At 41.3% G+C, this 119,583-nt stretch overlaps 3 protein-coding genes across 5 annotated transcripts; all 3 read right to left on the minus strand.

Moving 5' to 3' along the window:
- Window positions 1-29,764: 29,764 nt before the first annotated feature.
- Window positions 29,765-42,829, minus strand: LOC120305058 (E3 ubiquitin-protein ligase TRIM7-like). The gene is made up of 8 exons (XM_039336363.1): window positions 42,754-42,829; window positions 41,791-42,231; window positions 36,220-36,315; window positions 35,881-36,111; window positions 35,603-35,625; window positions 33,160-33,272; window positions 32,186-32,218; window positions 29,765-31,000 (listed from the first exon to the last, which is right to left on the minus strand). Exons 2-8 carry the CDS (start codon window positions 42,190-42,192, stop codon window positions 30,483-30,485), a joined length of 1,416 nt encoding a protein of 471 aa, XP_039192297.1. The 5' UTR covers window positions 42,193-42,231; window positions 42,754-42,829; the 3' UTR covers window positions 29,765-30,482.
- A 3,380-nt stretch (window positions 42,830-46,209) lies between these two features.
- LOC120305174 (E3 ubiquitin-protein ligase TRIM11-like) lies at window positions 46,210-83,449 on the minus strand. 3 transcript variants are annotated; one of them, XM_039336608.1, is made up of 9 exons: window positions 82,970-83,431; window positions 80,479-80,574; window positions 79,058-79,276; window positions 51,620-51,715; window positions 50,726-50,944; window positions 49,305-49,327; window positions 48,839-48,957; window positions 48,059-48,091; window positions 46,210-47,146 (listed from the first exon to the last, which is right to left on the minus strand). In XM_039336608.1, exons 1-9 carry the CDS (start codon window positions 83,381-83,383, stop codon window positions 46,632-46,634), a joined length of 1,734 nt encoding a protein of 577 aa, XP_039192542.1. In that variant the 5' UTR covers window positions 83,384-83,431; the 3' UTR covers window positions 46,210-46,631. The 3 variants fall into 3 exon arrangements, with proteins under 3 accessions (XP_039192542.1, XP_039192543.1, XP_039192544.1); XM_039336609.1 differs by lacking the exons at window positions 79,058-79,276; window positions 80,479-80,574; window positions 82,970-83,431 and adding an exon at window positions 56,266-56,719 and having other exon boundaries at window positions 46,323-47,146; XM_039336610.1 differs by lacking the exons at window positions 46,210-47,146; window positions 48,059-48,091; window positions 48,839-48,957; ... (1 more) ...; window positions 50,726-50,944; window positions 51,620-51,715 and adding exons at window positions 70,739-71,607; window positions 73,680-73,712; window positions 73,991-74,109; window positions 78,208-78,230 and having other exon boundaries at window positions 82,970-83,449.
- A 3,243-nt stretch (window positions 83,450-86,692) lies between these two features.
- Window positions 86,693-114,015, minus strand: LOC120305181 (zinc finger protein RFP-like). The gene is made up of 8 exons (XM_039336616.1): window positions 113,959-114,015; window positions 95,616-96,161; window positions 93,541-93,636; window positions 92,723-92,953; window positions 91,531-91,553; window positions 90,019-90,137; window positions 89,014-89,046; window positions 86,693-87,859 (listed from the first exon to the last, which is right to left on the minus strand). The coding sequence occupies exons 2-8, from the start codon at window positions 96,018-96,020 to the stop codon at window positions 87,375-87,377; spliced, it is 1,392 nt and encodes a 463-aa protein (XP_039192550.1). The 5' UTR covers window positions 96,021-96,161; window positions 113,959-114,015; the 3' UTR covers window positions 86,693-87,374.
- Between the last annotated feature and the right edge of the window lie 5,568 nt (window positions 114,016-119,583).

Here is a 119,583-nt window from a genome sequence, read left to right on the forward strand (position 1 = left end):
TCTTCCAAAGAATATCACCTTCTTGTCATATGGAGAATATTTGGGGATCATCCTAGCTTCCTTTGCTCTATTTTTGCAATTCATCACAATCTTTGTGTTAGCAATTTTCATTAAATACCATGAAACTCCAATAGTCAAAGCTAACAACCGTGATCTCTCCTACATTCTACTCACATCACTCCTCCTTTCATTTCTCACTAGCTTCCTCTTCATTGGTCAGCCAAGGAAAGCTACCTGTCTTCTCCGACAATCAGCCTTCATTATCATTTTCTCAGTGGCTGTCTCTTCCCTCTTGGCCAAAACCATCACAGTAGTGCTGGCCTTCTTAGCTACAAAACCGGGAAACAGTGTGAGGAGATGGCTTAGTAAGAAATTGGCCAATGCTCTTGTTCTTGTTTGCTCTGCTGTCCAAGTTCTAATTTGCTCCATCTGGATGGGGATCTTTCCTCCTTTCCCTGACACAGATAAGAACTCCCACCCTGCAGAGATTGTCCTGCAATGCAGTGAAGGACCTGTTGTCATGTTTTACTCCGCCCTAGGTTATATGGGTTTCTTGGCTGTTGTTTGTTTCATGGTGGCTTTCTTGGCCCGGAGACTGCCTGGGGCCTTCAATGAAGCCAAGCTGATCACCTTCAGCATGCTGGGTTTCTGCAGTGTTTGGGTCTCCTTTGTGCCCACCTACCTGAGCACCAAGGGCAAGTACATGGTAGCCGTGCAAGTCTTCTCCATCTTGACCTCCAGTGCTGGCTTATTGGGCTGTATCTTTTTCCCCAAGTGCTACATTATTTTGCTGAGGCCTGAACTGAATACAAAGGGGCAGCTAACCACAAAAATAAAAGTATAGTTCTCATTCTTTTAGAGCTGTTTTTCTAGGGCATCACACAGCAAACATAAAACCATACTCTCCATTAGCCTCCCACTAGGTCACCATTGCTCCAGAATTTGATTTCTGCTTGTGTTATAGATCTTTGGTTATTCGAGTTTTCTCCCATGTCAAATTGTAAGTATCTTGGTGACGTTTCGACGAAGTCTCATTCGTCATCTTCAGGCTGGTGTTTTCGGCTTCGTGCTCCTAGAAAACCCGAATAACCAAAGATCTACATATATATATATATATATATATATATATATATATAATGATGTCCGTAAAAGTGCAACTGCTGGGCATATTTTATAATAAAAATAAATATATATATATGATTGGCTATACAAGTAAAAATACAACTCTTGGGTATATCCATATTAAAAACCAATAAATAGTCGATCACCAAGAGAATAAAATAGAAAATTTGTTTAATGAACCTAGCTTTCGTCGGGGACTCCTGACATCATCAGTGTTAAAAGTAGTTGTTAGGAAGAAGCTTATATACAATTGCTAATTGCCTGCATCCGGCTTCTAGATCGTGTCACCGGTCCCAGCTGATCATGCTGTGTTCTGAGTATATTCCTTGCGTCAAAGTGCGGTTCTTTCCTATTCCTTCTCTGTGATCCATCACGCACGCCTCCTTCGTTAACCGTAGGGCTAAACGGAGTCCTTCCACTTCCCTCATGTGTGGTGGCTATTTCCTTCCCACTGCCCTCCTGCCCACGGTTTCGCTTGCTAGGGAGGTTGTTGCTTCATCCCGTTTTCTCCCTATCTCTCCATCTGTCTCGGCCGAGCTATGATCAAATCCCCTCGCCCTTTGCGACCGCAACCTAGGCATTCTGCCCCATTCTGTATTACCCACTCTTCTATCCCCTTCCATGGGTGTTATCTCAGTTTGTCTGTCATTGAGTCCATCGCCTCTCCCCCTATGCTCCTGAGAGCAACTCCTTTTGGCCATATGGGTGACGGCACATCCCCGTTTAGTTCGTTGTTGATCGACCTCCTGTTCATTACATTCAAATCCCCCACCCCCATCCTTCACAAGGAAGTCCCTCCGTTGTACATACAGACATGCACCATTCATAGTCCTCCGTTCTCCTGTCAGACCAGTCAGTGCGGGATTGCTCTCTCTTTCCTGGCATGACCTAGTTGCCATCGCGCATCCGCCAATTCCATTCGCCAGGGGATTTCCCCGTTGTCATTGATCGAGCCTCGAATGGGTGCCTGCAGTTCACAGGGAGTTATTTAAGGTCGTACTGATCCGATCCGGCATTAAAAGGATGCCTGCATTTTGCAAAGAGTTGTTTAGGGTCGTACTGGTCCGATCATGTTGCGGAAAGGGTGTCTCATTCTTCTCCTGGTCGTGTAACCAGTGCCTCGATCTTCTCCAATGATTCGGGGGTCGATTCATGTGCCATGTCCATAGTGTCTGTTGTGCTGGGCACATATCTATATGGTGGTTGACAGAGTCCTTTTCAAAAAACCAGGCCTCTTTTAACAAGTGGCCCCCTTTCGTGGCATCGCTAGCTAGAATTTGTGTGTGGTCAAAATCAAAATGATGACCACTTTCAGCCATATGTGACCAGATCTGCGAGTATTGCTCGCCCCTCTTAATCGCCAGCTTGTGCTCATGCAAGCGGGTCTTCAATCTTTTTGACGTTTCTCCCACATAGTTGCTCTGGCAATCCATGCAATCGATTTTATACACCACCGCTGATCTTTCTGCGGTGGGGAGTGGGTCTTTGGGGCGCATGATCTTTGATCGTAGAGTCTGGTCAGGCTTATGCGCCACCTTTATGTTGTGGGGGGCCAATAACCTAGCTGTGGCCTCAGACATGTTACTGATGTACGGTAGGGAGATGCGTGTTGTTTGTATTTGGGGTAATTCTTTCTGGCAATTACGCTAAGGTTCAGACATCCTACTATGGCGTCTTATGAACCGCAGCGGATATCCATTAAGTCGGCAAACGCAGTACAGGTATCTCCTCTCTTCCACTCTAGACTCCACCATGCTGCAATGCGAATGTACACACTTAAACAGTGTTTTGATACAGCTAGGTCTTTGGTTGTTCGGGTTTTCTCCCGCGTAAAATTGGAAGTGCCTTGGCAACGTTTCGACGAAGTCCCATTCGTCATCTTCAGGCTGGTGTTTTCAGCTTCATGCTTCGCCCACACAGCATGAGCAAGCGAGATGATACCTCCCGCCTACCAGCCATTTGGAAACCCGCCCTTATTGACAAATGACTCCCTAACACAAAAAATGATACCAGACCCACACTCACAAAAACCACACAGGATGTCACCACCACACATCCACGCAAAAAACAAACCCAAAGCCACACCGATGACGAGGCACGACCACAAACCAGAAGCCAGACCACAGCTGCATCATTAGCCACTTTAAACCCCTCCAATCCATACATGAAGCAAACTGACACCCTCCATGAAGAGGAGGCACGACCACGAACGCGAAGCCAGAAAATAGCAAGGCAGCCCAAAATCTTAAACCCCTCTGCAACTCAGACTAACCTGAGCACAACCAAACAGAACACTCCCCCAGCCAATCAGAGCACAGCCAAGCCCCTAACCATTCAGAACACACCTCCACCCAATCAGAACACAGCCAAGCTCCCACCCAATCAGTTCATACCCTCACTGGCAGTTAAAAGGAAGAAACAGCTAAAACCACACATTGCTGCTCAAAGCAAGAAGCTAAAAACACCAGCCTGAAGATGACGAATGTGACTTCGTCGAAACGTTGCCAAGACACTTCCAATTTTACGCGGGAGAAAACCCGAACAACCAAAGACCTATATATATATATATATATATATATATAATATATATATATAATATATATAATATACTATATATTCTTTATAATACTATGTATATATATATATATATATATATATATATATATATATATATATATATATATACATATATATTCTTTATAATACTAAAAATGTGAATCCTGGGCATCATATTAACAAAATTAAAAGAAAAGTGAACACCAGGATAAAAGTAAACAAGACTGTTTAATGTAAACAAGCCTGTAAATAAAAAGTCACTAAGCTTTCATTGGCCAGACTGCCGACATCATCAGAGCTGGAGTAAAAAGAGATCTGGGAGCTGGCTTATATAGCCGCTTGCCTCTGCGCCCAGCTTCTCGAGTGTGTCATCAGCCCATTGACTGTGCTTGTCCATAATGCACTGAGTTGCTCTACACCTGGCAATCCGCCCGTGGCCCTGATGGTTGTCTTCTGATTTTCCATTGCTCTTCTGGCACGCGTGCAGGCGCCCGGGGGGTGGCTGTCCAGCTGTCTCTGCACCTTGTCTCCCTCAACTCAAACCGTCAAGCCCTATCCTGACTGATTTTCAAAATTGCCATGTGTCTGTTAGGGGTGAAGCCATTGTAAGGGTCAAATTCAAAGAGTTTGAGGGTCCCCTCAGCATGGTAGTCATTGATGGACAGTGCACCAGTCTCATTGAATTAGACTGGTTCAAAGCCCTGGGCATCTGTGAAACGGGCATCCATCGTACACAAGCAGCTGATCCGGCAGCAGTATGCCAAGAGTATGCTGATGTGTTCAGTTCTGATCTAGGACAATACAGAGGGGCACCCATTTCCTTAAATCTTGACCTGACAGTCACTCCAATTAGAATTAAACCATGCAGAGTGCCCTTCGCTTTAAAACTGAAGATTGATGCAGAGCTGGACAAACTAGTGCAACAGGGAGTACTCCAACCCATGGACAGTAGCCTGTGGGAGACTCCCATAGTGACCCCAGTGAAGCCTAATGGGGACGTCTGCATCTGTGCAGACTACAAGTGCACAATCAACAAAGCACTTCAGCAACAAGCTTATCCAGTTCCAGTGGTAAGCCACATTCTAGCCTTGCTCCAAGGACTCTGCCTGTTTGCCAAGCTAGGCCTTGCACAAGCATACCAACAGCTGCCAGTTAACGATGCCACCATAGAAGCACAGACCATTATCACCCATAGAGGGGCATTCTGAGTACACTGCCTGCAGTTTGGGGTTAATGTAGCCCCCAGTTTGTTCCAAAGTGTTATGGAACGGACACTGAAAAATATACCTGGCGTCTGCCCCTATTTTGATGACATCCTGATTGCAGGAGAATCAGTGGCAGTCCTAGCTGAACGTCTCAGGGCAGTGCTTCAAAGGTTCTGTGAGATGGGGTTAAAGTTAAAAAGGGACAAGTGTTAAATTGGCGTGGACTCTACTGAGTTCCTGGGATTCCAAATAGATACTGCTGGGATTCATCCATCTGATGCTAAGCTCAAAGCCATTCAACAAGCCCCCAGATCTAGATCTAAGGGAGAGCTACAGGCATTCTTAGGACTATTAAACTTTTACCATTTGTTTTTGCCACACAAAGCAGCATTGGTAGAGCCACTCCACCATCTCCTAGACAAAAAAAGCATCTTGGGTGTGAACCACGACAAGGGATTCAGAGCAGTCAAATCATTGCTATCTTCGAGCTCCATGTTAGTTCACTTTAACGAGAAACTGCCAAGTGACATTAGCCTGTGATGCCTCACCTTGTGGCATTGGGGCAGTGTTAAGCCATCAAATGCAAGATGGTCATAAAGCTCCTATTGCTTACTACTCTAGGACATTATCACCAGCTGAGAGGAACTATGTTCAAACTGACAAAGAAGCTCTCGCTGTTGTTGCAGAAATTAATAAGTTCCATGACTTCTTATACAGGCATCCCTTTACAGTTTTTACAGATCACAAGCCACTGCTTGGCCTTTTTACGGCTGACAAGCAGACTCCGCAGATCCTGTCACCAAGGATGCTGCAATGGCCAATCTTTATGGCTACCTATTCATACAGGCTCATCCATAAGCTTGGCAAGGAAATGGGCCATGCTGATGCACTCGGCCGGCTGCCTCTGCCACACAGAGATCCAGATCCAGCCCCAGCAGCTCGCATCCTGGCAATCCAGGATTTTCCTGAGACACCCCTACATGGGGGAGATGTGCCGCTGAAACTGCCACTGACAGAACACTCAGCCGCATTCTCAACTGGGTGTTAAGGGGGTGGCCAGAAAACAGACCAGGTCCAGAGTTTCAGCACTATACATGTGGAAAAGATGAGCTGTCAGCTCACAAAGATTGTGTGCTGTGGGGAAGCAGAGTAATTGTTCCACCCAAATTGCAAGCCAGAATGTTAGAATCTTTGCATGAGGGACATCCAGGTATTGTAAGAATGAAAGCACTTGCAAGAAGTTACTTGTGGTGACCTGGCCTGGACAAGGACATTGAGGCTCAAGTAAGGAGCTATCAGGTCTGCCAAGAGACCCGTCCAGGAATGCCCCAGGCACCTGTGCACTGCTGGTAGACCACGCAAGTCCCATGGTCTCACATGCACATTGACTTTGCGGGTCCATTTCAGGGACAGGTATTCCTCATTGTTGTGAACAGTTATTCAAAATGGTTAGAGGTAGTACCTGTCCAATCTATGACTACTGCCAGGATCATCCAGGAACTGCACCGGCTATTTGCCACACATGGACTGCCAGACGTCATTGTGTCTGACAATGGGGCACAATGCCTCCACCCTGACAGGATAGCTGCTGAAATGGTGCAACCCAAACCTCTCAGGAATCTACAGTTGGGTGAGCATGTTTGGGCTAGGAACTATGGGCAGGGGGCACCTTGGGTGGCTGCTATAGTTATGAAAGTGTCAGGGCCACTATCATATGAGGTGGCTCTGGACGATGGTCATGTGATCCGATACCACATTGACCAGTTGTGGCATTGGCAGACAAAGCAGAGCTCAGAAACAGAATTAGAAGAGACTGTAGACACTCAAGGTGAAGCTGCTATTGCAGCATCGCCCACACCTGCCGATACTGTGCTTAAAGAGACAGAGGCACTAAGGATCTGTATACCTCCTCTGTTAAATGACTCCGACGCACATAGCAGCACAGGTCTACCACCTCTGCCGTCTAAATGATTCAACCGACTATTGAGGCACCGGTCTACCCGGTGCAGATAACCAGCAAGTCGAGATGGAAACCCAAACAGCTTTGTGGCATTCCGGCATAAGTCGCAACCCACCTGTCTACCTCAAGGACTATGTGCATCAAGTATACGAAAAGTCACTTTTTTCAGGGGGAAGAGGTGTTATGTATTGATATCAAGAGTTAATGTGTTTTAATTTAAACGTGTCTCCAACTGTTTTGGAGGGAAAGGTTAAGTTTAAGTTTGAGCGGGAAAACGTTTGATTTGATTGGTCGCCTCCTAGAGGCGGCAAGTATAAATAGCCGTCATTCTGTTTGTTAATTCATTGTTCTGTTTCTGCTGCAATAAATCGTGTTGTATTAAACTGGTTTGGTTAATGCCTCCAAAAACCCACAACACAATATAAACCAGGTTCACTTTGCATTTAGTGGGGGTGTCCATAAACAACAGTACAGCAAAACTGTCAAAATGGTTGCTCTTTCTTGTAGCAGCCCCTCAGATACTGGAATACTGCTATCATGTCTCCCCTATTTCTTCTTTTCTTTAGACTAGCCAAACCCAAGTCCCGCAGCCATTCTTCATATGTTTTAATCTCCAGGCCTTTGATCATCTTAGCTGCTCTTCTCTGATTTTTTTCCAAACTCTCAATGTCTTTTTTGTGATATGGTGACCAAAATCAACTGCAATATTCCAGGTGTGGTCTTACTAGGGTTTTATAAAAACAGTATTAATACTTTGTGTAATCTTGATTCTATGCCTCTGTTTATACAACCCAGGATTGTATTAGGTTTTTGGTTGCTGCTGCACACTGCTGGTTCATAGTGAAGTGAATGTCCACTAGGACTCCAAGGTCCCTCTCAGTTACTGTTTGTAACCAGGTCTCACCCAATCCGTACTTGTACCTTTGATTTTTCCTGCCTAAATGTAAAACTTCACATTTCTCCACATTGAAACTCATTTTGTTGGCTAGGGCCCATTGTTCAAGTTTGTCTAGATTTTTTTGGATCCTGAGTTTGTCTTCTGGGGTGTTGGCTACTCCTGTCAGTTTGGTGTCATCTGCAAATTTGATGAGTTCCCCTTCAATTCCCTCATCTAAGTCATTTATGAAGATGTTGAAGCAGTGGTGGGATTCAAATATGTGAACAACTGGTTCTCTGTGTGGATGCCACTTCCATAAGTCCATTCTGGGCCTGGGCAACAAAAAATTAGCTACTGGTTTTGCCGAACTGATGTGAACTGGCTGAATCCCACCATTGTGTTGAAGTGGGACGCTTCTGGGCCTAAGATGGAATCTTGTGGTACCCCACTGCTTACCTCTCTCCATGTGGATGTAGTGTTGTTGAGGACTACTCATTGAGTACTATTTGTCAGCCAACTACAGATCCATCTGGTGGTGATGTTGTCTATTCCACCTTTTTCTAGCTTACCAAGGAGTAGATTGTGGTCTACTTTAGCAAATGCCTTACTGAAATCTAAGTATACTACATCCACAGCATTTTACTGGTCTAGCAGTTTAGTCACTTTATCAAAGAATGAAATAAGATTGGTTTGGTATGATCTGTTTTTAACAAACCCGTGCTGGCTACTGCTTATGACTTTGCTTCTGGTTGTTCGCAGATCCGTTTTTTGATTATCTTTTCTAGGATCTTCCCAGGTATCGATGTTAAACTGATTGGTCTGTAGTTTTCTAGGTCTTTTTTTTTCCCTTTCTTGAAGATGGGAATCACATCAGCCCTTTTCCAATCCTCAGATCTTCCCCTATGCTCCAGGATTTATGAAAGATGTGGTGCAATGGTTCTGAGACAACATCTGCCAGCTCTTTCAGAGGTGTAATCTGGGGTGTAATCTGTCGGGTCCCAGTGATTTATATTTGTCAGGGTCGGATAGGTGTTCTCTTACCATTTTCTTGCTTATTTTAATTTTTGTTTCTAGTATGTCTTTTGCAGTGGTTTTTTTTTTTTTTTGTATGTTGGGCTATAGTTTCTTTTTGTGTGAAGACTGATTCAAAGTATGAGTTAAGTAGCTCTGCTTTCTCCCTGTTGCCTGTTATTTCCTTACCATCTTCTCTCTTTAGTAGGCCTATAGTTTCCTTGACTTTTTTCTTGTTGTTAATATGTTGGAAGAAACTTTTTATTGTCATTTATTTCTGTTGCAAGTCTTTGTTTGTTCTGAGCCTTTGTTTTCCTGACTTCATCTTTGCATGTTCTGACTGTCTGCTAATAATCGGCCTTAGTTATGTGCCTCTCTTTCCATTTTTTGTATTTGTCCTTTTTGTCTTTCACTTTGCCAGAGAGATCTTTGTGCAGCCATGCTGGTTCTTCTTCAATTTCTTGTTTTTCTTTCTCAATGGTATTGTGCTGGTCTGGGCTTTTATGATCATATTTTTCAGAGTTTCCCTACACTTCTTGGGTTGTTTTCCCCTTTAGGATTTTCATCCATGGGATCTTTCCTAGGTTCTCTCTGAGTTTGTTAAAGTCAGTTCTTTTGAAGTTTAAGACATTGGTTGGATTGTTTTCTATTGCTAGTTTTTGCATTATATTAAATTCCAGTATGACGTGGTCACTTTCACCCAAGGTTCCAGCAATTTCAATTCCTTATATCACTTCTTCTCTATTTGTAAGGATTAAGTCCAATATAGCTTTACAAGATCAGAAATGAGGAGGTGATAAGCCGCCTGGGAAAGCCAAGGGAAATCATCAAAACAATTAAAAAACAAAAATTAGAATATTTCGGACATGTGATGCGACATCCAGAAAAATACAGCATACTTTATTTAATCCTCCAGGGAAAGACTGAAGGCCAACGAGGTCCAGGCAGAAGAAGAACATCATGGCTTCAAAATCTAAGGGACTGGTTTGGACAAAACTCAGCAGCACTTTTTTGTGCGGCTGCTGATAAAAACAGGATCACCAACATGATTGCCAATATCCGATAACAGATATGACACAAGAAGAAGAAGATAGCTTTACGTCTAGTTCCCTCCTCCACCTTTTGGGTGACAAAGTTGTTGGCTAGGTTGGTTAGGAATCTGTTTGCTCTCCCGCTCACTGCAGAGTTTGTCTCCCAGTTGGTATCTGGATAGTTGAAGTCTCCTATTACTACTGTGGTATGCTTGCTACATATGCTTGTTAACTGGTTGGCAAAGAATTCATTTTTTTCTTCTGATTGGTTGGGTGGCCTGTAATATACACCTATGGCAATGTCACTTTTTTCTCTTTTATATTGACCCATATGCATTCTGGAAAGATTTTATCTTTGATCATGTGCATTTCTGTAGATATGTAGTGTTCTCTTACATATAGTGTAAGAATAATGTAAACTATTCCATCTTTGCTAGAAACTGTAGGAAATCAGTACTTCATCCTGTACAGTAACCAGCAGAGATTTTGTCTATAGTTCTGCTGGGGAGATTGACAGAAAATTTCTGTTCTTCCTCATATTGGGTATTTATATATTTATTTTAAAATATGTATATGTCAAGCCCCTTAGGAAATCAGGAGATTCAGGGAGTTCAAAAGAGTATAAAGATTTATTGCAAGCTTAAATGCTCTGTAAGAATCTGACCAACTAACAATCAAAGGAAATTCACAGGAATTAAGGATAGAAAGGAATTCAAGGTGGGCTGGACTTAAATGTCTTGTGGGTATGCAGGGACTCATAACGTATGATGTATTTGATTCCTCCCTCGGCCTCAGCCTGGTCATCTCCTACATTATATAGCTGTTCATATTGCAGCAATAATCCTGAATAGCACATAAAACAGTACAAACAACAGAAAACCCCAAACCATGAAATAAAAATAAAAACTCTAAAAATTTCTATAAATACTCATGGTACACCACAGCAGCAATAGTGCTAAGCTCCTTTTAACTGGCATCCATAAGATGATTTATTTTACTTTCATGGTTAGCTGATCCTTTGTATTTAGCTCAGGCCTCAGTAAAATAATGTAGCACTTGGGGAAAAAGATGCAGCCCAACAAGCCAGCACTAGAGGTCAAGATGGAGAAGACCTGCACGGCCACCATGTACTTGCCCTTGGTGCTCAGATAAGTGGGTACAAAAGAGATCCAAACACTACAGAAAACCAGCATGCTGAAGGTGATGAGCTTGGCTTCATTGAAGGCTGCAGGTAGTCTTCGAGCCAGAAAAGCTACCACCAAGCAGACAGCTGCCAGGAAGCCCATGTAACCAAGGGCAGAGTAAAACATGGCGACCAAATCTTCGTTGCACTGCACAATAATTTCTCCAGTCTGGGAATGCATATCCAAGTCAGGGAAGGGGGGAGTGGTGCCCAACCAGATAACACAGATCATAATTTGGACAACAGAGCAAGAAAGGACAATAGAGTTGCCCAAAGACTTCCCAAGCCATCTCCTCATGCTATTGCCTGGCTTGGTGGCTAGGAAGGCTAGCACCACTGTGATGGTTTTGGCCAAGAGAGAAGAGATGGCCACTGAACAAATGATGTTGAAAATTGCTTGTCGTAGAAGGCAGGTGGCTTTCCTTGGCTGGCCAATGAAGAGGAAGCAAGATAAGAAGGAAAGCAGGAGGGAGCCAAGGAGAATGTAGGAGAGATCTTGGTTGTTAGCCTTGACTATTGGAGTTTCTATAAATTTGATGAAGATTCCCAACACAAACCCGGTGGTTAAGGAGAGGAATAAGGCAAAAGTAGTTAGAATTATGCCCAGATGTCCTTCATAGGAAAGGAAGGTTTTAAGTTTGGAAATGCATCGATCACTGTTCTTATTTGGGTGCTGATCTTCTGGACACGTGTTGCACTTTTCAGCATCTGAAAGAGTAAGTGCTTTTTTCACATCATGCAGTAAGTGTTTTTTTTTAATGACATTTGATACCAAAATTCAGAAAAAAGCACAGCTGATTATATGTGTGGGAGGACAAAAACTCTGCATAGCAATATTCATCCAGTGCCCCAATCACCCACATTGACTCTAATGTTTCTCTTCTCCTTTGCCCTCAACAGTCATGACTTCCAAATGTCATTAATGTGCAGTATCACTAACATTAACAGAATATTAGCAATTTCATTGTTTTTCATTTAGAACTCTAAGTACAGTCTAACACCTATTTTGTCTATCTTGATTAAAATGGATTGGGCTAAGACAAAGCAATTAGGGTTAAATTCCCCTGGGAGCTTTCATAGTTGATGTGTAAGGGACACACGAAATAACTTTAAGGAACAAGAGGAATAGCCACAACCAGCTAAAACAAATTTGAACCCGAGGTAGAAATATAATTTGAGAAACTATTTCAAACTTGACTCTCCCTATTTCTCATAAGAGGGAGGGTGAGTGCCTTTAGACTTGCAGGATTCTGTTACAGTAACCTTATAATAAAAGTATATTAGTATTCATGAGTTTGGTTTCCTAGTCTAGTCTATCTCAAAGAGCTCACATGAGGAGGGAGTAGAAACTGGGTCTCTTTACTCCTGGTCTAACTCCTCCACTTACACCACACTGGCTTTTAGTCTGGGAGGAAGGAACTGTCCCGATCCCTGCAAGGAGCTTTTGTGGATGGAGCAAGGCTTGAACCTAGATCCTCCTGCTTCTATTCCAGTTTCTTTATCTCTATATCGTCCTGCTGTGGGGCTGAGATGGTGATTGACCAGAATCCCTCAGAGAGCCTCTATGGCTGAGGATGGAAAGAGCCTGGGTCTCTGTGTATCTAATCCAACTCCTTCTTTGTTACCTCACATTCGGTTGAATAGGAGGGAGCAGCTCAAAGCCCTCCTGTGTTCAAGCAAGGGCCAGACCCCCATCTGTCATGGATGTTTCAATTTGGATTCTGGCCCTAATTGATTGCATTGAGGCAAGCTGCACCTGGTTGATCCGTAATTCCTTCAAAATCATTTTGTGGAACAGAATTTATGGGGTAAGTTGTGCATGTTGAAAATAAAAGGACAAGAAAGGAATCAAAGTCCTTTTAAAGAACCCCTTGCTTTGGAATGAGGTAGAGAAGTCTATTTCCCCAAAAATCGCCTTCCACTTTGGAATCACTCACCTTCCTGAATTGAGATGGTCCCTTCTGCACATGGAACACAATCATAGCAGCAAACTGGCTTCCCCTGTTGAACCACCTTAAGGAATCCAGGGAGACAACTTTTTCCACACCTAGAGGGAGGCAGAAACTAATCACACAAAGAAAGAAGATCAAGGAAAATACATTAGCAGCCATTTATCTGATTTGGCTTAATACAGATAGTCCTCGATTTACAACAGTTTATTTAGTAACCATTCAAAGTTTCAATGACACTGAAAAAAGTAACTTATGACCATTTTTCACATTTACGACCATCACAGCATCCCCATCGTCAAATGATCGAAATTCAGATGCTTGATAACTAACTGATACTTATGATGGATGCAGTGCCCCGGGGTTATGTGATCACCTTTTGTAACCTTTTGACTAGCAATGGGGAAACCAGATTCACTTCACAACCCTGTTACTAACTTAACAACTTCAATGATTCACTTACCAACTGGGGCAAGAAAGATCATAAAATGGGGCAAAACATTAACAAATGTCTCATTTAGCAACAGAAATTTGGGGCTCTGTTGTGGTCATAAATCAAGGACTTTCGATATAAACTAGCTTTGAATTCCTCTCCAAACTGATATAATATTTATTTGTTTGTTTAAATTTATTTATTTATTTCTCACCAGAAGCTTATATGTCCTTTGTTACCCCTCCCTATGTCCCCTTCTGTGATGCTTTAGTTGCTTATTTTTATTCTTCAGTGTGGGGGGAAATGCACGCGCAGCAAACTGCCGTGCTTTCCCCCCCACAAACCTCATAACCTCTTGATACCCTTTGTCCCAATGAAGCAGTCAGAAGGTCATCCCCTTTTGACTTAATGCCTCACCTACCTAAACAGATAATATGCTTAAGTTCCTTCCTATCTCTTCCTGTCTTTGTCAGTTCTTTCTCATTTTGATCTACCTGTATTTGTTCTTTACCTGGTCTTTGATCATGTAATGTGTTACTAGAAAATAGTTGCTTATATGAAGGAATTTTCCAATGAAGAAACTTTATGTCAGCATCTAATGGTTAAACTTATGAATGTAAAATGTCAGCATTTAATGGTAAAGCCTATGTATGTAAAAAGTATACAAAAACCAATAAACACACAGAGATTCTCAAGCTGTCTCAAGCTGTGACAAGCAGCTCTGCAGCAGCTTCAAATCTCTGCTCAGGACATGCCTGAGTCTTTTTCTTAGCGTCTTACACTTCAGGACAAGGACAGTCCTTTAATTCTGGATGGAGCTATCCTTTTGACGATCTGTTAGAGCTGTGTAAATGGAGAAATGATGGAAGTGCCATATGATTAGGTGACATTAAGTGGTATTCTAAACGTGGCCAAAATGGTAGACTAATGCCATTTCCCCACCTTGTTCAACAAATTCATCTGTGTAGTATCATCTGGGTTGATGACAAGCTTGAAGTCAAAGTTGCTCTGTCTTTTTAGGTTCCCAAATTTCACTCTGGTAATGGACTTATTTGGTAAGATGGTCCAGTAGATGATGTCAAAGACAGAGGCCAGGTCTCCTTTCTCATCTAAATAGACTCCATCCATGGAAGAATTGTAGAATGGAGAGTTTTGCAAAAAAAGGTGAAGCTGGAATGGAAGAAGAAACTGCAATAGATAGAAAAGCCAAGTTTCTTATCATGTTTATTGGTCCAAACTGATGGCTCAGGTGAATTTGGACAGCTGATTTGATTTAGATTGATTCAGTTTTTCGGAGCAAGGGGAATAAAAAGTGAACAGACAATTCATTTGAACCCACCTGATTCAAAGTATCAATCCCAATTAGAAAGTCAATTCAAAGATTTAATCAAAGTGTACACAGACTGAATCTCCAAGCTGAATTTATTACATTGTGTCTTTTTAACATTTGAACCTACCTACCTCTCTCCTTCCCGTTCTCCCTCTATTTATTTATTTATTTATTTATTTATTTATTTATTTATTTATTTATTTATGTATGTATTTTCCTCATTTATTAACACACTCCACAGCCTAGATTTATTTCATGTATTTCCTGATTCCAGCAGTCTTCAATCCAGTTCTTTCACTGGAAACTTTCAAACTTATCTTGGCTTCCTTTCAGACAAAGCATAATTAGTGTTTAATATTACAAATTAAGGCATTGTTAAAAGGCACTACACTAATAATAATAATAATAATGATCCAATCTCTGCCACATGACTGGATAATCAAGTGCCTAGAAATAACAGGAGTCAGTAAAAATATCAGAAAATTTGTTGAAAGATAGATGGCACAATGGAAGACACAATTGCAGATCAATGGTGAGAGACTGGGAGAGGTTAATATCAAGAGAGGAATATTTCAAGGAGTTTCATTGTCACCATTACTATTTGTTATTGCACTGTTTCCTCTGTCAACAATACTGAATAACTCAGGACATCAAAAACATCTGCCAGATGATCTGAAGCTGTATGGAAAAACATCATCTGAAATAAAATCGCTGCTCAACACTGTCTGTATATATAGCCAAGATATTGTTATGGAGTTTGGCTTGGACAAATGTGCCACACTTACTATCAAACAAGGAAAAGTAGTGAAAACTGAAGGAATCAAGATGCCCCACGAAAATAACATTAAGAGTCTGGATGAGGACTCAAATACTTGGGTATCCTTCAAGCTGACAACATCAAGCACACTGAAGTCAAGAAAAAGATTAGAGGTGAATACATCAAGAGAGTGAAGAAGATCTTAAAGTCCAAACTCAATGGAGGAAATACCATAAAGGCAATCAACACCTGGGCAATCCCAGTCATTAGGTACACAGCTGGAATAGTGGACTGGACTCAAGCAGAACTAAAAGCAATGGATAGGAAGACCAGAAAAATAATGACAATGAATCATGCCCTTCATCCACACAGTGACATTGACAGACTTTATCTACCAAGGCAAATAGGTAGGCGTGGAATGCTACAAGTACATCAGATGGTTGAAGAAGAAAAAATGGCTTTGGAAGAATATCTGAAGAATAATGATGAAGATGCACTGAAATTAATATATCAGGAAGGCTTACTGACTTCTGGAGAGACCAAACTGGCCTACAAGAAAGACCAAATGAAGAACAGAATAGAGGCATGGGAAGACAAAGTACTACATGGCCAATACATTAAAAAAAAAAAGCTGGGAAAGCAGATAATAACAAGACCTGGCAATGGCTAAGAGCAGGAAAATTGAAGAAAGAGACCGAGGGACTAATTCTGGCTGCACAAGACCAACCCTTAAGGACAAATGCATATAAAGTCAAAATTGAGAAAACAGCAACAGATAGTAAGTGCCGCCTATAGGAGGAGAAGAAGAAGAAGAAGAAGAAGAAGAAGAAGAAGAAGAAGAAGAAGAAGAAGAAGAAGAAGAAGAAGAAGAAGAAGAGAAGAAGAAAGAAGAAGAAGAAGAAGAAGAAGAAGAAGAAGAAGAAGAAGAAGAAAGAAGAAGAAAAAGAAGAAGAAGAAGAAGAAGAAGAAGAGCAGCAGCAGCAGCAGCAGCAGCCTAAGGACAAATGCATACAAAGTCAAAATTGAAGAAAACAGCAACAGATAGTAAGTGCCCCTATGCCAAGAAGCTGAAGAAACAGTGGACCACCTTGGTAATTTGTTGCAAGAAGATTGCACAGACTGACTACAAGCAGCAGCATGACAAGTAATAACAATGGTGCATTGGAAGATCTGCAAAATATCATTTGCCTGTAAGCAAAAACTGGTGGGATCATAAAATAGAGAAAGTCATAGAAAATGATAAAATTAAACTGCTCTGGGACTTCAGAATTCAAACAGACAAGCACCTGCAACATAACACCCCAGACTTAACAATTGTCGATAAGAAAGACAAAAAAGTCTGGATAGTGGACGTGGCAGTGCCTGGAGACAGCAGAATAGACAAGAAAGAACTGGAGAAGATAACAAAATACAAAGACCTACAAATAGAAATAGAAAGACTGTGGCAAAAGCAAGCAAGGGTAGTACCAATAGTCATAGGCTCCTTGGGTGCAATCCCAAAACAACTGGAGCACCACTTGAACACAATTGGCATTGACAAATTCGCCTATTAGTCAATTGCAAAAGGCGGCCTTATTAGGAACTGCTTCCATCCTGCGATGATATCTGTAATACCATCAAACATCCACATCTGCCTATCCCAGGTCCTGGGTACGGACTCGATAGGTAGACAAAATGCCAAATCCAGTCTGAACATCCGGCTGACTGTGCGATGTATCCATAATAACAATACCAATGAGAAGGAGAAGGAGGAGGAGAAGAAGAAAGAGAAGAAGCAGAAGAAGAAGAAGAAGAAGAAGAAGAATAGAAGAAGAATAGAAGAAGAAGGAGAAGAAGAAGAAGAAGAAGAAGAAGAAGAAGAAGAAGAAGAAGAAGAAGAAGAAGAAGAAGAAGAAGAAGAAGAAGAAGAAGAAGAAGAAGAAGAAGAAGAAGAAGAAGAAGAAGAATAAGCAGCAGCAGCTTAAGGACAAATGCATATAAAGTCCAAATTGAGAAGACAGCAACAGACAGTAAGTGCCGCCTATGCAAAGAAGCTGAAGAAACAGTGGACCACGTGGTAAGCTGTTGCAAGGGCATGAAAAGTAGCAACAATGGTGCATTGGAAGATCTGCAAAAAATATCATTTGCCTGTAAGCAAAAACTGGTGGGATCATAAAATTGAGAAAGTCATAGAAAATGATAAAATTAAACTGCTCTGGGACTTCAGAATTCAAACAGACAAGCACCTGCAACATAACACCCCCAGACTTAACAATTGTCAATAAGAAAAACAAAAAAGTCTGGATAGTGGACGTGGCAGTGCCTGGAGACAGCAGAATAGACAAGAAAGCACTGGAGAAGATAACAAAAATACAAAGACCTACAAATAGAAATAGAAAGACTGTGGCAAAAGCAGCAAGGGTAGTACCAATAGTAATAGGCTCCTTGGGTACAATCCCAAAACAACTGGAGCACCACTTGAACACCATTGGCATTGACAAATTCGCTATTAGTCAATTGCAAAAGGCGGCCTTACTAGGAACTGCTTCCATCCTGCGACGATATCTGTAATACCATCAAACATCCACATCTGCCTATCCCAGGTCCTGGGTAAGGACTCGATAGGTAGACAAAATGCCCAATCCAGTCTGAACATCTGGCTGACTGTGCGATGATCCATAATAATAATAATAATAATAATAATTTTTTCCCAATAATAATAATAAATAATTGGCAGGACCTTGGAGGTCCATCTAGTCCAACCCCCTTGCTTTTTTTTTCCCAGGTCATCTAGTCCACCCCCCTGCTCAGGCAGGAAACCCTAGACCATTTTGGACAAATGGCTGTCCAGTCTCTTCTTAAAAACTTCCAGTGTTGGAGCATTCACCGTTTCTGGAGGCAGGTTGTTCCACTGATTAATTGTTCTAACTGTCAGGAAGTTTCTCCTTAGTTCTAGATTGTTTCTCTCCTTGATTAGTTTCCATCTGTTGTTTCTTGTCCTTCCTTCAGGAGCTTTGGAGAATAGCTTGACTCCCTCTTCCTTGTGGCAGCCCCTGAGATATTGGAACACTGCTATCATGTCCCCCCTCGTCCTTCTCTTCATTAAACTAGACATGCCCAATTCCAGCAACCGTTCCTTATATGTTTTAGCCTCCAGTCCCCTAATCATCTTTGTTGCTCTTCTCTGTACTCTTTCTAGATTCTGAACATCTTATTTACATCGTGGTGACCAAAACTGGATGCAGTATTTCAAATGTGGCCTTACCAAGGCATTGAAGAGTGGTATTAATACTTCATGTGATCTTGATTCTATCCCTCTGTTAATGCAGCCTAGCACTGTGTTGGCCTTTTTGGCAGCTGCAGCACACTGCTGGCTCATATTTAAGTGATTGTCCACTAGGACTCTGAGATCCCTCTCACAGTTACTACTATTGAGCAAGGTATCCCCTATACTATACCTGTACATTTGGTTTTTCTTGCCTAAGTGTAGAACCTTGCTTTTTTCACCATTGAATTTCATTTTGTTAGTTAGTACCCAGTGTTCAAGTCTTATTGTATATGTTTAGTCGATTGATTTAATTTCCTGCACTGGGCATTGAATTGGACTGATTAGCGAACAGTGTAGAGTAAATCATTGTTCACATTTTCTTTGTTTTTCTCGCTCTTTCTTTTCTGTTTTAAAAATGGATGTATTAGTTTTGTTGTGCAAAATGTGAAACTAGTTTACACTAGAAGAATTATACATATATTAATATAGTAATATCATTAATAAAATGCTAAAGAATCAACAAGGACTAGAAACAAAATACAAAGTCAAACACACACACACACACACACACACAAATATTAGCAAGACATCCAAAGACATCAGTCATAGAAAATGCATGCAAACAATTCTCCTTATCAGTCTGTGGGTCATCCAGATTTCAGTGTCAGAGAAGTGCCAATTTACTGTATGTGTTAATTGAAAGCAAGAATCTTGAATGGAAACTCAAGGTTTGTTATAGTTGTAGTAGTATGAGGAAAAGTGGAGGCAACATAGAAAACTATACAAATGGGTGTCATCCCCAAATTTCTACCTCACCAACATTTGATGAAATTTGGGAATAAACTTTTGTTTGTTTCTTTGTTTGTTTCACAACTAGTCAAGGAGAGAATCAACCTAGAACTAAGGAGAAATTTCCTGATAGTTAGGGCAATTAATCAGTGGAACGACTTGCTTCCAGAAGTTGTGGGTGCACCATCACTTCAGAGTTTTAAGAAGAGATTTGACAGCTATTTGTAGGGTTTCCTGTATGAGCAGGGGGACTAAAAGACCATCAAGGTCCCTTCCAACTCTGTCATTCTGTTATATGGAATTTGCATCATGGATTCTTATGCAGGAGAAGAGGTCTGAGGAGAAATGGATTACCTGCCAAGCCTGTAGCTTCTGAATCTCTAACCTGCTTCCACCCTTCATCACCCACCTCTTGGAGAGAGATAAATGCGCAGCATTTAAGGCCTGTGCTGTGGCCCAGATGATGTTGTAAATGCGAGAGCTGTCTAAAGATAAAATCCTTTGGCGGTCTTCCTGTAGCAAGGTCTTTCGTTTCCCATTCTCTGTGCACCTTATCCAGCCTTTCACAGTCAAGACATCCTTCAAGTACGAACAACTAAAGGCTTTGGCTACAAACTCTCCAACGGAACCATAAAAGGCTTCAAAATCACCAGGTTTTCTCTTTGTATTTGTTGGTATGAAGAAAGAAAAAGTGCCACGGATATATTGGAAAGAGACATCACTATACAGCAACTCTAAAGAGAGGTCCCAGAGAGCTGTCGTGACCCAGATTTTTCCTACAATAGGTCTCGTCAAGACAGTGATAACTTTTTGTATAACAAATATTGCTTTTAGGAAAGAACTGGCTTCAGCATAGTAAACAAAGACATTGACCTGCTTCCATTTAAAGAACTGGGCAAAATGAATGTTGACACTCCTGTCAGTGACTGAAATGCTTTGGGATACAACTGCACAAATGCCATTCTTTATTAACATAGGAGTCAAAATCCTCATAAACCTCTCTCTGCCACAATGAGTCCTATCAAGGTCCAGCTAAAATGCAGGAGCAGTTTGATAATTCCAGACTTCTGGGTTCCATCTTTGGGGACCACATGATAGAAAAAAGGAAACTGAGTTTTATCTGTCTGAGCCGGCAAAACAAAATTATAACTGATCTGAAAAGAAGAGGGAGAGGTATAATGATTTACTTTGCATCAGAAAGCAAAATATTAACTAATTCCCCAAATTGGTAAATGTGCTAGTCCTCAGGAGATGGTCCTGCTTCTTCCTAAGAAAGCTGTTTAATGGGAGGATTCTATTCCCACTTTGAAGCTACTTCTGAATTTCTGTGCATAAGAATTTCTTTTAAAATAAGCTAGTGTGAAGCACACAATCTGCTATGGAGAGATCAGGGCAATCTTAACCTTTTGCTTCTTCTGAGGATCTGCATTCACCAGCTTTGGTACTATTATCTCCATATTAATAATCTCATCCTGAATTTTGTATACAAAATTTCAAGAGGAATTAATTTATTCAAAAAGTCAATTAATTAATTAAGTGTTGCATCTTATGATTTATGCTAAAGTGTTGTATTTTACGATTTATGATGAATGTATTTTCATGTTGTTTATTATCATGATTATCACTATTATTTGCATGTACACTGAGAGCTTATGCACCAGAGACAAATTCCTTGTGTGTCCAACCACACTTGGCCAATAAAGAATTCTATTCTATTCTATTCTATTCTATTCTATTCTATTCTATTCTATTCTATTCTATTCTATTCTATTCTATTCTAGAAAAGCTACCCTCCTTCCTGATACACACCCAGATATACCTGTGGTATTTTGAAGATGCCCAAAATGGCTGAGATCTGGATGGAAATATCAGCGTCAGCTCCTTCAAGGACAGCCAATAGGTTTTCCTGTCTTCTACAACTATAGTTTGGAACATTTGCCTCCCCAGTAGAAACCAGGTTTAGCAGACCATCTGAAGTCATCCTGGTGCTATAATAGTTGTCATGGATATTGTAGCCCAGAGTGATGTTGCAGAGAAGCCTGGGGTCTTGGTTGATCTCCTGAATGGCAAAGAGGAAGGAGAGAATTTTCCAGAACATCATGGATCCTTTCCTGCGAATATATGTTTACAGAGGATCCTATAATTTATTTAATTTGTGCTTTTCCATTTATAGTTTACAACTAATCCAGAATCAGAGTCAACTAAAATTTAATGCCTTGGTCTACTGATAGTCTTCTAACCATGTTCAGGGACCTTTTACAAAACAAGGAGGATGATTGAATATGTTTCTTATCCACTCAAAACTCACTGAAGTTTTCTTAGCAGATTATGATGCTTTGAAAACTAGGGAAACAGGATGGATGAATGAATCTTTATTATCAAAGTATAACATAAATACAGTGAGATTGGCTGAGCCTCCCTCCGTGCCCCCCCCCCGCACAGCTCACAGTGACTACAAATCCCCAACGTATTACACACTGTGAGCTAATTGCCCAGCACGCCGGCCTCACAGGTCTGTCATGCATGAAATTATTATGTCCCATTCAAGAGCCTGACAGCCCATGGATAAAAGCTGTTCTTCAGCCTGTTGGTACGGCTATGTTTCTGTATCTCCTACCCGATGGTAGGAGAGTAAGGAGGTACCAACCAGAGTGTGAGTCATCCCTGAGAATTTTCCTCACTCTACCAAGGCAACGGGCCCTGGCGATGTCATCCAGTGGTGTCAGGGAACAGCCCACAATGTTTTGTGCCATGCTCACCTCCCTCTGTAATACCTTCCTGTCCACGGCTGTCAAGCCAGGAATGTATTACAGAGAGTGGTGAGCACGGCACAAAACATCATGGGCTGTTCCCTGACACCACTGGATGACATCGCCAGGATCCAATATGTAAGGTGAACAACCGTCCTCCTTTAGGGAGGACAGTCCTCCTTTGTGAGTTCTGTCCTCCCTTGAAAAGTGTCCTCCTACATGTCCTCCTTTTCGATATTTGAAGACTAATCTGCAGGGCTTTTTTTTCTCATAGAACGCTCAGAACGGCGTTCCGGCACCTTTTTTTGATGTTTTTTTTCCAAGTTTTGCATGAACTGTGCTACTCTCACTATTGGCTTTCAAAGGCCAATAAGAATTGCTGCTGAGCACGCCAAAACACCCAGCTGGCAAATTTTGCACATGCAAGTTGTCTGTATTATTGTTGCAATGAATAAAATGTTTCTTTTATTTACGATATTTTTTTTCTTCAATTTATTTGTGTCCTTCTTTTCATTGTAAAAAAGTTGGTCACCTTACAATATGCCATAGAGAAAAAGGAACTATGGGGAAAAATTAAAACATAAAAACCACAATTTCATTAGATAGCAATCATTTGAATGGAAGAAATAAAGAAGTTGAGCGTGTAGAGGTAAAGTTGCTAGACTGGCAAAGGGAAATTCAGGTTGTAAGCCACCTCTTGAAGCTCCTTGGAGGTCACTGGTAAGGTGACCAACCATCCTCCTTTAGGGAGGACAGTCCTCCTTTTGTAAGTTCTGTCCTCCCTCAAAAAGTGTCCTCCTTCATGTCCTCCTTTTCGATGTTTGAAGACTAATCTGCGGGGCTTTTTTTCCCCTCATAGAACGCTCAGAACGGCGTTCCGGCACCTTTTTTTGATGGTTTTTTTTCAACTTTTGCATGAGCTGTGCTACTCTCCCTATTGGCTTTCGAAAGCCAATAGGAATTGCTGCTGAGCATGCCAAAACACCCGGCTGGCAAACTTTGCACATACAAGTTGTCTGTATTATTGTTGCAATGAATAAAATGTTTTTTTTTTATTTACAATTTTTTTTCCAATTTATTTGTGTCCTCCTTTTCATTGTAAAAAAGTTGGTCACCTTATCACTGGGCCAATGGGTTTGAAGGCCCTCATAAGAACAGAAGAACTAAATTCAAGGATTTTGTGCCAAGCTTTGCTAATATACTGTGTCTCTTTAGACAAAGGAAAGGATTTCTGGGGTTGCAGAAGCAAATTGCCCCTAAATCATTGCCAGGAAAATTGGCTTCCCAGGTTAACTGGAAACATACTGGAGAAATTTAGCTTTGGGGTGTGTTAATTTTGCTCTTTAAATTGATTTTTTAAAAAATGTTATAACATTATATATACATGGGTAACAAAACCATTATATTAAACTTAACAAAAAAATAAAATTTAGAAGAGACAATCTCAAACAAACTAAAAATATAAACTAAGAGAAAATATATCTACCTCTATTTCATACTTATTAATAGTTCACTGGCTTACTCAGTAATACACTATTATCCGTGCAAAATATTATTGTAAAATATCACACATCTCTGCCTTGCTCTTTAAACTGATGTCAAAAACCTATCAGAAGCTTTGCCCAGTGCAGAGTGGGAAGTGTGCGTCATTTCCTCAAAAGTCTTTTCTCCAAAGCAGGAACTCACACCTGTCAGATAAAGGGGAAATAAATGAATCCTTCTAGAAGTCTGGACCTTTAGATATTTGTGGCAAGTGTAGTGACCTTGATGGGCCTACCTTACCAAAAAACCTCAGCAGTGGGTGTCTTGCCAAAACTGCATGCTTGAAACTGTGCCTGAGACACCGAGATGATCCCACCTATGAGAAGCTCTCCTGGCCTGTAAAAATTCAAGGGTTGTGCTCCATCCATCTTCAACATCAAGGGGCACTTGGTTCTGAGCCTGCTGTCCACTACCTGGGATAGCAGCAATGCAAGTAGAAAAAAGAGGGGCATTCTTTGTATGGCTGAGTCCAATTCTTGCTTTGCCACAGCTTGTTTGGAATCACAAGAAAGAGTTTAACATGCTCAGTCCCAAGACTATAGCATGGGTGGGTTTCCTGTTTCAGAGGGAGCCCGACTAAGGTTGAACATCTGAAGAAGATGAGATTTTCAGCATTGTCCCTGCCCACCCCCCAGTAAATGCCACCACAGGCATTTATTCACCAGGTCTTTCTGATGTAATACCTTGGCATATGTTGCTCTTGAGTCAATTCTTTCTATGGCTGGCAACTTGTTAGAAAAATAAAGTCTCTGGAGCTTTGGTACAAAACAACAACAAAAATCACTATTATTTGGGTAATTACAAGGAGGAGAAAAATCCATCTGCAACATCCTGAACCCTGTAGGATCCTGTTTCAGATGGGACTGCAAGGCATGTTTTCCAGGCCCATTTTAGTATGTTTTCTGGATGATTCCCTATGTCCCCTTTTAACCTACAAGTTGGGCAAATATGTTCTTTTATTCAGTTTACTCAGGGCCTAAAACTCACAGGAAGAATTTTTGGAACAATCTTCCTCTTTCTATTCAACCTAGCTCCCACAATTGTTGCTGTGCTAAAAATTGGAGGTGGGGTCTTATATATGCCACCTTGAATTGCACAAAATAAAGGTGAAATATAAACCTGACAAGCACAATTGAGTTCACTCCTGGTGAATTTATGAAAGCAGCCTAGCACAATCTGTTCATTCAACTTCTGGATCTAACCAGAACCGTGATTGGTGGTTTCCCATTTAAGAATTAACCAGGACCAATACTGCTTAGCTTTTCAGGGGTCAGAGCCAAGATTGGTTCATCCTATTGGTAGATGATAGATGATATAATTAATTAATTTCCACCCAATGGACTCTGGAGTTGTGGAGAACTAATTAATTTGTTGTGAAGAGCTAATGAACTAATTAGTTGCAGAGACCTAATTTGTGGAGAACTAATTAGAAAACAATGAAGGCAACCTTTTTTTCCCTCCTGAAGTTAATCAAATATTTCTTTATTAGATTGTTATTCTGTGGTAATATATGGCTTTTGGTGGTGGTGCCTGCAATCAAAAATCATCCATTGTAAAATAAAATATATAACTCACAATTACCATAAACAGTTCAATCCAAATTTAAAAGCAGAACAATATACAAATGAAATTATATTAAATTTCATTCATTTTTTTAAAAAGGTAAAGGTTTCCCCTCTCCAGTTGTGTCCTACTCTAGGGGGCGGTGCTCATCTCAATTTCTTAGCCAAGGGAGCCAGCTTTGTCTGAAGACAATTTCCATGGTTATGTGGACAGCATGACTATACACCAGTGATGGTGAACCTTTTAGAGACCGAGTGCCCAAACTGCAACCCAAAACTCACTTATGCATTGTCGGGTGCTGGGTGGGTGTGGCCCATTGGGTAGGTGTGGCCCATTGGGTGGGCCTGGCTGCGGTGGTAACGGCAGACTGGGTGGGACTAAAAAGTTCAATCAATCAATTCCAACTTTGCGAGATCTTTTTTTTTCCCCGCGAGAAGTTGAAATTGACTGATTGATTGAACCTTTTTTTTTTTTTTGCACACGGCGGCCGAGGCCTAAAGCGAAAAGGTTTTATAAAACCCAGCTGAAGGACTAGGACTGGGGTGACGGCCCGTGTGCCCACAGAGAGGGCTCTGAGTGCCACCTCTGGCACCCGTGCCATAGGTTTGCCACCACTGCTATACACCGAGGTGCATAGTGGTGCCGATTTACCTACTCGCATTTGCAGATTTTCGAACTGCTAGGCAGGCAGGAGCTCACCCCATCATGTGATGCTTGCATCTCAAACCCAGGCTGTCAGCTATCCAACTGACAAGCTCAACATCTTTAACTCCTGAGCCATCATGTCCTCACGTTTCTTTAAATGACTCTTAAGAAGTTGTTGGATCTCTTTATTTTCACTTTGCTTCCCCTTAAAAGACATGAACGTGCAGAGGATCATCCAGCTCACAGCCCCCCTCTTACCCATCAAGGCCTCTTTTCTTGTAACACTTCAAAGAGGACTATTGTTAGCAATGGTGGTGGAAATGACCTTGGGAGATAGAGGGATAACCTGTTCTCACTTAGCAGCTGTAAATACAGCTAATTCCTCAATCTTCAACCACAATTAAACCCAAAAAATTCCATTACTAAACAAGGCAGTTCTTAAGTGAGTTTTGCCCCATTTCATGACCTTTCTCATCACAGTTGTTAAATGAATCACAGCAGTTGTTAAGTTAGCAACACAGTTGTTAAGTAAATCTGTCTTCCCCGTTGGCCTTGCTAAATACATGCCAGTTGCCAAGCATCTGAATTTTGATCACATGACCATGGGGATGCTGCAACAGTCATAAGTGTGGAAAAAAGGTCATGTCACTTTTTTCAGTGCCATTATAATTTCAAACGGTCACTAAACAAATGGTTATAAGTTGAGGACTTCCTGTTCCCTAAAAGGAACATACTGAAGTTATTGTATAGGCCAGGGGTAGGCAACCTTGGCTCTTTTATGACTCGTGGACTTCAACTCATAAAAGAGCCAAGGTTGCCTACCCTGGTATAGGTCAGGGCTTTTCAACCTTTTCACCCATTGTACCATTTTTAGGATATGGCAACATCCGAGTACCACCAATTACCTAGCAAGGTGTCAAAAACTTGATGGCCAAAAAAAAAGGAAAAAAGTGATGAAGTATAGGTAGTCCTCAACTTACAACAGTTTGCTTAGTGACTGTTTGAAGTTACAATGGCACTGAATAAGGGGTCTCCAGGCCACAGCCGAGCAAGATACCTGCCTGCCCACCTGGCAACATTCTTCCTCCTATCCAAGGTTTTCATTGTTGTGAGCATTTCTTTTGAGGATTGGCAGCGGGGGTGGGGTGGGGTGTTTGGTTTTTATTCCCCCTGTCTCCTGGGTGGTTGCAGCAGGTTTTGGTCACTTCACATGACCCTGGAATACTGTGAAGGTCACAAATATGAATCAGTTGCCAAGCATCTGAAGGTAAATCACAAGACCCTGGAGATGCTGCAACATTCCAGCTGATCGGTGCGTCTTCTGGGCTCTGCAGAAGTGCCAGGATCAGTGCTGCTTTCCAGCTGATTGGTGCTTCTTCAGGGCTCAGCAGAAGCACCAGGATCAATGCCGAGCTCCAGGTGGAGCCTGGCGCTGATCCTGGCGCTTCCGCTGAGCCCTGACAGCCCTGCAGCTCCAGCCATCTCTTGCTCAGGCTTGTGTGGTGCTGCCACCAGTTCAGCTCATGCCCCTCCCCCACTACCACTTTTCTAGGATGGTTGCGTACCACTTGCCGGGTACCAATGTACCACAGGTGGTACCCGTACCTCTGGTTGAAAAGCCCTGGTATAGGCAAAACCATTCCTGCTGTTTTTGCTTGAGAAGGTCTTTGTTTTTAAGAGTTTACACATTCAATGGGGTAAATTCACTTAGCATCACTGCTGGGGTTCTCACAATCCAAAATCAGTTTATTATTTCCTAGCAAGGACAAGATAAGGGGAATGAAATGGAAATGCAAAACAAAACCCTTTTAACTCAGGATAGATGCTGATTAAGGGAAACGTGAGGCATGATGACAGTTGGTGAGAAATGCAACGGTGAAGTTGTGCTTATCAGCTGCTCTTGTGGCTGTTGATCCTTTCGTGATCAGGTTTTCTCAGGATGGGGAGATTCCTAGGAAGGCAGAACTGTGGGGACTCCTCGGATGAAGTTGCAATCAGTCTTGACTGGTCACCAAAAGTTTTACAATTTAAGCAGCTACAAGGTGGATTGTTAAAGTGAGTGAAATGAAGCCATGCCTTGGCTGAATTATAAAAGGGAATGTGTGGGAGGTGCTGGTTGCTGAAGGCAATCATTTGTGTTGAGGATTGAGTTTCTGTGGACTGTGTTTGTTTGCCTTGGACATTGACTTAGGTCTGTGAGAATAAAAGGGGTTGTTTTTTTCTTGCAGTTCCTGCCTGTTTCTTGGAAGAGGGTTTTCTCCTTATGAGCATAACAAGGACTCACATAGGCTGGGACAGAACAATCTCTGTTTATTGGCCAAGGGAGCCAGCATTGTCCAAAGACAATTTCCATGGACATGTGGCTAGTATGGCTATATGCTAAAGGCACACGGAATGCTGTTGCCTTCCCACCAAAGTGGTACCTATTAATCTACTTGCATTCGCATGGGCAGGAGCTGGGGCAAGTAATAGTAGCTCACCTCATCCTGAATCCCAACTCTCAGCTCTCCAGCTGAAAGCTCAGTGTCTTTAAATGCTGAGCCATCATATCACCTCCAGGTATAACCCTGGACAAACCTTGGCTTAATTTATTGAAGCTTGTTAAAATAATCCTAAAAGGCAGAGTTTGAGATTCAGGATGAAAGTAAAATTAATTAACAAGTGAATAGCCTTCCAGGTCTGAAGAGAAACATCAGGCAATGGGAAGAAAAAGTGTTGTGAAAACACATCTTAATATAATTAAGAAGTCTTCTCAAGCTATTCTTACATATAATGTGGTACAGTCAATACATATCTCTTTATTTATCTAAAGCATTCCTTAGCTACATTGTCCAAGTTCAGAACAGCTTCTGTGTGATAAAATCAGAATTCCAAAATAAGTACGATAGTGTGATAGCAACAGATTGTTATAGAATGCTATTAAATGAAAATGTCCTTCCCTTTTGTCACAAAAAAAATCATTTGACTATGACTGAATCATAGACCCACTCCTACAGCTCACCTGCTCAGTAAAATTTTTGCAAACCAGCCTTGTTGAAGAACTAAGTTGGCCTGAGTATATAATATAATGGAGTTTCCATATAGAAAAAATTATGCCCAATTTCCATATAGGAAGGAAGGAAGGAAGGAAGGAAGGAAGGAAGGAAGGAAGGAAGGAAGGAAGGAAGGAAGGAAGGAAGGAAGGAAAATTTCAAATTTGGATTAAATGCGAAGACTGCACTTTTTAAACAATTTTGATAATAAAGACAAGATCTTTCCCCTTGCCTTGACTTAACCTATTTCTATGTGAATATCAGCTCTCCAAATTCCTAGCTAATATGCCCCTCCCTGAAACTTCTGGAAAAAGTTATCTGGAGGGACACCTAAATTGGGGAACTCTATATTTGATTAAAGCATTTGAGAGTGTCTCCACTATGCAATGGTCTATATTAGCATTTCTCAACCTTGGCAGCTTTAAGTTATATGGACTTCAACTCTCAGAATTCCCAAGCCAGCATGCCGGTTGAGGAAATTGTGGGAGTTCAGGTCCACACATCTTAAAATTGCTAAGATTGAGAGACACTGGTCTTATATAATTACATAAACCTCAGTAGTTCCACAAATGTACAAGATCAATAGTAAGGATTCTTTATATCAGCAGATACTTTCAAAAAACATGACAGGAAGCTGGACAATGCAAGAATTAAGTTCCCAAGATGTTTCTGTAATGGGAGCCTGAGAGAACCAGGAGCTTTCTTGAGGTTGATGATAAGCCATGATGGACTTACCCACAACTGTGTTAAATTCTGAACTGAAGACAATATGAAAAGGCAAGCCTTGGTTTCGATGGCAATGCAGCCAAACAGCCCTTATCCATATTCCTACCCATGAATTTGAGGAAAAGGAATTGCTATACAAATTTATTAAAAAGATCAGTTCCTAACAAATCTGGTAGTTTTAAAGCTGGAAGATCAATCAAGATAGTGTTTCCCAGACTTGGTCATGTGTGGACTTTAAGTCCCAGAATTCCACAGCAAACATGGTTGAATGAAAGTTCTGGGAGTTGAAGGTCACTTATCTGGATATCACTAAGGTCTTGAAATAATGACACTCTCATCATGTGAGAAGCCACTTATCTGGATATCACCAAGGTCATGTGAGAAGCCCTGGTTCTTTGCTGAGAGGAAATATTACCTTTGATCAGTAATGTTATAGCTTTTTTAAAGAAATAAAGATGAACTCTGCATCATTAGCTATTAGTCTGTCTGAAAATTAACGGAGGTTTGGTAGAGCTGTCAGAGATTTCCTTGTTGACCCTCTTCATACATGCTGGCACTTGCACCTTTCAAAAGGCAGGATAGAAAACAATCACACTAACTTGGGAAACTTGGAAGCTGCAATCCCACCACCCCTGGGGGGACCAAGACTGTAGAAAGTCCATCTTAGATCCCCACTTGTTTCTTGTTCTCCTTGATGATTAATTTTCCAGGCTTGTATTTGGTAAATTGTATTTACCTACTACCAATCAAGGTTGAGAAGCAGAGATAGCAGCTTTAGTGAGCGATGGAAAGCGTAGCATTTCCAAACACATAAAACAAGGGAAGGATCACCTCTCCAGCGAAGGGGTGTGCAGAAAACGCAAAGAGAGGAGCTCCTGTATCAGCATCAAAAAAAGTCACCCATCCCCCTTCGTAGTTCAGAATTATTCTGATCTTCTTGGGCATCCTACGCAAGGTCAAGGGAGTATAAAAGGGAGGGTTGTATGCTGTATAGTTGCCATCCCACTTCCCCACAGCCCAGAATCCTTCTTCTGGGCTAAATTCAATATCTCCTTTTTTCCTTACAGACTTTCGGGCAACTCCGACACCCCAGGTGTCTTCCGTCCCCACAATGACTTCCCAAAAATGTCTGCCGGTAGTGAATCCTGAACAGGCCAACACAAAAGGCCATTCGTCAAATCTTTCTGGGATTTTGGGTAGAGCTTGATACCATTCGCCCATTCTCAGACTTTTACAGTCGTCCGACAGAATGAGACGAGGATGCGCTGTATCTGGATCCAGAAATACATGTGCTGTTGAGGGGGGAAGGATGAGAAAAGAAAAGATAAGCAGCATTACTTGTTAAAATGGCAGTATGATATTGATGCAAATCAAAATGTTGGTTGTCCCCTTATAAAGTTCTACATGGCTCAAGAGCTGGATATCTCTATATGCAGTATCTGGATAGATAGAACCACCGTGGTGCAGTGGTTAGATTGCAGTATTGCAGGCTAACTCTGCCCACTGCCAGGAGTTCGATCCTGACCGGCTCCAGCTTGACTCAGCCTTCTGAGGACAGTAAAATGAGGGCTCAGATTGTTGTGGGGCAATATGCTGATTCTGTAAACAGTTTAGAGAGGGCTGAAAAGCACTATGGAGCAATATACAAGTCTAATTGCTATTGCTATAATTGTAATGGGCCACTCTATTCAGTGCAGGAATTCCTGTTAAGAGGACTGTCCATCCATCAGAGCTCATCCTTTCCTCTGTCATTGATTCCTCTATCAAACTCATCCCAACAGAAAGAGCAGTTTAATAGAGGAACTGAGTCTGAACCTGCCTTCCTGTAACTTAAATCTATTATTCTGAGACCTACACTTGGGATCCTAGGGAACAGACCTTCACGTTCTATATATCACCCTTCAAGCACCCTTTCCCAACTTCCTGTCCTTTACTTACTTTGAGAAGTATTCACAAGCAAGAGATGTGCCCCAAAGCACTTTCCTACTCAAGCTTTCTACAAAGTATCGAAGTGGATCTCCTACTAGAGCAGGAGTGGGCCACTATAGCCCTATTATGACCTCTGAACTTCAACTCCCAGAATTCCTGATCCAGTCATGCTGGCTAAGGAATTTTGGGAATTGAAGTCCACAGATCATAAAGGGGCTATATTTGCCCACCCCTGTACTGGAGGATCCTACTGGAGGCAAAATACAGTCATCAGAGTTAAAAACATTCATAGAAGTCTATTGCATGTGTTGGTTTATTCTTCTTGCAATGCTATGAAGTTCTGGGATGATGCCCGTTATCCGGTCATTCCATATATACTGCACAAAGCTTCTATCATCCCCAGCCCTTCTGCCTTTTGTGCATTTCAACTATTAATTCTAAGCTACTGGTGGTTTGGGAATCTCTAGAAATGAAACTTCAAGGAAATGTAACAAATCAACTTTCCAACATTCCTTCTCTTATGCCATCTTCCTGACAATAGAATTTACCTTTCTGCAGCTGAATTCCAGCCATCAAAGACTCTGAGGAAAAAAAAAGAGAGAGAGAGAACTTGTAACACTATCACAGGGGTATCAAACTCAATTTCCCTGAGGGCCCCATCAGCATTGCGGTTGCCCTTGAGGGGCTGGTGGGTGTGGCCAGAGTGGGTGCAGCCTATTGGGTGGGCATGAATGGAATGGGTGTGGCCTACTGGGTGGGCATGGTCAGTTCTACATCATTCGCGTCAAGGGTGCCTATGGGGGCCTGGGCAGGAGTGGGACAGATCTGAGGGTCTCTGGCAGAAGGGGGTGGGACCAGAGCAAGTGCCAAGGCATGGTCCACCAGGGCAAGTGCCAAGATGGCCAGCACAAAATTGTACATTGGCTCCCAGCCAGCCTGGGCCAGGACCAAGGCAGAGGGGGCCATTCCCTCACTGTTTCCAGGATGGCTTCGTGGACCACATGAAACCACTTCGCGGGCCGCATCTGGCCCCTGGGCCTTGTGTTTGACATGTCTGCACTATCATAAACCCAGGAAGAACAAAAGCAGCTTATACAACAACATTGCATGCTAGGGAAATGTTAAGTAGAAACCAACAAGAATTTGGCAGGAAGGTAGTACACTTTCCTGTTATGAATCTAGTTATCAGATTCTAATAATCTGTAATAGCCAATATAAATTAATAACTTGTTTTAGAAGAAGGAAAGGAAAAAAGTAAGGAAGGGAAGGGAAGGGAAGGGAAGGAAAAAAGTAAGGAATGGAAGGGGAAGGGGAGGGGGAAAGGAAAGGAAAGGAAAGGAAAGGGGTAGCCTACCAACATTTGTTTTCCACAACGATATCTGGTAGGGGGGTGTCAATATAGCAGTAGTGATCTTGTGAGCAAAGTTATGTTCTTTTTTTTACATGTGCTGCCCTCTTGCCCCCCCCCCCCGTTTTGGACCCAATCATGTGAAACACCACAGAAACATCAATTCTACATTACCGTTGAATATCTTCCCAGCATTTTCCAGAAAAGGATTTATATCACAGAAATCCCAAGACCTCCATTTCAGTTCAAGAGGAAAAGCAACTGGGTTTTCAAGTGCTTTGTCATATCTAGGGGACAGAAACAAAATAGACATATGGAAGAGTTCCAATCTGCAGCTCGAAGGCCTCACTGGCAATGGGAATGGTTTGGAAAATATCTGGCCCAAAGGAAAGGGGTGTTTAAGGGTTTAGAGTAATGTTATTTTGCAGAAAGCAGCGCCATTGATATTATAGGCCAATATGGCGAACCTTTTGGAGACCGAGTGCCCAAACTCTAACTCAAAACTCACTTATTTATCGCAAAGTGCCAGGGCTGCATCAGTATTGTGGTGCACTCGGGGGGGGGGGGTATGGGGGCATGGCCCACTGGGTGGGCGTGCTTGCAGTGGTCATGGCAGACTGGATGAGTGTGGCTGGGGCCAGGGCGGCGGGGACCAGTCCCTCGTCATCTCTGGGGCATCCCCGGGGGGCCTACGCCACTTGCTCACTCACTTCCTGCCCTGTCATTTCCAAACGCCACATGCTCGTTACTCTGGCGAACTCTGCTGGGGCAACGGTCCGCGTGCCCACAGAGAGGGCTCTGAGTGCCACCTCTGGCACCCGTGCCATAGGTTCGCCACCACTGGTATAGGCAAAGATACTAAACATGCAAAAAAAATGATAGTATCAACAATTTACAAGAAAATGAGTTGAAATGGCTTAGAAGAGGGTTGAGGTCCTTCAGATAGGCAGCTCTGATGGCAAAAGGGCCGTCGTATGTCTCTCCTTACTATGTTAATGACATGATAAGATACATAGGGAAGGAAGTACAAGCACTGTTTTTCAGATCAAGATAGTTTGAATGGCTTAGTGGAGGTCACAGACCAAAAGGTAAGCAGAGCCAAATAAAAACCATGTAATATTTAATTACAAATAAGTTCTCCCCAACCTAGAACCAGTTTGGTATAGGGCAGTGGTGGCGAACCTATGGCACGGGTGCCAGAGGCGGCACTCAGAGCCCTCTCTGTGGGCACGCACACCATCGACCCAGTCCTAGGCCTTCAGCTGGGTTTTATAAAACCTTTTCACTTTAGGCCTCCGTCGCCATGTGCAAAAAAAAAAAAGGTTCAATCAGTCAATTTCAACTTCTTGCGGGGAAAAAAAAAGATTTTGCAAAGCTGGAATTGATTGATTGAACTTTTTAGTCCCACCCAGTCTTCCGTTACCACCACAACCACGCCCACCCAATGGGCCACATCCACCCAATGGGCCACACCCACCCGGCACTCGACGATGCATAAGTGGGTTTTGGGTTGCAGTTCAGGCACTCGATCTCTAAAAGGTTCACCATCACTGGTATAGTGGATAAAATACCAAGCAAGAAACTGGGAGATGGTGAGTTCTAGGCCCCCCCTTAGGTACAAAGCCAGCTGGGGGGACCTGACCAGTTCCTCACTCCCACTTCTAAAATCTTGCCAAGAAAATTGCTTTGTCCAGGCACTTGCCAGGCCTCAAGAGTGACTTGAAAGGGACCAAAGGAAAAACAAAACAAAGGGGGGGAAAAGATCAGAGAGTTTAGCACTATATCAAAACTTGATCTAATGTTTATTTATTTTATTTATTTATTTATGAGACTTATATACCGCTTTAAGTGCAAGCACTCTCTAAGCGGTGTGCACCAGTAAGCAATGTATATATATATATATATATTACTTTGCCCCCAACAATCTGGGTCCTCATTTTACCTACCCCGGAAGGATGGAAGGCTGAGTCAACCTTGAGTCGGTGAGATTTGAACCGCTGACCTGCTGAACACAGTCAGCTAAAGTGGCCTGCAGCACTGCACCCTAATTGCTGCGCCACCTCGGCTCTTTCTGTTCTGCCCAGGTGGGTATAAAGAGGCCCTGATTATCAATATAGTTTTGGGCATGTGTTTAATGCTATCCTAGAGCAGCATCTGCAGACAAAAACCAAAGTTTTTCTCCAATATTAAGTAAATAGAAGGCTGCAACCTAAGATAGGGATGGGAAGAATATTTGCTTCAAAAAAAGTGTTTTTAAGTGAAGAGAAAAAGAACACTCTTATTAGGAGGAAGGTAAGAAATGGACGGTCAGCTGCAGCAGAGCTGTCATTTCAGGTTATGGTTCTCTCCTTTTATTTATCTTTTTCACACAACACGTTTTTAAAAATTGCTCTTTTTTTCATTGAAAAATAAAGGGAGAGTGGAATTCCACACATCCCACACAAAAGGAGCCTGGAAAGCCATGTTTTCCATGTCCTTCAACTCCCACTGTTTTGTTTTATTGACCATGACTGCTATTGGTTGACTGGATTTGAAGTCCAGCATAATCAGGAGGGTGCCCTATTTTCTGCTACATGGTCTTAGAAAGGATCGGAGGGAATGAGCAGGATCCACTTACCTCTGCATGTTGCCTTTAAAATCCTACGAAGAAAAGAAACAGAGATCTCACGCTTTGCAATTGATTAAAGTAAGAAGGCTGCTTAAGCCCTCATAGATCTCCAAACTCCACTTTAAGACTTGTGGACAACAACTCCCAGAAAGTCCAGCTGCCTCCTGAAAAAGCATTTTTGGGAACAACCAGGACCTGGATGACTGGGAACCTCCATAGACATTTAGGGAAGTGAAGGTGTCCCATTAAGGTTCTGAGCTGGCTCTCTACTTTTAAAATCATCTTACCATTAAGAACTCCACAGCTGGCTGCTCACACACCTCCTGCATCTCCCTAATGATACTTTTAAGTATGGTGCGTTCCTTTGAAAGCCCCTCCAGGTATTCTGTCTTGTTTTTTTGAAAATCTTTCTCCACCATTTTCATTCGGTTCTGCAGTTGTTTTTCCTGTTTATGCAGAAAATCATGTAGTTGTTTGAACACATTGTCTAACTTCTCCCGCTCTTCTTCCATTTGTCCCTTTAATGAGGAAGAGAGAAGAAAAAAAGGCAAGGTCAGGTTCACCACCTCTTGGGACGAGATTGATAATTAGCTGGTTTTCCAAAATTCAGAATTAGCAAGACTTACAAGCAACTCGGCAATTTCCTTTTCTGCATCGGAAGGATGAGCCTCCATTAAATCCTTCTTTTCCTCCAGAAGGATAATCCTGCTCCGTAGCTGGTCCTCAAAGAGAAAAAGTGGGTCATATTTCAAACATCATCATCATAAAGTTGGAAGGGACCTTGGAGGTCATCAATCCAACCCCCTGCTCAGGCAGGTAACCCTATACCATTTCGGACAAATGGCTGTCCAGTTTCTTCTTAAAAACTTCCAGTGTTCCCCAATTTTACAAGTTTATTTACTTATCCATCAGAATCAGGATCTTTCTTTGCACCAAAAAGTAGAACTGTTCAAAACACTAGCTGCCTGTATCTCTTATGAATAAGGCAAATATATGTGTCCCAGAATAATAACAATAGCATTTAGACTTATATACTGCTTCACAGTGCTTCATAGCCCTCTCTAAGCAGTTTTACAGAGTCAGCATATTGCCCCCAACAATCTGTGCCTCTAATCTTGGAACAATGGAAGGCTGAGTCGACCTTGAATTGGTCAGGATCAAACTCCTGGCAGTCGGCAGAGTTAGCCTGCAATACTGCATTCTAACCATTGCACCACCACAGCTCTATTTATGTTGCATTATCTTATACATAGAGAGAGAATGGAGAGAGAGAAATTCCCTGAGGATGGGCTCCAGCACAAGGATGAAAACTCGGAAGAATAAACCTCTGGTCCCAGTGACCGACTCAGATTAGATCCTGCAAAAAGTAGACTTTTGCAATCTGTCTACCTTAGTATTTTCAGTTATTCAGCAACACCTCAAGCTCACATACTGCTGTTCTTTCCGAGTCTATCAAAAACTAATGTTCCATAGAACCAAAAATGTAAGATTGGAAGAGATCCTGGGGAACATCTAGTCCAGTATTTATCAACCTTGACAACTTGAAGATGCGTGGATTTCAAATCCCAGAATTCCCCAGCCAAAGCGCTGACCAGAACAGGAACCCACTACAGGTATTCCTCAATTTACGGCCATAATGGAGCCCAAAATTCTTGTTGCTAAGTGAGACATTTGTTAAGTGAGTTTTGCCACATTATAGCACCTTTCTTGCCACAGTTGTTAAATGAATCACTGTATCTGCTAAGGTAGTAACCCAGTTCTTAAGTGAATCTGGCTTCCTCGTTGACTTTGTTTGTCAGAAGGTCGCAAAAGGTGATCACTTGACCCCAGGACACTGAAACTATCATAAATATGAATTAGTTACCAAGCTTCTGAATTCTGATCACATGACCATGGGGATGCTGCAATGGTAGTAAGTGTGAAAAACAGTCATATGTCTCTTTTTTCAGTGCCGCTGTAACATCAAATGGTCACTAAATGAACTGTTGTAAGTCAAGGACTACCTGTACTATAATATCCCTGCAGACAGTCATCCAACCTCAGTTTAAACACTCCCAGGGGTAGACAGTTCATCATCTCCAGAGACATCTTCCATTGTTGAACAGCCCTTAATGTTAGGAAATTCTACGTGATGTCCAATTGAAATCTGCTTCCTTGAAATCAAAATCCTTGTTTCTTGTCTGGTCTTTTAGAGCAGCACTGAACAATTCTATCCTATCCACCCCATGACAGACTCTCGGATATTTGAAGACCTTCCGACAGTCTTCTCTCCTGGCTACTTGCACTCTTCCAACCATTTTTTCCTAGTTCCACACTGATTCCCTGTCTCTGTACAAATTTCTGAATACTTCCCCGGTGTCACTTTGCCCCGTGACAAAAATAACACATCTAATTCCATTCTAAATAAAGCAAACTGTCTTGAAAGATGGTGGACTTTCCTTAGTGAAGTAAAGCTATAGTTATTGTTCAGTGACAGGTTTTCTGCACTGATAAAAAAATCAAATTAGATGACTTGGGGTTTCTTCCAGATCTATTATTCTGCAATTCTGTTTTGTCAATCCTGGCAAAAACCACCCTGTTACTGTCTGCAACATGGAATACTGCATCCAGTTTTGGTCACCACAATGTAAAAAAGATGTTGAGACTCTAGAAAGAGTACAGAGAAGAGCAACAAAGATTATTAGGGGACTGGAGGCTAAAACATATAAGGAACGGTTGCTGAAATTGGGTATGTCTAGTTTAATGAAGAGAAGGACAAGGGAGGACATGATAGTAGTGTTCCAATATCTTGGGGGCTGCCACAAAGAAGAGGGAGTCCAGCTATTTCCCAAAGCGCCTGAAGGCAGGACAAGAAGCAACAGGTGGAAACTAACCAAAGAGAGAAGCAACATAGAACTAAGGAGAAACTTCCTGAAAGTGAGAACAATTAACCAGTGGAACAACCTGCCTACAGAAGCGGTGAATGTGCCAACACTGGAAGTTTTTAAGAAGAAACTGGACAGCCATTTGTCCGAAATGGTATAGGGTTTCCTGCCTGAGCAGGGGGTTGGACTAGATGACCTCCAAGGTCCCTTCCAACTTTATCATCATCATCATCATCATCATCATCATTATTATTATATTATTATTATTATTATTATTATTATTATTATCGATCATCGCACAGTCAGCCAGATGTTCAGACTGGATTTGGCATTTTGTCTACCTATCGAGTCCTTACCCAGGACCTGGGATAGGCAGATGTGGATGTTTGATGGTATTACCGATATCGTCGCAGGATGGAAGCAGTTCCTAATAAGGCTGCCTTTTGCAATTGACTAATAGCGAATTTGTCAATGCCAATGTGTTCAAGTGGTGCTCCAGTTGTTTTGGGATTGCACCCAAGGAGCCTATGACTATTGGTACTACCCTTGCTTGCTTTTGCCACAGTCTTTCTATTTCTATTTGTAGGTCTTTGTATTTTGTTATCTTCTCCAGTTCTTTCTCTTCTATTCTGCTGTCTCCAGGCACTGCCACGTCCACTATCCAGACTTTTTTGTCTTTCTTATCGACAATTGTTAAGTCTGGGGTGTTATGTTGCAGGTGCTTGTCTGTTTGAATTCTGAAGTCCCAGAGCAGTTTAATTTTATCATTTTCTATGACTTTCTCTATTTTATGATCCCACCAGTTTTTGCTTACAGGCAAATGATATTTTTTGCAGATCTTCCAATGCACCATTGTTGCTACTTTGTCATGCCGCTGCTTGTAATCAGTTTGTGCAATCTTCTTGCAACAGCTTACCAAGTGGTCCACTGTTTCTTCAGCTTCTTTGCATAGGCGGCACTTACTGTCTGTTGCTGTCTTCTCAATTTTGACTTTGTATGCATTTGTCCTTAAGGCTTGGTCTTGTGCAGCCAGAATTAGTCCCTCGGTCTCTTTCTTCAATTTTCCTGCTCTTAGCCATTGCCAGGTTTTATTATTATCTGCTTTCCCAGCTATTTTTTTCATGTATTGGCCATGTAGTGCTTTGTCTTCCCATGCCTCTATTCTGTTCTTCATTTGGTCTTTCTTGTAGGCCAGTTTGGTCTCTCCAGTAGTTAGTAAGCCTTCCTGATATACTAATTTCAGTGCATCTTCATCATTGTTCTTCAGATATTCTTCCAAAGCCATTTTTTCTTCTTCAACCATCTGATGTACTTGTAGCATTCCACGCCCACCTATTTGCCTTGGTAGATAAAGTCTATCAATGTCACTGCGTGGATGAAGGGCATGATTCATTGTCATTATTTTTCTGGTCTGCCTATCCATTGCTTTTAGTTCTGCTTGAGTCCAGTCCACTATTCCAGCTGTGTACCTAATGACTGGGATTGCCCAGGTGTTGATTGCCTTTATGGTATTTCCTCCATTGAGTTTGGATTTTAAGATCTTCTTCACTCTCTTGATGTATTCACCTCTAATCTTTTTCTTGACTTCAGTGTGCTTGATGTTGTCAGCTTGAAGGATACCCAAGTATTTGTAGTACTCTTCCTCATCCAGACTCTTAATGTTATTTTCGTGGGGCATCTTGATTCCTTCAGTTTTCACTATTTTTCCTTGTTTGATAGTAAGTGTGGCACATTTGTCCAAGCCAAACTCCATTACAATATCTTGGCTATATATACGGACAGTGTTGAGCAGCGATTCTATTTCAGATGATGTTTTTCCATACAGCTTCAGATCATCCATATAAAGGAGGTGGGATAGTCTGGCAGATGTTTTTGATGTTTGATAGCCATGTCCTGAGTTATTCAGTATTGTTGACAGAGGAAACAGTGCAATAACAAATAGTAATGGTGATAATGAATCTCCTTGAAATATTCCTCTCTTGATATTAACCTCTCCCAGCTCTCACCATTGATCTGCAACTGTGTCTTCCATTGTGCCATCGATCTTTGCACAAATTTTCTGATGTTTCTACTGACTCCTGTTATTTCTAGGCACTTGATTATCCAATCATGTGGCAGAGAGTCAAATGCCTTTTTGTAGTCAATCCATGCCACATTCAGGTTGGTCTTCCTTCTCTTGCAGTTTTCCAAGATCATTTTGTCTATTAGGAGTTGATCTTTTGTTCCTCTGCTATTGGGGCGGTTTCCTTTCTGCTCAGGTGGAAAGAGATTGTTTTCAACTAGATGCTGTTGCACTGCATCAGCTACTACACCAGTTAGTAATTTGAAAGTTGTTGGTAAGCAGGTAATTGGCCTGTAGTTACCTGGTGTTGCCCCTTTTGCTGGATTTTTCATTATTAGGTAGGTTTTCCCAGTTGTTAGCCACTTTTCAATTTCTCCTCCTTGTAGTATATTGTTGAACTGTTTGGCAATGAGTGGGTGTATAACAGTTAGATGTTTCAACCAAAACCCATGCAGTTCATCTTCTATTATTATTATTATTATTATTATTATTATTATTATTATTATTATTATATGGAATTGCAATGGTTTACTGTTAAAATTATTTATCATACAGATAATCCTCAACTTACAACAGGTCATAGTGATTATTCAAAGTTACAACAACATTGTAAAAAATGACTTATGACTGTTTTTCACACTTACAATTGTTGCAGCCTCCCCACAGTTACATGATCAAAAGTCAGGCGCTTGGCAACTGACTCACATATACAATAGTTGCAGTGTGCCAGGGTCACACGGTCACCTTTTGCGACCTTCTGACAAGCAAAGTCAATGGGGAAGCCAGATTTACTTAACAACTGTGTTGTTAACAACTGCAGTGATTCACTTAACAACTGTGGCAAGAAAGGTTGTAAAATGGGACAAAACTCACTGAACAACTGTCTCGCTTAGCGACAGAAATTTTGGGCTCAATTGTGGTCATAGGTTGAGGGTTACCTGTAGTATGGTTTTTTTTTCCTGTCATATTTCTTTCACTTTTTTCACATTAAAAAGAAATTTAAAAAATAAATAAGAAAGGAACCATGCAGCTGGAATACAGCCAATCTTTTGACAGGCTGTAATATTAAAAAAAAAAGGATGAACAGGCAGTGTTGCCTCCAGACAGTTTCATGCAAAGAAACATACATGAAAGCTGAATCTCTGGAACGAGTGTTCAAACAAGATTTTCATCATTTCCAGAGGAAAAGATGCTGGTATGTAAACTGCATTTTAGAAGCAATATGCAACTGCCATTGAAAATCCAAAGATCCATTAACAGCGATTCCTTACCTTTAATGGTTGGGCAGCCTGTTTGGGAGAAATTACAGTGTGAGTTTTATGTTCCGATGACTTTTGACAAATAGCACATATCAGCTTCTCATCGTCTTGACAAAACAGATCCAGGGCCACCTTGTGTTTCGGACAGACAAATGATTTTTCTGGAAGTAATCTGATTTTTTCGTCCTCACTGGGCTGCTGCAGGATTCGCCGGAGTTTTCCTTCAGGGATCGGCTCTTCGCAAACAGGGCAGAAAAAAAGCCCTTCCTTTTTCCGTTCCCGATAATGATCAGTGATGCAAGGCCGGCAGAAATTGTGACCACATTCTACAGATAATGGATCTTTCACATATTTGCTACACTGGTCACAAAATCCATCTTTTCTCTCAGGTGCAGCAGACGAGGCTGAGGCCATGACAGAGGGAGAATTTCCTCTCTGAATAGCAGCAACGAGCTACGAAAGGGAGCAAGGAATATTCAGTACCTATTTTTAAAACTGCTTTAGGGTAACTTTTACTTCCATAATTAAACAGGTGATCTTTTCTACAGATGGTGAGCGATCTGGGTATGAAAGGTAAATTTCTCTCTTTTTAAACAAGATTTCAAAAAATGAAATGATATTTTTCTTCTTGTTTTGTCAAAAAAAAAACCCACCCATCCTACTGAATTTATGGGCATCTTTGCTCACGTGCATAAATAAGCATGGGAGTGCTGGAGTCAGCTAGTCAATATATTTACTAGGTGTACCAGCTAGTCACTTATTTTTTTAATTGTACGTATCCCAGAGTTGTTGGGAATTGGGAAGCTTATATACTGAATGTATGCAGGAATAAATAAATAAATGTTATGGGCTTCAGGAGAAAAGATTGAAGATGAAATATCTTTCTAGAGTATTCCTTTTATTCACTGACATGCAATGGATCCAAAACAAGAAGCCAATTGCTTAGAAACAGACCAAAAAAAACTACATCCTTACCTGTTACCTTGATGTGTAATATCATTACATTACAGATCATGAATCTTTGTGTTCAGAACAGTGTTTCTCAACCTTGGCAACTTTCAGATGTGTGGACTTCAACCCCCAGAATTCTATATTCTGAATTCTATATTCTGAATTCTGAATGCTGTTTGAGGAATTCTGGGAGTTGAGCGCCCCACATTTGAAAGTTACCAAGGTTAAGAAACACTGGTTTGGCAGCTCCTTATTCTCTAATGATATTAATGACTTGTTATTGCATCAATTGCCCTTTATTTTCATATTTGTAAATAACAGGAAGGAAGGAAGGAAGGAAGGAAGGAAGGAAGGAAGGAAGGAAGGAAGGAAGGAAGGAAGGAAGGAAGGGAGGGAGGGAGGGAGGGAGGGAGGGAGGGAGGGAGGGATGATACAAGTGTTTCAACCCTGTTCCATTGTCTATCTATACAATGTAACTAATTCAAACCAAAAGTTGTGTATGTCATCTCTTTAGCAAGGTTAAATATGGCTGCACTTAAGCTATATATCTTTAGCTATATACCTTAAAATACTGGCTCTAAATAGTTTTTTATAAAATATAAGCTAATCTAAGTTAACAGCCGCAGTAATTCACTTAACAATTGTGGCAAGAAAGGTCGTAAAATGGGGCAAAACTCACTTAACAACTGTCCTATTTAGCAATGGAAATGCTGGGTTCAATTCCGATAATAAGTCGAGGACTACCTGTGCGAGACTAGGCCAAGGCCACCATATCTAAAAAGTGAAGAAGGTACATAAGCAGGGTGGACAAAAGCCAGGAAAAGCGGACTTCTGGTTTTGCATCCGTGGCACATGGGCCCGGGAGAGCGGAGATCTGCTCCCCATGGCTAGTTTCTCCCTGCCAGGGGAACCCTAGATGGTCCAAAGTTGCCCCGAAGAGGTGACTGTGAAGGAGAGGCACCCCATTGATCCCAAAGCAACGGTGGTTGCTTCATTTGATCCAGGGAAAGCCCTCCGACCCAACAGGAGAAAGGCTAGTGTGAGATCAGCATCTAGCCCCATAGTGGCAAACCTATGGCATGCGCACCACAGGCAGCGTGCAGAGCCCTCTCTGTGGGCACGTGTGCCGTCGCCCCAATCCTAGGCCTTCAGTCCCCTCCATGAGCAACTTGCATCAAAATCTCCCCGGGCAAGTGGCTTTTTAAGCTGTTTTATAACCCAGGCAGGACTAAGGTGCGTTGGGTGTGCAAGGGGAACAGGCTCCATGTATGGGCCAAGGGCAAGATCTGCGAGGGGGCCAAGGAGATGACCAGCAGCAACCTGCTCTCCAACCACAACCAAAAACAGATGGGATGGAGTAGGTGTGTCCGGCGATCTGCATCATGCGCTTCCTCCCTCCCCTACTCCACCTGCTGCTGGAGGGCTGGCCCAGTATTTGCAGTGGGCTGCAGAATCCCAGAATGCATCGGTCAAGGGGCCAGCAGGCTGTGGCTGCTGACGGACACAGTTGGCCCCCATGCACTCGCTGTGTGTGTGGGCCAATGGTGTCAGGCAGCAGCTGCCCCGGCCCCTGCCTCATCTTGCCCTGCCCTTCGGCAATGGCACCCCTGCCCTTCTCCTGCCTCGCCTCGCCTCACCTGCAGGATGAGCCTCCTGCCCACCATCCCACCCACCAGAAAAACCCTGGATCTCCACCAAACCTGCCCGGCCCTCACAGGCATCCCTCCCCATGAACAACATCAAGGTGGCACGCCCACCCTGGCCATAACCACCCAGTCTGCCATGACCACTGCAGCCACACCCACCCAGTGAGCTACACCCATCCAGCATGTGACAATAAATAAGTGGGGTTTGGGTATTCGGGTCTCTAAAAGATTCGCATCACTGGCTTAGATGCTTCGTGATGTTCCAGAGAACTGTTAGCATTCAATGTCACTATATCAGAGTTTAGTTTCACTCCCCTTATTATTTATTGGTATGTAAGTATGTATTTATATATGTATGTATTTATTTATTTATCAATTTATTTTATATCCTGCCTTATTTTTACAAATATCTCAAGGCGACAAACATATCCAACACACTTTCCTTCTTCTATTTACCCAGCAACAACAACCCTGTGAAGTGGGTTGGACTGAAAGAGAATGACTTGCCCAAAGTCACCCAGCTGCTTTTCATGGCTAAGGCAGGACTTGAACTCAGTTTTCCTCTTCCTAGCCTGGCGCCTTAACCATTAGACCAGGGGTCGGCAACCTTAAACACTCAAAGAGCCACTTGGACCTGTTTCCCAGAGAAAACACTGGGAGCCACAAAACTTGCACACACACACACACACGGGAGAGGGGGAGCTTGATTGAAGAGTTTAATTAAAAAGAAATAGTGGCTGCTCTGCATGAATTCTCTCTCCCTCCCTCCCTCCCTCCCTCTGTCTCCCTCCCTCTCTCCCCCCTCCCTCTCTCCAATCTTCTGTTCACCTGGCAAGCTGGCTTCACGCTGTTCTTCAACAAGCTGACACACATTGTTTTTGGGGTGGCTGTCCTGCCCTTGGTCTGCCAGTCCTCTTCCCCCACTCAGTGTGTGTGTGTGAGAGAGAGAGGGGGGGGAGAGAGAGAGAGCGCATGTACCTCTCTCTTTGCAAATGGCAGAAGCGGACTGGAGCCACAGTAGAAGGCTAAAAGAGCCACATGCGGCTCCAGAGGCGCAGGTTCACAACCCCTGCACTAGACCAAACAGGCTCTGACTCTCATCTCAGTATCGAAGCCACTTTTGGGGTGCCTCAGATTGTTGACCCCTGGTGACTGCCTAGACAAAATCTCCCTGCACTTTTTTTGGCAAGGATTCAGGAGTGGTTTGCCATTGCCTGCTTCCTAGGGCTGAGCGAGAGTGACTGCTCCAAGGTCACCCAGCTGGCTTTGCGCCTAAGGCAGGATTAGAACTCACGGCTTCTAGCTTGATTTCTTAAGCACTACATCAGATTGGCTTCTTCTTTTACAGTTACTCAGTCAAAGGCAGAGCGGCTTAAAGGAAGAAAGAAAAAGAGTGCTATTTGGCATCTTATCCAGTCTGACAAGACAGACAGTCCTCAACTTACAACAGTTCATTTAGTGACCGTTCAAAGTTAGTATTGAAAAAAGTGACTTATGGCCATTTTTCAAACTTATAACCATTGCAGTATCCCCATGGTCACATGATCAAAATTGAGATGCTTGGCAATTGGTTCATATTTAAGAGGTTGCAGTGTCCCAGGGCCCTATGATCACCTTTTGAGAGCTTCTGACAAGCAAAGTCAGAAGCAGTACTAGGATTTGTCAGGAGAAAAAAAAACAGCCTATGAGGCTGTAAAGCTTATATTAGGTCTAATACTTGCTAAAGCCCTGCTAGGGTTTGTTGGATTAGGACAACTATGTGTTATTTAAAAGGAAACAAAAAAAAGAGGTGGAAGGAAAGAAAAGAAAGGGAAAGATTACAGAATATACCAAATTATGCACACCTGCATAATTATTTATTGCAACTAATAGTACACAAAAAAGTATGATACATAAATGGTATAGAGAGCTGTGGCAGACGTATAAAAAACACATGATTTACAAGTATAGCTGTAAGGTAACTTTAATACTTACACACCTGAACACATGATGCTAAAGCCTATAAAGCTCCTAGGACACCTCATTTTTTTTATCCAGACAAATAGAAATGATGATCAGGTTATTCCCTTATAGACTAATTGATTGAGTGACCCTTTCCTTTCATTTACAAGGCCACCTAACTGCAAGAAAATCAGGCTGGCATAGAACACTAAAGGAAGATGTACATTAGTAGCAAAAAGCTAAGGCAAGTCTGCTTTAAAGGTTTTCAGGGATTACTGCTTAGCAAATACGTTTTGCCTATTGATGTCCCCTCTTTTAGGGGAATGTCATACAGGCGCCATCACACAAATAGAAAGAGGGCAGAAGGGTCTCTCCAACCAAGGAAGCATCTGAGAATGTATGGAGCAGAGCTGCTGTCCTGGCATCAAAAAAGTTCACTTGTCCCCCTTCACAGTTGACAGAGATGCGGATCCTCGTGGGCTTCTCACTGAGGACCAGTTCAGAATATACTGATGGAGAAATGGCCATGTATTTTCCTCCCCATTCCCCAATCTGCCAGTGTCTGGTCTGCAAATCACCATTTGTTACGTTCACTGGCTTGTTGACAACCCCTACACCCCATCCTGCTGTATCTCCTACAATAACTTCCCAGAAATGTCGCCCTGTTGAGAACCTCTGACAGCCAAGGACATAAGGATTATATTCAAATCTCTTCCAGTGTGGGGCAGGGTATATTGCTTTAACTGGCTTAACTCCTTTGATGCTGTTTTGATCTTCGGAGATGTCAAGACATCCAGGATGGGGTATGTCTGGATCCAGAATTATATTCACTGTAAGGGGAAAGGGAAGGAAAAACAAGAACTTCAGCTGCAGGCCTGGTTTTTTGTCTTTCTGCCCCCAAAGACCAAGTAAAATCAAGAGGATTCTATGTTACTTGCAGTACTCACCCATACTTTCCCATTCGCCTAGATCAGTGGTGGCAAACCTATGGCACGGGTGCCAGAGGCGGCACTCGGAGCCCTCTCTGTGGGCACACGTGTCGTTGCCCCAGCCTTGTCTCCCCCCACAACCCCCTCCTCACCAGCAGCCCCCGGAGGAGAGTCACCCCTGAGCGTGGCCCACACGGAGCAGTGCAGCCAAGGACATGGCAGCCAGACAGTGTAGACAGTGTCTGCCCGAACGCCCCATCGCGCACAGTTGATGCTGCAGGGCGCAGGCTGAGGGCGTGGCCGCCATGGCAATGCTGGGCGATCTGCAGTGGGCCCTGGATGTGGTGAATGGCCCAGCGGGCAGTGGGGCGGGGTGGGGTGGGGCAGGGGGTGGGGCAGGGGCGGGGCCAGTTTTTGGGCACTTGGTCTCTAAAAGGCCTAGATATTTCATTCCACACAAAAAATGACTTCAATCATCTAGATTACATTGACTGGATCTTCATAGTCTTTAAGACAGGGATCCCCAACCCTTGGGCTGTGAACCAGGCCGTGGCATGCTAGTAACCGGTCCACACAAACAAGCAAAGCCCCATCCGTGGGATGCAGGCAGCACACAAAACCATTCAACCTCTGGTTCTCTCCACGGAACCAGTCCCTGGTGCCCAAAAGGTTGGGGACCTCTGCTTTAAGGTATCTAATCCTATATTTCTCTTTTTTTTACTTTTCTCTTAACGTTCTCTTATTTCTCTTAACATTACTGGCATCGGAGCTTAAAATAGCAAGTGACTGAGATTCTTATAGTCTCATATTTACCTTCCTGTAGTTGAAATCCAGTTTCCAGAGTATCTGGGGAAGAAAAGGGAGGGATTTAGCATCTCATCACTGGAAATGGAGCAACAGAAGGGCCTCCCTACAGCTACCCTGGTTTCCCTTCCTCTGACTCAAATCAGGAAATAAGGAATAAGGAAGTTACAATGGCACTAGAAAAAGTGCCTTATGACCAGTTCTCACACTTAATGACAGTTGCAGCATCCCCACTCATGTGATCAAAATTCGGGCACTTGGCAACCTGCATGTATTTATGGTGATTACAGCATCCTAGGGTCCTGGGATTGTCATCTGCCTCCTTCCTAGGGATTGTCTGGCAAGCAAAGTCAATGTGGGAAAACAGATTAGCTTAACAATCATATGATTCACTTAACTGCAGTGATTTTCTCAACAACCTTGGGAAAAGAAAAGGTGTCAAGTTTCAGCTTGGTGTCTCAGTGGCATCCTGCCATCAAAGACTAAGGGGGAGGGGGCACGGAGAGAACAAATGGACTATAAAGATATACAGTATGGGGATGTGATGGGAAATAGGGAGTGGGGATGACAGCTTGACAAAGATCAGGGAAGTACAGAACTAGTTTGTGCCAGCGCTCAAGGCCACGCCTGCTGAGATTGGAATGTGAACTATCCCAAACATCTCAGCGGTTCTCAAAACACCTGTGTGGCTCTGCATTGGCTGAAGACAAACTGGTCATAAGGGGAGGACTGGGATGAGGGGAAAACTTTGTCATTTTTTCACACGGAAAATTCATTTTTTTTTATTACCTCTCAATTTTTTCATGGCGCTTTTCAGAAGCACAGTGACATCATTGTAGTCCCAGATTGTCCACTTTGGCTCTAAAAGTAAATCCACTGGATTCTCAAATGTTTTCTTTGCCTGGTACCTGGCAGAGCAAAACAACGTTGACTAGAAGATGGGGCTAACATTCAAATTGATCTTGATGGGTTAAAAGTAATACCATGAAATTTAATAGAGATGAATAGAGTTACATGGAATCCTCTATTTATGATTATTTCTTAGCAACCAACACTGGAAGTTTTTAAGAAAAGAGTGGACAGCCATTTGCCTGAAATGGTATAGGGTCCTGCCTGAGCAGGGGGCTGGGCTAGAAGGCCCTAAAATACAATACATTGTCTTTAAATTAAATTACTGCAAAATACAAACAGAACTTTCCAAAATAGGAAAACTGCTGATCTCTGAGACTGTAAAGAGGAGGGTGGATTCACTTACTTCTCCAAGATGCTTCCAATGTCCTAAAAAAGAGAGAGAGAAACCACTGAGCCATTTCCTATGCAGAAAATGAAATTCATATATTCATAAAATAAATGAGAGAAACCTCTGTACAATCAGACACTAACAAAAATATACTTCCATTTTTATTTAAAAGAATCCCACTGCTCTTTTTTCCCCAGCAGTTCACCTATTTTAGAAAGGTACTGTTTATTTTTATTTTCTTGTTTTAGAAAAATTATACCCCGGTTGAATTCAACAGAATTAGAAAGATTATAGTATATATATAAAAATAATAAAACATCATAGAAAAAAGAAACAAAACACATTTGAAAAAGAAAATAATGCATCAATAAAATACAAAAATTCCCTGCGTTTATGCTTCTGGAATCAAGGCACTTTGGAAAATCCAAGTGGTTTTAACTTTGTAGAAGGCCATCAATTTTGGGGTTCTCCTTGCCCTGGAGATTAAGGGGAAGGGAGACCCTACAAAGAACACCCACCACCAAGTCCCTTCATTGGTAATAGGACCCCTCAGCGGGCATTCTTAAAACCATTAAGGGTGCTGACCAGCACTTTGAATTCTTCCTTTTCACATGGCCCGCTTTTTCTGAATTAAATATTAGCCATTGCAGGTAGCCCTCGACTTTCAACAGTTCATTTAGTAAGGTGACCAACTTTTTTACAATGAAAAGGACACAAATAAATTGAATAAAAAATATCGTAAATAAAAGAAACATTTTATTCATTGCAACAATAATACAGACAACTTGCATGTGCAAAGTTTGGCAGCCGGGTGTTTTGGCGCGCTCAGCAGCAATTCCTATTGGCTTTCGAAAGCTAATAGCGGGAAGTAGCACAGCTCATGCAAAAGTTGAAAAAAAAAACATCAAAAAAGGTGCCGGAACGCCATTCTGAGCGTTCTATGAGAAAAAAAAAACCCCTGCAAATTAGTCTTCAAATATCGAAAAGGAGGACATGAAGGAGGACACTTTTCAAGGGAGGACAGAACTTACAAAAGGAGGACTGTCCTCCCTAAAGGAGGACGGTTGGTCACCTTACATTTAGTGACCGTTCAAAGTTGCAATGGCACTGAAAAAACCCCTCAGCGGGCATTCTTAAAACCATTAAGGGTGCTGACCAACACTTTGAATTCTTCCTTTTCACATGGCCTGCTTTTTCTGAATTAAATATTAGCCATTGCAGGTAGCCCTCAACTTTCAACAGTTCATTTAGTGACCGTTCAAAGTTGCAATAACACTGAAAAAACCTGACTTTTTCACACTTACAACTGCTGTAGCATCCCCTTGGTCATGTAATCAAAATTCAGCCGCTTGGCAACTGATGGTATTTTTGATGGTTGCAGGTTCCCAAGGTCCCTTCCAGCCCTGTGATTCTATGATCTCAACTTCCTGCCTGACCTGTAAGAGTTTGCTGGCTGGCTGCTGATGCTTCTCCTCTATTTCCTGGATGAGATCGTCAAGAGAGCACAGTCCAGCCAAACCATTGTCCCTTCTTGCCAGAATCTCCTTCTCCGTCTCTTCCATTCTGGCCAGAAGAAGCTTCTCCTGTCTTTTTAACCACCGTTGTAGTTCTCTGAATTCAGCCACTGCGTTTTTTTTCTCTTTTTTGATTTGGTCCTAGAACAAAAAGACAGAAAAAGCAAAAGGCATGTTTTTATTTTATTTTAATTATTTCACTTAATTATTTTTATTGTTATAATAATTAAACAGATTCCCTGAAGAGTCCAGAAACAAGATGGGAGAATTTCCTAGTCTACGGAGAAAAAAAAATCCTTTTTGACATCAACAAACATAGGGGGAAAGGTTTCTAAAAACCGAAAAAAGGTCCAGTTTAAATGATCTCTCATGAACATTTTCTTTGGGAGATCAGGAATTCCACAAAAGTAGACAGAAAAATGTTTTGATTTTTGCATTCTATCGATGCATTATTTTCTTTTTCAAATGTTTTTTGTTTCTTTTTCCTATGATGTTTTATTATTTATTCGATTTCACATTTTTTTCAGTAAGATGAAATATGGTTTGCATTAATTTATTATGCAAACCAAACCCATTATATAAAATATGGCTCATAGGTGTCCTTAACACAACTGTGACTCATTCAGCCAATGTTGACATCCCAAAGATACAGTCCCCAGGTTAAGAACACATTCTGTGCCCAAACACTGTCTTTAACTGGAATTTCATTTCAGTCAGAACTTCTACTTACAAACAGGCTGCCTATTATTAAAGAAGGCGGGTGATGTTCTCCTTCCTATTAGCTCAGAAGCTCCTCACAGTTGGATCAATACTTACAAGCATCTCCTGAACTCTTTGCTCTGTTTCGGTTTTGTATGCAGCTATTTTTTCTTTCTCTTCCTTCTGAGCCTTCAGGCAATCCCCAACCTTGAGCTGAAGAGAAAATACAAGATTTGAGTTTCTTTTCCGTAAAGAATTACATCTGAGGGAAGACCTAATTAGAAGATATATGCAACCATCATAAATACATGGCAGTTGCCAAGTTTCCAAATTTCGAACAGTCACTTTGAACAGTCACTAAATGAATGGTTCTAAGTCGAGGAATACTTGTAATGGTGACTTCTGGTGAGAAGATGGACAGCTGAGAACACACCCAGGGAAGGATCCCTGAAGCATTTTTCCCTGGACTGTAGCTTTTTCAACTACCAACAGAAGAAACCGGCATTCCTTTAGTATAAATTACCCCTATGGGTTAGGGAAAGTCCTAGAATTATCCCATAAGATCCTCTGATACAGCAAAGGTCTGCAAGTAGTTTCAGGAGCTTTGCTTCGAAACAGTTTATGTGCCCAAAACTGGGGCAGCTCTGCAATCAGTTTGTTGTTGAAGAAGCAGCTATTTTGGAATTTATTTTTCAAACAGTGTTGTGCCTTTCATTTCGTAATCATTTTTAAGGACTTTTAATCTTTACTAAGCTAAAAGAGGTTCTCTTTAGTCGTAGCCTATTATTCCTTTTTGAAGATCTGCACCATTTTGACGGTTTCTTCATTGTTAAACAACAAGGAAGAAGACTGCAGAAGGCAAGCTAAAATAAGGAAATGTGGAATCTCTATTTTTTTAAAAGTTGATGGAGAAATATTTAAGGATAGAAAGTTGTGGTTTTAGTTTATTATTTTTAGTAATTTGTAGCTTGCTGTGGGTGACTAAAACTTCCTGATTTTTATATTTCTGACTGGCCAGCAATTCTTAAAAAATGCTACTCTTTGACAAAAGAGGACGTTAAGAAGATGGTGGAGCAAAGTATTAGAGATGTATTTGAAAAATCTTTACATAAAATCCATCAGTTCATAGATCAACTATGCTCCAAAGATGTTTTAAAAAGCTTCTCAAACTTCATCAGAGATATAAATATGTGTAGAAAGTTACCAAACCACCGAAGCAATTGCACAAGTAGCTGACAATGCAGAGAAGTCAACTGCAATTTTGGAATAGAAACCTGACACCAATTTTTATTATGATAGCTTAAATATAAACCTCCCAACACAATTAAAAGAAGGGCTCCAAGAAAATCTGCAACTTTTAAAAGAACAAGTTTGGGACTTTTTTTCTCATGGAAATTAACAAGGTTGAGAAATCCTTGAGAAAAAGAGAAGCTCAGTTTGATATTTGTAACTGAAAGAAAGTCTTAATCTAAAATTTGAAAACATATTTTTTTCCTTTATATATAATGCTCAAGTAATTTATAAAGTTTGTAAAATATTATTAAAAATGAATTTGAAAGTATATTAAAAGCAAGATAGAGAAAAAGATCTATTAGCTTAAAGAAACTTTAGAGTTTTTTTGTGAAAAAATTTTTATTTTCAATTTTACATTACTTTCATAAAAAATACTTCAGATAAAGAGTAAAATAAATTTATACACACAACTTTCGGTATTGCTCACCCATTTCCCCCCAAACCGCATCCACCCTCTAACCTCTTCTCTCACTTCCCTCTTTCCCTCTTCTTCCTCACTCTTCCCCTCTCCTCCTTCTCCTCAACCTTCCTACTTACTTCTCCCCTTCCTCCTATCTTCTCACTCTGGATGCAGTCCAGGGGAAATGCCCGAGCAATTCCTCTCTCCAAATTAAAACATCAATATTATATACAATAAAACTATTTCTACTTATCTGAACTATTTAACCTCTAACGCAGTGATTCTCAACCTTTCTAATGCCGTGACCCCATAATACAGTTCCCCATGTTGTGGTGACCCCCAAGTGGGTGTGTGGCCACCAATAAGAGGGAGTAGAACAGCTAGGGAAAGGGGAAAAAAATGGCGGACAGCATGGTTTGGTGACCCCCGTGAAATGGTCATTCGACCCCAAATGGGGTCCTGACCCACAGGTTGAGAACCACTGCTCTAACCCATCCTCCCGCCCCCCTCCCCCCTCCCTCTTCCAATATTGACCCACCAATAATCTTGCTGCTGTTATTAAATTCAACATTAAAATAGTTTCTTTAGCATCAAAATCCACAAAAATACCCAAAAGAAATAACTGGGGAGTAAACTTAATCTTCCTTTTAAAAACCTTTTGAATGTTCCACCAAATCATAATCCAAAAAGCTTTAATATTTTTATAAGTCCACCAAACATGAAAATAGGTTGCATCCAAGCAACCACATCTCCAACATTTAGGTTGCAGGTTCGGGTACATACAAGACAACTTTTTAGGATCTAGATGCCATCTATAAAACATTTTATAAAAATTTTCCCTCAAATTTTGAGCCTGCGTAAATTTAACATTTCTAATCCAAATTACCTCCCATAAATAAGAAACTTTAGAGTTTTAAAAAAGGATGTTTACAAGAAGGAAAAAAATATTCTATGAGGGTAACTTGCAGGGAATGATCTAAATTTAATGAGTTAATTGGAGTTAGTTGGAATTGTATTGGTCTGAAAGTGAACTTTAAAGTACACAGGTTAAGACAGAATTTTTTAAAAGATGCATTAGAAAGCTTTGATTTTAGAAACATTTTAAATAAATGTTTAGCGCTTTAAAATAGCTGAAAAAGTATTTTTCCCTTTAAACAATCTGAAAGAATACAGTGAATTTTTTAAATATAAATAGTGATAGTTAATAAAGATTATTAAGTAGAAATAGAAATACATATTATTTCCACAGCAAGGAAGATAAAACAGAAATGATTAAATTGATTGTTTTATTCAAAGAGGCAGATATACATAATTATGCTTTTTATTTGGGTATCACTTCTGGATTTTGTGCTTGTGATGAAAAAAAATGAATGACCTTGGTTTTGCTGATCAGATAAATTTGTTGTTATAGAAATAGCTAGTTATATACTAATGTGGAAAAGTAAAAAGTTGAGGCTCAAATGTTGTTATCTTGTTCTGTGCTAAAAAGACAGAAGTCAACGTTTTTTTTTCTTTCTTCCCTTGTATCTCACATTTTCTTTCCTCCTGTCTTTTTCCTTCCATTAATTTCCTATTTTTATTTTATTGTTTTATCAGTGTGAATGGACCTCATTCTGCTTATGATTTTATTACGTTTAAGCTTGATATTGGTAGTTATTTTGTAGCTATTTTATATAAAATTTTATATGCAAGCAGTTTTATAGATAGAAGTAAGTGTTTTATGTATACTGAAAAAGTAAATGTTTCATGCTAAATATACAGGAGATTGCTTACACGAAAGGAACAAGGTAAGGTTCAATGGTCCAAGAAATAGGGAGGGGGGGGGAGGTGAGCAAGCCTGGATTCATGTATATGAGCCATCACCTTGGAATTTGTTTTCCTGTGCATCGTTGCTCCTGGTACAGAGACTTGACTCTCTTTCTTCTGAAAAAGGCATAAAAAGTGGAAAAAGTCTCTTCTGGGTGTGCCTTTGTCCCTATAAGCCAGTGTTTCTCAACCTTGACAATTTTAAGGCATGTGCCTTGCTGGCTGTGGACTTCTGGGAGTTGAAGTCCACATGCCTTAAAATTGTCAAGGTTGAGAAACACTGCGAGTCTAAGCAGCCACAAAGAGGGAGAAGGTTACCCAACTCTGTCTCGGCCAAAATAAAGTTATTTTCTTTGCTGAAACCTCAGCTCAGGAGTTTCTTTTGGCTCTTTGGAATTTCTGAGTAGCGCAGGGAAATTTGTGAGGTTAAGTGGAAAACCTTATAAATGTATAAAATGCAAAGTCATGAGGTAAAAGAATACTTGTAATGGCAGGTAAGTGAGTTGCCTGAGTCTCCCAGTTGCAGTCATCTGAGAAGCATCAGATTAGCCACTGAGAAACAAAAGTTTGGGCAGGAATATTTTTGGGTATTTCAAGACTTTGAAGGACTCTATGATGATCTTGCTCTATAGCAAACGTAGAAAAATGTCATTTGAAAGAAAATTTACTAGTGTTTCCTTCCCCATCTGATCTTTAAACTTCAGCCAGTTAATCCTGTTGTTGATATTTAGATTAGATCTTTCTTATCTCTCCTTAGAAAAAGTGAGCTGGCAAAAGAGTTCTATTTCTCCACTGCTAAGCATAACAGTTAAGTGACGTTTTGTCCCATTTTACAACCGTTCTTGCCACAGTTGTTAAGTGAAACACTGCAGTTGTTAAGTTAATCACACAGCTGTTAAGTGAATCTGGCTTCCCCATCGACTTTGCTCATCAGACGGTCTCAAAAGGTGATCACAGGACCCTGGGACACAGCAACATGACAGTTGTCAAGGATCTGAATTTTGATCAGTGAAGCAGGGATGCTGCAGCGACCATAAGTACGGAAACTGATCATAATAACTTTTTTCAGTGGTGTTGTAACATTGAACCATCACTAAATGAATGCTGGTAAGCTGAGGACTACTTGTTAACCTGTTTTTTAAAAATTGCAGGAACAGAGGCCAGGGGTGGGATAAAGCAGCAGGAAGCAAGTAAACTGCTCCAAATGTAACTAGTGCTGGCACTGGATGGCTCTCCTTAAGGATTCCTCCTGGCTGATTCCTACCTGGTACTCCTGGAAAGCCTCCTCCGCAGGGATTACCCAGTGGTCCCTGTGCTTTTTGGATCGGTTGCAGACCACGCAGATGAGGGTCTCGTGGTGCTTACAAAAGAGCTTGAGGGGCTCCCGGTGCTTAAGGCAGACGCTCCCTCCTTCCTCGCCCCAAGGATCTTCGCATCTCCTGGCCATTTCCACCAGCCGCGCCAGCTGCCTGTTGGGGAGGAGGTTGCGGGGCCCGAAGGTCTGTCTGCACTGGGGGCAGGAAGCCTCCGATTCCGACGTCCCGCAACTGCGGGTCAGGCAGCCCCGGCAGAAGTTGTGGCCGCACTCCGGGATGAGCACGGGGTCCTGGAAATAGTCCAGGCAGATGGAGCAGGTGGCTTCTTCCAGCAAATACTGCAAGGGAGCTTCGGCCGCCATCGCTGCCTCCTCCGCCGAGACAAGGAAAGAGAAAGTTAGTTTTTCATCTTTTCCTATGAATCAGGTGACCGCCTTTGGGCTGTGTCCAAGCGGGAAATCGAGATGAATTATTGTTGGTGCTGCGGTCGGCGTCGCTGACTTCTTAAAGGATAGAGTATTTTTTTAAAAAAGCAAATTGGGAAAAAGCGGACTCCCGATCAATTATTATTGGCCCAATCAGCTCATTAAAGGAAAAATTCCTTTAAAAACTGGGGAGAAGCAAACATGCGTGGGAGGATTCCCGATCAACTACAATTGATCCCAATTGATTCTGCTAAAGGAAAATATATTGGAAAAAACCTGGGGAGAAAGAAACATCCATGGAATGGACCCCCTATCAATTAGAATTGATCCCAGGATCCTGTTAAATGGGGGGGGGGGTTTAAAAACTGGGGAGAAACAAACATTCTTGGGACGGCCTCTCCCTCCACCCCCCAATCAATTATTGATCCAAGCATTCTGCTAAAGCAGAGGTGGGGAATCAATGGGCCCTTTATGACCTGTGGCCTTCAACTCCCAGAACTCCTGAACCAGCATGGCTGGATGAAAATCTTCAGATTAGAGTAGACTAATAAAGTCTCTTAAGGCAAAAAAAAATGGATAGAAAGAGTAATTAGTAGTCTCAGGCTAATCTAAGACGGGGTCCCATGGGGTGAGGGGAACCTGGTGGGTGGAGAACATCTTATAGGCCCTTTGTTCAAGGGCTTTGAGGGGAGGCTTCCTTAGCCACAACGGGGTCCCCGAGGGGACATAGACACTCCCAAGCCCTTTCCTTTATTTTGCCTTTTCAGTGGTGGCAAAATGGAATGCCCTTCCTTCAATTGTCACCCCACAGTGGCATCATTTTGGCACCAGGTAAAGACCTTTCTATGTTGGAGGGAGGGAGGAAGGGAGGGAGGGAGGGAGGGAAGGAAGGAAGGAAGGAAGGAAGGAAGGAAGGAAGGAAGGAAGGAAGGAAGGAAGGAAGGAAGGAAGGAAGGAAGGTGACTATTGTACCACTACTAAACAGATATAGGTCTTGGAAGCTAGGCCTAATTTACAGAACATTCACATTTAAATCTCTTTTTAATGTCCAATATTTCTATTGCAGGAAAACCTTCAATCTAGGAAGATCTAACATGTTATCATCAAATGTGTTAAAGAGGAGTACTGTATAGCAAAATCCCATTATCTATTTTTTTAAAGTCCGTATCCTATTTAATAAAATCACTGAAAACATTTCTCTATATCTTGCTGTAGCATCCTTTTTTACACTAATTGACTAAGTGTAGGATGATTTTTTTTATTAGCAGATCAATTCATCACAATCTACATAAAAAGAATTAAATTCTGTTCAGTTGTGATCACCATTCAAAAGCACTATGTTTGATTGTAGCCTGATAGTTTATTTTTATTTCCTCCTTTTTTTCTCCGTTTATGTGATTAAAATATTTAACTAGCTTTCTTGGACTGTAGCTATAAATAAAAGAAACTTTAAATCTTTCAGATGAAGACCATGGCAAATCACTATCATGGTACCAAAAAAATTTCATGGACATGTTCATGATATCACCAGGATTCGATTCAATTCAGCGGAGTTTATTTTTTTAATACTTCTGCAACGCCATTCAGTGATTTGTAAGTGGGCCTGTGAGAGAGCTTATTTCATTTTCAGGAATTATTATTATCGTTAGATTAAATTATTACTACTATTATTAACATCCATGTAAAAAGAGATGTCTCTCAGTACAAAGAAACAAAACTTCTATTTAAAATGCACCCCCACTACCACCAGAGCACAATCTAAGCACTATCAAAATTACAAATGAAAACTTCCAACAGTTAAAATTACTGTTATTGTTTTACTGCCATAAAAGCCATGAAACCCATAACCACCATGATCTATGTATAGCCAGGGTAAAAAAAACAACAACCCATGAACAATACTATCTTCACCCTCTAAATGTGACGCCTATAATAATATCCAGAGCAGTGGCCCTTTATTGGCATGAAATGCCACAAATAAATGGGTGCATTGCAATCAAAAGTAGGATGAAATTGATTGCAGACCCTGAAAATCCCTGAGCTCATACCTCCCGTTCAACAGGTCTTTTCCTCTCTTGCAACCATATTTACAAACCTAGGTAACCTTACTTGAACTGAGTTTGGCTGGGCAAAGCAAACTAGGCTTGTTTAGAGCTGCTATGGATTGGCAAAGGCTGTATGTCAAGTCCTTCAACTTTGTAGACCTAATTTTCCAAGACAAACTCGCTGCCCAGCTGCCTCTAAAATTCACATTTGGCCTCTCCTTCCCAATAGCTCCACCCACATTTCCTCCTTCACTTCTCCCCCCAACAAAAAAGGAGGGGCCTTTCCATTGCTAGCCAATCCCATCCCCCCATTGGTTCTCACAGACCCCTATTTCAAAGGCCCTGCTCCCCAAAAACGGGGAGATGCTGCAAAGCAGGAAAAACTGTAGTGGGAAGCAACAAAGGCCTCAGGGATGGAAGCCCGCCCCTTATTTACATATGGGTAGAAGGCGGGTCTGGCTGCCATCTTGACTTTGTTGACCTGCCTTTGCTGTAATCCCCATCCCTTTGAGAGTCTGCTAGATCAGTGGCTCTAAATTTGGCGTCTATGGAAGTCAGATAAATAAGCATTTTTAACATTTCTCATTTTTAATGTATATAGACATTAAAAAGTGTCTTATGACAGATTCATACACTTACGACCATTGCAACACCCCCCTGATTATTGAATCAAAATTAAGTTGTTTGGCAATTGGTTCATATTTATGACAGTTAGAGTATCCTGGGGTCATGTAATCATCTTTTGTGACCTTCTGACAAGCAAAGTCAATGGGAAAGCCGGATTCACTTAATAACTGTGTGACTAACTTAACAACTGCTGTGATTCACTTAACAACTGTGACAAGAAAGATCGTCAAGAACCGCTACCCCACAAAGAGTCACTGGGGTCCAGGTTCCCCTGGCCCTCTTTTCCAACCGCCCGGGCGCCTTCCCCTGCTACAGTCCGTGGTTGGGGCTGCCCATCCACTCTGCTCCCTCCCTCAGACACCTCCGCTTGCCAGGGTCAGCAGGACTCTGCTGTCTTGTCCTTCCAGCTGGTCTCTTGGGCAGCCTCCTCCCACAGGTGGGTGACACGGTGTGGGGTGGTCACATGGCTAGTCAGCCATTCTTCCTCTCTCTCTTCTGCTACTTGCTGGTCTCTCCTGCCACTGCCTCTGCTCCTCCGTTGATTCCCCTGCTTGCCTCTCTTTCTCTCCATCTCTCATTTTCCTTCCTCCTCCTCCTCTTTTCTCAACCTTTCCTCACAGACTTTTCTCTACCTTTCCCTCACACTCCTTTCTCCCCTTTCCTATCCTCATGCGTTGCTCCCCCTCATTCCGTGGGGTGGCCAGGTGAGCGGGAGGCCCCACTCCCCTCCTCCCCTCTGCCCCCAAAGACTCCCCTCTCCCTCTCACCCCCTCTATCCCCTGCTCCCCTCCTCTTTCCTGCCAAAACATATTCATTCCCTTCTCCCTCTTCCCCCAGGGTTGTTAAAATGGGGTAGAACTCATGTAACAACCGTCTCACTTAGCAGCAGAGATTTTGGGCTCAGTTGTGGTTGTGAGTCGAGGACTACCTGTATTAGGTATATTCATTTGAATTCGTCACTTGCTCCTTTGCCAGCAGCAGTTTGTCCATCTTTAAGAAGAGACTGGACAGCCATTTCTCCGAAATGGTATAGGGTTTCCTGCCTGAGCAGGGGGTTGGACTAGATGACCTCCAAGGTCCCTTCCAACATTATTATGATTATGATTATTATGATTATTATTTGTTGGAATATTCATGAGCAGAAAGAGTCATGTGGTAACTCAGTCAGCCAATGTGAAGAAAGTGCTACTGAGTCTGTGCAAAAGGTATTGAGTTAGAAGCTGAATTTTCAGTCTCAGGTTTGTCTCTGTATCTCTTTGTGAGAAGTCTTCAATTGAGTTATGTTGCTGTAAAGAAGAATGTATGATATTGTAAATATTTTGATATATATATAAAGAAGTTATTTTGAATCAGCTAAATGCAATCAACTGTGAGATTTTCTGATTTATTTTTTCACCAACAGAGAAATTAAAATTCTTTATTATGGATCATCGCACAGTCAGCCAGATGTTCAGACTGGATTTGGCATTTTGTCTACCTATCGAGTCCTTACCCAGGACCTGGGATAGGCAGATGTGGATGTTTGATGGTATTACAGATATCGTCGCAGGATGGAAGCAGTTCCTAGTAAGGCCGCCTTTTGCAATTGACTAATAGCGAATTTGTCAATGCCAATGGTGTTCAAGTGGTGCTCCAGGTTTTGGGATTGCACCCAAGGAGCCTATGACTATTGGTACTACCCTTGCTTGCTTTTGCCACAGTCTTTCTATTTCTATTTGTAGGTCTTTGTATTTTGTTATCTTCTCCAGTTCTTTCTCGTCTATTCTGCTATCTCCAGGCACTGCCACGTCCACTATCCAGACTTTTTTGTCTTTCTTATCGACAATTGTTAAGTCTGGGGTGTTATGTTGCAGGTGCTTGTCTGTTTGAATTCTGAAGTCCCAGAGCAGTTTAATTTTATCATTTTCTATGACTTTCTCTATTTTATGATCCCACCAGTTTTTGCTTACAGGCAAATGATATTTTTTGCAGATCTTCCAATGCACCATTGTTGCTACTTTGTCATGCCGCTGCTTGTAATCAGTCTGTGCAATCTTCTTGCAACAGCTTACCAAGTGGTCCACTGTTTCTTCAGCTTCTTTGCATAGGCGGCACTTACTGTCTGTTGCTGTCTTCTCAATTTTGACTTTGTATGCATTTGTCCTTAAGGCTTGGTCTTGTGCAGCCAGAATTAGTCCCTCGGTCTCTTTCTTCAATTTTCCTGCTCTTAGCCATTGCCAGGTTTTATTATTATTGCTTTCCCAGCTATTTTTTTTCATGTATTGGCCATGTAGTGCTTTGTCTTCCCATGCCTCTATTCTGTTCTTCATTTGGTCTTTCTTGAGGCCAGTTTGGTCTCTCCAGTAGTTAGTAAACCTTCCTGATATACTAATTTCAGTGCATCTTCATCATTGTTCTTCAGATATTCTTCCAAAGCCATTTTTTCTTCTTCAACCATCTGATGTACTTGTAGCATTCCACGCCCACCTATTTGCCTTGGTAGATAAAGTCTATCAATGTCACTGCGTGGATGAAGGGCATGATTCATTGTCATTATTTTTCTGGTCTGCCTATCCATTGTTTTAGTTTTGCTTGAGTCCAGTCCACTATTCCAGCTGTGTACCTAATGACTGGGATTGCCCAGGTGTTGATTGCCTTTATGGTATTTCCTCCATTGAGTTTGGACTTTAAGATCTTCTTCACTCTCTTTTTTTTTTTTTTATTGAATTTTTTTTCAGAAATTTTACAGATAAACATCCACCCCCCCTCCCAAACCACCCCACCCTCCCCCCCCCCCGACTTCCCAGAACTGAATATAGGATTATTTAACAAATTTTAAAAATAACGTTTACAATTTATAAAATAATTAATAATAATAATAAAAATCGTAATCATAATATATATAATAATAATATACATAACATAAGCTTTAAAGTGAATAATATATACTAAAAAAAAAAAAGAGGAAAAAAGGAAAAAGAAAAGAGAGAGAGAAAGAAAAAAAGAAAAAGGTAGACGAAAAATAAAACATATATAAAAAAGTATATGAATAATAATACATAAAGCGTAAAAAAAAGAAGAAAGAAAAAAAACAATCATTACAAGTTATAGAAAAGCTAAATAATATTTTTCCATATCCAAATTATGTTGTATAAAATTTATCCATTTTTCCCATACCGCAAAAAATTTCTCTTGAGATTGCTCCTTTAAAAAAGCCGAAATCTTTGCCATTTCTGCCAAATACGAAACTTTATAAAACCACTCTTGTAAGGTAGGCAAGGATTCCTTCTTCCAATATTGTCCTATTAACAGCCTAGCGGCTGTAATCAAATTTAACATCAATATAACCTCCCTAGCATCACAATCAGTAACAATACCTAATAAAAATAATTGCGGAGTAAATTTTACCCTCCTTCTAAAAATTCTCTGAATATTCCACCATATCTTAATCCAAAAAGCTTTTATATGCTTACACGTCCACCAGATATGATAATAAGTAGCATCCAAGTATCCACATCTCCAGCATTTCGGCTGTAAATTAGGGTACATAATGGACATTTTCTTTGGATCAAGGTGCCATCTATAAAACATCTTATAAAAATTCTCTCTTAAATTTTGCGCTTGTGTGAATTTAACATTTCTTATCCAAATAAGTTCCCAAGTATCCATTGAAATCGATTCACCAATATTCTGTGCCCATTTAATCATACAATCTTTAACTAATTCAGATTCTGAATCCAATTCCACTAAAACCCCATAAACTCTCTTTATATGGGTTGGCCTTTGATCTCTTACTTGTTTTAGAAGAATTTCATCTTCTCTGAGCCAGCCCATTTTACAATCCATCTTCCATCTATCCACTATTTGTCTATATTGGAACCATGAATAAGTTAGATTTTCATGTGTTAATTCTTCCAAAGATTTTAACTGCCAGTCTTGGCCATCCCATCTAAGTAACTGTGCATAAGAGACCATATCCATATTAACCCCTTTCCTTATGCCTTCTATGGCATGCCGAGGTATAGCCCATAATGGTATTTTAAAATCACATTTATAATACTTCCTCCACACTCTAAGCAAAGAGATTCTTATAATATGAGACTTAAAAACCCAATCCACTTTTTTATTAAATAGGCATGCCATCCAAAAAGTAAGTCCCAACCTTCCAAATGAAGTATTTCTATATTTGTTAAATTCACCCAATCGCTGATCAATGTTAATACTACAGCATCATAATACAATTTCATATTTGGTACCTTGAGTCCGCCTCTCTCACGAAAATCTTGCATTATTTTAAGTTTCACCCTTGGTTTTTTCCCTGCCCAAACAAATTTATTAATACCTTTTTGCCATTCATCTAAATTACGTTCACTCTTTAAAATAGGTAACATTTGAAACAGAAAAATAAACTTTGGCAGGACATTCATTTTAATAACTGCAATTCTACCCATAAGGGATAACTGTAAATTGTTCCAATTTTTTAAATCCTTCTGTACCTCCGTCCACAGCTTTTCATAATTATTTTTATACAATTTTGCATTGGAAGCAGATAATATAACCCCCAAATATTTTACCTTATCAACAATTTCAAAGTCTGTTAACTTAACTAGAACCTGTTTATCACCATTAGTCATATTTTTAGCTAATATTTTAGTCTTATTATTATTAATTTTAAAACCAGAAACACGTCCATATTGTTGGATCAATTGTAATAATTTTACCACCGAACAAATAGGTTGAGACAAAGTAACAACCAAGTCATCTGCAAAGGCTCTTAATTTATATTCTTTTTTATTAATTTCTATTCCTTTTATTTCTTGAGACTCCCGAATTTTAATCAACAAAATTTCCAATGTTAAAACAAACAATAACGGAGATAACGGGCATCCCTGTCTTGTACCTTTTTCTATTACAAAAGCCTCTGACAAACCCCCATTTACAATAAGTTGAGCAGTCTGTTTTTGATATATATTAGATAATACTTGTAATATATTTTGTCCAAAATTCATCTCCTTAATTAGACATAACATAAACTGCCAATTCACTTGGTCAAAGGCTTTTTCAGCATCCAAAAATATCAGGCCTGCAGAGACTTGGTTATTCTTTTCTAAATACTCTAATAAGTTAATGATTTGTCTGACATTATTTTTCATATACCTTCCAGTTATAAAACCCGATTGATCCTTATGTATAAGCTGCTGCAAGATCCCCATAAGCCTGTTGGCTAAAATTTTTGCAAAAATTTTATAATCCACATTTAAAAGAGATATAGGCCTATAATTTTTAGGCAATGTAAGATCTTGATTGTCTTTTGGAATCAGTGATATAAATGCATTACGCCAAGATGGAGGGATCTCTAACCCCTGTAATAAGTTATTAAACAATTCACACAACGGTTGAGTCATCTCTTCTACTAGAGTTTTATAATAAATAGATGTCAACCCATCCGTACCCGGCGCTTTGCCCAATTTCAATTGTTTAATAGCTGTAACAATTTCTTCCTTAGTAATTAAACCATTAATCTCTTTTTCCTGATCTTCTGTTAATTTAGAAAAATTAACTTTACCTAAATAATTGTTTATATCTGTAGTTTGAATATTAGTACTCTTGTATAATTTTTGGTAGTATTCTAAAAAAGATTTCTTAATCAATTCTTTCTGATAAACCAATTTACCATTATAATTTATTTTATCTATATTCCTCTGTTTCTGTTTCTTTCTTAACTGATAAGCCAACCATCTCCCTGGTTTATTAGCATTACAAAATGTATTTTGTTTCATAAATAGTAAATTGGTTGCAGCTTGATCAGCCATCAACATGTTAAATTGTGTTTTTAACAGTTTTATAGCTCCTTTCACCTTTTCATCTAAAGGATTTGAAATTAGGAGTTTCTCTTTTAATTTAATCTCCTCTTCTAAATCTTTACGTTTCTGAATCTGTTTCTGTCTATGCAAGTTATTCATTTTTATCAAAATACCACGCATAAAAGCTTTACTTGCATCCCACACCATTGACATTGATGTTCCCTTATTCATATTTAAAGCAAAATATTCCTTTAAACATTCCTTTAGTTTGTGAACATTTTTTTCTTGTTTAAATAAATTCTCATTCACCCTCCAGGATCTCCTGTCTTCTTTCTCAGCAAACAGTTCCATCCAAACTGGACTATGATCAGACAATGTCCTAGGAAAAATTTTTACATTCTTCACCCTGTTGTATAAATCTGTTGTGATCAAAAAAAAAATCAATTCTTGAGAAAGATTGGTGTCTATCTGAGAAGAAGGTAAAGTCCCTTTCTTCTTGGTTACGTTCACGCCAATAGTCTCTCAATTCCCAATCTTCTTTCATGTCAAAGAAGGCTTTAGGTAGTTTAGCCTGTTTAAAAAAAGTAGAAGAGCCTTTTTTGTCCTTTTGTATATCTAAGACACCATTCCAGTCTCCCATTAAAATCACAGATCTATAGTCCAACAAGGTTATTTTCTGATGTAGCAACCTGTAGAATTGCTCCTGTTGCTGGTTTGGTGCATACAGCCCCACAATAAGAATTTTCTTGCCATATAAACCAAGTTCAAGCATAACATATCTTCCATGAGGATCTGATTCTAACAGGATAGCAGATAAATTCTGCTTAACATAAATTACCACACCCCCTTTTTTCCCAGGGGCGGGAGATACAAAATGAGATCCCAAACGAGGATTGTTTAAGTATTTTTGGTCTTTAGATGTAATATGAGTTTCTTGCAAGCAGATAATATCATTGTTGTGTTGCTTTAAATAATGGTAGATTTTTTTTCTCTTTTGAGGAATATTTAATCCATTAACATTCCAGGTCAGGAGCTTTGCCATCTCCCTTGGCCTTGAGCCTGGAGAAGATCCCCTCAAATTCTGCTACTGAAGAGTATGTTGCAGAGCTTTTGGGTCTTGCTCCTCCCACCGGCATTGAGACAATTTGCTGAGTAGATTCTTTAATTTCTTTTTCTTTTTTCTGTTGTTCTTTTTCTTTACGTTTATGTGCTGCACGGGTCATTCTCTGTTCTTTAACCTCTGCTTGAGACATCCATACCACCTGTCCAGCAGTCGTCGCACCTGTACCTTCAGGTTTCTGTTCCATCTCTTTATCACTCAGGACTTTGTGCATCATGGGCAAAGGTGAGCCTGCACCCAGGACCGTTTTGTAAAATTCCTTAGCTTTAACAACTGTGTTAAGTCTATAACGTGTCCCCGCATGGCTCAAAACAATACCCATCGGAATCTCCCATCTAAATGGCATCAGTCTTGCTTTAAGTTCATTTGCTAGAAAAGCAAAATCTTTTCTGCTTCTTAAAATTTTAGGTGGAATTTCCTTTAAAATAATAATATCTTGGGCAGCAATCTGAAATCTTTTATTGTAAAAAATTTGCAGAATCTGATTTCTCAAAGACTTCTTAGCAAAATATATCACCACATCTCTAGGCAGATTCTTCTGTTTTGCAATCCAAGAATTAACTCTATAAATTCTTTCCACTTCCCCACGTAACTCATCTTTATCTATATTCAAAATAACAGCCAAGTCATTAATCACCATTTCCATCAAGTCTTGGGTTTTATCTTCTTCACTCTCTTGATGTATTCACTTCTAATCTTTTTCTTGACTTCAGTGTGCTTGATGTTGTCAGCTTGAAGGATACCCAAGTATTTGTAGTACTCTTCCTCATCCAGACTCTTAATGTTATTTTCCTGGGGCATCTTGATTCCTTCAGTTTTCACTATTTTTCCTTGTTTGATAGTAAGTATGGCACATTTGTCCAAGCCAAACTCCATTACAATATCTTGGCTATATATACGGACAGTGTTGAGCAGCGATTCTATTTCAGATGATGTTTTTCCATACAGCTTCAGATCATCCATGTAAAGGAGGTGGGATAGTCTGGCAGATGTTTTTGATGTTTGATAGCCATGTCCTGAGTTATTCAGTATTGTTGACAGAGGAAACAGTGCAATAACAAATAGTAATGGTGATAATGAATCTCCTTGAAATATCCCTCTCTTGATATTAACCTCTCCCAGCTTCTCACTATTGATCTGCAACTGTGTCTTCCATTGTGCCATCGATCTTTGCACAAATTTTCTGATGTTTCTACTGACTCCTGTTATTTCTAGGCACTTTATTATCCAATCATGTGGCAGAGAGTCAAATGCCTTTTTGTAGTCAATCCATGCCACATTCAGGTTGGTCTTCCTTCTCTTGCAGTTTTCCAAGATCATTTTGTCTATTAGGAGTTGATCTTTTGTTCCTCTGCTATTGGGGCGGTTTCCTTTCTGCTCAGGTGGAAAGAGATTGTTTTCAACTAGATGCTGTTGTACTGCATCAGCTATCACACCAGTTAGTAATTTGAAAGTTGTTGGTAAGCAGGTAATTGGCCTGTAGTTACCTGGTGTTGCCCCTTTTGCTGGATTTTTCATTATTAGGTAGGTTTTCCCAGTTGTTAGCCACTTTTCAATTTCTCCTCCTTGTAGTATATTGTTGAACTGCTTGGCAATGAGTGGGTGTATAACAGTTAGATGTTTCAACCAAAACCCATGCAGTTCATCTTCACCTGGTGCTGACCAATTTTTGATTTTCTTTGCTCTTTTTTCTACCATTTTTGTTGTTATTACTAGTTCTTTCATTTCAACTTCTGTTTTATTTGCATCTACCTCTTTTAACCAAGCCGCATCCTTGTTGTATTTCTTTGGGTTATCCCATATCTGCTTCCAGAACTGCACTGTTTCTTCCTTGTCAGGTACTGACTGATTCCTTGCAGTTTCTCCATTGATGGATTGGTAGAAACGTTTCTGATTGGATTGAAATTGGAGGTTCTGCCTATAGTTTGCAATTCGAGCTTCATATCTAATTTTTCCTGGCTATAGCTGTTATTTGTTGCTTTATTATTTCCAGTGCTTCCTTGATCTTCCTTGTTTCTAAGTGGTATTTCTTGATTAGTATTCTTTGGTCTTCTTGTTCTTCAGCTTCTTTTCTTTCATCTGTTCTAGCTTGCTTGCATGTGATCTTAACTTGCTGATCTTATTTTTAGTCTAACCTTCCATTTTTCTGGTGCACTGTTTGTTTGTTTTTCTTTTTTGTTGATTTTGCATCCCAGGTATTCTGTTATAACTGCAGCTATGCTGTACATTAGTTGGTTTGTTTCTTGCAGTGAATTGGTGCTTATACTTGATATTGCAGTATTTGCATCTTTTAATGCTTGTGCTAGCTGTTTCTTTGAAACAAGCTTCAATGCAGGTAGCCTTATTCTGTTGTTTTTGTGCTGTTCTAGATGCTCAGTTATTCTTTGTTTCAGTTCTTTTATTTCTTTAGTTAGAGGGTTTTGTTCTTCCTGAGGAAGAGGTGCCTGGTTTCCAAATGAGAACAGTTGTATATCTCTACTGGATTCTCCCCCTGGTTTGCCTCTATATTCTGAATTACTTCTGGTAAGGCTTTGATTTCTTTGCCCTGGGTAAACCTTTGCAGTTCGTCCAATTCTGTTTCTGTAAATACTTTATTTCGTATTATAAATCGGCGTTGATCTGCTAGTCTCTGTTCTGTTATTTCTGATTCTGGATGTTGGTCTTTCCAGAACTGGTGCATTCGTTTTAGATATCCTCGTCTTGTTGGACTTGATCTGTAGTAACAGATCATTATTTCTTTGTTTTCCATCACTGTTTATCTGCGACGGGTAAACACCTTTTCTTCCAGTAGTTCTGCAGCTGCTGGCCCTGGTTGCTCAGCCAACAGTCCTGAGTCCTGTAACCCATTTTTCACCAGATATCCAGGAACTCCAATATCTAGCGCGGACCTTGTTAACCCAGGTGACATCCGAGCCGGTATGGCATTCTGAAATTTACGTCTCACCATATTTTGTATGGGAGAGACACTCTTTGTCTGACTCCTCTGATGAGACCTGTCCAGTATGGTTGAACCTCTGGCATAACTCTCATCTTCCTCAGAGTACACAAGCCCCACAACCACGTCAAGGTAGTGCCTCACTGGGGGCTTTATTATTATTATTATTATTATTATTATTATTATTATTATTATTATTATTATTATACGCTTTGAGATGTTCCAGAGAGCTGTGGTTAGATTCAAAGTCACCATGTCAGAGTTAAGTTTCACTCACCGTATTTATATATTTGTTGGTTGGTTGGTTGATTATGTATAGCTCACCTTTTTTATTTTTACAAATAACTCAAGATGGCAAACATATCCAACACATCTTCTTCCTCCAATTTTCACCACCACAACAACCCTTTCAGTTGGATTGGACTGAGAGAGAATGACTATCTCAAACTCACCCAGCTCGCTTTCAGAACTAAGGCAGGACCTGAACTCACAGTCTTTCTGTTCCTACCTTGGCACCTTAACCACTAGGCCAAACTGGATCTGACTCTCATCTCAATATCGAAGCCACTTTTGGGGTACCTCAGATTGTTGACCCCTGGTGACTGCCTTGGAGAAATCTCCCTGCACTTTTCTTGGCAAGGATTTGGGAGTGGCTTGCCACTGCCTGTTTCCTAGGGCTGAGTGAGAGTGACTGGTCCAAGGTCATCCAGCTGGCTTTGTGCGTAAGGCTGGATTAGAACTCATGGTTTCTAGCTTGATTTCTTAATCACTACACTAGATTGGCTTCTTCTTTTACAGTTAATAAAAGGCAAAATGGCTTAAAGAAAGAAGGAAAAAGAGTACTATTTGGCATCTTGTCGAATAATGTATTTATTTAATAATATATTTCATTTTTACAATTCAAGTTAGAAAGCCACCCCAATATGCAGGTTCTGAGGTTTTGCTTGATACAGGAAACCAGAAGTTGCCTTTAACCTTTTACGTTTTTATTCAGCTGAAGAAAGACGGACTCCTCTAAAAGAGAGAAGCCCCGAATGATCAGAAATCCTTGTATTTATTCTTTCTGATTACATAAGCAACCCATCCAGCAAAGCTGACACACGTAAGATAAAGATTTCACCCAGTAAGTCTGGCACACTGTAGATAAGAAGGGAGAAAGCAGAAGTAGCTAAACATGTTCTTTTGGTTGTTGCCCTAAAGCAGTGGTTCTCAACCTTTTTAATGCCGCGACCCCCAACCGGTCGTGAGTCGAGGACTACTCAACCGGTCGTAAGTCGAGGATTACTTAATTGGTGCAGCACCGTTTGCTGAATGGGACTTTTGGCGGGTTCAGCAGGGCAGAGACAGCCTGGACAATTCCTATTGGCTTTTGAAAGCCAATAGAATTAGACTCTGTTCAAGAGAGTCTATTCTATTGGCTTTCAAAAGCCAATAGAATAAAAGGGAGTAGCACAGCTAAGGAAAAGGGGGAAAAAATGGACTGCGTTGTTTGGCGACCCCCGTGAAATGGTCGTTCGACCCCAAATGGGGTCCTGACCCACAGGTTGAGAACCACTGCCCTAAAGACATCGTATATTCCCAGGTGGGTTAGGACATTGGGTGTTTTCCTTACTGTCCTTTCATGGCCCTGCATCCATGACTCTGCAAGTGCCCAAAGACAGTTGTGCACTTATTCACAACTGATACTTCCTATGTTGTCTCCTAATTCCGGGTCAATAACCCAACTGCAAGCAATTCAGTGAGGCAAAAAGCTAAGAAACCACTGCTTTAAGGGCTTTCAGGCACCACTGCTTAGCAAATAGGGATTTTTCCAAAGTATTGTCTATGGATTCCCCTTATTTTAGGGAAGTGTTATGCAGGCGCCATCACGCAAAAAGAAACAGGGCAGAAGGGTCTCTCCAACTAAGGAAGCATCTGAGAATGTATAAAGCAGAGCTGTGGTCCTGGCATCAAAAAAGCTCACTTGTCCCATTTCACAGTTGAGAGAGATGCGGATCCTCATGGGCTTCTCAGTCAGGACCAGTTCAGAGCATACTGATGGAGAGAAGATTCTATATGTCCCTTCCCATAACCCAATCTGCCAGCGTCTGGTCTGCAAATCAACATTTGTTATGTTCACTGGCTTGTTGGCAACCCCTACACGCCATCCAGCTGTATCTCCTACAATAACTTCCCAGAAATGTCTCCCTGTTGAGAACCTCTGACAGCCAAGGACATAAGGATTATATTCAAATCTCTTCCAGTTTGCCACAGGATATATTGCTTTAACTGGCTTAACTGCTTTGATGCTTTTTTTATCTTCGGAGATGTCAAGACGGCCAGGATGGGCTGTATCTGGATCCAGAATTACATTCACTGTAAGGGGGAAGGGAAGGAAGAACAAGAGCTTCAGCTGCAGGCCTGGTTTTTTGTCTTGACCCCAAGAGTTCAACCCTATAGCCTCTTGTGTGAATGGAGTTCAACTTCCAAATACCCCCTTCAGAACTGGAAGACTCATTGTTTTTTTTAAACAACACCTAAGCATTGCGTGGTCCAGGCTTCTCCAACTTTGATAACTGTAAGACTTGTGGACTTCAACTCCCAGAATTCCCCTGATGGGGCTGCTAGTGTCCAGGTCCACGCTCTACATCCTTTTCCATAAGCTCTCCCACTGTCTTAGTTCCATCCTCTGTTAACTGCCAGCCTGTTCAGCATCTCTCTAGCCTCTGGCCTTCTAGTCCCACTTAACTCAGGTTGCCTTCGCCAACTGCCAGTCCATCTGCCTCCCCTCCAGATGCCACTTAGCTGCACCCACTCAGGATCCGTGAATTAGCTGTCCTGCTCTTGGCTCCACTTCTCAGCTGTTCGACCCTTGGCTCCAGTGGTAGATTCTCCAAGCCAAGTCTCCCATGTGACCGCCATTCAGCTGATCACTCTCCAGCTCCGCCGCTCAGCTGTTCATCTTGTGGCTCTGCTGGCCAATTCCCCCAGCCAAGTATCCAAGGTGGCCAACATTTAGCTGATCGCTCTACTGCTCAGCTATTCATCTCTTGGCTTGGCTGATCTATTCCCCCATCCAAGAGTCCCATGAGGCTGTCACTCAGCTGATCGCCCTCCAGCTCCACCATGCTGGCACGGGAATTCTGGGAATTAAACTCCACAAGTCTTACAGTTGCCAAGTTTGGAGACCCCTGGCCTACAACACTTCCAACACTTCCAGCAACCCTGCACATCACTCTCTTTAGCTTCCACTTTGCAGATGACAGTAATGGGGTCGGGAATGAAGAGTGGTTGGCTTTGCCTTCAGTGAGTTCTTGGGAGGGCCAAGGTGGGAACAGGGACTCTACCTGGAGCTTTAATCCAGAATATCAGGCAGAGGAAGAGGCTGCCATGTTTCAATTGTGAACTGGCAGAGTCAAAGGAATCCCCCAGAGGTAATTTGGGACGCATGGTGGAACGTAAGGAACCTTTGCCCTTTTCTCTACGAGCATCAGGATATCACAGGAATCCTCTGCTTTCATCAATTGCTGGCTCACCCTAGTGCTCCAACTTTGACCCCAGGTGTTCCAGCTTTGACTCCAGGACCTAATTTTTCTGCCCCCAAAGACCAAGTAAAATCAAGAGGATTCTATGTTACTTGCAGTACTCACCCATACTTTCCCATTTGCCTAGATCAGTGGTGGCAAACCTATGGCACGGGTACCAGAGGCGGCACTCGGAGCCTTCTCTGTGGGCACACATGCCATTGCCACAGCCTTATCTCCCCCCACAACCCCCTCCTCACCAGCAGCCCCCAGAGAAGAGTCACCCCGAGTGCGGCCCACACGGAGCAGTGCAGCCAAGGACATGGCAGCCAGACAGTGTAGACAAGACTCTGCCCTCACACCCCATCGCGGACAGTTGATGCTGCAGGGCGCAAGCTGAGGGCATGGCCACCATGGCACTGCTGGGTGATCTGCGGTGGGCCCTGGAGGCGGTGAGTGGCCCAGTGGGCAGTGGGGTGGGGTGGGGCAGGGGATGGAGCAGGGGCAGGGCCAGTTTTTGGGCACTCAGTCTCTAAAAGGTTCTCCATCACTGGCCTAGATATTTCATTCCACACAAAAAATGACTTCAATTATCTAGATTACATTGACTGGATCTTCATAGTCTTTAAGACAGGGGTCCCCAACCCTCGGGCTGTGAACCAGGCCGTGGCATGCTAGTAACCGGTCCACACAAACAAGCAAAGCCCCATCCGTGGGATGCAGGCAGCACACAAAACCATTCAACCTGTCTCCACGGAACCAGTCCCTGGTGCCCAAAAGGTTGGGGACCTCTGCTTTAAGGTATCTAATCCTATATTTCTCTTTTTTTTACTTTTCTCTTAACGTTCTCTTATTTCTCTTAACATTACTGGCATCGGAGCTTAAAATAGCAAGTGACTGAGATTCTTATAGTCTCATATTTACCTTCCTGTAATTGAAATCCAGTTTCCAGAGTATCTGGGGAAGAAAAGGGAGGAATTCAGCATCTCATCACTGGAAATGGAGCAACAGAAGGGTCTCCCAAAGACCGGAAGTACAGAACTAGTTTGTGCCAGCGCTCAAGGCCACACATGCTGAGATCAGAATATGAACTATTCCAAACATCTCAGCGTTTCTCAAAACACCTGTGTGGTTCTGCATTGGCTGAAGACAAACTGGTCATAGGGGGAGAACTGGGATGAGGGAAAACCTTTGTCATTTTTTCACACGCAAAATTCATTTCTTTTTTTTATTACCTCTCAATTTTTTCATGGTGCTTTTCAGAAGCACAGTGATATCATTGTAGTCCCAGATTGTCCACTTTGGCTCTAGAAGTAAATCCACTGGATTCTCAAATGTTTTCTTTGCCTGGTACCTGGCAGAGCAAAACAACATTGACTAGAAGATGGGTATAACATTCAAATTGATCTTGATGGGTTAAAAGTAATGCCATGAAATTTAATAGAGATGAATAGAGTTACATGGAATCCTCTATTTATGATTATTTCTTAGCAACCAACAATGGAAGTTTTTAAGAAAAGAGTGGACAGCCATTTGCCTGAAATGGTATAGGGTTTCCTGCCTGAGCAGTGGGTTGGACTAGAAGACCTCCAAGGTCCCTTCCAACTGTTGTTGTTGTTGTTGTTGTTGTTATTGAAAAAAAATTATTGATTTTCTATTTTCACATTTAAATATTTGAAAAACAACGTGGAGGCTGAGTTGGTCAATAATTCAATAACATACAAATATCTTTAGTACAAATCTCAAACTATTGCATTAAATATTTCCTCTCTTTTCCCGCATTTAAATACAATTCTTACTATATCAATTAAATAAAAATAACTTTTTTACATTTATCAATAATTTTTGTTTATACATATCCTAGTTGTTTTAACATTCAATCGTTTTAGACAATCAATGTCCTGGTTAGTTTTTCCCAATTTTTAGTTTACCATTAATATTTAAATTTAACGTTTAGTATTTATGATTTCCATGTTTTAATTAATCCCAATTCCCTTTATCACAATTCATCACAAGATCTAATATTCAGGATACACATCTTATCTATTTGAATTCTCACCATCTTACATCAACCAATTAGTAGTACAATATAATATTCTTATTTTCTAATAATTTCCAAATATCTTTAATAACCAAAATTTCTCTTATTTCAACATTTAATACTTCCTCTCTTCTTTTAATATCTAATATCTCATATTTAAGCTTATTTTCCCCCACTAAGTAAGAAACATATTCATTACATTCATCAATAAATTTTAGCTTATATATATATCTTAATTACCTTTACATTTAACCTTTATCAATGTTCAAATTCAACTGTTAATATTTCTACTTCCAAGTTTTAGATGATCAAAGTTTTCTTTATCTCCATTCATAACAATATCTAGTATTCAAGATACACATCTTATCTATTTGAGTATGTTCTATTTTAATTCTCTTTACATTTACTTCTACATTTGGACTCACAGGTCCACAGCACCCCACTTTTCTTCAGTCTTATTCTAGTTTCCTTCTTTGTCAAATCATTTTCCATGTCCGTGCTTTTGATTCATCAAATAAATCTCCCTGCATTGTCATGTATATTGTTTGATGTAGAAGGAATCATCCGATTGCCATTTTTTTGAGAGGACTGACAAATCTTCTCTCTGTTTTTCCATCTTGACGTAGTTGTCCTGAGCTGTTTATTTTCTCTTCTATCTGTTCTTCTTGATCCTCAGGTTTCTTCTGATTTGTGTAGAAAGCCTTTTCCCTTTTCCATATTGTTAGTCCCTTTTCTGGATTTTCTATTCACTGATCAGTTGAGTCTTCTGTCATCATACTTAATTGTTCCACTTTTTCTGTTATGTTCTGTATAGTTAATTTTTTAATTTTAGTCAAAGTTTGAGTTTGTATCTCTTGGCTGACATCTTGTTCTTTTCTGTAACCTCTTATTTCATCAGTAGCTGTTAGAACAGTGGTTCTCAACCATTCTAATGCCACGACCCCATAATACAGTTCCCCATGTTGTGGTGACCCCCAACCACTTATACATCACCGGGTGCCAGGGGTGTGGCCAAAGAAAAGGGGGAAAAAATGGCGGACAGCCTTGTTTGGTGACCCCCGTGAAATGGTCGTTCGACCCCAAATGGGGTCCCGACCCACAGGTTGAGAACCACTGTGTTAGAATAATTTGATGAATTGCTTTCAACATAAAGAGAATCTGTTCCTGATCTTTCTCCATATTCTCTTAGTATAGTATTAGATTAACAGCTTTCAATCAGAAAATGCAGGAAAAGTTTATTATCACTGAGTATAGAATACAGCTGAGCTTCTCACAGCTGATGTGTCAAGGTTATAGTCTTATCTATTGTCTGGGCTTCTGGCGAAGTCTCTTTTAAGCAATAACAGATTGTAATATCAGGTTCAGTCACAAGATGTCACCCCTAATTTAAAGTTTTCTTTTGAATCCAATATTTAAAAAATCTTTTCAGTTTAGCTTCTTTTTTATAAATAAAAAACCCAGATCTTCTGTAAGAATAGAAAGTCTTTTAGTCCACAAACTTTAAGAAATAAAATTCCAATTAGGATCAAATTGTTCTTGCAACATTTTTAAACTCCCCTGGATAGTCAATTGCCGGTGTTTCTAGAGGGAGGGATAAAATCTCCCTTCCCTCTCCATAGGGGGGAAAGTACTTTAGGCAGCTTCTGCAGGAAAAAAAAAGTTAGGGTTTAAGAGAGGTAGATCTCACCCAGTCTCGTCCGCGCTGCTTTATAATTGCCTGGTGGTGTGACTTTGGCTGTCTGCAGCCTAATGATGAGCCATATTTCTATGGCTGGTCTTTCATCCACCAGTTTGGAGAGCTGCCCCGGATCCCCTTCTTGCTGGTCTTTCGATCCTTTCCAGGGTCCCCCAGCAATGCAAAATTGGACGCGGAAGACGGAGCTTGCCTTCCAGTCGTCTATGGCGGCTGCATTGGCAAACCGGAAATCCTTCCAACTGTATTATTATTGTTGTTGTTGTTGTTATCAGCTGTCAAAAAAGTGACTTACAACTGTTTTTGCACCTAACATCTGCCACAATGTCCTCATAATCACAATTTGGGTGTTTGGTAACTGGCATGTATTTACAATAGTTGTAGTATCCCAGGGTCACGTGATTATGTTTCTTCCCAGCTGGGTTCCAACAAGCTACTGGAAGTATCCAAATTTTCTTAACAACCATGTAATCTGCTTAATCAACCACATGATTTAAAAAATATGGCAGAAAAAGGTTGTAAAGTTGGGCACTGCCACATGATCACACACTTAATGACCACATTGCTTAGCAAAAGAGATTCCAGTCCCCATTGTTGTCGTAAGCCGAGAACTATCTACTACTAGTTGCAAGGGAACCCAAATACAAATTGAAGATGAATATGAATCAGCAGTATCATCTATTACAAAAACAGAGGCAAAGTTTCCAAATCTGGATTTGTGCTACTTCCACTTTGTTCTATGCTGAAGGGTTGAGTTTTGTGTACCACATATTAACAAGTGTTGTAGAAGGAGCTGGAAAGAGAAGAGCAACCAAGTTAGCTAGAAACAGTTCTTTGAAGAGATACTGAAGGTAAAAGTTTCGCCTTCAGAAAAAAAAATTCAGGGAACATAAATTGTTGAATCAGCTGCAAGGGTTCAAATGTACTTCCTAGATAGAAACATATTAAATTATTTTGTTCATGAAAATGAATGATAAATCCTGGGGACAAATAATCTAGCATCAAAAGTGGTTCTTACAATAACTATTATTACAATAAACTAATGGGACCATTAAATAGACTAATAAGTGATAGAAAATGAAGAAGTTAAAGCACTCTGGGACTTTAGAATTCAAAAGTAACCACCTGCTGCTGCATAACACCCAAGACCTAACAATTATTGATGAGAAAGATAAAAAAGTCTGGATAGTGGACATGGCACTACCTGGAGACAGTGGAATAAAAGAGAAAGAACTGGAGAAAATCACAAAATACAAAGACGTGCAAGTAGAAGTAGAACAACTGTGGCAAAAGAAAGCAAAGATAGCACCAATTTAATAGATGCCTTGGATATAATCCCAAAACATCTGGAGCATCACTTGAACACCATCAGCATTGACAAAACCACTATCAGACAATTGCAAAAGGCAGCTTACATCCTACGATGATACCTTTAGCAACTTCAAACCTCTGTCTATCCTTGGGAAGGATTCAACAAGTGGATAAAAATACCAAATTCAACTTAAACATCTAGCTGACTGTGGGATCAACCACAATAATTCACCATATCAAATATTGCTAATTATATTGTGTTGAGGTTGTCTGTGGAAATATTTACAAGGCCCTGAAATACAATACATTGTCTTTAAATTAAATTACTGCGAAATACAAACAGAACTTTCCAAAATAGGAAAACTGCTGATCTCTGAGACTGTAAAGAGGAGGGTGGATTCACTTACTTCTCCAAGATGCTTCCAATGTCCTAAAAAAGAGAGCGAGAAACCACTGAGCCATTTCCTATGCAGAAAATGAAATTCATATATTCATAAAATAAATGAGAGAAACCTCTGTACAACCAGACACTAACAAAAATATACTTCCATTTTTATTTTAAAAAATCCCACTGCTCTTTTTTCCCCAGCAGTTCACCTATTTTAGAGAGGTATTGTTTATTTTTATTTTCTTGTTTTAGAAAAATTATACCCTGGTTGAATCCAACAGAATTAGAAAGATTATAGTATATATATAAAAATAATAAAACATCATAGAAAAAAGAAACAAAACACATTTGAAAAAGAAAACAATGCATCAATAAAATACCAAAATTTCCTGCATTTATGCTTCTGGAATCAAGGCACTTTGGAAAATCCAAGTGGTTTTAACTTTGTAGAAGGCCATCAATTTTGGGGTTCTCCTTGCCCTGGAGATTAAGGGGAAGGGAGACCCTACAAAGAACACCCACCACCAAGTCCCTTCATTGGTAATAGGACCCCTCAGCGGGCATTCTTAAAACCATTAAGGGTGCTGACCAGCACTTTGAATTCTTCCTTTTCACATGGCCTGCTTTTTCTGAATTAAATATTAGCCATTGCAGGTAGCCCTCGACTTTCAACAGTTCATTTAGTGACTGTTCAAAGTTGCAATGGCACTGAAAAAACCTGACTTTTTCTCACTTACAACTACTGTAGCATCCCCTTGGTCATGTAATCAAAATTCAGCCGCTTGGCAACTGATGGTATTTTTGATGGTTGCAGGTTCCCAAGGTCCCTTCCAGCCCTGTGATTCTATGATCTCAGTTTCCTGCCTGACCTGTAAGAGTTTGCTGGCTGGCTGCTGATGCTTCTCCTCTATTTCCTGGATGAGATCGTCAAGAGAGCACAGTCCAGCCAAACCATTGTCCCTTCTTGCCAGACTCTCCTTCTCCGTCTCTTCCATTCTGGCCAGAAGAAGCTTCTCCTGTCTTTTTAACCACCGTTGTAGTTCTCTGAATTCAGCCACTGCGTTTTTTTTCTCTTTTTTGATTTGGTCCTAGAACAAAAAGACAGAAAAAGCAAAAGGCATGTTTTTATTTTATTTTAATTATTTCACTTAATTATTTTTATTGTTATAATAACTAAACAGATTCCCTGAAGAGTCCAGAAACAAGATGGGAGAATTTCCTAAGCAGACATGTCAAACACATGGCCCGGGGGTTTCATGAGTGGTTTCATGTGGCCTGCGAAGCCATCTGGAAACAGTGAGGAAACGGCCCGTGCTGCCTTGGCCCTGGCCCATGTCGGCTGAGAGGCCAATGTACAATTTTGTGGTGGCCATCTATGCTGAAACGCATTCAATCTTAGCTCCACAAGACCGTCCGGAAACAGCGAGGTACCAGCCCCTGCTGCATCGGCCCTGCCCCCTGGGTGCATGCTGGGGAGGTGTCACCCTTTGTGAGAATGAAGAAATGGACCATTGCTTGGCGCTTGCCCCAGTTCAACCCCTTCTGCCAGAGACCCTCAGATCTGTCCCACTCCTGCCCAAGCCCCCACAGACACCCTTGACGCAAATAATGTAGAGCTGGCAATGCCCACCCAGTAGGCCACCCCCACTCCATCCACACCTACCTGGTAGGCTGCACCCACCCTGGCCATACACCCCCCCAAGGGCCCCCGCAATGCTGATGCAGCCCTCAATGAAATTGAGTTTGACACCATTGTCCTAGGGAGAAAAAAAATGCCTTTTGACCTGAACAAACATAGGGGGAAAGGTTTCTAAAAACCAAAAAAAGGTCCAGTTTAAATGATCTCTCATGAAAATTTTCTTTGGATCAGGGATCCCACAAAAATACAGAAAAATGTTTTGATTTTTGCATTCTATTGATGCATTATTTTCTTTTTCAAATGTTTTTTGTTTCTTTTTCCTATGATGTTTTATTATTTATTTGATTTCACATTTTTTTTAGTAAGATGAAATATGGTTTGCATTTATTATGCAAACCAAACCCATTATATAAAATATGGCTCATAGGTGTCCTTAACCCAACTGTGACTCATTCAGCCAATGGTGACATCCCAGTCAAAGATACAGTCCCCAGGCTAAGAACACGTTCTGTGCCCTAACACTGTCTTTAATTTTAATTTCATTTCAGTCAGAACTTCTACTTACAAACAGGCTGCCTATTATTAAAGATGGCAGATGGTGTTCTCCTTCCTATTAGGTCAGAAGCTCCTCACCGTTGGATCAATACTTACAAGCATCTCCTGAACTCTTTGCTCTGTGTCCGTTTTGTATGTAGCTATTTTTTCTTTCTCCTCCTTCTGAGCCTTCAGGCAATCCCCAACCTTGATCTGAAGAGAAAATACAAGCTTTGAGTTTCTTTTCTGTAAAGAATTACATCTGAGGGAAGACCTAATTAGAAGATATATGCAACCATAATAATAATAATAAGTTGGAAGGGACCTTGGAGGTCATTTAGTCCAACCCCCTGCTCAGACAGGAAACCCTATACCATTTTGGACAAATGGCTGTCCAGTCTCTTCTTAAAAACTTCCAGTGTTGGAGCATTCACCGCTTCTAGAGGCAGGTTGTTCCACTGGTTAATTGTTCTAACTCAGTGGTTCTCAACCTGTGGGTCGGGACCCCATTTGGGATTGAACGACCATTTCACGGGGATCGCCAAACAACACAGTCCGCCATTTTTTTCCCCCTTTTCCTTAGCTGTGCTACTCCCTTTTATTCTATTGGCTTTTGAAAGCCAATAGAATAGACTCTCTTGAATAGAGTAATTCTATTGGCTTTCAAAAGCCAATAGGAATTGTCCAGGCTGTCTCTGCCCTGCTGAGCCCGCCAAAAGTCCCATTCTGCAAACGGTGCTACACCAGTTGAGTAGTCCTCGACTTACGACCAGTTGAGTAGTCCTCGACTTACAACCGGTTGTGGGTCGCGGCATTAAAAAGGTTGAGAACCACTGTTCTAACTGTTAGGAAGTTTCTCCTTAGTTCTAGGTTGCTTCTCTCCTTGATTAGTTTCCACCCGTTGCTTCTTGTCCTGCCTTCAGGTGCTTTGGAGAATAGCTTGACTCCTTCTTCTTTGTGGCAGCCCCTGAGATATTGGAACACTGCTATCATGTCCCCCCTCGTCCTTCTCTTCATTAAACTAGACATATCCAATTGCAGCAACCGTTCCTCACCATTTAAAAAATTCACTGTATTCTTTCAGATTGTTTAAAGGGAAAAATACGTTTTCAGCCATTTTAAAGCACTAAACTTTTATTTAAAATGTTTCTAAAATCAAAGCTTTCTAATACATCTTTTTAAAAATTCTGTCTTAACATGTGTACTTTAAAGTTCACGTTCAGACCAATACAATTCCAATTATTAAATTATTTCCTTCTCTTCATTAAACTAGACATACCCAATTCCGTTCTTTATATGTTTTAGCCTCCAGTCTCCTAATCATCTTTGTTCTCTTCTCTGTACCCTTTCTAGAGTCTCAACATCATCTGAGAAGCATGAGATTAGCCACTGAGAAACAAAAGTTTGGGCTGAGATGGCTTTGGTCTGATCCAGCAGGAATATTTTGGGGTATTTCAAGACTTTGCAGAACTCTATAGCAAATGTAGAAAAATGTCATTTGGAAGAAAATCCACTAGTGTTTCCTTCCCCATCTGATCTTTAAACTTTAGCCAGTTAATCCTCTTGCTGATATTTAGATTAGATCTTTCTTATCTTTCCTTAGAAAAAGTGAGCTGGCAAAGAGTTCTATTTCTCCACTGCTAAGCATAACAGTTAAGTGAAGTTTTGTCCCATTTTACAACCATTTATTTATTTATTTATTTATTTATTTTCAGTATTTATATGCCGCCCAATCCCAAAGGACTCAGGGCGGCGTACAAAGTTAAAACAATGATAAAACTATAAAATAAAGCAGTCATACCGCGAGTCCGATCATATCCCGGCCCCCCGGGGGCATCAGCCCCAGGCCTGCCGGAACAGGAGGGTTTTAACGGCCTTCTTAAAGGCCGGCAGGGTGGGAGTAGTTCGAACCTCGGGGGGAAGCTGATTCCACCAGGTCGGAGCCACCACAGAAAAGGCCCTTCCCCAAGGGCCCGCCAGCCGACATTGTCTGGCCGACGGGACCTGAAGGAGGCCCAATCTATGGGACCTCACCGGTCTCTGGGAGCTGTGCGGCAGAATGCGGTCCTGTAAGTAACCTGGCCCTATGCCATGCAGGGCTTTAAAGGTGATAACCAACACCTTTAATTGCGTCCGGAGACCCACAGGAAGCCAGTGCAGCTCGCGGAGGATAGGTGACACGTGGGCATACCTTGGCGCGCCCACAATTCTTGCCACAGTTGCAGTCGTTAAGTTAATCACACAGCTGTTAAGTGAATCTGGCTTCCCCATTGACTTTGCTCATCAAAAGATGATCACACGCCCCCCAGAACACAGCAACATGACAGTTGTCAAGGATCTGAATTTTGATCAGTGAAGCAGGGATGCTGCAGCGACCATAAGTATGGAAACTGATCATAATAACTTTTTTCAGTGGTGTTGTAACATTGAACCATCACTAAATGAATGCTGGTAAGCTGAGGACTACTTGTTAACCTGTTTTTTAAAAATTGCAAGAACAGAGGCCAGGGGTGGGATAAAGCAGCAGGAAGCAAGTAAACTGCTCCAAACGTAACTAGTGCTGGCACTGGATGGCTCTCCTTAAGGATTCCTCCTGGCTGATTCTTACCTGGTACTCCTGGAAAGCCTCCTCCGAAGGGATCACCCAGTGGCCCCTGTGCTTTTTGCATCGGTCGCAGACCACGCAGATGAGGGTCTCGTGGTGCTTACAAAAGAGCTTGAGGGGCTCCCGGTGCTTCGGGCAGACCCTCCCTCCGTCCTCGCCCCAAGGATCTTCGCATCTCCTGGCCATTTCCACCAGCCGCGCCAGCTGCCTGTTGGGGAGGACGTTGCGGGGCCCGAAGGTCTGTCTGCACTGGGGGCAGGAAGCCTCCGATTCCGATGTTCCCCAACTGCCGGTCAGGCAGCCCCGGCAGAAGTTGTGGCCGCATTCCGGGATGAGCACGGGGTCCTGGAAATAGTCCAGGCAGATGGAGCAGGTGGCTTCTTCCAGGAAATCCTGCAAGGGAGCTTCGGCCGCCATCGCTGCCTCCTCCGCCGAGACAAGGAAAGAGAAACTTAATTTCGCACCTCTGCTTGCAAATCAGATGACCGCCTTTGGGCTGTGTCCCAGCTGGAAATCGAGAGAAGTTATTTTTGGTGTTGCAGTCAGTTTCGCTGACGTTTTAAAATAAAAAGAGAGTATTTATAAAAAAAAAACCAATTGGGAAGAAGCGGACTCCCGATCAATTATTATTGGCCCAATCAGCTCGTTAAAGGAAAAATTCTTTTAAAAACTGGGGAGAAGCAAACATGCATGGGAGGATCCCCGATCAAGTACAATTGATCCCAGCATCCTGTTAAAGGACGGGGAGGGGAGGGGTAAAAAACCCGGGGGAAAGGAAATATTCTTGGAGCGGACCCCGACAATTATTGCTCCAAGCATCCTGCTAAAGGAAAATATATTGGAAAAAACCTGGCTGAAAACAGGATGATTTTTTTATTAGCAGATCAATTCATCACAATCTACCAAAAAAGAATTAAATTCTGTTCAGTTGGGATCACCATTCAAAAGTACTATGTTTGATTGTAGTCTGATAGTTTATTTTTATTTCCTCCTTTTTGTCTCCATTTATGTGATTAAAATATTTAACTAAACTTGTAGCTATAAATAAAAGAAACTTTAAATCTTTCAGATGAAGACCGGGGCAAATCACTATCATGGTACCCAAAAAATTGTTCATGGTATCACCAGGATTCAATTCAATTCAGCGGAGTTTATTTTTTTTATACTTCTGCAAACCCATTCAGTGATTTGTAAGTGGGCCTGTGAGAGAGCTTATTTCATTTTCAAGGAATTATTATCATTAGATTAAATTATTACTACTATTATTGAACATCCATGTAAAAAGAGATGTCTCTCAGTACAAAGAAACAAAACTCCTATTTAAAATACACACCCACCACCACCACCACCAGGGCACAATCTAAGCGCTATCAAAATTACAAATGAAAACTTCCAACAGTTAAAATTACTGTTATTGTTTTACTGCCATAAAAGGCATGAACTGCATAACCACCATGATCTATGTATAGCCAGGGTAAAAAAAAAAAATAACCCACAAATGATACATCTACTTTGCAGACCTAATTTTCCAAGACAAACTCGCTGCCCAGCTTCCTCTAAAATTCACTTTTGGCTTCTCCTTCCCCATAGCTCCACCCACAATTCCTCCTTCCCTCCTCCCCCCACAAAAAGGGGAGGGCCTTCCCATTGCTAGCCAATCTCATCTCCCCATGGATTCTCACAGACCTCTTTCAAAGGCCCTGCTCCCCAGAAGGGGGGAGATGCTGCAAAGCAGGAACAACCCTAGAGTCAACAAAGGCCTATGGGATGGAAGCCCCACCCCTTATTTACATATGGGTAGAAGGCGGGACTGGCTGCCATCTTGACTTTGTTGACCGGCCTGGGACACCCTGGCTATAATCCCCATCCCTTTGAGGCCTGTTGAGCTAGATCAGTGATTCTCATTTTGGCGTCTGCAAAGTCAGAGAAATCAGCATCTTAACATTTCTTGTTTTTAATGTATATAGACATTAAAAGTGTCTTATGAGAGATTTTCACACTTACAACCATTGCAGCACACACACACACATTGATTACTTGATCAAAATTCAGTTGCTTGGCAATCGGTTCATATTTATGATGGTTGCAGTGTCCCTGGGTCATGTGATCACCTTTTGTGACCTTATAACAAGCAAAGACAAAGGGGAAGCCGGATTCATTTAACAACAAATCACTGCTGTGATTCACTTAACAACTGTGACAAGAAAGATCGTCATGGAGCGCTACCCCACAAAGGGTCGCTGGGGTCCAGGTTCCCCTGGCCCTCTTTTCCAACCACCTGGGCGCCTTCCCCTGCTACAGTCCGTCATTGTGGCTGCCAATCCACTCTGTTCCCTCATTCAGACACCTCCACTTGCCCCGGGCCAGCTGGACTCTGCCGTCTTGTCCTTCCAGCCGGTCCCTTGAGCAGCCTCCTCCGAGCAGGTGGATCACACATTGGTGGGGTGGTCAGACAGCCAGTCAGCCCTTCTTCCTCTGTCCATTCTCTCTCCTGCTGCTTGCTGGTCTCTCCTGCCACTGCCTCTGCTCCTTGGTTGATTCACCTGCCTGCCTCCATTTCTATCCCTCTCTCTTTCCCCTTCTTCCTCTTCCTCCTCCTCTTTTCTCAACCTTTCCTCAGACTTTTCCCCACCTTGCCCCAAACTCCTTTCTCGACTTTCCCTCACACTCCTTTCTTTCCCTTTCCTCAACCTATCCTCATGCATCACTTCCCCCTATCACTCTGTGGGGTGGAGACCAGGTGACGGGGTGGCCCCACTTCCCTTCTCTCCCTTCTCTGCCCCCATAGAGACTCACCCATTCCTCTCGCCCTCCCTATCCCCTGCTCCCCTCCTCTTTCCCGCCAAAACCTCCATTCCCTTCTCCCTCTTCCCCCATGATAGAGTTAAAATGGGGCAACGCTCACTTAAGAACTGTCTCACTTGGCAGCAGAAATTTGGGGCTGAATTGTGGTTGTAAGTCGAGGACTACCTGTATTAGGTATGTTTGTTTGGATTATTTACTTGCTCCATTGCCAACAGCAGCTTGTCAATCTTCAGTAGTTTAGATGCTTTGAGATGTTCCAGAGAGCTGCTGTTAGCATTCAAAGTCACCATATCAGAGTTTAGTTTCATTCCTTGTTTGTTTGTTTGTATCTTGTCAAGGTGGCAAACGTATCCAACACATCTTCCTCCTCCAATTTTCCCAAGAACAACCCTGTGAGGTGGGTTGGTCTGAGAGAGAATGACTGGCTCAAAGTCACCCAGTTGCCTTTCATGGCTAAGGCAAGACTTGAACTCACAGTCTTCCTCTTCCTAGCCTTGTGCCTTAACCACTAGACTAAACTGGATCTGACTCTCAGTTCAGTATCGAAGCCACTTTTGGGGTGTCTCAGATTGTTGACCCCTGGCGACTGCCTAGAATCTAAACAAATCTCCCTGTACTTTTCTCCGCAAGGATTCGGGAGTGCCATTGCCTGCTTCCTAGAGCTGAGTGAGAGTAACTGGTCCAAGGTCACCCAGCTGGCTTTGGGCCTAAGGCAGGATTAGAACTCATGGCTTCTAGCTTGATGTCTTAACCACTACACTAGATTGGCTTTTTCTTTTACAGTTACTCAATGAAAGGCAGAGTGGCTTGAAGCAAGAAGGAAAAAGAATGCTATTTAGCATCTTGTCAAATAATGTATTTATTTAATAACGTATTTCATTTTTACAATTCTATTAACAATTCTATTGAATTTTGGCTTGAGCCAGGTGACACATTTACTCCACGTAGAGCTCACATCTCCTATCTTGATAACAGATGGTATGTTCTGCTTTTGTCTACTGTCTTCGGTGTGTCTTTTGTTTCTATGTATTACATAGAATAATCAGATTTGTTTGATTTCAAACAGCATAAAACTAATATCATCACTCTAAAATAGAAATAAAATGTCATATTGGTAGAATAAGATAAGGTAAAAATAAATTTATTGACATAAAATTGCAAAGGAACTACAATCCATGAGACACCTATAAAATTACAATCAGTCTTACAATCAGTAATCCACTCATATACATCCCAATCTATAAATGGAATGGAGAGCTATGACACACATAAAATCATGTAGGTTTAGCTGTAAAGTATCTTTAATATTGACACACCTGAACACAGGATGCTAACGCCTATAAAGCTCCTAGGACACCTCATTTTTTTTTATCCAGACAAATAGAAGTGATGGTCAGGTTATTCCTTCATAGATTAATTGACTGATTGACCCATTCCTTCGATTTAAAAGGCCACTTAACTACAAGCAGCTGAACGTGGCATAGAACACTGAAGGAAAGTGTTAGTAGCCAGAAGCTAAGTAATGTCTGTTTTAAAAGCTTTCAAAAATCACCACTTGGCAAATAAGGATTTTTCCCCCAAAGTTTTGTCTTTTGAACCTCTTTTAGGGGAGGGTCAGGGAGGCGTTTTTCTGCAAAAAGAAAGAGGGCAGAAGGGTCTCTCCAACTAAGGAAGCGTCTGAGAATGTATAAAGCAGAGCTGCGGTCCTGGCATCAAAAAAGCTCACTTGTCCCCCTTCGCAGTTGAGAGAGATGCGGATCCTTGTGGGCTTCTCGGTCAGGACCAGTTCAGAACGTACTGATGGAGAGAAGATCCTGTATTTCCTTTGCCATTTCCCAAAATGCCAGGGAATGATCTGCTTATCAATCACCAGCTTCCTGGCAACCCCTATAGCCCATCCTGCTGTGTCTCCTACAATAACTTCCCAGAAATGTCTCCCTGTTGAGAACCTCTGATAGCCAAGGACATAAGGATTGTATTCAAGTCTCTTGCGATGTGTTGTTTCATCAACTCTTGTGACACTTTTTTGATCTTCGGAGAAATCAAGGTCGTCAGGATGGCCTGTGTCTGGATCCAGAATTACATTCACTGTAAGGGGGAAGGGAAGGAAGGAGAGGAACAAGAGCTTCAGCTGCAGGCCTGGTTTGTGTCCTGACCCCCAAGATAGCAACCCTAAGGCCTCCTCTCTGAAAGGAGTTCAGCTTCCAAGCACCCCCCCTCCAGGATTGGAAGATTCATTGCTTTTTTAAGTGGCATCTAAGCATTGCCTAGTCCTTCCATCCCTTCATAGTGCTTCACCCCCTTCTAGCATCCCTGTGCAATTTTCTTTTGCCTCCATCTTGCAGGGGAGCAGAATGGGGTTGGGATGAAGACAAAGAAGGTTTTGTCTTCAGTGAGTTCCTGGGAGAGACAAGGTGGGAACAGGGACCCCACCTGGAGCTTTAAACTAGAAGTTCAGGCACAGCAAAAGGCTGCCATGTTTCAATTCTGAACTGCCAGAATCAGGGGGGTCCCCAGAGGTAACTTGGGCACATGATGGAATGTGCGGAAACTCTGCACTTTTTCTACAGTGGTCCCCAGCCTTTCCGGCTTGGTGGTCCGGTGGGAGGAGGGAAAGGGGATGGTTCTGTCCAACTGATAGGCACAAGCGCAAATGTGCACAGCTCTATTTGTGCAAGCAATGGGCGCACGCACTCACCACTTGGGCAAGTGGAGCTGCATGCACTCACACCCACTTGCACGGCCCAGTTCCAAATGGGCCACAGGCCAGTAGTGGGCCATGGCCAAGAGGCTGGAGAGCCCTGCTCTATGAACATCAGGGTGTCACAAGCATGTACAAAAGGGGAGGCTCTTGCATAGGAAACCTCTGCTTTCATCATTTTGATGGCCCATAAAGTGGAGAAAACCCTAGTGCTCCAACTTTGCTATTTGCTTTGACCCAAAGGACCTAATTTCTGTGCTCCCAAAGACCTGGTCGCTCACCAACTTATAGTCGGGCAGTAAAATCAAAAGGATTCTACGTTCCCTTCAGTCACAGCTCATATTTTCCCATTTGTCTAGATATTTCATTCTACACCAAGGCTGACTTCAATTTTCTAGATTATAATTCATAGGACCTTCATAGTCTTTAAGGTATGTAATCATAAGCTTTTTTCTTTGTTACTATATTATGTTTTTCTTAAAGTTACTGCCATAAGTGTTTAAAATAGCAAGGAATAGAGCTGCTTATAATTAATATTTACCTTTCTGTAGTTGAAGCCCAGTTTCCAGAGTATCTGGGGAAGAAAATGGAAGGATTCAACATCTGATCACTGGAATTGGAGCAACAGAAGGAAAGCTACATATATACCGTATTTTCCAGCGTATAGGACGACTCGGCATATAAGACAACCCCCGACTTCGGCGCCGAGTTGCATGCCTAGAAAGTCATCTTATACGCCGGAAAATACGGTATATATATCAGATATATTCTACTATATATTCCATATACAGGTAATCCTCAACTTAATGAGGATTACCTGTATATGGAATATATAGTAGAATATATCTTTGTGGTCATTCGTTTAATGACCATTCAAAGTTACAGCAACATTGACAAAAAATGACTTATAACCAGTTATAGCATCCCCATGGTCACGTGATCAAAATTCGGGCACTTGGCAACCAACATGTCTTCACGATAGTTGCAGCATCCCATGGTTCTGGGATTGTCCTCTGCAATCTTCCTGGGGAGTGTCTGACAAGCAAAGTCAATGGGGAAAGCCAGATTCACTTAACAACCACATGATTCACTTGCCTGCAGTGATTTTCTTAACAACTGTGGCAAAACTCTTCGTAAAATGGGGCAAAACTCACTTAACAATTGCCTTCCTTTGCAACAGAAATTTTGGGCTCAATTGTAATCATAAGCCAAGAACTACCTGTATATATTTCATTATTTTTAGTGGAAGTGTGTTCTGCTTCCCCACTGATCAGTATATATGGATTTGGGAAATAAAGAATAAATGATCAACTATGGTTCCCATTTTTAGCTAGCACATCTTTAATGAGAGAGACCAGAAAGCTCCTATTCCGCCCCATGGTGCCAAGAAACAAGGCCTTGTCCCAGAGAAATGAAGGTGTCTCCACCACTGATCCTGAAATCGATTCCTCTTTGATCCAGATGACAGTGGCCCAGAATCTCTCTTAGGAGATTGCTCTGGGATAAAAATGTCATTCAGTGTAAAATCTCGGTGGCTGTTTTTTACCTCTCAATTTTTTCATGGTGCTTTTCAGAAACACAGTGATATCACTGTAATCCCAGATTGTCCACTTCGGCTCTAGAAATAAAGCCATCAGATTCTTGTATCTTTTCTTTGCCTGGTATCTGGCAAGACAAAAGAACATTGTTTATCATCCTGCCAATGGATGAAGCTTTCTAAAACATCAGATGGTGCTTGAGGATTGGCTAGCTACAGGATCCAGTCTGAGTCTGTCACCAGGACCAGAGGTTTATTCTTCCAAGCTTTTGGACTTGTGCTGGAATCCATCCTAAGGTAACTCCTCTCTCTCCATAATGTATGCACTGGGCTGTTTTATGCATTGTATTTATGTGGTGCCTGGTTGCGTGTGGCTTTTAGTTGTTAAGTGGGGTGTTGATGACCAGTTATTAAGTCATTGATTGTTATTTTCTTGTGTTACTTCATCCTCAGCTCCTTAGCACCTGTTAAGCTGCTAGTAAATCAGCACTGTTGCCTGAAAAGAGGTCTGTTTCATCGGCTGGAAACATCTCTCTTGTTAGCTATTCAAATATGGGCTGGGCAACCCAGTAGATCCTGACCCGGAACTGCACTCATCCACCCTCATCAAACTAAGTGACAGATCTAATATAGACCACCAAGTTTCAGTTTTGGGCTCCCTCCTCTTTAAAATTGTGAACCTCTTGGACAAAAAAATGGATTGTATCTTACCAAATTTGAAATTGGCTAAATAAGGTGAGGTAGGCAATCAATCTAGAAGATGGATATAACATTCAAACGGATACTGAAGGATTAAAAGTAATGCAGTGAAATGGAATAGAGACGAATGCAGTTACAAGTAATCCTCAATTTATTACTATTCGTTGGCAACCAGTTACAACAGCTCTCAAAAAAATGACTTAAAACCATTTTCACACTTAACATCTGTCACAGTGTCCCTGTAATCACAATTTGGGTGCCTGACACCTAGCATGTATTTATGATAGTTGCACTACTTGGAACAGCATACATCCTACAATGATACCTTTAAAACCATCAGTGTCTTTTTGGGAAGGACTCAATAGGTGAATAAAAATGCCAAATTCAATCTAAACATCTAGCTGAGTATGTGATGAACTATAATAATTCACCATATCAAAATATTTATTTAATTCCATTTAATCCTCCAGGGAAAGATTGAAGGCAAACGAGGTCCAGGCAGAAGAAGAACATCATGGCTTCAAAATCTAAGGGACTGGTTTGGACAAAACTCAGCAGCACTTTTTTGTGTGGCTGCTGATAAAAACAGGATCGCCAACATGATCGCCAACATCCGATAACGGATATGGCACAAGAAGAAGATATCAAATATTTCTAATTGTGTTGAAGATGTCTGAGGAAATATCTACAAGGCCCTGAATTACTGTACATTATCTTTAAATCAAATTACTGCAAAATACAAACAGAACTTTTCAAAATAGGAAAACTGCTGCAGGAGCTGCCTATCTCTGAGACTGTAAAGAGCAGGGTAGATTCACTTACTTCTTCAAGATGCTTCCGATGTCCTAAAAAAAAGAGACAAAGCACTGAAAGGAGCCATTTCCTATGAAGAAAATTATATATATATATATATATATATATATATATAAAATATGTACAGTATATATGTGTGTGTGTGTGTGTGTGTGTGTGTGTGTATATGTATATAGTTTATATATATATATACACACACAAAATAACTGTTTTTTATTGTTTTAAATACTGTTTTAACAATAAATAACTAGTTTATAACCTTCTTGGAGATCGAGGATTGCATCATTGAAAACAAATATGCCCGGGATTCGTATTTTTACAACCATTAAGGAGATTATATATATATATAATATATAGTATGGCCCCTTTAAGAACAGAACGTCTAGTGTTAATGGGTGGACCAATGACAAAATCAAGGTCTAGAGCCACAGAGGCAGCCAGTTACATAAACAAACTCCCAGATACGGTGTTTTACACTCTGACGATGTCGGCAGCTTGGCAGAAAGCTCAGCATTCTTGTAGATTAAACAGTTTTGGGGTTTTTTATTTATTTATTTATTTATTTTTATATATATAACCACACATTGCTCCTCGAAGCACGAAGCTGAAAACACCAGCCTGAAGATGACGAATGGGACTTCGTCGAAACGTCGCCAAGACACTTCCAACTTTACACGGGAAAAAACCTGAATAACCAAAGACCTACATACAAACACCCGCAAAAACCTCAGAAAACATATATATATATATATACACATACATACATACATACATACATACATAATAGCAAAAAGAAAAGAACATTTGTTATTCCTTTTTTTGGACTCTGAGTCTGACTTTGACCTTCAAATTATCTCAAAAGGGAAAGATAAAGAAGCTGTATAGCTGGGTGGAAGCGGATATTGATTGATTGTTATTAAATACAGCCTCCAGCAAAAGAATAATGGCTTTATATACTACTGAAATGGAGGAACTCTGTCCAGATTTCAATTATAAGTATATATTGGACAAAATTAATCAGTGGAACAGCCTGCCTCCCCAGGTTGTGGCTGCTCCATCACCGGAAGCTCCCAATATTGTGGACAACCATTTGTTCGAGACGGTATAAGGACTCCTCCTGCCTTGGGCAGAGGATTGGACTAGAAGACCTCCAAGGTCCCTTCCAGCCCTGTGAGTCTATGATCTCAACTTCCTGCCTGACCTGTAAGAGTTTGCTGGCTGGCTGCTGCTGCTTCTCTTCTATCTCCTGGATGAGATCGTCAAGAGAGCACAGATCCTCCGTGTGCTTGGCCAAACCCTTCTCCTTTATTGCCATAATCTCCTTCTCCGTCTCTTCCATTCTAGCCAACAGAAGCTTCTCCTGTCCTTCTAACCAGAGTTGTAGTTCTCTGAATTCAGCCACTACATTTTTTTTCTCTTTTTCGATGAGGTCCTAGAACAAGAAAACAGAAAAAGCAAAAGGCATTTTTTTTATTTTAATTATTCTTACTTAACTATATTTACTTTAATTTTAATTATAATAATAATTAGATGGATTCCCTGAAGTGTCCAGTAATGAGATGGGAGAATTTCTTAGGGACAAAAAAATAAAAAGAAATCCTTTTGACATTAACAAGCACAGGGGGGAAGGTTTCTAAAAACCAAAAAACAGGCTCCAATTTAAATGATCTCACAGGAAAGTTTCCTTGGCAATCAGGGATTCCCAAAAAGTAGAGAGAAAAATGTTTGAGTTCACATTTTTTTTTCAACAAGATGAAACCCACTGTATAAAACATGGTTTATGGGATAGGTGCCCTTAACCGAAATATGACCCGTTCAGCCAATGGTGACCTCCCTGTCAAAGATACAGTCCCCAGGTTAAGAACAAGTTCTGTGCCCTAACACAGTCTTCAACTTGAATTTTATTTAAGTCAGAACTTACACGTGCCAACAGGCTGCCTCTTACCGGTATTAAAGATGGCAGACAGTATTTTCCTTCCTATTAGCTAAGAAGCTCTTCACTGTTGGATCAATACTTACAAGCATCTCCTGCACTGTTTGCTCGGCGTCTGTTTTGTACGTAGCTATTTTTTCTTTTTCCTTCTTCTGAGCCTTCAGGCAATGCCCAACCATGATCTGAAGAGAAAATACAAGTTTTGAGTTTCTTTTCTGTAAAAAATTACTTTGGAGGGAAGACAGTTAGATGTAACTGTCATAAATGTATGGCAGTTGCCAAAGGTTTGAATTTTGATCATATAACCACAGGGATGCAGCAACAGTCATAAATGTAAAAAAATGGTTGTAAAACACTTTTTCCATTGCCGTTGTAACTTAGAACAGTCACTAAATGAATGGTTCTAAGTAATGGCAGGAAAGTGAGCTGTCTGAGTCTCCTGCTTGCAGTCACCTGAGAAGCATCATTGAGAAACAAAAGCTTGGGCTGAGGTGGCTTTGGCCTGACCCCCCAGGAGTGTTTTTCAGGGTCTGCACTCCAGACTTTGGAGGACTCTATGATGATCTTGCTCTATAGCAAATGTGGAAAGTGAGCTGGCAAAGGGTGCCTATTTCTCCCTACAGGCAATTTCCACTGGTAAGCAAGACAATTAAGAATCAAGATCACGTGAAGCATTAATGCCACTTTACAAGGCTTTGGTAAGGCCACATTTGGAATACTGCATCCAGTTTTGGTCACCATGATGTAAAAAAGATGTTGAGACTCTAGAAAGAGTGCAGAGAAGAGCAACAAAGATGATTAGGGGACTGGAGGCTAGAACATATAAGGAACGACTGCTGGAATTGGGTATGTCTAGTTGAATGAAGAGGACTAGGGGGGACATGATAGCAGTGCTCCAATATCTCAGGGGCTGCCCCAAAGAAGAGGGAGTCAAGCTATTTTCCAAAGCTCCTGAAGGCAGGACAAGAAGCAACGGTGGAAACTAATCAAGGAGAGAAGCAACCTAGAACTAAGGAGAAACTTCCTGACAGTTAGAACAATTAACCAGTGGAACAACCTGCCTCAGAAGCAGTGAATGCTCCAACACTGGAAGTTTTCAATAAGAGACTGGACAGCCATATGTCTGAAATGGTATAGTGTTTCCTGCCTGAGCAAGGGGTTGGATTAGATGACCTCCAAGATCCCTTCCAACCTTATTATTATTATTATGAAGTGAAGTTTTGTCCCATTTTACAACCTTTCTTGCCACAGTTGTTAAGTGAATCACTGCAGTTGTTAACTTAGTAACATGGCTGTAAAGTGAATCTGGTTTCCCCATTGACTTTGCTTGTCAGAAGATCGCAAATGGTGATCACCTGACCCCAGGACACTGCAACCATCATAAATACATGCCAGTTCCCAAGCATCCGAATTTTGATCACTGACCACAGGCATGCTACAACGGTAACAAGTCACCTTTTTCAAAGCTGTTGTAACTTTGAATGGTCACTAAACAAATGTTTGTAAGTCGAGGAGTACGGTAAAGCTGTCTTCAAAAAATTGGAGGCACAAAGGATAAAGCAAGAGGTAAAGGTCTCAGCTTGGAATTAGGGAAGCTTGCTAAAGAAATTGCCAAGGCGGAAAGTTGCTGATGGGTGTAATGAGACCAGTAACCAATGGTGGAACACAACTGCCCAGCAAGAGGAATGTTACAAGAAAGTTAGAAGGACTCTGTGAGAAGGATGCTAGCTAAGGCACATAGACATAAACTTTGGTAACTTATTATAATAATAAAACACATACCCTTTTGCTAAGAAAGCTCATCAGCATAAATATGCAATGTATAAAGGAGGTTAAAGTAGGGCAGGACAAGAAATCAAAAGAAACACATGTCAAGGAACCAATGAGTGATTCTTAGGGTGTTAACTTCCTTAACCATAACTGTATAAAATTTGTATATCGTTGGGGGACTTGGCTCCTTCAGCTGCTGAGACACTTTGGTTGAAGTATTTCATTAAAAGATCCTTGAACCGCCTCTCCTGTCTGGTTCTGACTGCCATCTATGCCAGGCTAACCCCGGTTTGCAAACAACAGAGGAAGCTAGTAAATTGGTCCAAGGATTGCCTAGAAGGCCAAGGATCTGGATGGCCCTCCGCAGTGATGCCTCTTGGCTGATTCCTACCTGGTACTCCTGGAAAGCCTCTTCTGCAGGGATCACCGAGTGGCCCCTGTGCTCTTTGGATCGGTCGCAGACCATGCAGATGAGGGTCTCGTGGTCCTTACAAAAGAGCTTGACGGGCTCCCGGTGCTTCGGGCAGAGGCTCCCTCCTTCCTCGTCACAACAACCGCCGCATCGCCCGGCTTCTTCCACTAGCTTCGCCAGCTGCCTGTTGGGGAGGACGTTGCGGGGCACGAAGGTCTGTCTGCACTGGGGACAGGAAGCCTCCGATTCCGACGTTCCCCAGCTGCGAGTCAGGCAGCCCCGGCAGAAGTTGTGGCTGCACTCGGGGATGAGCACGGGGTCCTGGAAATACTCCAGGCAGATGGAGCAGGTGGCTTCTTCCAGCAAGGGCGCTTTGGCCGCCATCGCCGTTTCCTCCACCGAGAAAGCGAAAGAGAAAGTTAGTTTCGCGTCTTTCCCTGCGAATCAGGTGGCCGCCTTTGGGCTGTGTCCCAGCGGGAAACCGAGATGAATTGCTGTTGGTGCTGCGGTCAGCTTCGTTGACTTCTTAAAGGAAAAGTTGAGTATTTAAAAAAAATGGGAAAAAGCGGACTCCCGATCAATTATTATTGGCCCAATCAGCTCGTTAAAGGGAAAATTCTTTTAAAAACTGGGGAGAACCAAACATGCATGGGACGGATCCCCGATCAAGTACAATTGATCCCAGCATCCTTTTAAAGGACGGGTGGGAGGGGGGCTTACAAAAACCGGGGAGAAGGAAATGTTCTTGGGGCGGACCCCGACCATTATTGCTCCAAACATCCTGCTAAAGGAAACTATATTGGAAAAAACCTGGGGAGAAAAAACATCCATGGAACCGACCCCCTTATCAATTACAATTGATCCCAGCATCCTGTTAAAAAGGTTTTTAAAAGCTGGGGAGACGCAAACATTCTTGGGACATCCCCCCCCCCACGATCAATTATTAATCTAAGCATCCTGCTGTGGGAGAATATTTAAAAATAAATTTATTTATTTATTTATTTATTTTATTTATGAGACTTATATACCGCTTTAAGTGCAAGCACTCTCTAAGCGGTGTACACCAGTAAGCAATGTATATATATATATATATATATATATATATATATATATATATATATATATATATTTACATTGCCCCCAAGAATCTGGGTCCTCATTTTACCTACCCCGGAAGGATGGAAGGCTGAGTCAACCTTGAGCCGGTGAGATCTGAACCGCTGACCTGCTGAACACAGTCAGCTAAAGTGGCCTGCAGTACTGCACTCTAACTGCTGCGCCATATATGCTTTTAGTATATCATGTAATCATAATAAAGTGGTACCTGGAAAAATACTGATGGTCCGACAAAGAATATGGGTAAAAAGCAGATGGCCCATCAAAGATTGTGTGTGTAAGGGAGGTTTGTTTTGCTTACAAGATAGCTCTTAAATTTAGGATGGCCAGACATCCTGTTCCCAGCTCTGCACATGATATATTACTAACTGCTTGTCACATGGTGTATCTAAATTGCTTAACACTTGATATATTGCTGATTGCTAAAAACATTCCAATGTAAACGAGGAGCTATCGATTATAGATCTGTCTAGTATTTTTTCTATGTTAGAATAAGGACCTATAGAATGTAATGTGACCTGAAAATAACCCCCGCCAGAAGGGTTATAAAAATGGTCATCAATGTACAATCTGGGTTCAGATTTCTTCAGCCAGGATGGCTCTCTGAACCTGCGCAATAAACTTCCCTTTCCTGAAAGAGCTGATTCAAGTTTTTCAATTCTACAACATTTTCTGGTGCATTGGCCGGGAAAGCTTGAGTGAGGCGATATTTCGCTGATGACGGCTGGACCCTTCGGACCTGCTGGTAAGCCATCTCTGAACAATTCTCCAGGCGCCATGGGGGTGTGTTTCCTCCAGGAGACAGCTGTGGCTTCTCAGCAGAGCCGACAGTACTGAAGGCCAGTCCAAGAACCCTTTGGGGAAAGGAAAGGAAGTCTGAACCAACTCCTGGCCAGGACGGGTGTAACTACAAGGCAGGCGAGTATGTGTTTAAAGTAATGGGACCTATCTCATTTGAAGATAGAAGAGGGGGCCTGATCACTCCCCTGGACTCGGGACGGCGATCCTAATGAAGTCCGTGTTAGGTTGTGTGGGTGGTTAAGCCAGTGCATTCCCTACTAGTGACCGCCAGCGCTGTAGGTCATTGGCAGTGTGTTAGGATGGGGGGGCGTAGTATGGATGTGGGGTGACCCCCAGAGGGGACTTTTAAGAAAACTATCCTAACCAATTTCAGTATATAGATCAGTGGGGGGGTGCAGTAGCAGGACGAGCTGATGAGTTATTGCAATGTCAGGCTGAAATGGTTCGTTTGTGTGTGGCTAGATCTAAGAAAGAAAGAAAAAGAAGCTTCAGGGTGAGACTAAAAGAGTGAAAGATGTGAAGATTTCAGAAACTAAGGTGTCAGATGCTAAGAAGGAGATAAGGATGGAGGTAGAGGAGTTGATTCTCAGACCTCCTCCCTACGTTCTACCTTTCTCCCCCTCCCCCCCAGTGCCGGCTGCGGCAGCAGGCGCTCTGCCGAGGAAGGGCTGATTGCCCCTGCTGTGTCCGAAGAAAGGCAGCCAGCTGTGAGACGAAAACAAAAAGGGGGAGGCTGTCAGCCCCCAAGGAGGAAGGGGATTTGGAAGGTCTCTCTGTAAATGTGAGGGGAGAAGTAAGTAAAGAGGACGTGGCAGAATATTTTGTTGACTCCTGAGGAAAAGGGAGAAGTGGAAGGCTGCTGTTAGGCAGTGCTTGAAAGATAGGTTGCCAGCTGTACGGGATATACAGCCAGAGTTGGAAACAAGGGCACCAGAGAAGGATCCAGAATGGAATGCACAGGATCCAGCACAGATGAGATTGCTGAAGGAATATCAGAATTTAGTGGTGGAGGCTCTTTGCAAGGCTGGAAAGCCTTCAGTGAATGTGTTAAAGCCATCTTTTGTGATGCAGGAGGCAGATGAAAGTCCGGAAAGTTTCTTGCAGAGGTTGATTGAAGCTTATGAGCTTTATACACAGGTTGATCCAAGGAGTGCAGACAATGTGCGAATGTTGAATGAGAGGAGTTATGAAGATATAAGAAAGAAGTTGCAGAGGTTGGAGGGAGCATTAGGAAAGAACATTACAGAATTGTTGGAGGTGGAGGAAAGAACACTACAGAATTGTTGGAGGTGGCTAGGAAAGTGTTTGTTAATAGGGATAAGGTGGAAAAACAGGAAAGAGATGCTAGAATGCATAAGAAAATTGAGTTGTTGGCGGTGGCATTGCAAGGAGGGATCATGCTGGGACCCAACCAGTGTGCTAATTGTGGGGAGGAAGGTCATTGGCAAAGAGAATGTCCAAGAAGGCAGATGCGAGGTAGAGGTTGGAGAGGAAGAGAAGGCAGAGGACGTGGAGGTGTTGGCAGTGGCCCCCCCCATGCACTCCCCCTTCATGGGTAGAGGGCAGAGAGGGGCTCCAAGGAAGGTGAGAGATGGTTTGAGGAATGTGAGAAATTGGAATAGAGACAGGGAGATTGAAGGAATTGGATTGGCAGGGACTAACTGGTCAGATTGACGAGGACCTGGCTTGGAGGAAGCCCCCCCTGAGCCATTGGTTACTTTAAATATAGGGGGCAAACAGACAACGTTTTTGGTGGATACTGGAGCAGGAAGATCAGTTGTGGATTTGAAAGCAGAGTCTTTGTGTGTGAAGTAAATATGACTGTTACTAACCTCAAGAGAAAAGAAGATACGACTTCCGGTGGATTTTGCGCGCGCGATGGCGGCTACTTTGTAGCCGTCCTCCTGGGTAAGTGTAAGAACCGCTATGAACAGCAGACACCAGCTGTTCAGTGGTTCAAAATCGCCCTCCCGGGCAAAGGGGGGGGTAGAGAGTGTCTGAATAGTGGTACAGCCTCTTTTGCACCCCCCAATTTTGGGGGGGGGGTGAAAGGAGTGCTCCCACGGAGTTCAGACTTGTCTCCGCTTCCCAGCTGTTTTTGTCCTCAGGGACAAAACGAGCCGCTGCAAACACCTCCGTGCTTAAAGAGAACTGGTGAGTTTTTTTTTTTAAACGGACAGAGCTGAGTAGAGGATTTAGTTTTTGCTTTCTTTGACTTATTTGGATTTTAAGTTTTAAGACTTGTTTCTATTTTTATTCTCTCTTTTTATTTTTTTTTTCTTTGTTGAAAGGGAAAGTAAAATGGCGATCGGCAAATCTCTCGGTGTTTTTTTTCTGGAAGTTAGAATGCTGACCGGCAGGCTTTTTGGTGTTTCTCTTTCTTTCCTTTCCCTTTCCCTTTTTATTTTCTTATGATTGGAATGGTTGTTTTTGGTATCTCTAAGTATTTTTTGGGACGGACTTTTTCTATTTAATTATCTTTTTTTTCTTCTCCCTTTTTTTCTTTTCTTTGAACTCCCTTCTTTTTATTGTAATTACCCTCTTTTGAAGGACTTTTTTCTGTTTAATTTTTGCAATTTTTAAGAAGGAGTAAAGCTTTTTTTAATTCCTTTTCTCTTCTTTTTTTCCCCTTTTTTCTTTTTATTATAATGACCTTCTTTGGAGGGAGTTATGATTTTTGAAGGAATTTTTATAATTTTTTAAGAAGGACTAAAGGTTTTTCTTTAAGATGGCTCCAAAGCGTCCAGGGATTTCTACAGCTTCTAAATCAACAGTTTCACCCTCTTCTGGGGGTGAAATAACTATGAAGGATTTGCAAGACATGATGGGAGATGTTATAATTCAAATTAGGGCAGAAATGAAAAAGATTTTAGAGGAAAATAATAAGATTTTGAGACAAGATTTTGTTTTGGCTTTAGAAGGAGTTGCTTCTGTTCTTGAAAAGGTGAACTCCCATGTGGAAGAGGTAGCTGAAAAAGTGGACATAATGGAGGGGAAAATTGAAAGTATGGAAAAAGAAATGGAAAATGAGATTCTTATGCTTCAATATGGACAAATGGAATATGCCTTAAGAATCAGGGGCCTGGGAGAGTCTTTGCAAGGAGATCTGAAAGAGATGGTTGCAAAGGACTTTGCATTGATTTTGAATAAAGAAAAAGAGGGAATACTTAGTGAAATTGAAAAATTATTTAGGGTTAACTCTGTGGTGGCAGCACAGAAGAATCTGCCAAGAGATGTGGTAATTTACTTTGGTAAAAGATCTTTACGCAATGAAATTGTGCAAGCCTATTATAAGAAGAGATTTCAAATTGCTTCACAAGATGTTATAATTTTTAAGGAGATCCCATCTAAAATTTTAAGAAGAAGAAAGGAGTTTGCTTTTCTAGCAAATGAACCTAAAAAGAGAAAAATTCTATTCAGATGGGATGTTCCGACTGGAATGGTGGTGAACTACCTGGGGACATGTTATAGACTTAATACTGTTTCTCAAGCAAAAGATTTTTATACTTCGGTCCTGGGGGTATATGCATCGCCATCTATTAAGTTTAAAGCTTTGGAAGAAAAGAATGTAGAATTACAGTTTGAAGAGCTTATATTTATGAAAACTGGCGAATCTTTGTGTGAGAGGCCTCAACAAGTCCAGGTTGAGGAGCAGAAGACAACTTGTGCAGCATACAATTCCAAAGAAAAGCAGCAACAGAAGAAGGTTAAGGAAGTTTCATATTCAGTGGTCTCTGAATCTCTGGGAGATGTTAGACCTACAAAGTCTTTGGAGCAATCTTCAAGGGTGGAATTGCTGCCTGAAATGGAAATTGGGAAATCTCAGTTTGAGGGGCATCAACAAGAGAGGAACGGGCAGAGGATAACTTGTACAACTTACAATTGTAAAGACCAACACAAGGAGGAATTCAAGGAACCCTTACCTGTATTGGCTTCGGAGTCGATGGGAGATTCAGGAATTTTGGAGCAGTCTCCTAAGGCAGAACTTGCAGCATTTCTTACGAGTTTGATACAAGAATGGAGAATGGAAATGGAAGAATGGAAGAATGGAGAATGGAAAAAACTGGAATGTGAATAATTAATAATAATACTAATATAATTGAGACTGATAAGGATGCAGTTTCTTACGGATGGAATTTGTTATTGGTGAAGATTGAAATGTTTAATGTGTTTATTATGGATAGGCGTATAAGGGAATTTTGTTGTTTTAAGTTTTGAACCTTTAATGATAATATTGTTTAAATTTGTGTTTTGAAGGGATTAAAATTTGCTCATTTTAGTGAGGGGATTCTAATGTTTTAAATTTTAAGTAATGTTTAAATTTGTGTTTTGAAGGGAGTATAACTTGTTCAAGTTTTAAGTATGCTTAAATTTGGTTTTTAAATATTATTAATATTTTTAAGAGAAAATAATTTGTTTATTTAAATGTCTAGATTTGTTTAGGAAAGAAAGTAATGTTTAAATTTGTGTTTTTGGAGGGAGTTTATATAGAATGATGATTGTATTTAGATTTGTTTAGGATTTAAAAGTGTTTCTAGTTTTTAAATATTATTATTAATATTTTTAAGAGAAAATAATTTGTTTAACTAAATGTGCTTAGATTTATTTAGGACATAGGTTTTTTAAGTTTTTTCTTTTTGGATAGGAGAGAAGATTATGAAGATTGAAGGAAATATGTATTTACTTTAAGTTTTTTAAGAGTATTTAGTTTTAATGGTATAACAAAGGTTTATATGTTTATTTTTTTGTTTTAGGATAAAGAAAGAGGGAGAAATTAGATTTTACACTATAGATATAGATATTCAAAGAAAGTAATGTTTAAATTTGTGTTTTTGGAGGGAGTTTATATAGAATGATGATTGTATTTAAATTTGTTTAGGTTTTAAAAGTGTTTTAAGGTTTTTTTTTTTTAATTAAGCCTGTACTCAGCTCTGGGAAGTCCAGGGGAGGGTTTGGGAGGTTGGGAAGGGGGGGGGTGAGGTAGGGTTGGGGGGGGTATGGGAAGGGGATTTGTTTTTGTAAAATTTAAAAAATTTTCAATAAAAAAAAAAAGAGAAAAGAAGATACCAAAAAAATAACCTCACTCTGTTTGTCTGGCCAACAAACAAAGTGAAGAAAGATGTGTTTGTTTATTTATTTATTTTTTCTCTCCCTCTTAAGAACAGCCCAAAGTTACCTACTCAGGCAGGAAATCCTATACCATTTTCTTGCCTATTCTGCTCTCTCCCTTTTGCAAATGTTAGTGTGTTAATGCCTTTTCAAACTCTATCTGCAGACACAACCCCCTTTCCCCCCCTGCTTTTTTTCTGGTTGTGTTGCTTTGAGAGGGAGAGAGATAGAGAGAGATAGAGAGAGAGATAGAGAGAGAAAGGGGGGGGTTGATCTTTTTAACTTTTTAACTTTTTCTCTGCTTAGAATTCAGGTTTGAGAAAGGTTGGGTGGCTGTGAAAATTTAATGCCCACTTTTGCAATTTTTTTCTATTCAAAAGAGGAGTCAGTAATTGTTGGACAACTTTTTTTGGGAAATTTTTGAGTTTAAATTGTTTAATATCAACCAAAAGAAATGATTCTAAATTGTTTGCTTAGATTTGTAAATGTTCTCCCTATTTAATGGAAATTTAATGGAAATCTGTTTCCATCTGAATGAATTTGATTAAATTGGAATTTGACTAACTTTATATTAAAAGCAATACTAGAGTTTAGAAAAAAAAACTTTCAGTAACTCAGAATATCTTATTAAACTTGTTTATTTTTTTTGTGAAGTTAAAACGAAGTTGAGAAAAATTTTGGGATTATAAATAGCTATGCTATTTTGAGTAAAGATTTGTATGCAAAACTGTTAGAAAAAGAGCTTGTGTTACTAAATGCAAACAGGGTTTGGTGAGCTCTCCTTTGTTGGTTCTTTGCTAGGTAATTTATTTATAAACAAGGACAAAGGTTGGAGGAGGTTTTGACCCAGAAGTGTGTGTGGGGGGGGGTGGAAGGCAGCCAGTGGCATTTTTATCTAAAATTGACATTTGGGGACATCTTGGTGGTTAGCATTTCTTATCAAGTGTGGACAATTTTAATCAGGAAACCTAAAGGAGGTATACACTTGTTCATAGCAAAGTGGTTTTCAGTTGTGGATTTGAAAGATGCTTTTTTCACGATTCCTATTCACAAGGCTAGCCAGCCGTTGTTTGCTTTTGAATGGGAGGGAGAACAAAAGAATGCCTTTAGGGAAGTGAAACGAGCCCTCACATCAGCTCCACCTTTAGCCTTGCCTAACTTAGAAAAGCCTTTCAATTTGTATGTTGATACCAGGAAGAATGTTGCCTTGGGGGTGTTAACTCAACAATTAGGACAGTGGCAATGCCCGGTGGCTTACTTATCTAAGCAATTAGATGGGGTTGCCCAAGGCTGGCCACATTGCCTGAAGGTTCTTACTGCTATAGCAGTCCTTTTACAGGACTGTAATAAATTGACCTTCTCATGTCCCATAAATGTCCACACCCCTCATGCAGTTCATTCTATCTTGGATAATAAAGGGCATTTGTGGATCAGCAGTCAAAGGCTTTTTAAGTATCAGGCGATGATGATTGAAAATCCTCAAGTGAAATTAGTGGTGTCTAACCAGCTAAACCCTGCCACCCTATTGCCCACAGAAGTGGATTCAGAACACAACTGCTTGCTGCCCTGAATTGGTATACAGACGGCTTGAGTTACATGAAGGATGGGAGGAGGGTTTCTGGAAATGCTTTTCTAACTCTGCATGCTCATGGTGCTGTGTATAAGGAGAGGGGATTCAGGGATTCGGCTGGCAAACATGGGTTACATGGACACTTGATAAAGCATCTTCTCGATGCAGTACAAAAGCCAGCAAAGGTTTCAGTTATGCATTGTAAAGGGCCATCAGGGGGGAGTATGGGGGAACTGAATAAGCAAGTGGAAAAACTTAGGAATTATGTTGTTGAACAAACACCTCCTAAACTAATAACAAGATGTCATCCCTTTAAACCAGGGGATAAGGTGTGGGTAAAACATTGGAAACATGAACAACTGGAGGGGAGATGGAAAGGACCTTAGGAAGTAATAATGGCCTCTCCTTTAGCAATAAAGATTGCAGAATCTAAATCTTGGATTCACTGGACCAGAGTTAAAGCAGCTGCAGAACCTCTGTGGACAGTGAACAGGGACCCCAAGGTTCCCACCAAACTCACTCTTAAATGTGTTTAGTATGTTTAATGAATATTTTATTGTTTGTAAACCAGATATTGTATTAGCACAAGTGTATCCTGCACATATATCTACGGCTGTCTGGCTGAAATTCAACCCCCTGCTAAGCCACACCCGGAAGCTGGCTTTCTACGCACGGGAGAAGAAAGGATGAAAGGCTTCCTTCTGCTTTTATATAGTACTATTGTTGCATGTAATAATGTTTGTCTTTCTAATTTAGGCCAATGGAGCAAGCCAGAAGAAGCTCCACGCCTTATCCAATCTTATGCTATAGGCACGGGCACTTGTAAAGGTCACCCCCCTATTGGATTTTCCCCGGAATGCTGGAATGGTATCTTGCCTCATCCATGTCAATTTCCTCAAGCATTTGACAGAATAGTTAAAGAAGCCTGTCAGTATGTTGGGTATATTCTTAGGAAAGGCATATGTGTAAAGGCCCCATATAAGAAGCCTCCTCCTCCTGTTACTCTGGAGTGTGGGCCTCCCTTATTCTGGGGATGGGAGCGGGTCACCCTAGTCTCGGAGTTGAAGACGGGATGGAAGGGGACTTGCATCGTACATGTTATCCCGGTGGAATTTGGAGTAACTATCCAAAGACCCCCGAGGAAGCGCCCAGAGAGAAAGCGAAGTAAAAGGTCCCAGCAGAATAAGGATATGCCCCATCCATTGGAGTCAAGGATGCAATATAATTTGTGGGTCCAATTGGCTAAACTAGCCAACACAACTGATTTTTGCCTTTCTGAAGCATATGACATGGAGAATCTGCTGTCCACATGTTTAATACCAGTATGTGTTCCTGTCACAGCAGCCAAGGAGTTCAGTCACCACGAGTTTAAAGAACATATAGGCTATGAAACAATGTACAGCTGGGGTCACATTTCCAAGTTTCTACCCACTGATGCTTTAGCTTTACATACTCCTAATGTAGCCATTCCAGAAGACTTACAATGTGCACATATCACGGGGTGTGAGCAGAATACACCTTCACCTCATTGCCTGAAAGTGAGCCAAGAAAGGCTAAATTGCACATCTTTCCAAACAGTGTCTTTTGGGTATGCAAACATATGGTTACCTAAAGGGTGGTTCTTCACAGGTGGGAATTCCAGAGACAAGAGCATAACAACATACATACATCAGACCCAAGTGTTATGGAATGAAACTTATCTGCATAGATGAGATAAGACTCATCAGGGGGGAATAAAGTGGTACCTGGAAAAATACTGATGGTCCGACAAAGAATATGGGTAAAAAGCAGATGGCCCATCAAAGATTGTGTGTGTAAGGGAGGTTTGTTTTGCTTACAAGACAGCTCTTAAATTTAGGATGGCCAGACATCCTGTTCCCAGCTCTGCACATGATATATTACTAACTGCTTGTCACATGGTGTATCTAAATTGCTTAACACTTGATAAATTGCTGATTGCTAAAAACATTCCAATGTAAACGAGGAGCTATCGATTATAGATCTGTCTAGTAGTTTTTCTATGTTAGAATAAGGACCTATAGAATGTAATGTGACCTGAAAATAACCCCCGCCAGAAGGGTTATAAAAATGGTCATCAATGTACAATCTGGGTTCAGATTTCTTCAGCCAGGATGGCTCTCTGAACCTGCGCAATAAACTTCCCTTTCCTGAAAGAGCTGATTCAAGTTTTTCAATTCTACAACAATATTTTATATTTTATAATTATCATTGTATAATCAATTGCCTGAGTAGATGCTTTGAGTATATAGGGAACATACAAGCCTCAGGTGGAGGAAGGGGGGAGAACAGGAGTTACCATGGGGCCCAGTGTGAGTCACCATCTAGGAATTGTTTTTAAGTACCTTTTGGTGCCTGGTACCCCTACTGGATCTAACAGGTGTAGAAGATGGGAGACATCTCTCCTCTAGAATTGATATAGGATAGTAGGGGAGGGATCTTATTAGTATAATGTATTCTGTTTAGGCGCTTCTGATAGATTGTAACCTCCAAAGCCTAAGCCAATGGGGCCATGGGGGAGGGAATGGGGCATCATGATAGGATGTATAATAATATGTGATTTTGGAATTTGGGGTGTGGTTCAGTGCTTGGCTACATTGCATTGCCTTCCTGAATCCACCACGCTTTGCAAACCGTTATTTTTTTAGACTTGGATGTGAAGTCTAATAAACTTCCTTTCTATTTGTAACTCAGAGTGGATTTCAATTTGTGACTATTTTTGTGTCTGATAATTTTGGTGCCGAAACCCGGGACTCAATGGGATTTCGTTTGGGACTCCCTAACTTGGAGGACGATGTGGAAGGCATGCCCTGTCGACAGTCCAGCTTCGAACTCCAGGAGAGGTGGGTGCTGAACGAAACCTAGAGCCCTACGAACCTAAATAGAAGTTGCAAATAGAAACGAAGGGTGAGGGAACCAGGAATAGAGATTGCTGGCCTCAGGAAAAACCGGGTAACTTCGTGCACGGACCTAGGTGAGTAAGATCTGGGGTGGCCAGATGAAAACCACCTAGGCGGTGGGGGAGGACTGGGTAGGACTGTTTGAATCTGACATCTGTGAGAGGAGTGCATTAGACGTCCCAAGTACCACAGGGGGTAGCAAGACAGTGTGGGAGCTGACCCTTTAGTTTTTGCATACCCTCATGAGAGGATTGGTGGAGAAAAAGGGAGAAGCAGGAGCTTGGTGAAGCAAAAGTTGGTCTCATTAGGTTGGTAAGGATAAGATAACAGTACGGTAAACCAGTATGGGCAATTCTCGGAGTGTTCCCAAAAGGAAATGTGTGAAGAAAACTAGGAAGAATCCTAGGTTGAGCATAGATACAGGGAGTCCTTTAGGACTCCTACTAAGTAACTGGGGTAAGTCGCCTTATAATAAGATAATTGATAGATTAAATTTGACTAAAGAAGATATGGTGAATTTGTGTTGCTTTGTTTGGTGGGAGGAATTGGAACCTGGCCCCAACAACAGCCAGAGAAGGAGGAAAGTGTATATTCAGAGGGGTACAGAGAAAGTAAGGCAGAAAAGTAAGAGGATGGTAGCAACAATACAGCAAGTGATGAAGCAGGAAAAACCTCCTAGAAGAGAGTTTGGGGATAAGCAGAGTCCCTTTGAGACAAGATATAGGAGGGATGAAAGGAACCAGTATGTTAATGGGAGTAGAGGAAGGGGATTTGGAGGATTTCAAGGTGGATACCGGAATAGGGAGAGAATGTGCTTTGGATGTGGAATGAAGGGCCACTTTTAAAAAAAGATTGCCCTAAACGCGCGAGAGAGCAGCAAGTTTACTCAGTGTGGGAAGAAGAGGATAGTTTTTACTAGGGGAGGGAAAGTTGCTCATTGGCTTTTGAACAGCTCCTTGAAATTATAATAATAGTTATTGATTTGTCAAGAGAAAGTATGAAATGAAATATCTCTACGTGAAAGTGTTTATACAAGCAGTTTGAATGGAAGTGAATGTGTGGATATGCTGATCCTCTCTCTCTCTCTCTCTCTCTCTCTCTCTCTCTCTCTGTGTGTGTGTGTGTGTGTGTGTGTGTGTGTGTGTGAGAGAGAGAGAGAGAGAGAGAGAGAGAGAGAGATTCTCCCCCATCTAAACTGCAGATTTTATTGTTTTAGCAAGTGTTTGCATGAGAAGAGTTCCATGGAGAATGTGTGAGAGAATTTATGGCAAATTCATGTGAAGGAGAGAAAGCTATTCCCCCCTTTCATTTTCAGCTGGCTGTGTTGCTTTAAGAGTGAGAGACAGAAAGAAAAGGGGGGGCTGCTCGTTTTAACTTTTTTTTTCTCCACTTGGAATTCTGCTTTGGGAGGAAGGTGGGGTAGATGTGAAATTTAATACCCATTCTTATAGTAATGAAATATGAGAAGAACTTGAATATACCTATACTGATGTTGTTTTAATAATAATAATAGTAAAGTTGGAAGGGACCTTGGAGGTCATCTAGTCCAACCCCCTGCTCGGGCAGGAAACCCTACACCATTTCGGACAAATGGCTGTCCAGTCTCTTCTTAAAAACTTCCAGTGTTGGAGCATTTACTGCTTCTGGAGGCAGGCTGTTCCACTGATTAATTGTTCTCACTGTCAGGAAGTTTCTCCTTAGTTCTAGGCTGCTTCTCTCCTTGATTAGTTTCCACCGTTGCTTCTTGTCCTGCCTTCAGGTGCTTTGGAAAATAGCTTAATTCCCTCTTCTTTATGGCAGCCCCTGAGATATTGGAATACTGCTATCATGTCCCCCTTTGTCCTTCTCTTCGTTAAACTAGACATACCCAATTCTAGCAAACGTTCCTTATATGTTTTAGCCTCCAGTCCCCTAATCATCTTTGTTGCTCTTCTCTGTACTCTTTCTAGAATCTCAACATCTTTTTTACATCGTGATGACCAAAACTGGATGCAGTATTCCAAGTGTGGCCTTACCAAGGCATTAAAGAGTGGTATTAATACTTCACGTGATCTTGATTCTATCCCTCTGTTAATGCAGCTTAGCACTGTGTTGGCCTTTTTGGCAGCTGCAGCACACTGCTGGCTCATATTTAAGTGATTGTCTACTAGGACTCCGAGGTCCCTCTCACAGTTACTACTATTGAGCATGGTGCCACCTATGCTGTGCTTGTGCATTTGGTTTTTCTTGCCTAAATGTAGAACCTTGCTTTTTTCACCATTGAATTTCATTTTGTTAGTTAGTGCCCAGTGTTCAAGTCTGTCCAGATCCTTCTGTATCTTAAGCCTGTCTTCTGGAGTGTTGGCTATTCCTGCCAGCTTGGTGTCGTCTGCAAATTTAATGAGTTCCCCATCTATCCCTTCATCCAAGTCATTGATGAAGATGTTGAAGAGTACTGGCCCAGAACAGAGCCCTGGGGCACCCCACTACACACTTCCCTCCATATAGATGCAGTTCCATTGAGGACCACTCGCTGAGTATGGCCGGTCAGCCAGCTACGGATCCATCTGGTGGTGGTTCTGTCTACCCCACATTTTTCTATCTTGTCAAGTAGTAGGTTGTGATCTACTTTATCAAATGCCTGACTGAAGTCCAAGTAAATTATGTCCACAGCATTCCTCTGATCCACTAATTTTGTCACTTGGTCAAAAAATGCAATAAGATTTGTCTGGCATGATCTGTTTTTGACAAACCCATGTTGGCTGTTAGTAATGACTTTGTTTGCCTCTAGGTGTTCGCTGATTCGTTGTTTGATTATCTTTTCCAGGATCTTCCCAGGTATTGAGGTCAGGCTGATAGGTCTGTAATTTCCTGGATCCATTTTTTTTCCTTTTTTGAGAATGGGAACTACATCAGCTCTTTTCCAGTCCTCTGGTAGTTCCCCTGTGTTCCAGGATCTTTGAAAAATATAGTTCAGTGGCTCCGATACCACATCCGCCAGTTCCTTGAGAACTCTGGGGTGTAATCCATCTGGTCCTGGCGATTTGAACTCATCTAGGCTGGACAGGTGCTCCCTAACCATTTTCTTGCCTATCTTAACTTGTGTTTCTGTTTTGTTTTTTTATGGCACTATTTTTGATAGGTTGGTCTGTTTTTTCCCTTTGTGTAAAGACAGATGCAAAACACGAGTTAAATAGTTCTGCTTTCTCCCTGTTGCTTGTCACCTTCTTGCCACTTCCACCCACTAATGGACCAATCGTTTCCTTCACTTTTTTCTTGTTTTTTACATGTTGAAAGAAGCTTTTTGTGTTATTTTTGACTTTGGTCGCAAGCCTTAGTTCATTTTGAGCCTTGGCTTTCTTCACTTCATCTTTGCAGGCTCGGGCTATTTGCTGATATTCTGACTTAGTTATGTTCCCCTCTTTCCACTTTCTATATTTGTCCTTTTTATCTTTCAATTTGTCGGAGAGTTCTTTATGCAGCCATGCTGGTTTCTTTTGGGAGCTGTTGTTTTTCCTCTTTGTTGGTATTGTGCTAGACTGTGCTTTTATTATCTCATTTTTCAAAATTTCCCAAGCTTGTTGAGTTGTTTTCCCCTTGAGGATTTTCATCCATGGAATCCTTCCCAAGCCCTCTCTAAGTTTATTGAAATTAGCTCTCTTGAAGTCCAAGACTCTAGTTTGACTGTGTTCTATTGCTTGTGCTTCTATAATGTTGAATTCTAATATTGCATGATCACTTCCTCACAGGGTTCCTATGGCTTCAACACCGTCTATCATTTCATCTCTGTTAGTGAGAATTAGATCCAAGATGGCTAATCCCCTAGTTCTCTTCTCTACTTTTTGGGAGACAAAGTTGTCTGCTAGGTTTGCCAGGAACCTGTTTGATCTTCCACTTGGTGCGGAGTTTGTCTCCCAGTTGATGTCAGGGTAGTTAACGTCCCCCATTACTATTGTGATGTGCTTCCTACATACCTTAGTTAGCTGACTGGCAAAAAGTTCATCTATTTCCTCTGTTTGGTTGGGTGGTCTGTAGTATACACCTATGGCAATGTCATTTTCCCCCCCTTTTATATTGACCCAAATGCATTCAAGACAGTTTTTATCATTGTTGTACTCTATTTCTGTGGAGGTGTGTTGTTGTTAATTGCGAAGTCGTGTCCGACCCGTCATGACCCCATGGACAATGTTCCTCCAGGTCTTCCTGTCCTCTACCATCTTCTGGAGTCCATTTAAGTTCACACCTACTGCTTCAGTGACTCCATCCAGCCATCTCATTCTCTGTCGTCCCCTTCTTCTATTGCCCTCAATCTTTCCCAGCATTAGGTCCTTTTCCAGTGAGTCCTTCCTTCTCATTAGGTGGCCAAAGTATTTGAGTTTCAACTTCAGGATCTGGCTTTCTAAAGAGCAGTCGGGGTTGATCTCTTCTAGGATTGACCAGTTTGAACGCCTTGCAGTCCAAGGGACTCGCAGGAGTCTTCTCCAGCACCATAGTTCAAAGGCCTCAATTCTTTTGCGCTCAGCCTTTCTTATCGTCCAACTTTCACAGCCATACATTGCAACTGGAAAAACCATGGCCTGGACTATACGCACTTTTGTTGGCAGGGTGATGTCTCTGCTTTTTAGAATGCTGTTTAGATTTGCCATAGCTTTCCTCCCCAGGAGCAAGCGTCTTTTAATTTCTTGGCTGCAGTCCCCATCTGAGGTGATCTTGGAGCCCAGAAAAAAAAAATCTGTCACTACCTCCATTTCTTCCCCATCTATTTGCCAGGAATTGAGAGGGCCGGATGCCATGATTTTGGTTTTCTTAATGTTGAGTTTCAAGCCAACTTTTGCACTCTCCTTCTTCACCCGCATCAAGAGGCTCTTTAATTCCTCTTCACTTTCTGCCACTCTAATGGCAGAAAGTGGAGGTGTAGTTATTTCTTATATAGAGAGCAACTCCACCTCCTCTTTTATTTGGTCTGTTTCTTTTAAATAATTTAAATCCCTCTAGCTGTGTGTTCCATGTGTGAGTTTCATCCCACCATGTTTCCGTAATGGCAACAATATCGTATCTGCCCTCATTAACCTGAATTTCTAGTTCACCCTGTTTGCTGTGCATACTTTGTGCATTGGTGTATAAACATTTGAGTCCTTTGTGGGTGGCCCTGTGTTTCCTTTCTACATAGCCTGTGTGGTGCCTGAGTTCCCCTATGGTCTTACCACCTATTTGGTTAGTGCACTTTATGTGGCACTCGCTATTAGAGGCTTCATTTTGATTGATAGCAAGGTTGGTATTCTTGTCCACACACACATCTATTCTACATGCACTGATAGCCCTATAGTTTTTAAATTGCCGGGGACAGGGTTGTTCCGTATCAATTAACTCCCTGTCCCCGCTGTTTAGTTTAAATTTCCCTCCAGAAAATCTGTGAATTTATAGCCGAGTAACTCAGTCCCTTTTTTGATGGATGCAAACCATCTCTTTTGTACATCTTTTGATTGGACCAGCTACTGACATCGTGACTAATATATCCAAAGCCTTCCTCTTTACACCACTCCTTTAGCCACATATTGAATTGTGCTATGCACTGGCCTTTTCCGTTTTGCTCCTTATACACTGGTAAAACCTCTGAGAAAGTAAGCCTACAGCTTATTCTGCTAAGTTCCTTCCCCAAGCCCTGGAAATCATTCTGCACAGAGAGTACATCTTTTTGGGACAGATCATTAGTGCCAAGATGTACAATAGCCTCCACATCACAGTCCTTGCTGCCATTCTTGATTATTTTAGAAATACACTTCTTGTCCCTACTGGCAGTAGCACCTGGAAGACACCTGACCTCTTTCAAAGCCTCTGTGTTCTTTCCTAAATTTACATCCCTTATAATTGAATCACCTACCAGAAGGTAGCTTCTCTTTTGGGGAGCCTTTCTATTCTTGCATGACTGATGTGCAATACCTGATTCACACTTCTCCCTGTCAAAATCTAGTTCTTCATCTCGGACCACAATCTCCTGCTTATTTGAGTTATCTTCACAAATACCTTTACCAGTCTCCTTAATGTCCCTATTAAGGTCAGCAAGGGCACTGTAGCTGTTGTGCAGGGACACAGCGAAAGCTTTGTGTTTATGGTTCACAGCTCTCACCCTGCCAGATCCCACGGTTGTCCACACTGCCCTTTTCCTGCAGGATCTTTGTGGTAAGGGGGGCTGATAGCAGGGAGGCTTACTAGAGTAGAGGGGCTGAACTGGACACCTAATTTCTGCCCGAAGAGCACGGATTACAGACCCTAGGTAAATGATCTGTCCTTGTAGGCTAGTGATTTGTTTACAGATAGGACAGTTTCCAAGTTTGAAAAGGGTACTGCGAAAGACTGTTGCAAAGCAGGTGTTGCACTGAACTAAGCCAGACATCTTAGATACAGGGGATGTTAGACACACTTGCCCTGAATGTACTGCTACTGTTTCTGATTTTTAGTTATATAATTATATAATTCACACGCCCTTAGGCGCGCGGGCTGCTACTTTCCTGGTGGATTCTCCCAAAACTTACAGTTTAAGCAGCAGCTGATGGAATGTAGCACGTTCCAGCAACCCGATCAGAGTTGGAATGGGGTTTAAATAGAGTATAATACCTATAAATATAATGGAGATCCAATCAGGGCCTTGCTACTTTCCTGGTGGATTCTCCCAAAACTTACAGTTTAGGCAGCAGCTGGTGGAATGTAGCACGTTCCAGCAACCCGATCAGAGTTGGAATGGGGTTTAAATAGAGTATAATACCCTATATATATAATGGAGATCCAATCAGGGCCTGCTACTTTCCTGGTGGATTCTCCCAAAACTTACAGTTTAAGCAGCAGCTGGTGGAATGTAGCACGTTCCAGCAACCCGATCAGAGTTGGAATGGGGTTTAAATAGAGTATAATACCCTATAAATATAATGGAGATCCAAACATTTTTTATGTTTTTATGTCTGTGTGCAGGACACACTGATAACAACATAATATCTAGGAGACTGATAACAACATAATATCTAGGAGACTGATAACAACATAATATCTAGGAGACGTGAAGGAATTGTAATTCAACCCTTGTTTAAAATGAAGGAGTTGAGAAAAATTTTGGGATTATAAATGAGCTATGTTGTTTTGAATAAAGATTTGTATGCAAACAAACTCAAGCAGGGTTTGGTGAGTGCTCCTTTGTTGGCTCTTTACTAAGCAATGTGTTTGTAAATACGGACAAAAGGAATGGCTAGGGGAGGAATAATTGATACTTTTCTATGGTTAATATGTGGTTGGTTATATGATATGTAGACAAATACATAAAATGCTCTATAACATCTAATGGTGAGGCTATTTCAACGCATTCAAGTTGATTTTAAATTATCTCAAGTAGGAAATTCCACAATATGAAAACTAATGACATGTTTATAAAGAATTAGATACTGGGGCTGTTTTCTGCTTTGTCTTATCTCAGGAAACAAGGCTTGCTGATCTAAACACCCCCTTTGAAATTTCCTGTCCACAAGTTTGAGGTGGGACAGTGGATCCTGATCTGAACGTGGAAGGAGGAAAAACTGCAACCTAAGTGGGAAGGACCATTCCAGTGTTGCTGACCTCTGAAACCGCAGTCTGGACAAAAGAAAAAGGGTGGACCCACTACACACGAGTGAAGGGACCAGTAGCTGAACCAAAAGAACAGTGGACCTGTGTTCCAAATCCAGAACCTTTAAAGATCACTCTCAAGCGACAGTAAGCGAATGTCCAAACCAGATCTATGACTGGGTGGAATTAGGGTTTGCTATTTTCCTTTGTCTTGTGCCCAAAATCCCACACCATGCTGATTGTTGTTGCTGTTTCCATTGTATTGACTGTGTAAGATGTACCAGATGTGAAGAACATTTTGGACCAAATGATATAGTACTCATTGAGAAGAAATTGAAACCTTTTGAGGAATATACTGAGATATTGACCGGAATGGTAAGATATACTTTAAAAGATAACTAGTCCAGGATGAACAACGAGAGTGACTAAAATGCAAATCCTTAGTGTTGTATATTTGTCCATTGTTATCTATCTCTCCCTTTCTAGAGAACAATATAGGAGAGCAACAAAAACAGAAGGATGTGAAGCCTGCATTACGAACGCCACCAAAGGAAACGCAGTAATTAAAACCTTGGTATCTCATACCCAAGCACCTAGGGGTATAACAACAATATTCAGTTTGTAAGGGAGAAGACAAGAAGATACAATGTTATGATCCATCAATGCCAACATATTTCAATTTTAGTATATATGTAGGTCTGGCTAAAACAGGAGCAAGACAGAGATCTGAAGGTGAAGAAAGATTAATATATGTTAATTCCACAAAAATATTAGAAAAAGGGACAGAAAAGGCTTTAATATGGTTTGATGCCTGTACAATATTAAGTTTATCTCCTCTCGCCACAAACTGTGGGGACTCTAGTTGGATCTCAGCATATAAACAAAATCATAAATATATATGTCCCACTAATTTGAACTTTGCAAATGGGAACCCCAATCAATGGCCACCTTGTGGGGGATCTGTTAAATGTTCAGGGTGGAGTTGTGTGTGTGATTACATTGGAGGGGGTTATCCAGGATGTAGTGGTATTACCAAATTTAACAGAATATACGGAACTAATACGATGGAGTTGGAAATCACTAAGAACCATGCTGAAGTAGTAAGTTATGGATTTGGGATAGATATTCCATGTAATGTTGAAACAATGAGAGGAAAGGAGTGGACACCAGAAAAGATTGTGTGTGTCTATGGGCCTGCTACTTGGGCCGAAGATGGATCTTGGGGATATAGAACACCCATTTATATGTTAAACAGAATAATAAGATTACAGGCTGTATTAGAATTAGTTGGAAGAAAAATAGATACTGCTTTAAATATTTTGGCAAAAACTACTGATAAGCTTAGAGTGGTTGTGTATCAAAATAGATTAGCATTAGATTATACAGTATATTAGCTAAAGAAGGAGTGGTATGTGGGAAGTTTAATTTAACTAATTGTTGCTTACAAATAGATGAAACAGGTACAGTGGTGAAGCAATTAACCACTGAAATGAGCCAACTTGTACATGTTCCAGTCCAGACTTGGACTGGTCTTTTAGATGAAGGGGGCTTTTTAGGGGGAATTTTTAGAAACTGGAAGCAAGCTTTATTCATGCTTATAATAATCATTATGGGATTAATGTTTTTACCCTGTCTTATCCCTCTCATTAAGAATATTGTCCAAAGTACTGTAGAAGGAATAATACACAGTAATCAGAAGGAATCACTAGGGAGAAAAATGTATAACCTTACAAAAATCAATGAAGAAACTAATTTTGCAGAATATGAAAAGACCTTAGAAATACAAAGAAATTTGGAAAAATTTTAATGTTTTATTTTTAAAGAATGGGTAAAAAGAAAAAGGGTGGATTTGTGGGAGAATATTTAAAAATAAATATATATATGCTTTTAGTATTATCATGTAATCATATTTTATATTTTATAATTATCATTGTATAATCAATTGCCTGAGTAAATGCTTTGAGTATATAGGGAACATACAAGCCTCAGGTGGAGGAAGGGGGGAGAACAGGAGTTACCATGGGGCTCAGTGTGAGTCACCATCTAGGAATTGTTTTTAAGTACCTTTTGGTGCCTGGTACCCCTACTGGATCTAACAGGTGTAGAAGATGGGAGACATCTCTCCTCTAGAATTGATATAGGATAGTAGGGGAGGGATCTTATTAGTATAATGTATTCTGTTTAGGCGCTTCTGATAGATTGTAACCTCCAAAGCCTAAGCCAATGGGGCCATGGGGGAGGGACTGGGGCGTCGTGATAGGATGTATAATATGTGATTTTGGAATTTGGGGTGTGGTTCAGTGCTTGGCTACATTGCATTGCCTTCCTGAATCCACCACGCTTTGCAAACCGTTATTAGACTTGGATGTGAAGTCTAATAAACTTCCTTTCTATTTGTAACGCAGAGTGGATTTCAATTTGTGACTAATTTTGTGTCTAACACTGCTAAAGCAGAGGTGGGGAACTGGGGTCCCTTTCTGACTTGTGGACTTCAACTCCCAGAACTCCTGAGCCAGCATGGCTGGATGAAAATCTTCAAGTTAGACCAGTGAGGTCCCTTAAGGCAAAAGATGGATAGAAAGAGTAATTAGTAATCTCAGGCCAATCTAAGGGGGGGGGGTCCCATGGGGAGGCGGGAATATGGAGAACATATTATAGGCCCTTTGTTCAATGGCTTTTTGGAGAGGCTTCCTTAGTCACAACGGGGTCCTGGAGGGGACATGGACACTCCCAAGCCCCTTCCTTTATGTTGCCTTTTCAGTGGTGGCACCTCATTTATGGAATGCCATTTACAAATAACCTCAATTGGTATCCACAGTGGCCTCATTTTGGCACCAGGTGAAGATCTTTTTGTTGTGGGAAGTCAGCCTCCCAGAGAAGGAAATATTAAAAGGGCAGAAAAATATATTTCCTCAAAGGACCTTAAAGAGGCAGAAAACCATGCCCAGTTTTCTTAATAGCCCCAAGTCTCCTTCCCCCAAGCAGAAACCAGCTCTGTACAAATGCAGATATAAATAATCCAGGAAGGTTGGAAGGCCCCAGCTAGAAGATTAAGAAGACAAAGACACCTAAAATCTACATACCCCACCCAAAGTCTAAGACAGGACATAATAGGATTAACTCACAGATGCCAAAGGGCACACCCAGACTCAGGTCAGAATACATGATACAGGGAATACAAAGCCTCAAACAGGAACAGGAAACAACTCCTAATAAAAGGCTCCAGAGGGTATAAAAACCCATTCCCTACATGTCTCTCTCTCTCTCTTCTTCCAGAGCCATCTTTCTGTCTGGCTCTCCTCTTCAATAAGCTTCAACCTTCTTTCTAAAGCAGTCATCATGTTGTTCATCTCCGGCTTGACTGAACCATGATGAAGACTTTTCCTTCAACACTGTGTTGGAAGGAAGGAGGGAGGGAGGAAGGAAAGGACCACTAATATGACTGAGGTTACTGTAGTATACTGGTGTCAAAGTCGCCACATCACGTGATGTGTCACGACATATCGCGACTTTTTGCATTGCCGGCAATGGGGTGGGCATGGATTTGGTATAATGAAACTGGCCCGCGGGCTGGCAGTTTGACACCCTTGCTATAGTACTACAGATTTAGGGCCTGGAAACTAGGCCTAATTTACAGAGCATTCACATCTAAATCTTTTTAATATCTTTTATTTCTGTTGCAGGAAAACCTTCAATCTAAAAAGATTTAATATTTTATCATCTAGTGTGTTAAAGAGATATACTGTATAACAATATCTATTATCTATTTTTTTAAAGTCCCTATTCTAGCTAATAAAATAACTGAAAGTGTTTCTCTGTATCTTGCTATAGTATCCTTCTTTACAATAATCGACTCTGAGCTAATAATTCTGTTCCTAACAATTCTGCTGAGTTGTGATCACCATTCAAAAGCACTATGTTTGAATTTACCATGGCGGCTAATTTTTATTTCTTCTTTGTCTCCGTTTATCTGATGATAATGTTTGACTAACATTCTTGGACCTATAGCTATAAATAAAACAAACTTTAAATCTTCCAGATAAAGAACATGGCAAACCATCATCACAGTACCAAGAAAAGTGCTTGGACACATCCATGATAGCATCAGGATTCGAACTCGACTCAAGGGAGAAGTTTATTTTTTTGTACTTCTGCAACCCCATTCAATGATTTGTACGTGGACCTGTGAGAGACCTTATTTCATTTCAATGAATTATTATTTTCATTAGATTACATTATTACTGTTATTAAACATTCATACAAAAAGAGATGGCTCTCAGTACAAAGAAACAAAACATGTTTAAAATGCACCTCCCACAATGAGGATAGTTTATGCACCATCAAAATTATAAATAAAAACTCCCAACAGTGAAAATTGTTATTGTTTTGCTGCCATAAAATCCATAACAACCAAAATCTATTTACAGCCAGAGTAAATAAAAATAATCCACAAACGATACTATGCTAATCTTCTAAACCTGTCACTCATAATAACTTGGTTGGGCCAAACAACCTAGGTTTGTTTAGAGCTGTTATAGATTGGCAAAGGCTGTGTGTCAAGTCCTTCAACTTTCCAGGCCTAATTTTCCAAGACAAACCTGCTGCCAAACTGCCTCTAAAATTCACTTTTGGCATCTCCTTCCCCATAGCTCCAGCCACATTTCCTCCTTCCCTCCTCCCCCCACAAAAAGGGGAGGGCCTTCCCATTGCTAGCCAATCCCATCTTCCCATTGATTCTCACAGACCCTATCAAAGGCCCTGGTCCCCAGAAGCAGGGGGATGCTGCAGAGCAGGAACAACCCAAGGGGGAGTCAACAAAGGCCTTAGGGTTGGAAGCCCCGCCCCTTATTTACGTATTGGTAGA

This window comes from Crotalus tigris, unplaced genomic scaffold, assembly GCF_016545835.1.
Source record: "Crotalus tigris isolate CLP2741 ecotype Arizona unplaced genomic scaffold, ASM1654583v1 scf7180000017666.379230911805:20528666, whole genome shotgun sequence".
In the NCBI taxonomy this organism is placed as follows: domain Eukaryota; kingdom Metazoa; phylum Chordata; class Lepidosauria; order Squamata; family Viperidae; genus Crotalus; species Crotalus tigris.

Bases quoted from the DNA above. Each gene is read 5' to 3' on its own strand.
- LOC120305058 (XM_039336363.1), bottom strand. From the start codon at position 42,192: ATGGCCTCAGCCTCGTCTGCTGCACCTGAGAGAAAAGATGGATTTTGT. The intron at 35,626-35,880 runs GTAAGATGATTT...TTTTCTTCGTAG, and splicing joins CAGCTGTGGAGTTCTTAATG to GATTTTAAAGGCAACATGCA. The intron at 33,273-35,602 runs GTAAGTGGATCC...TCTGTCCCCTAG, and splicing joins TTTAAAGGCAACATGCAGAG to ATATGACAAAGCACTTGAAA.
- LOC120305174 (XM_039336608.1), bottom strand. From the start codon at position 83,383: ATGGCGGCCGAAGCTCCCTTGCAGGATTTCCTGGAAGAAGCCACCTGC. The intron at 79,277-80,478 runs GTAAGTATTGAT...TTTTTGTTCTAG, and splicing joins AAAGAGTTCAGGAGATGCTT to GACCAAATCAAAAAAGAGAA. The intron at 47,147-48,058 runs GTAAATATGAGA...TTCCCCTTACAG, and splicing joins TGGATTTCAACTACAGGAAG to TGAATATAATTCTGGATCCA.
- LOC120305181 (XM_039336616.1), bottom strand. From the start codon at position 96,020: ATGGCGGCCAAAGCGCCCTTGCTGGAAGAAGCCACCTGCTCCATCTGC. The intron at 93,637-95,615 runs GTAGGAATCAGC...TTTTCTCTTCAG, and splicing joins AGGCTTTCCAGGAGTACCAG to ATCATGGTTGGGCATTGCCT. The intron at 90,138-91,530 runs GTAAGTGAATCT...TTGTCTTGCCAG, and splicing joins ATCGGAAGCATCTTGAAGAA to ATACCAGGCAAAGAAAAGAT.